General features: G+C 36.9%; 6 protein-coding genes and 1 long non-coding RNA gene across 8 annotated transcripts; 4 read left to right on the forward strand and 3 right to left on the reverse strand.

Annotated features, from left to right (window-relative positions):
* The first annotated feature begins 24,180 nt into the window (after positions 1-24,180).
* sv2bb (synaptic vesicle glycoprotein 2Bb) lies at positions 24,181-81,413 on the forward strand. Of its 2 annotated transcripts, XM_048158906.1 has the most exons (14): positions 24,181-24,310; positions 27,372-27,481; positions 66,602-67,299; positions 73,552-73,732; positions 74,163-74,314; positions 74,407-74,540; positions 75,844-75,933; positions 76,064-76,177; positions 76,257-76,345; positions 76,618-76,782; positions 76,886-77,019; positions 77,088-77,288; positions 79,507-79,666; positions 80,201-81,413. In XM_048158906.1, exons 3-14 carry the CDS (start codon positions 66,840-66,842, stop codon positions 80,382-80,384), a joined length of 2,064 nt encoding a protein of 687 aa, XP_048014863.1. In that variant the 5' UTR covers positions 24,181-24,310; positions 27,372-27,481; positions 66,602-66,839; the 3' UTR covers positions 80,385-81,413. The 2 variants fall into 2 exon arrangements, with proteins under 2 accessions (XP_048014863.1, XP_048014862.1); XM_048158905.1 differs by lacking the exons at positions 24,181-24,310; positions 27,372-27,481 and adding an exon at positions 40,793-41,059.
* LOC125247548 lies at positions 35,994-63,785 on the reverse strand. The gene is made up of 4 exons (XR_007180110.1): positions 63,594-63,785; positions 62,357-62,486; positions 42,079-42,143; positions 35,994-38,105 (listed from the first exon to the last, which is right to left on the reverse strand). It is a non-coding gene; the product is annotated as an uncharacterized LOC125247548 (long non-coding RNA).
* Positions 81,414-86,322: 4,909 nt separating the features above from the next.
* Positions 86,323-87,557, forward strand: mespbb (mesoderm posterior bb). The gene is made up of 2 exons (XM_048159349.1): positions 86,323-87,342; positions 87,453-87,557. The coding sequence occupies exons 1-2, from the start codon at positions 86,611-86,613 to the stop codon at positions 87,501-87,503; spliced, it is 783 nt and encodes a 260-aa protein (XP_048015306.1). The 5' UTR covers positions 86,323-86,610; the 3' UTR covers positions 87,504-87,557.
* A 7,651-nt stretch (positions 87,558-95,208) lies between these two features.
* On the forward strand, positions 95,209-96,947 carry mespab (mesoderm posterior ab). The gene is made up of 2 exons (XM_048159001.1): positions 95,209-96,158; positions 96,269-96,947. Exons 1-2 carry the CDS (start codon positions 95,487-95,489, stop codon positions 96,320-96,322), a joined length of 726 nt encoding a protein of 241 aa, XP_048014958.1. The 5' UTR covers positions 95,209-95,486; the 3' UTR covers positions 96,323-96,947.
* Positions 96,948-98,019: 1,072 nt separating this feature from the next.
* On the reverse strand, positions 98,020-101,807 carry LOC125247007 (zinc-alpha-2-glycoprotein-like). Its single transcript, XM_048158172.1, has 8 exons — positions 101,773-101,807; positions 100,499-100,563; positions 99,750-99,992; positions 99,401-99,667; positions 98,975-99,253; positions 98,785-98,898; positions 98,336-98,368; positions 98,020-98,141 (listed from the first exon to the last, which is right to left on the reverse strand). The coding sequence occupies exons 1-8, from the start codon at positions 101,805-101,807 to the stop codon at positions 98,071-98,073; spliced, it is 1,107 nt and encodes a 368-aa protein (XP_048014129.1). The 3' UTR covers positions 98,020-98,070.
* A 6,042-nt stretch (positions 101,808-107,849) lies between these two features.
* On the reverse strand, positions 107,850-110,206 carry LOC125248021 (olfactomedin-like). The gene is made up of 5 exons (XM_048159575.1): positions 109,841-110,206; positions 109,573-109,731; positions 109,239-109,451; positions 108,966-109,098; positions 107,850-108,822 (listed from the first exon to the last, which is right to left on the reverse strand). The coding sequence occupies exons 1-5, from the start codon at positions 109,871-109,873 to the stop codon at positions 108,014-108,016; spliced, it is 1,347 nt and encodes a 448-aa protein (XP_048015532.1). The 5' UTR covers positions 109,874-110,206; the 3' UTR covers positions 107,850-108,013.
* Positions 110,207-122,724: 12,518 nt separating this feature from the next.
* On the forward strand, positions 122,725-127,934 carry LOC125247473 (olfactomedin-4-like). The gene is made up of 5 exons (XM_048158790.1): positions 122,725-123,410; positions 123,555-123,677; positions 123,766-123,984; positions 126,063-126,216; positions 126,308-127,934. Exons 1-5 carry the CDS (start codon positions 123,354-123,356, stop codon positions 127,135-127,137), a joined length of 1,383 nt encoding a protein of 460 aa, XP_048014747.1. The 5' UTR covers positions 122,725-123,353; the 3' UTR covers positions 127,138-127,934.
* The last annotated feature ends 10,920 nt before the right edge of the window (positions 127,935-138,854 follow it).

Below are 138,854 nucleotides of genomic sequence, written 5' to 3' on the forward strand. Positions count from 1 at the left end.
AAGCTCATGATGGTCAGCATTATCAAACAAGTACAAAAATAAGGCTTTAAAAGGGGACCTATTATGCCCCTTTTTACAATATCTAATACAAGTCTCTGGTGTCCCCAGAATGTGTCTGACGTTTCAGCTCAAAATACCGCAACAGATCATTTATTATAGCTTGTCAAATTTGCCCCTATATGGGTGTGAGCAAAACACACTGTTTTTGTGTGTGTCCCTCTAAATGCAAATGAGCTGCTGCTCCCGGCCCCCTTTCCAGAAGAGGGCGGAGCTTTAACAGCTCACACTTTGGTTGCTCAACAACAACAAAGCTGGAGAATCTCACGCAGCCAAAATGACGATTGTCAGTAAGAGTGCTCAACCTTACATTGTTCAAACCGGAGTCGCGCACTGATGGAGAGACTCAGGAAGAAGTTACAATGTTTAGAAAGCATCTGGATGTTTCTGAATGGTTAGTGGATAAACATATGTAGTTGCTGTGGAGTTGATTCAACTCATCGACTAGCATGTGCCGTCATGTTAATCTTTTGTGCAAATCCAGCATTGAATTGACCCTCATTTGTGAAGCAGTCCGGCGTAAAATGACGGCATGGCAACAACACTTCCTTTTCTCTAAAGCAGCCCAACATGGCTTCACTCACTTTGTTGTATGTTCCTGGGGGCAGGGTTTATGTAAATTTTAGGGTTTGTGATGTCACCAACCTGTGAAGAAGCTCGTTGTAGTTCCTACTAGCCGTTTGTTGTAGTCCTTAAAAAGCGATTTCTGTAAAGGCAGGAACACACCAAGCCGATGCTGACGAACTAGTGGCGACAAAAGCAGACTGCGGGGTTGGCTCATGTAGGCAGCGTTTGGGTCCAAAGTTGGCCTGACACACCAAAGTGACGCTTGACAGCCGACGGCCAAGTAGCACGTCCGTTCTGTGCCTGCGCAAGATGAAATGCCTTTCCGTACCAGCAGGTGGCAGTAGCTGTCGCCAATCAGAATGATCAGATGGCCCGACGAGCCGATGAGCTCCAACGCAGTTTCAACATGACGAATTGGCCGAAAAAAAAAAAGCCGACAAGGACCAACTTCAGCCGACGGTGCAGAGCACACTGAGAAAACTTAGTCGGTCGACAAATAAAAACTGCCCGACGGCCGACCGTCAGCTTGGTGTGTTCCGGGCTTTAAAGAAAACATCTCCCTTTGCACTGAACTTTGACCGTCGTAACTTTGCAGACATTGTTTACGCTCAAACAGCAACATTACACACTAACTAAAGTAAAAAAAAAAAAAAAGTGAAATCATAATCAAGGACCCCTTTAAAAGGCACAGTATGTAAGTCTCGCCACTAGAGGCGCAGCTTGATAATGCCGTGAATGAGCATGGAATCATGGGAGTTGTCATCTTCACCTCCACAGCCAATAGAAAGCAATCGGAAGGGACTCATGGATAAGCTAATGTATTAAAGTTTTATTAACTTTACTGTGGTATGAAGCAGCAACACAATTAACACTGCTGTTTTTATTTTTAGGATATTTACTGATAGTTGTTCTATCAACAAATGAACTAATTCTATTAACAGAGACACAATGTTCGAAAAAAAGCAGACTTACATTTTTTTGTAATAATGTAATGTTAAAGGGAAAAATCAAAAATTAAACTAAAATGTTTAAATTAAATGGGGTGTTAGCACTAATGCACTGATGATTTTTGTGGATTTCTTTAAAAAAAATCCACTTTATGTAATGAACCCTTAGATGAATATTATGTAATATATTATATAACAGTTTTATAATTCAAATTCTAAAAGTTACATATCCTGGAATCACAGCAGACAGTTGTCATAAAGCCGAAGTCTCCATGTCAACGAACAAACAAAACCAGCTCAGGCATATCAGTGAGAGTGAGACAGGCCGCAAGCTAACACTTACTCTTCTGTGTAACCAGAGAACGAGACGTTCCCAAGAATTAGCGAAACACTGGCCAGTCGGAAGGGAAAATATTATGGCGTCCAGCAAAGATTTCTAACAAACACAACTGCTGACAATGAGAGATAAAAGCAGAATGAATACAAAATGGGAGCATTTGAAAATGACAACATATTTAAGATTCTGTCAGAGGTTATGCACAGCCTCTCAAGTTTTAGTTCAAACAAAAGATCATTGGCTTTGGCTTGTGTGCATGTGTGTGTGGACAGAATCATGGGGGAGGAAGATTTCATGGAGTTTGAAGTTTAACCGGTAGATTGTTTTACAGCCCCCCTGCACGGGTCAGTGCAAGAGCGACTGGCCTCCCAAAGAGACAACATCTCGATCCGGCAGTCAAAATGGTGAAGAGACACCATGACTGTGGTCATGTCAAGATGGTGAACCTTTTTCAGCAGAACTTGACAGATTTGCATTTGTTTTTACAAAGGTTAGGGCTGCTGCAGGACTCCAATTATAAGTAGTTAACAACATGGTGTGACTTGCAATACTCCATCTAAATCTATTTTAAACAACATTTTGCTAATTCTTTTCTAATTATTATGCATGCCATCATATTATTTGAGATATTACATTTGTATAGTGTAATATGCCATATTGCAGGAACATTTAAAATTACATACTGAATGCAAAAAAGGAATAAAAATTGCATCTTTAATATGGAGTTAACCAACAAATGGGTCTTTAAAGAATAGCAGCCAACAATGCCATTACATCACTGCACATTCAACAAAAAACAACAGTGTTAATAGATAAAGCAACTTATTTAATGTCATTCTTAAATGTTAAATGCATAAAATAGTGTTGTCAAAATTACCAACCGCGATACCAAGTCAGTATTGAAATTTCAAAAATGTGATGCTTTGAGCACTGTTGATCGGATTCATAAACACCTCTGATTGGTCATTATGTTCACACGCTCATTAGATATGTCTGTGATTGGCTACAATGATCAATGCTTCAAAAACATGTAAGTAGACATCAGTGAAGCTCTTCACTGAGCGCTTACAGATACACATGGGAGCATTTGAAAGCAGGCATCTATCAGCGGACCGGTCGTCTATCAACCGGTTTAAACATGAGGTATAATTTCAGCTTTCAAAACAATTTCAAATTTACTTCCGTGTGCTTTCAAACGCTCCCATGCGTTGATCATTGTAGTCAATCACAGACATTTCTGATGAGTGAGTGAACACAAAGGCCAATCAGAGGTGTTTACGAATCCACTCAACAGCGCTCAAAGCGTCATTTTTTAAATTTCAATACCGACATGGTATCATGGTCGGTACTTTTGACAACACTACTATAAAACTTTAAAGGTGCCCTCGAATGAAAAATTGAATTTACCTTGGCATAGTTAAATAACAAGAGTTCAGTACATTGAAATGACATACAGTGAGTCTCAAACTCCATTGTTTCCTCCTTCTTATATAAATCTCATTTGTTTAAAAGACCTCCAAAGAACAGGCGAATCTCAACATAACACCGACAGTCGGGGTGTACGCCCCCAATATTTGTATATGCCAGCCCCCGTTTCCAACATTATAAAAGGCATTAGACAAGGGCAGCCAGTATTAACGTCTGGATCTGTGCACAACCAAATCATCAGACTAGGTAAGCAAGCAAGAACAATAGCGAAAAATGGCAGATGGAGCAATAATAACTGACATGATCCATGATAACATGATATTTTTAGTGATATTTGTAAACTGTCTTTCTAAATGTTTCATTAGCATGTTGCTAATGTACTGTTAAATGTGGTCAAAGTTACCATCGGTTATTACTGTATTCACGGAGACAAGAGAGCTGTCGCTATTTTCATTTTTAAACACTTGCAGTCTGTATAATTCATAAACACAACTTCAGTCTCTATAAATCTCTCCAACAGTGTAGCATTAGCCGTTAGCCACGGAGCACTATCAAACTCATTCAAAATCAGAAGTAAACAATATAACAGCATACAATACTCACATAATCCGACGCATGCATGCCGCATGCATGACGAACACTTTGTAAAGATCCATTTTGAGGGTTATATTAGCTGTGTAAACTTTGTTAAGGCACTGTTTAAGGCAAGCGCGAGCTCTGTGGGCGGAGAGCACGGGATTTAAAGGGGCCGCAGCATAAAATCGGGGCGTTTATAATGATGCCCCAAAATAGGCAGTTAAAAAAATTAATTAAAAAAAAATCTATGGGGTATTTTGAGCTGCAACTTCACAGACACATTCAGGGGACACCTTAGACTTATATTACATCTTTTAAAAACATAATCTAGGGCACCTTTAATCTTAATATTTAGATATGAATACACTTGCGACTATTTAGACTGGAAAAAAACTTTGAATATTCAATAGCATAAATAATAATACAAATATTTATGAATCATATATAAACAAACAGTTCTGGGTATCAATTATTACTATTAGTTGTGAAAAAAGGAAGACATCTAGACACAACAAAGGACTGCTGAAGACTCCATTGCCTAAATCTAAATCTGACTAAAAATAAAAAAAGGACAAAAATCTGGCTGAGTTGTCAGAACTTTTTGCCAGAATTTTGTGGCACAAATATTAAAACTTCAAAAAAACTGGCAAACACTAGAGAGCAAGCAATAAGTATATCCTGCAAACTCTTGACATCCAAATAAAAAATATAAAGTAATCAATCAGTTATTCAAAGAAGCAGCAGACAAATGTCCAAGCTGTTAGTATAACCCAAATGATGGTCCCTCCTGCAGTTTGAAGCATAAGTCAAACTTTTCCATTCCCTGTAGAGGTTAGACTGGGTGACTGTTTAACCATCATCCATCTTTGAACAGTGAAAGCCAAAGCTCAGAGTAAGGGCATGCTTCCACCACTCCAAGGGTAGCTCTCATTAGCTTGATATATAGCGGGCCTAAAAACTCTCTCTCTGTCTGAACACATTCAACCACCTCAGCTAGCAACCGACTTTTCAACATCCTCGATTCCAGCACGAGATTTCACTTAGCAGCCACCAACTGTGACTAATAGGAAAACTTTAAAAGAAATACCTTTACCATGGATTCAAGTAATTAAAGAGACAAATGTCACTGCCATCGTTAACTCCATAACTTTCATTAACATGAACGACCGAGACAGATAAGGAAGTAAACAACTAAAAAAAAAATCTGTTGTACCACAGTTAGTTGAAACTGAAAGGTGGGGCCCTTGTGTAATGGAGAAAGGGCCTTTATGTAGTAACTATCAGCCAATTAAAAGCCAACAATGCTTTTTACCAAGTCCACGAGGTGAGCGTTTAGAGATAGGGCTTAGCATGCCATTGTTAGTAAACAGGCCTTCTCTGAGAGCACAATAACGCCAAACCAGCACCGCCCAAAACTCGCAGGGTCAATGAACTTCAATAATACGCAAGCCCCAACATGCAAAAACAGAACTCGCACTGCACTTACAGCCTTAATTTTATTATCATTACTCATAATGAACTTCAGATTGTACCATAATTTAATTGAATAAAATGCAGACAAAAACACAGTTGCGTGAGTTTAAAAAGTTCCGCAACTCTTGATGGCACATGCCCAATGGAGGAGATGGGTCAATGTTGCATGTTTGTACACAATCTGGCAACTTTTAAGGACAGAGCTGCAAACAATTATATCGAACTACCACAGCATTCTTGTCTGGTGTTCGTGGCTTTTAAAGAGAGCATTCCACTGCTTCCTGCTAGTTTCTCACTGGTGTCTACATTAAGACGAGAAGGTTCCCTAGATAGATGGGTATGCTGTCAAGATCCCGAGGGAAAGCAAATGTGACATCTGCTTAAATCGCAAGAAGAGATCTTAAAGGAGTATGTCGATCTTCTTGATTACATTGAATGTGGACTAAAGCTTTCAAGCTTCAAAGGAGGATGCAAAAACACCATAAAAGTATCGTAACAGCAGCCTATTTGAGTTGTTCGCTATATTTCAAGTCTTCTCAAGTCATACATTTTTTTGTGTTAAAGACCAAAATTTAAAGCTGCAGTATGCAAGTTTTGCCTCTGTCGCCATCTCTGTTTGAAACCTGCAATTGCAGTTATTTGCGGAATTATCATCTTTACATGGGTTGTGCAGCATGGCTCCTCAACACAGATGAATCTAATGTTTTGAGGAGAATGTGTGGCTGTCAGTCACTGCACCGATGGATACTATACTTTTAATATACTAAAACTTTTTGTTTTCTGTTTCAGAACAGCTGAATTGAGTTAGTTCATTCGACTCTGAGTAGGTTGACTCGGAGTTAAGCGCGTGCACCATGACTATGAAAAGCCATTATCAATGGAGCGCCGATATTACGATTCACCATGGCAACAGCACATGACAAAAGGACGTCCGGATACTTCTGAGTCAATGTTTAATTCTTATCAATGTTATAATATCAAAGGAGAAAACTGGTAGAGTGTTATTGCCGTAAATTATTGAACTAATATTCATTTTCATGGTATCCCACATGCAAAAAAAGAAGAAAAAAAATAATTTAACTGGATGCAATAATAAGAGTGTAAATGATTTTATCATTATTAAACACTCGTTAGGCAACTTACTTCCACTTTTAGAACATTTTCTTAATTTTTATTGAAAATAAATGCCTTTCTTATGTGATGGAAAAAGGGATAATAGCGAGCTCGGCAGAAGGTGGATTCAAACCCCATCAATCGCATCACAAGTTAGTTCTCCGCACCCATCACACTACTGCCTACACCACTGCAGCCACACAAAAGTACGACAATTTTAACCTGACATTGGGGGGTGGAGCTACTGTAAATTTGCACTTAGTAATAGACACTCTGAATAATCTTGTTTTCCGTTTTGCATTAAGATTATTTTTATTATCACACTGGCAGATAATGATAATTTTACTTAAGTAAAATGCACTTAATTTAGATCCCCCCAGGAAACAAAACTAAATATCTTATATAATTTTCTTATATGCAAAATCCATCTTGATTTAAGAATTTTTAGATATTTGTACTTGAAATAGGACAAAAAAATACTCAGTACGAAAAGCATTTTTGCAGCGTGAATGAATGTGTGAACTATTTAAAAATCACTAGCACTTTAAAAAAAGGGGAGGAGACCGAAGGAAACTCTGTGTTTACCGAAGAAAACCTGCTCCCGACCAGGTTAGGTTCACAGAGTAAGTTACCATTGTAACTGACTCTGAGTAGAAGTTACCTCTCTTTCAGAAACGGGCTTGACCTAACCTGCTTTCTCAGGTTTGACATACCTCCCATTCTGAAACGGAAAACACAGAGTTTCCCTCATTTCAGGGTTAACATACTCAGAGTTTTCACTTATCCTACTTTCTGAAACGGGCCCCTGAACAAGTAACAAATCTGCCACTTTTGTTCTGACCAACTGAGAAGAAAAAAAAAAGCATTACAATAAATCGCGCTACCAATGGTGATTAAGTCTAACGATCACTTAGCTCATATCAAATTAAATCATGCAAAATTATTATTCTAATAATTTGTACTCAAGTTGTTAAATGTTAACAAAAATGGCATTTTGTGACTACGTGTATTTAGTGTGTATTAGCGTTACCTGTAGATTTCAATTTCCAATTTCTGTACAGTCTAAAATCTCTAATGTTAAGTTGTCATAACATACAATCTGCCATCAAAATGATAAGTTTAATTATTGCAGCTGTTGTGAGAAAAGGCTATAAATGATCCACTGCCGGCAGCATCCTCATATGATATAGCCTACTAGCTGGGACTCCTTTATGTAAACAGACGTGACGTAATGACGCAAAGACAAATGGCGACACGCTCGAATTTCACGTGCAAACCTACCAGTACCACTCGAATTAGAAAACGTTATTACAAGCTTCCCGTTGTGAATCGAGCTAAGGTAAGGAGATAGTTTTGAACACTGGCTGGTTATGTACTTGCTCAAAAATTGATTTTGGATAATTTTTAACCAAAAAAAAAAAAAAAAGTTACGGACTGCAGCTTTAAGTCATTTTTCAATGATAATCTTCCCCTTCACTAAGATGTTAAACACTGCAACCAGTGAACATGAGAAATAAATCCATACAATTTAAGAACCGATTCATTGAACAGATCCGAGTCAAAAAATTATTCAGTCACAACTCGTATACTTTAATAAACTTGTCAAAAAAAAAGTGAAAAAAACTTGAAATATAACACACTAGCCATATAGATCACTTTTATGATTATTTTATGGTGCTTTTGCATACTTTTATGCCATTGCATTTGCATGGGTGCTTGACCAGCATTATCTTTTCTCCTTTTCTGAAAGAACAAAAGAAAGTGATAAAGGTTTATAACAACATGAGGGTGAATAAACAATGGCAATTTTATTTTTGGTGAACCATACCTTTAATGTTACAAGACAAACTCAAATATTGAAAATATAAGAAATATAAAAACAGGGGAAACTATCTTGACAGTGTATTGGTGGAAATTTAAAGCTTAATGGTAATGTTGGAAGATTACTTATTTATTAGCAGCAGACACGGATTCTTCAGCTTACTGTAACCAGACAGACTCGGTTCAAGGCCGCAGAGAGCTTCATTTGACAAACCTCTGACAGGATGATTCCACAACGGGGATGTGACCCACAGAAGATTCCGAACAGGCTGTTAAAATGCAAAACTAAGCCGTGCCTTCCGCTTCCGTGCTGTACCCAAAGGAAGAGGTGCAGAGGTCTGCTTTATCAATCTAACCTGACTGAAGCATCGATTCAATGATCTATTCATTGGTTTCCATACTTCTTAACATACAAGTATTTTCTGACCTAAAAACACTAAAATGGATTCACACATCCAGGATGTGCCACAGGGTCCTGCACAACCAAGTTCTTGAAGCGACTGAAGTTAAGGCATCTGAATTCTAAGGGATCATGTGTCATATGAACTTTGGTGACATCAGGGTAATATTGATGCTGTAATATTATAAGCAAAGTCCACCAATGTCAATATTTGTCTTCTGCTTATAATGGAGGCACATTTCCATACATGATCTGCATTATGTGATGTACAAGTGTACTATTTTACATATAACCACATTTTAATAGATTATAGAATCCTGTTGTCATAAACCTGCATAAAATGACCAGGGCTGCATTCCGCTAAAGCGTCTAAGCTTAGTGCCAATGGTTTCTATAATCTATTTAGGATTACGATGGTTTTGGTAAATGCAGCCCAGATCAGAAAAGGTCAACATTCGAGGCGATGTCAAAACCAATATTACAGTAAGTATGGAAAGAAAAAGTGACATTTGCACAATGGTATTTGGTAATAAACTTTAGGGAAGCGCCATTATTCAGAACAATTATTTCATAAAAATGTTTAACTGTTTTCACAATAGAGTACATTTCCTTTTAAAGTGCAAATACAGCCCAGAGAATCCTAAATTCGAATATGTGAATATGTAGCAAGTAGGGCTGTCAAACGATTAATCGCGATTAATCGCATACAAAATAAAAGTTTGAGTTTGCATAATATATGTGTGAGTAATGTGTGTAAATAATCTGTATATATAAATACACACAAATTAATGTATAAATTTAAGAGAATATGTTATTTATGTACAAAAAAATAATAATATAAATTATATAAAAATATAAATAAATACATATACTTGTAAATATGTCTCAAATATATACATGGATGTATTTGTATTTATATATGCATAATAATTAGACACAGTACACTCACATATATTAGGCAAACTCAAACTTTTATTTTGTATGCGATTAATCGTGATTAATCATTTGACAGCCCTAGTAGCAAGGCCGTAACCATCTCTTGAACAATGGGGGGGGACCAAACTATTTGCTAATAATATACTTTTAAAAAATATATTCACCCTTATGTGTGTCTAATATATCAAAAATGCAAAACGTTTATTGTCTCATCACATTCAGTTATGATTTACATTAATAATATCATATTTATCAAATAATAGCACGTTTTCAATTCAAAACAACAAAATTTCATAAAAATGTTAAAGGGATAGTTCACCCAAAAATGAAAATGTGATGTTTATCTGCTTACCCCCAGCGCATCCAAGATGTAGGTGACTTTGTTTCTTCAGTAGAACACAAATGATGATTTTTAACTCCAACCGTTGCTGCCTGTCAGCCGTATAATGTGTGGGTTGATGGGAACTTCTACTATAAGAGTAAGTAAAACTTGCATAGACAAATTAAAATTAAACCCTGCGGCTCGTGAAGACACATTGATGTCCTAAGACACAAAACAATCGGTTTGTGCGAGAAACCGAACAGTATTTATATCATTTTTTAACTCTAATACACCACTATGTCCAACCGCGTTCAGCATTCGCTTAGTGATCTTAGTGTTCAAAGAGAACTAGACATCACTGCCGCTGTCAGAGCGCGATCAGACCTTACTAACGAGTGCTGAACGCGGTTGGACATAGTGGTGTATTAGAGTTAAATACTGTTCGGTTTCTCGCACAAACCGATTGTTTTGTGTCTTAGGACATCAATGTGCAATCACGATCCGCAGGGTTTAATTTGGACTTGTCTATGCACGTTTTATTTACTCTTATAGTAGAAGTTCCCATCCACTAGCATTATTTGACTGACAGACGGCAACGGTTGGAGTTAAAAATCATCATTTGTGTTCTACTGAAGAAACAAAGTCACCTACATCTTGGATGCCCTGAGGGTAAGCAGATAAACACCAAATTTTCATTTTTGGGTGAACTATCCCTTTAAGTAGTTTGCATCACTGGATATTACTGTCGGTTGCTGAATATTTCAACTTATCTCACTGCTAAAACAAAAGCATCACATTGGAATTTTCACGGAGGGGGCATTTGGCCATTGCTAATTATTGGGGAGGACTTGACCCCTCAATGTCTATGGTGGTTACAGCCCTGATATGTAGAGAGTTTCATAAATGTATAGCAAAGCAGACTGATCAAAGAACATGCATATTTAGGCTTCCCAGAAGAAAGTGGCCTGCTGCACTGTGAGTCAAGGGGACCATAAAACAAGCCTCATTAAAGGCAATTTTCAACACATATTCGGTAAGATAAAGAAGATAAAATCTTCTCAGATCGAAACCCACACCCAAAGACTAAATATAGTCATCTTACGGTAAGAATTCTCCAAACGCTTGGTGCTGAGTACATTCCACTGAGCTGAGGACAATGTTGAAAATCTTGGAGAGATTAAGCCAGTGGATGAAAAAAATGATAAAAATGTTCAATCTTTTCTTCATTAAAATACTTCAGACTCAAACATGGACATTTTGACTGATGACAGTGAACAAAGAAAAACAGCAACAAATTGGCCACTCACTCAACACTTGTTTCAAAGACAAAAAAGCAATTTAAAAAAAAAAAGACTGATATAAAGACTGACATTTGTTTACAATCTCATTCCTTATCCGGAATCTGAACCTTGATGCTGGATGCTAAATGAATAAGCAGCTAAAATGCCTTCTGTGTTATATTAAACAAGTTCAACATTCTACAGCGAACACTGAAAATTACTTGATGATGAAAAAAAAAAAAACCTAAGGCGTGGATTTGCGTATCACCGTCATGATAACCATCAACGTTCCCAGTAGACGTTGCCTTCCCAATTCGTGATAATCTGTCCAGTCACCGTAACCAACTGTATAAATGAGCCAGAAAGTAGCAGAAACGGCAGCAACAGGCTGCAAAGTGCTAGAGTCGTCACAGGAAACCGTCCAGACGCACAAAACCATTAAAACCGCAGATGTGAGCTCTTATAAAGAGCTGTATGTTTGAGTGAGGAACACTATAGGCCCCGCCTGCATAAGAGGTTACCGACGGTCACATCCCCACATCCCACATGTCCCAGTTTCACTGTAGACACATTAGGTCTATTGTTGCAATGCATATAGCTGGCTGGCATCTAATATAGGGAATTGAGCATTGCTGAGAGGTTTCAGTTTTAGAGCTGATATGGTTGAAATTACTCCAGAACTTATTAAAAAGAAACAGTATTTGCAACCAGTTTTAATTCCACATTGTGACGCATTTCTGGGCCAGTCAAAGTAATTCCCCATTTTAAAATTTTTGCAATACAAAATCTAAAAGAAAAAAGAATGACAGACCATTTAGGCCAAAGTAGAGCTGGAAAAGTAGAGCCACAATCTTATTTTACTTTATTTCATTATTTTATCTTTGTTATTAAAAATAATAGGACATATACAACATAAGATACAAATGATATAAACAGTGCTTAAATTTTAGCTATAGTATGTGTATTTAAGTAGCATGCAAGTAAGAAATTGAATAAACAAATGTAAAAATAAAACACTACATAGACTTCTATTAGATATTTTAAAGGTGCCGTAGAACATGTTTTCAAAAGATGTAATATAAGTCTAAGGTGTCCCCTGAATGTGTCTGTGAAGTTTCAGCTCAAAATACCCCATAGATTTTTTTTAATTCATTTTTTTATAACTGCCTATTTTGGGGCATCATTAAATATGCGCCGATTCAGGCTGCGGCCCCTTTAAATTCTCGTGCTCCACACCCCAAGAGCTCGCGCTTGGCTTAAACAGCATAAACAAAGTTCACACAGCTAATATAACCCTCAAAATGGATCTTTACAAAGTGTTCGTCATGCATACATCGATTCCTTTGAGTGTAGTATTTATTTGGATGTTTACATTTGATTCTGAATGAGTTTGAGGCTATGCTCCGTGGCTAAAGCTAACATTACACACTGTTGGAGAGATTTATAAAGAATGAAGTTGTGTTTATGCATTATACAGACTGCAAGTGTTTAAAAAATGAAAATAACGACAGTCTTGTCTCCGTGAATACAGTAATAAACGATGGTAACTTTAACCACATTTAACAGTACATTAGCAACATGCTAACGAAACATTTAGAAAGACAATTTACAAATATCACTAAAAATATAATGTTATCATGGATCATGTCAGTTATTATTGCTCCATCTGCCATTTTTCACTGTTGTCCTTGCTTGCTTACCTAGTCTGTTGATTCAGCTGTGCACAGATCCAGACATTCTGCCCTTGTCTAATGCCTTGAACATGAGCTGGCATATGCAAATATTGGGGGCGTACATATTAATGATCCCGACTGTTACGTAACAGTCGGTGTTATGTTGAGATTCGCCTGTTCTTCGGAGGTCTTTTAAACAAATGAGATTTATATAAGGAGGAGGAAACAATGATGTTTGAGACTCACTGTATGTCATTTCTATGTACTGAACTCTTGTTATTCAACTATGCCAAGTTAAATTCAATTTTTTATTCTAGGGCACCTTTAATCATTCACAATCTAAAATTGGGATATCGCACACCCCTAGTTTGCAGTAATTGTTAGTGAATTAATTGGCATTAAATTACTACTATAAGTCAACTTTTGGCAAGGTTTTTGAAGGACTGCATTACCTACAACAGCAGCCCACAATTTGTATTCTCAACTGCTCGATTGTTTATATCGTCGCTAGGGGTAGATGATATGACCAAAATCTTAATCATAATACAAGTAATTTTATTTCACAATAACTATATCACAATATAGTTATTTTTGCTTTAAATAAGTTTATATCATCAAAATTTTGAATAACATTGAAATTTCATAATTCTTGTCACAAAACACCTATAATATTTTATAAAAAAAAACTCAAGCTTACTGAAGACAAAACAGTCAGTAATAAAATAAAAAACAAAGAAACTAATTACAATATACTGTTACACATGCGTTTCTCTCTTAACGTTTACTTATGACAAACGATTGTTTAAGAGGATACTTGCAAAGAAGGGCATTTTGACACACAAGTATGTGTATTTATAGCCTGGTAATACCAGACTCTGCTACTTCACTTTGCTTCGTAGACAGAGTCTGGAATGGCATAATAGAGAAGTGTTTTCTCTCTCGCTAGGGGGCGCTTGTCTGAAGTTTAAAATCATTGGTTACCCGTAAGCCAATCAGATACGTTTAGTTATGACGTATGTTATGCTCCTGTACAGCCGCATCGAAGCACAGACATCATGCATCGAACTCAAATCTATGATTGAACTTCCACTGTAAACCTGTTGTAAACACATGATGATGCGAGCGAAATACCGGAGTGAACATGGCTGTAAACGACTTTTGCAGATTATGCGAAGTTAATGCATCCCGAAGTTTGAATCCCGTGTCTCCTTTACCATTTCCGCGGTCGTTTCGGGTTTCGATTGCTCTAACCTACAATGTAAAACTCGGCGCTTAGCATCTACGTCACGGCTCTCAGCCCGCCCTCTGTTCGTTGATTGGCCCGGCTGTTTCCAGACCGGTGGCAAACAGAAAGCTCTGATGCTGTATCAGACTGAGTACAGAAGCGAAATGAAATTGAGCGGAAGTAGGAAGTCTGACGTAGTCAGGCTAGTGTATTTAACCTTTGAAGCCTAATTAGGTGGCAAAAAGAACTCGGTTCAGTAGCGGCTTCATATAGCGAAATTACTTCTCTTTCGCTGCTTATAGCATTTCAACAGTTTAAAATCACTCGTTTTAAAACCGCAGAACTTAAAAAAAGCATGCAAACGATAAGTTTTCATAACCACATCGCACAGCAACGTCACGTGATAGAGACGATAGTCCGAAAACTCGGACTACCAAAACATCGCAAAATGTAACTATATTATCACCCAGCTATAAAGCTGGATAAGTATGTCAAACATTATCTGCATACATACAGTATACTCATGTAAAGCAATATTATACCATAGAGGTAACTGCTTCATTTTTTGTAATGTCGTAAAATGTAAAAAATATTATCACCCAGATCTAATCTGCTAAATGCGACTCTAAAGCATGATGATATTATAAACATTAACATCATGATATTCTGTAAAGCTGCTTTGAAACAATGTTTATTGTGAAAAGTGCTGTACAAATAAATCTGACTTGACAATTTATTATGACGCCTAAATAGTCATTTAGTCAATAGACTATTAACTTTATTTTCCATCCAAGGTGACGTCAGCCAAATTGCCATTTCAGAGTTAGAACCTTTTTTTTTTTTTTTTGATTCAGACAAATACTTTTTCTCTGGAATAATGTGCACTAAGGTATTATGAACTAAAGTAAATAAGGTAAAATTGAGTTCAAGTTGACTTTAACTATGGTATTAGTGTGTGTATGTGTGTGTCTGATGCTAGCAAGTAACTCAATTCCACAAAACTCAGTGTGCAATGACGACCTCAGGGTAGATAAAAGATAAAGGAGATGACGTCACACAGAAAGGGGAGAGCCAGGTCACTTGGCAGGTGTACGACAACAAAGAGAAGGGCCTCGCTAATAGTCTTTGAAAGCACGTACACACATACAGCCTTAGAGGAAACACTGTGCTTTCTGCACATGTCAGGTATCCTCAGATTTACACTAATGAGGCACTTTCAATCTTTAGTTACAGCTGACAGACAAACTAGTTATTCTTTGCTGAGAAATTACATAATGCCTTTACTGTAGTACAACAACAAGTCTCTTGTTTAGATTTTCTTGAGCACAGAGAACTGCGGCAAAAACTTAACTGGAAAGGTTGCATCACAAGTGTCTTTCTAAAGCTACTTTTAAAAGACATTACTGTTTTGTTTTGTAGAACACGCACACAAAAAAAGCATTGCATAGCAAAATTTGGGGGCCAACAGGAGGCAAAACCCTACGAAACATTTATGTGGTTTTCCACAGCACTGCAAGAGAAACGGCACAAGGGAGAAAACACTTTCCAAAACGCGAGTGTTTCTCTCCATAAACAAACTACTAGAACTACTTGTGCTGACTGCTAAGACCAATCAATCAAAAACTTCATCAGCTGACGACGTTCTTTATTGTTCAAAGCAAAAACAGAATGCTGTACATGCGATGCAACAGTAAAAAGCAGCTCTTCCTCTAGCAAACAAAATATCTGGCATTTCTGGGCAAGCAACGGATGTTCATTGGAACGGTCTTGTTGTTTGAAAGCTACTCCAAACTAGTTGAGTCTGAGAGGCTGGACTTTCCTCAAGTATGTGCTGAATCAGAGAACACGGTTTCTGTCTGCCTGGCCACTTTTATTAAAAAGCAGGAGGTCCAGGAGACTTGTGCGATATCCGTCACTGAAGGAAGCACTAAAAAAAAAACTGAGAATCAAGCAAAAGATTAGCAGGTCGATTACACTGGAAAAGACTGGATTTATATTTTTCATATATTGATTCCACATCAGCACAATCCTTCGCACCGTCTGGAAAACATTGAAACCTACAACCCACATTGGGAGAATTAACCTTCCTGGGATCTGTGCGTAACCATGGATCTCTGAGATTACTAAAAGGTTTACATTTAAATTTACAATTTTTTTTTTGATGCAATTAATCATGATTAATCGAATTGACAGCACTAGATGATAAGAAGAAATGTTTCTTGAAGGGATAGTTCACGCAAAAATGAAAATTCTGTCATCATTTACTCACCCTCAAGTTGTTCCAAACCTGTATAAATTTTTTGTTCTGCTGAACACAAAGGAAGATATTTTGAAAAAAGTTTGTAACCAGGCCACTTTGTGGCACCATTGACTTCCATAGTAGGAAAAAAAAAATACTATGGAAGTCAATGGTGCCCCAGAAATGTTAAGTTTCTCACATTTTTTTAAATATTATGGAAGCTTGTTTCTGCCACTGAATAAAAAAAATAAAAAATTAATTTAAAAAAAAAGTAATTGTGAGTTTTTAATCTCACAATTCTGACTTTTTGTCTCGCAACTACGAGTTTACATCTTGCAATTCTGACTTCTTTTCTCAGAAATGTTAGTTTATATCTCTTAATTCTGACTTCATAGCACGCAATTACAAGTTATAAAGTCAGAATTCTGAGGAAAAATAAATATAAACTCGCAATTCTAATTTTATCTATATATTTTTTCCCTTCAGAATTGGACTCACAATTGCAAGTTTACGCTTCTGAGAAAAAAAAAAAGTTTGAATTGCAAGTTTATCTCTTTGTGTTCAACAGAACAAGGTTTGGAGCACCAATTTTTAAGCACCATCTGTTTTATTGACCTTTTTAGGGTTGTGATGGATTTTTTTGATTGATTGAAATCAATTCACTGTAATAATATTTCACAATGTTACTGCATTTACTGTACTGAACAAATAAAGAGACAAATAAATAAGAGACTTCTTTCAAAATCTTACCAACCCCAAATTTTTGAACGGTAATGTACATAGCATAAGCAGCTGCAACAACATACAATCTAAGTGCGGATATTGTATGTCATTTCATAGGCCACTGCTGACTGGAGGGCGAAGTACAGTGAGAGTTAGAGGCTATTAAAATATTCAGTTTTGTGAATAGTGAATAGAAATTAACTTAAAAACAAACCTTATATCCCAACATGCACATTCCTAAAAAAAAAAAAAAGAGCCAAATTGGAACCATCATGCGAAACTAACCTCATTGTGACTTTTTTTGGTCAATGATGACCACCAACATAGATTAGATTATGAATGATACTGCAGCGCAATCTTTCCTAAATGATCAATCCCCCAAGAATTCTAATCAGTCAACTCGGCACTGAACTCAAAAGGAAACATCTACCAAAGAAGCTAAAACTGCATGCTCTGTAATAGGATACAGATGAACCCTCTTGGATTTCTTCTGCCAGTGGATTTGTCTCCATAATCATTTGCGAACACTTTCACTGTTTGACAACTATGCTCTGAAAAAGGCACAAGCCTGAAATTTGGATGAAAAAAAACTGACTTAATTTTTTATGCCATTCAGTTATATGTTCATTAAGGTGGCAAATACCTTGAGAGTACTGAGGAAATTAAAAAAAATCTGCAAGGTTATTAGATTTTAGATCTGGCCAACAGAAGCAAGATTTCCACAAGCAATTCCAAAAGGAGCAACATAAAGGTTTCTGTATGTTGCATTTAAATCAGTTGTTCTCAACTGGTAATGGACAGCAGAGGAAAGCAAATAAGGCAAATAATAAAATGGAACCAACATGTACAGTTAGGATAGCAAAATAAACTGTCTTGCATTTCACAATAATATAAAAAAAAATGTCAAAGGCCTGTTGCATGAAGCTAGTTGAACAAACTCTAAGTTTCAGAGTAGGTTTGGAGTTGACAAATCCAGATAAATCTAACCTGGTTTAGATCAGGATCAACTGTTGCACAACGCTCGGTATAAACTTTCTCTCTGTCAACTCAGGTTTAATCCAGAGTTTGCAAAGCACATGCACCTGAAAATGTGACACATGCGCAAACAGCCAATCACACGGAACAAGGAGAACGTCAGTTTGATTCACTTCTCACGAGAGCCGCCCAATTCATGTCTCTTAAGAAGATTAAGAGATTGCTATGAAAAATATGAAATTAAACGCATTTACACAGCAGGAATAAACACTAATGCAGTGAAAGTTTGAGAAGGCAGCTGAAAGAAAATATCTGACTATATCAATGCATGTGAATCAAACAAATAGACCAAATAATTAATATACTTTCACAAAGAATACATGTAAGCTTAATCTGTTCAAAAGCTTTATATATTATGCATGGATTATATTTATTTTAAATTAAAAGCAATGTTTAATATTGTCAATTAATGTAATATGCCTAATTATATGAATGTCATTAATTATTCATAATTTTAATGTATTTAATATAAATATAATGAATAATTAACAGCAAATGTTGAGCAATTTTGTCTCTAAAATGTTTTCACTATAAACTGATTTAATTTGGAGCGCGAGATACCTTCATAAGGCCGAAAAACTAATCTTACTCAAACTAATCTTGAACTTATCTGGGTAGCAACTCAAACCGGCTTTGTGCAACAGGCCACCGAAGTAAAACCAGTTGAAAACCACTGCTTTAAATGAATAATAGAGAAAGGCCAGGAATAACAGACGGCCCAATACAAAACACAGCCTGGGAATTCCAAAGCTTCTAGACATAAGAACAACAATCTGAGGACTGTGGAGTCTGAGGAACACATACACACACAAATAATAGTTCTAATAAAATGCAACGGACAATCTTATGTTTACTAACAGTGTTGTCTTTGATTCATTTTCAAAGACTACAGTTTCCTTCAACTTCAAATACATTACCAACTAATGACAGTCAAGTCCCATCATCTGATGAGAAATTTACATACAGATTACTGTGCATGCAAATATTTTCACAATTATATGGCTCCTTTGAAGAAGAAAGACTCAGGTTAAATGTGAATACGATCTATATTGGACTGCAGAATGATTAGAATAACAGTTCTGGTCTATAGAACTGGTTTCTTGATATAAATATTCTATATTGCTCAGCTGAGTTCAGATCAACATCAAAGGCATGATCGTCCAAAAGACACCGGTCACCCAATAGTTCAAATGGTTTTAACTTGTGTGTTTAGTCTAATTATAAAATCATCTTTCTTTCAAGATCAGAACTGAGACAAAATAAAGTAACTGCCCAAAGAGAAAAGCAGACAAAACAAAAACAACATAAACGTTTACATAAATTGTTGCAATAAAATATTAAATTAAATAATTGCTATCTTAATACATTAAAAAATAACTGCAGTATAAAAAAATTAAAATTAAAAATAAAATAAAAGTCCCTGCTGGAAAGCTGATAGGTGTGTTTTGGAATATGATAGTTTTAGTTGGGCCAAAACCACCATTTACCAGCTGGTCATACCATCTTAAGTTAGTCAAGATCATTTTGGTCTTTGGTTTGACCGCATTTACATGCAAAACAATATTATGATTGATTAATATAAAATATTACATATAGTATGGCTATTCTGAAGAAATATTGTAATAATGTAACTATTTACATAGGCCATAACAAGATAAAGCCAATATTCTGTTTTCTTGAAATACAAATAAAACAGAACTATTCAAAAATACTGCAAAAAAAATGCTTTTTCGAAATAAAATCGTCTTCTTATTCAAAAAAAGTACATTTATTTAAATATGACAAGCGTGGTACGGTCAAAGACAAGCTCGGATCAACTAGAAACCAGCTCCCATGTTCCACACAGTTATAAGATGGAGCAGTAGGGGTTAACATCTTGGAGCAGATAATAAGTTATAATAAGTCCAACAAAACATCGAAAAAAATCAAAGCAGACATCCTCAACAACCAGGTATATCACATTATACAATGACTTCACAGCAGTGCTAGTAGGAAATTCAAGGCTCTCTTACCTAGAACGCTGCAGTGCTTAAAGCGTGCTTCCCTCGTTCACTCTCATTCCCTTTAAACGCTCACAAAAACCACATCCAAAATCTTCTGCTAAGAGTCTTTGGCTGGTTACTGCAAACACACAGAGATGTCCTCCTTCTATTCCACACTAGTTGTACAATGAACGTAGCGAGACAAACTACCTTGTTTGTTACAATGCTGCGCTGCAGCGTTTGACTGAAGTTAAACGCGTTCTAAAATGTTTTAAAACAAACCGCTTGTTACAGCGTTGCAACTTTTTTGACGAATGTAAAAAGTCTCAGAATGTAGAGACACAAATCACTTGTTACACTGTAGCAACTTCTATTCTTCTAGTCCGCATGCCTCTAAGGGCGGGACCAACAGTTAGTGGGAGCTATGAGGTGTCCTTTACAAACCCTAACACTGTTTGTCGCATGCCTGTCTGTGTACTCATTCACGAATCTTGAATAGAATGTTTGTTCAAACTCATTTATCGGTCTTGAAGTAGGTGTAACCGCATCACGCATACTGATATTTGTAATGTATTCAAATTACATGGGTAGGCCTATAGTTAAACTCATGAGGTAGTGTTTAGGGTCCATGTGTCATTTAAATGTTTTTATTTGTTTGGTTGATGAATATTTATAAGCAATGACTGTCTAAGAAGCCATTTTGCTGAACGCCAATGAGATTTTTGTTCTATGTTTTAGATTAAAATTCAATCCAAAATAAAAAGTTATAAAATGGGTTTGGCTGACCTCTTGTGGCCAGTCAAAATATTACTCTGTCTATCTATCTATCCGTCTGACTATCTATCTATCCGTCTGACTATCTATCTATCTATCTGTCTGTCTGACTATCTATCTATCTGTCTGTCTAACTATCTATCTATCTATCTATCTATCTATCTATCTATCTATCTATCCGTCTGTCCGACTATCTATCTATCTATCTATCTATCTATCTATCTATCTATCCATTTGTCTGACTATCTATCTATCTATCATTTGTCTGACTATCTATCTATCTATCTATCTATCTATCTATCTATCTATCTATCTATCTATCTATCTATCTATAATTTGTCCGACTATCTATCTATCTATCTATCTATCTATCTATCTATCTATCTATCTATCTATCTATCTATCTATCTATCTATCTATCCATTTGTCCAACTATCTATCTATCTATCTATCTATCTATCTATCTGTCTGTCTATCCATTTGTCCGACTATCTATCTATCTATCTATCTATCTATAATTTGTCCGACTATCTATCTATCCATTTGTCCAACTATCTATCTATCTATCTATCTATCTATCTATCTATCTATCTATAATTTGTCTGACTATCTATCTATCTATCTATCTATCTATCTATCTATCTATCTATCTATCTATCTATCTATCTATAATTTGTCCGACTATCTATCTATCCATTTGTCCAACTATCTATCTATCTATCTATCTATCTATCTATCTATCTATCTATCTATCTATCTATCTATCTATCTATCTATCTATCTGTCTATCCATGTCTGTCCGATTTGTCCTATCTATCTATCTATCTATCTATCTATCTATCTATCTATCTATCTATCTATCTATCTATCTATCTATCTATCTATCTATCCATTTGTCCAACTATCTATCTATCTATCTATCTATCTATCTATCTATCTATCTATCTATCTATCCATTTGTCCGACTATCTATCTATCTATCTATCTATCTATCTATCTATCTATCTATCTATCTATCTATCTATCTATCTATCTATCCATTTGTCCAACTATCTATCTATCTATCTATCTATCTATCTATCTATCTATCTATCTATCTATCTATCTGTCTGTCTGTCTATCCATTTGTCCGACTATCTATCTATCTATCTATCTATCTATCTATCTATCTATCTATCTATCTATCTATCTATCTATCTATCTATCTATCTATAATTTGTCCGACTATCTATCTATCCATTTGTCCAACTATCTATCTATCTATCTATCTATCTATCTATCTATCTATCTATCTATCTATCTATCTATCTATCTATATTATTTGTCTATATATCCTAAATTAAGATAAGACAAGATAAACTTTCTGTATACCAAACTGATGCCAGTATTTGGGCATTTGTTCAGTTATGTAGTTCCATTAATTCCCCTCTTTATTTTCACACTTATTTTCTTTCCTTCCTCACAGTGCTGCAGCCAAGATGAAAGATGGAGAAAAGACCCACGAGTCTTCTCTGGTTTCACTGCTACCACGTGTCTGTTGTCTATCAAGGGCTGTGGTGCTTTCTTTGGGTTTTGAATGAATCGAGACTCCTTTCTTTCTCTGCATCTCTCTCTCTCGTTGGGGATTGTCTTGGGTTAAATAAATAAGAGAGCACGAGGAACGCTGGCTCCGGTTCCTGTCATGCTGGGCTGCTCCAGAACACACTGATCTCAGAAACTCGCTGCCCAGCACAGACTCAAAATATGACATGTTTGTGAACTTCTGGTGTTGCCAAGATGGTAAATATGATGGTAAATATGTTTGCCAAGATGGTAAATTTATATATGTATGTAAATAGATAGATAGATAATACAGACTTACAAGTAAAATTATAAAATAATTTCAGCTCAAAAAATTATTTCATGTCCACATATTAATTTATTTGGTGAGTAGCCATGCAAATTGTATTGGTGAATTTTCATTGATAGAGACCATCGCTGTGCAACAAATAGGGGAGTGGAAGAACAAATGATTCTTGCAAAAGCAAATCTTTAGATATGTTTATAGGCTTATGTAAAATAAGTTGCTAAGTTTAGCAGAAAATGTGTATAAAAATCTTAACTTGTTTTTATGTGTCTCAGAATTATGCTGACGCACACTAAGCCATAATGTTAAAAAGGATGCGGAAACTTATAAATTATTCATAGTTGTTCTCATTTGTTCGTTTTTAATGGCTTTGAACACTGTTCTTCAGATATTTCGCAGATCTCACATGGATTCATTATTTTAATAAGGTTTGGGAGATTTGTCCCCATGTGTACTGTAGACCTATCAGGTATAAAAAAAAAAATTTAAAAATAAAAAAATTAAAAAAAAAAAAAAAAAAGAAGAGGAATAAGAAGACCTGTAGTATTCTATCTGACCTGTAGAGGACGCTATTGTACTCAGAATGATAGACAGTTTTAATATACAAAACTTTCCAGCCCATGTATCTGTAATGTTTTTTCTTTTTTTCTTTTTTTTTTTTGTTAGAAAATTATATTATTGATTTTGACAGATGTTGACTTTAAATTTTTTAATAATTTTTTTGTCTTTCCAAAGTAAAAAAGATAGAATAGAATACATTTTTTTAAACTATGTAAATTTTAAAGTGTTTATGCAAAAATACAGCTATATAGGCTTTTTCCCTAAAGACACAGAAATATTTAAATATGTTTATTAATTATTTCTCAAGCATTTGGTTTGCTTGAAACACAAAAGTGTGCAAACAGACTACAAAAGAGCATCACAATCTCCATACTCTTGTTGCATGCTCTCATTTTGTATGACAAATGCCAGGCAAAGCTTGTGTACTGTCTGTCACATCAATATTGCTGAATTATTTAGCTGTTAGCGGCAGCCTACGCCTTCACCATTCAGAAAAAAATTTAGTCAGGCAAGTGTGATTTACCCTTTAAATGATCATTTAAAACATCTGTCTCCAGAGCTGCTGCAGCGGCGATGACAGACGATCAATCTGATCCCCAGGGGGAATCATTTACATATGCATTGTTTGTCTATAAAATGTTAATATGTACATGTAGGCTGTTATTTAGTGTGTTTTTACACTATGAATAAAGCAAAAGTAGCCGGGTTTGAGTTATTAATGCTGTAAGGAGGGGTCCTTGGATCTGTAGTGTGTGCGTATGTGGCTGTATGTGTGTGTAACATTGCAGGGGCTGACAAGACGTATGTGCACTGCTGTAAGCATGGGGAAAGGCCTCTGTCTGATTAGCATTCAGTCCTTGCACAGACTGCATCAAGGAAGTCTACGGCCAGCCTCTCTCACTCTCTCTCCCCTCTTTCTGCATCATTCTCTTGAACCAGAACCCCTCAATACAAAACAAAAGGAACACATTGTGTGATAAAGATTTCAGCAACAGGTAATATAATTTAAAACATTTTTTTTTCTAAGTTGCCAGAGCAAATTACTAGAGCAAAGAGATTAAAACAACAAAATCCAGTGTGCATGAAGGAATTGTAGATGTTTATCTGCAGAATATTTAAACAATATTTATTAAATAAAATTTAGTTTGGCATCCTTGTGCTTCCATGTGCACATTTTAAAGTGTAAATTGATATTGTTGTAGATTGTTGAAGTGCACATTTTAAAGTGTATTTTCTTCCTGTGATGGCGAAGCTGAATTTTCAGCATCATTACTCTAATCAGTGTCACATGATTCTTCAGAAATCATTCTAATATGCTGATTTGCTGCTTAATAAGAAACATTTCTTATTATTATTAATGTTGAAAACAGTTGGGCTGCTTAATTTTATTTTTAATTTTTGATTTTCCGGATTCTTTGATTAACAGAAAGTTATAAAGAATCTAATTTATTTGAAATAGAAATCTTTTGTAGTATTATAAATGTCTTTACTGTCACTTTTGGTTAATTTAAAGGTGCCATCGAATTGAAAATTGAATTTACCTCAGCATAGTCAAATAACAAGAGTTCAGTACATGGAAAAGACATACAGTGAGTCTCAAACTCCATTGTTTCCTCCTTCTTATATAAATCTCATTTGTTTAAAAGACCTCCGAAGAACAGGCGAATCTCAACATAACACTGACTGTTACGTAACAGTCGGGGTGTACGCCCCCAATATTTGCATATGCCAGCCCATGTTCCCAACATTATGAAAGGCATTAGACAAGGGCAGCCAGTATTAACGTCTGGATCTGTGCACAGCTGAATCATCAGTCTAGGTAAGCAAGCAAGGACAACAGTGAAAAATGGCAGATGGAGTGATAATAACTGACATGATCCATGATAACATGATATTTTTAGTGATATTTGTGAATTGTCTTTCTAAATGTTTCGTTAGCATGTTGCTAATGTACTGTTAAATGTGGTTAAAGTTACCATCGTTTCTTACTGTATTCACGGAGACAAGAGCCGTCGTTATTTTCATTATTAAACACTTGCAGTCTGTATAATTCATAAACACAACTTCATTCTTTATAAATCTCTCCAACAGTGTAGCATTAGCCGTTAGCCACAGAGCACTATCAAACTCATTCAGAATCAAATGTAAACATCCAAATAAATACCATACTTACGCAATAAGACGTGCTGCATGACGAACACTTTGTAAAGATCCATTTTGAGGGTTATATTAGCTGTGTGAAGCAATTAAAGGGGCTGCAACCTGAATCGGCGCATTTCTAATTATGCCTCAAAATAGGCAGTTAAAAAAATTTATTTAAAAAAAATCTATGGGGTATTTTGAGCTGCAACTTCACAGACACATTCAGGGGACACCTTAGACTTATATTACATCTTGTAAAAAAAACGTTCGATGGCACCTTTAATGCTTCCTTGCTGAATAAAAGTATTAATTTCTTTAAAAAACAAAATTGAACGGTTGTGTGTGTATATAGTGCAAAATGTTTAAAAATATTCACATAATAAGTGGAAATATTCACTATACTTTATAAATCTTTAAATTTTAAATACACTTTAATTTTCCCTCAGGCATAATTTTTGAAGCCAAATATGGGTTTCCCAGAATTATTAATAATATTTCTCATTATTAATCTCTCTTTGATTTAAAGATGCAGTAAGCAATTTCTGAAAAACACTGTTGAAAGTGGATCAGGCCGAGCACCAAAACACACTTATAGCCACTCAGCAGTAGGGGGCGTGTCCACTCATGATGAGGAAGAGAGTGTGTGAGCAAGAGCGAGATTTGAAGAAAATTGTAAGAAAGATGGCCAAGAGATAACGTGTTCACACGCGAGCTCCAGTGAGAGCGGCATGGCGCGGCGCGTCTTGGACGGCGAGAGCGTCGAGGAGAGTTGAAGTCAGGTCAACTTTATGGTAATGAGCTATGACGCGGTTCAGCGGCAACCAATCGGAATGTCGAGGTCCTCGCTTGAAAGGATTCCGAGAGGTTGCCACAACTTGTCATTTACTTTGACCCTCCCCCTTTGACCATATGTGAGTAACATTGGTTTTGCAATGTTTCACAAAACCAAGATATGCTGTTGTTGTAATGTTAGTTATAGTAACATTAGGACAGTTTTGAGTGTTATTGTTTGCCTAGAGCAGTGTTGCCAAGTCTGTGTTTTTTCCGCAGAATTGGGCTACTTTAACACCGTTGCTGTGGGTTGTTTTTCATGTCTGCGAGTTGAAGCAACCCCAAATAACATGATATTTAGCCCTTGGAATGCGAATTTTATAAGGGGAACCCCGCCAAAAACACAGATTTTACCCCTCAGAACACGATTTGTACTGAGGGACCCCCTGTGAAACGCGATTGGGGCTAGTTTTGTGTAGCAGTTGCGCGAATTTTGTTGTGAAAGCTTGGCAACCCTGGTCTAGAGCTGGTGTGCTGCTAGCGACTATAACAAAAATGTTGCTTGTATAGACCTTATTTTCCAGAGAAACATGCGCATCTTTAGAATATTGTCTTTGAACTTCCGTTTTTGCGGTAGCCCTGTATATTTCTGTGGCATCACTGTTGAAGAATAATTAGCTGGTGAAGTGGATTTACGTGTTGTAGAGTTAATGAAAGTTATCATGAGCATTGTTATGTTTAAAGCAGATGTCTTAACAAATGTCAGTAGACCGGGAAGATTTTAAAATGAGCAGTTCATTCATAAATACATAAGATAGCTGTGGAAATACAAGCCGGAAGTCAAAAGACAACGAGCGCAGCGCTGAAAAGGGGCGGGGCTTCATAAGGTGTATACTCTGTATGTTCTTCCTTGTTCGTTCGTCACCTTCGCTGCATTTTTCACAAAGCATTTTTTTCTTCGCACCCACAATGTGCTCATGCATTCTGGGGGCAGAGCAATGAAGGGGGGGCTGTGTTTGTTTCGGCTGATTTCAAATGTCAACAGTGTTTCTCAGAAAGCACTTACTGCACCTTTAAAATGTCTGTATGACTACTGTGTTTGGTCATTTATTGCACTGACACTGATTTTTGCCTCTATGTCAGATATCATTGTATAAGACTTTTGGAAGGCAGCTAAATGGAGACTATTCAAGTCTGATTGATGAGCCGATGTGATGTATGTGACCCCCCAAGTCAGTCCAGACATCGGCCAGGTAAGCCTGGATCTGTTTCATACATCATCAACACCTTTCCAATCTGATTCGCGGTCACTCAGCCAGGCAATCACTCAAAGAGATGAGCCTGACCTTTCTGCTGAGGGCTCCAACTGAGACACCAAAGGCAGAAGTGATACAATCTTGAGAGTTTGCTAAATGTCAGATCTCTCATTAGTTTAATTTACCAGACTTGAGCTGGTTAAATTTCACTAAGTGATGTCTATAATTACCAAGACTGATGATTTGAGATATTCACTAGTGGATGTGAACAAACAGTACGTAGCCCAGCAGAATCCATTAGCCACAACTAATAGAGTTTAAGACAAAACATTTGTGCCCAGGATAAATGGTCAACATAATGAATCTATTGTGAATAAAAGGCATGTGGGTGTGTAGAGGGACGGTGTTTTGACTATAAGAAGCATTCATGGAAATAGATTTTAAAGTGCCCCTATTATGTTCTCTATGTTTGGCTATTACCTTACATGCAGTGTGTAATATAGCTGTTTGTGAATGTAAAAGGTCTGCAAAGTTTAAAAGATCAAAGTGCACGACAAAGTTACTGTCTCCTAAAAGAAAAAATCTATTCTGAATTGCCTGAAAGGAGTCATCAGTTTACACTAGTGCATTTTCGTTTTAAAATGGCGTTTTAAAATGAAAACGATCCTCGTCTACACTGGCGTTTCCACAGTGTTTCAGGAACGCTCTCCATCTACACGACACAATCAAAAACGCATGTCACATGACATTGGGCATGCGTGTATAAGCATAAACAGTTGCCTCTTGCGCATATAGGTAGCTGCAGTATTAAAAAAATGCAAAGTTTAACTGGACAATGGCTGCTAAAAAATGAAAACAAAGCCAGCAAAGATTGCAGTTCAGTCTCCATGTTATTGTTTACACAGTTGTCAAGGATACGCAGAGAGAATGTGGGCAGCCACGCCATCGTTTTCAAAAGTATCCATTTTGGTCCGTTTACACTGAAACACAACCCCGGCGTTTTCAAACAGGCTCTGCAGCGTTTTCGAAAGTCTCCGACAGTAACGACAGGCGTAACCGTAGCATTTTAAAACAAAAACACGCTAAACGCGGCCTTACTTTCTGCTCAAACCTACGTAGGTTTGTAACAAATTTGTATAATGCCAACCTATGGTCTTGACTGGCTGTAAGCGAATGACATCTACTGTACTTTGACCCACCCTCAAACACCGTAGCTGTAGCTGAGGCCTGAAAGAGTTTGGTTTGTGTTGTCGACATGTCAAGAAGATGTCATTTTCTGGGCTCTGAATGCAAATGCACTTTGCATGCACTTCCACTAGATGAGGATTCGGGCCCAAATTGATTTGGTTAAAACTGACGCCATCATTACTGTTCTTATCACTGTGAATTCAAGTGCTGAGGAAGCCTCTGGAGCAGACTGGGCCATCTGACCAATCAGAGTAGAGTAGGCTCTCGGAAAGGAGGCGTTTAGAGAGATTGAATTCTTTATCGAACCTTTTCAAGCACAGTGAGAAAAGAGGTGATTATGCAATGTATATTATGAGAACATTCACCTTGGATGCATGTAAACCTATTGTATGAGCCCTCCAAAATAAAATTAGGAACCTTTAAAATGGCATAATAGGGGCACTTTATGCAAGAAAGCCAAATGTGAATTTTGTTGTACTGGATAAACAACTTCTTAGCAAATATTTTATCTCACTATGGTGTATATGCATGTTGAAGTATATGATAATTGGGCATCCAGAGCAACATGCTTATCTGCTGCTTGCTTCAAGAGAGCAAAGGCGGCCGAGACATCACCTCTGTGGTTTGTTTATTCAGCAGCCCTGCCTCTATTCAGTTGTTTGAAAAGATAATCCACCCCCACATGCAGACCGGGTGCACCTGGCCTCTCTGTGGGTTGCCAGGTACTATTTGTGTTTTTGACAAATTCTGCATTTAAAGGCTAAGAAGCTTGGTGATACTGATAGGAAGCTAAGCTGAGTGAAAGTATTTTCAAAAATAAGATTTCATATCACACCTTATGAAATGGTTAGACAAACATTGTTTTCTGTATTCCGCAGGGGTTACATTAAAGGGTTAGTTCACCCAAAAAGGAAAATTCTGTCATTAATTACTCACCCTCATGTTGTTCCAAACCCGAAAAACCTTTGGTCATCTTTGAAACACAAATTAAGATATTTTTGATGAAATCCGAATGGTATATGACTTAGACCATAGTCCATAGACAGCAAAATAATCACCACTTTCAAGGTCTAGAAAGGTACATCGTTAAAACAGTCGATGTGACTGCAGTGGTTCGACCTTAATTTTATGAAGCAATGAGAATACTTTTTGTGCGCGAAAACAGAACAAAAATAACGACTTTATTCAACAATATCTTCTCTTCTGTGTCACTCTTATACGTTGTTTATGTCCAGCGCTTTCAGGTCCTACGTCAGAACGCCGACTCATTATTGGCCAGCTCCTGCGTCAGCATCACACGCATAACAGGAATAAATGAAATTTTAAAATATATTTAAATAGAAAACATTTAAATTGTAATAATATAGTGTAAGATTACTATTTGATCAAATAAATTCAAAAACATCTAAAAAAATCTTACCAACCCCAATATTTTGAATGGTATTATGTAAGTCACGTTGTATTTTGAGACATTTTCCCTTTACAGGGAAACACTGTAAATTTTATATTTGCATATGAGCTAGTTTTGTCACCTTTTTGGTGTACATTAGCATATAAATGACCTCAAAGCTGACAGACATGAACTAAAATCTACAAAACAAAACCATTTTGATTTCATGGAGACACCAGAAAAATGTAATTATAGGCAGAATTTTGATGACAGACTATCACTCTGAAATTTTGCAACGACAAAAGCAACATATTTTCTTTATTATTCAGTCACCTGACTTGTTGAGGCAAAGCCACATGAGATTTTTAAGTAATGAGGTTTTTCAGTAATGGTTTATGTGCATGTCTTCTTACCAAATAAAAAAAAATCATCTTCAAGCAAATATTTTATTCACATTTTTGATATTTTATTAACATTTTGTTTCCATTCAGCATTTTTTTTTTTTTTTTTTGTCACATCAAGTGTCTCCCAACAAGTCTAATCTACTTCACTTAATGTGTTTGAATTCATATTGAATTGATCTACTGAGAAAGTGTAATGATTAAATGCTCTAAAGTCCCACACTGCAGTGAATCTCAGCACGGTGTTCTCACTCATGCAGTATATCACTAGATTTTATTGCTGGTTTTATTGGTTGATCCTCCATAGCAGATGAGAGCTTCGACAAAGCGCTTACTGCTAGTCCCGTTCTGATTTATACCTCATGGGGGACTGGGGGGTCTTTCCTTTAATGATGATCTGTTCCAGAGCTTACTGACGACTGGCCCAGTTTGATTAATGTAAAGGCTTGTGTACTAATCTGTTGACAAGGGTTACCAAACGTCTATCCACACTCGAGCCACCAAATACCAACTACAAATCCCAGCAGCCCAGATTTTACTCAAAGAGGGCAGGAGTTTGAGTGATGCCAGGAACAGCCAATCACTGGTTTTCCAAGCCACAGCTGATGGATGTTGTGATCAGCATCTGAGGTTTCAGGTTTATTGATTCACTAGAGTGCCGTAGACTGATTTGCACGTCCCAAAAAATCTAATTCAAGTTAAATGCAAGCCAATGCATTGCAGAATATACTGCATTCGGTCAATCCTCGGCCCATCCATTCTAAGTGATGGACAAAGAATGCTGTTTCCGAGCCAGAAGAGTACTTAAGCAGTGGGGAAATATAAGCACAATGAGTCTGCATTATACAGACCCTGTCTGAGTGTTTTCTCTAAGTAGCTGTCTCAAAAATTAAATGTTTGCATCAATATGGTGCTGCAGGGGAAATCTGGCTTTGCTTTGGGTCATAGAATGAATATTAGATGTTTATTGAGTCATTATACTTATATTTGAGCATTTTACATATATGTTAAGCACCAATTAGCACATTTAGGTATGCACAATATACATATGGGGTAGGGTTAAGGTTAAGATCTAGACCTAAAGTTAATCTTTAAAAATTGAATAACACTGTTATCGGTAAAACGTTTGTTTAGGGAACGCTATTCAATGTTAACTAGATGCTTACTGGCATGCATATTACTAGCATATTGGCTGTTTATTAGTACTTATAAAGTACACTGCGTTCCAAATTATTATGCAAGTGACATATCAGTAAGATTTCAGTACAATAAATATTCAGATTTTAGTTTTTGTAAGAAAATGTTTGTTTGTTTATTTATCCATGTCTTTTTAGATAACTGGTATCAATCTCAGACAAAATAATTTGCCAGGTCTATGGAAACCCTACTTAGAGGTCGTTCCACATTATTAAGCAAGTCATAGTTCTCATGCAATATGGGGACGAAGAAAGATCTTTCTGAAGATGAAAAGCATGAAATGGTGTAATGTTGTGCAAAAGGCATGAAAACAACTAATATTGTGTGAAACTGAGTGGAGATTATTGAATTATCATAAGATTTGTGAGTGTTTTAGAGCACAGCAGAACTCGGTCAGATAAAGGCTTATTAATGAAAGTTCCTGTCAAAAAAATTAATTGTATTAAAAGGGCAGCTATAAAAAAAGCCAGTGTTGAGCAGCAAACAGGTATTTGAAGCTGCTGGTGTCTCTGGAGTCTCAAGAAGCTCTCCATGCAGGCTGGCAGTTGTGCGTAAAGATGCATTTCAGCCACCACTAACCAAAGCTCACAAAGAGAAACATTTACAGTGGGTGTAGAAATACATTTTAAAACAGTTTCATTGCTGTGGTGTTTTTTTGCAGCATGGGATAGTGCATAGTGCATTGTACAATAGTGCATTCTACTATGCACTATCCACCTTTTTATACCATAGCTGAAAATGGCCAGATATGAACTCCACATATCTTGCAAAAGTCATTTTAATACCCTTCATCTCTTTTTCCCAATATTCCAGCCCAAATCATCACCCACCAGCTCCTTGCTGACGTCGCAGTCTTGTTGGAACGTGGTGGCCATTCACCAATCATGCAGAAATCCATCCATTTAGACCATCCATTGTAGTACAGCATTAGTCAGTGAATAAAACTATTTTCATCTTCATGTATTTCTTAACCCACTGTAAATGTTTCTCTTTGTGAGCTTTGGTTTGGAGTGGCTGAAATGCATCTTAACGCACAACTGCCAGCCTGCATGGAGAGCTTCTTGAGACTCCAGAGACACCAGGAGCTTCAAATACCTGTTTGCTGCTCAGCACTGGCTTTTTTATAGCTGCCCTTTTAATAAGATTAATTTTTTTGACAGTAACTTTTCTTAATAAGCCTTTATCTGACCGAATTCTGCTGTGTTCTAAATCACTACAAATCTTATGATAATTCAATAATCTCCATTCAGTTTCACACAATATTAGTTGTTTTCATGCCTTTTGCACAACATTGCACCATTTCATGCTTTTCATCTTCAGAAAGATCTTTCTTCCTTCCCATATTGCATGAGAACTGTGAATAATGTGGAACGACCTCTAAGTAGGGTTTTGCAGTAAAGATTGAGTACACTGCAATTAAAGTCAGTTAAATCATTGATGCAACTTAAAACAATTACATTTTCTGAACTAGGAGTTTAGTTTTATAGAGTAAACCATTATACTTAAATTATTATTTTTAAGTTTACTGAGCGACATAAAGTGACGTCATCCATGTCACATCGTTTCTCTAACCGACGTTATCAGATGAATCCATTCAACATTAAACTGAGTTGCAGCAGATTTCAAGTTCCCAGCATGCTTTGCATTACACTGTGTAAGTAGAATAAATGTTAATAAAAAAAATAAAGGGTTATTTTGTGTGTTTTTGAGCATGCTAATGTGCCTTTGCTAACTAACACTTAAGCATAAAGATTAGGTGCTAGTTTATTCAATATTTCAATTAAATTGTAATTAGCAAGTTAGTACAAAATACATTTTTTAAGTTCTACTAAAATCATTTTTGAGTTGTTCACTTAAATGTTTTGAGTATTTTGAACTTATCGGATTTTACACCTACTGCATCAAAATAAGTGAAAAATGAGAAACATTATGTATGGTAAACAATAGTTTTAAGTACAGTGGACTTAAACATTAAATAAAATAAAAATGAAAATTTTTCAGTTTTACTTAATTGTTATATAAAATTTTTGTTTACTTAAATTTGAGTTGCTTACATTTTTTTTAGGTAATTGGTGTCTACAAAAATTGAGTATTCTCAACTTATCGGGTTTTACAGTGTAGCTCAGGTCCATTAAATAACATTAACAGATACATCTTTTTAAAATGTTGCAATTATCATTAACTATGATTAATAAATACTTGATGTACTTTTCATTCTAACTATAATATTATTAAAACTTTAAAGGTGCCCTAGAACTTTTTTTAAAAAGATGTAATATAAGTCTAAGGTGTCCCCTGAATGTGTCTATGAAGTTTCAGCTCAAAATACCCTATAGATTTTTTCTAATTCATTTTTTTAACTGCCTATTTTGGGGCATAATTAGAAATGAGCCGATTCAGGGTGTGTGGCCCCACAGTCCCTTTAAGACAAGTCATTTCACTCGGCGGCCATCTTTGAAACGCCTCTCGGGCATCCTGGGCATCATGCAGCTCCTATCTCTTTGAATAGGGAAACATCAGATTCTCCAAAACTGTTCGTCAACCTTACGATTAAATTTCATATTTGAAATCACCAATGATATCTAACAACAACCGACTCATAAATATAGTTTCTAAACGCTCGAATCATGACAAAAAACCTGTATTTTTTTCAGGCTGGATCAAGCTAATGCGCATGCGCAGACCTAAATGCGCGTCTCTTCGGGGGCGCGAGTCTGACTGTTTCTATAGAAACCGGTGATTCTAACGGCAGCTGAAGTGACGCGATGACTTTACCAGTCGGCGATTAGCTCTTTGCTTTAGAAGGCGGGACTTATTCCGCCATATTGCGCGTTACACTTTCTCCCATTCAAAACAATACGAGTGACACGTCTTGTGTTATTCTATAGTCTTTGGTGGCCCTTTAAATCTGGTGCTCCACGCGCCAAGAGCTCGCGCTTGCCTTAAACAACATAAAAAAAGTTCAAACAGCTAATATTACCCTCAAAATGGATCTTTACAAAGTGTTCATCATGCAGCATGTCTAATCGTGTAAGTACAGTGTTTATTTTGATGTTTACATTTGATTCTGAATGAGTTTGAGGCTATGCTCCGTGGCTAACGGCTAATGCTACACTGTTGGAGAGATTTCTAAAGAATGAAGTTGTGTTTATGAATTATACAGACTGCAAGTGTTTAAAAATGAAAATAGCGACATCTCTTGTCTCCGTGAATACAGTAAGAAACGAAGGTAACTTTAACCACATTTAACAGTACATTAGCAACATGTTAACGAAACATTTAGAAAGACAATTTACAAATATCACTAATAATATCATGTTATCATGAATCATGTCAGTTATAATCGCTCCATCTGCCATTTTTCGCTATTGTTCTTGCTTGCTTACCTAGTCTGATGATTCAGCTGTGCACAGATCCAGACGATCTGCCCTTGTCTAATGCCTTTCATAATGTTGGGAACATGGGCTGGCATATGCAAATATTGGGGGCGTACACCCCGACTGTTACGTAACAGTCGGTGTTATGTTGAGATTCGCCTGTTCTTCGGAGGTCTTTTAAACAAATGAGGAAACACTGTATGTCTTTTCCATGTACTGAACTCTTGTTATTTAACTATGCCGAGGTAAATTAAATTTTTGAATCTAGGGCACCTTTAATATTATTGTCGAGGTTCCTGTCCTCCTCACATGGATGGAGAAACACCTGTTATTAATAAATGGAACCTTATTGTAAAGTGTTACTATTTTTTGTTACTGATGTTTGACTTTAGAAATGTGTTTGTACTTCATTTGAAGTGAAGACTGTAGAAAACTCATCTTGCCAAAGATGTCTCAAGAGGTCTCAACCTGCGAGGTTCCTGTCTTCCTCACATGGATGGAGAAACAGTTCATTTCCACCCAAACAGAAACTTTGGCTCAGAAACATGTTTTAACCAGTCCCTCCAGGATTTTGCGATTCTGTGATTGCTGAATTTATCATAAAATCAAGCAAACTCCACAATATTCTGAGGATCTTGCATAGTGATTTTGGGCTTAGACATGTCCCGTGATGTCATCGCAACATGAGTCAACTTGTTTGAGCTGTGCAGCAGATCCTTTTCACATTTCCGGGTTTCTCCGAAGCGGAAGTCGTCATAGTTGGGTAAAATTCTATAGCGGTGAATGAGAGAATACATTAAATATATTTTTTGTGTTTCCATTTGCTCAAATAGCAAAAGAAAAACTCCTTAATAGTGTGTTCACAACTTTCAAGAAGAGGAAAAAAATAGAGAGTGATTGATAACGGCAGTCAGATGAGAGAAAGATGTCATTTTTACTGTCACTCCCATTTCCACTGTATTAGAAACACCCTCACAGCAGCATTAGCTAGTTTTTTGTAATTTGATGCAAAGGTAATATACAGTAAGTATAGTTTTATAAATGTACATACGTTTTTTTAAAAATTAAAATATCAAAAACTTTGCATGATTTACGATACTGATGACGCAACATCACAATCTGTGAAAAGGATCTATAATAGACATCGCGTTACGACAGGAGTTCAGAGCAGCGGGTCGATCTCGATCGCACGACACCATTATTGCACAGCGCTGGGAAGAAACCGCTTGAATTCACAGAATTAATAACATCGCTGTAAACTCTTGTGAGAAGCATTTACATTCGTTGCAGAATTCTCTGTTAAACCACAGGTCATATCAAACAGCCCCGACGTGGAAACTGTTTAATCTGATATCTGTGGTTTAACAGATATAACTTGTGGCAGTAATGTTTTCTAGTGCTTTTAAGTGCTTCACACAACTTTTCCCAGCACTTCAAAGTTTTATATATTGCCCATATGTTATTTAATATGATGTCCAAAACATTATTTGTTCATCCTTCATAGTTTGTCCCCATTTATAAAACTAAAAGTTTCATGATGTAGAAAAGCAAACACTTATTCAGAAATAAAAAAGACAATAAATTACCGGTAGTAGATGCTGCAGAGGAGTACTTATTGGCTTATTAGCCATTTCCACACCCTAATATTTTTAATATTTATTAAATATAATAATAAAATAAAAGTTAATATTATCTGCATCTCAACTCAAGCTCAGTGCTTTTCTGTCAGCCCTCACAGTGCTGCCAAATCAGGGGCTGGTGCCACCGTAGAACTTAACGGCACTGGTGCTACAGCCCTCAAATGTTAGTCTGGAGCCCTGCAATGGTTCTCGAGGTCAGAAAAGTAATAATGATGTTAAAATATATGCAAGAAACATCTCATGGATGCACTGGGACGCATCCTCAGTGATGTATCCTGGGATCATTGGGTGTTTCGGGTCTCGAAACATCATACACCCTCGCCCAGGCGACCCAGCCGGGGTTGATCAAGCCCCAACTTGGGTCCCAGTAGCAGTCCACAGATCCGCCCTCTTAATCCAAAGCCACCTTGTGGCCTTCTCTGCGACTTCGCTCGCGGATTGAACAGCCCTCTTCTTGGCCGCCCCTGTAACACCCAAACGACTGAGGTCTTTGCAAAATGATCATCCTGCAAAGCCTCTACAGCTGACTTCTATGGGCTAACAGGAGGTTCTCCAGCCTCTCTCTCTGCACTCCTCCACCAGTTCCTGGTACTTAGCGCATTTCCTCTCATTAGCTTCCTCAATATGCTCTTACCAGGGCACCGTAAGTTCCAGCATGATCAGCTGTTTTGAAACCTCTGAGGTAACTATCATGTCTGGGCGGAGACTTGTTGTTGCAATATGCTGAGGGAACCTCAGCTGTTTTCCCAGGTCGACCTGCAGCTGCCAGTTCGAGGCATTGTGGAGGAGGCCTGTTGTTAATTGTGGGTGCGCCCGGGGTTTCTCTCCAGCTTTAATGAAAGGGACTGCCTTCTTTGGAGCATGATGGTTCTTGCTGGTGCTGATGGCTGAGGCTAGCTCTCAGCAATTGCATTAAGCACCTGGTCATGGCGCCAACGATAGCGCCCATCAGCCAGAGCCTTTGGACATCTGCTGAGGAGATGTTCTAAAGAGCCTCTTCCAGAGCAAAGAAGGCAGGAAGGTGTCTCACTCTTCCCCCAGACATGGATGTTCGCTGTGCTTGGCAGGGCATCGTAGGCAGCTTGTACCAGGAAATGGACCCGATGGAAATCTGCCTGCAAGATGTTTGCCCAGGTGATCCTGCACTGCAGTGTACTCTCCAACTTAGTCGACGCTCCCTGCTGCCGGAGTCCCGCCGCCCTGCTCACTCGCTCTTCCTCCACGCCTGCTCAGACATCTCCCTGGAGTAGATGGTGTCTTTCCTTGCCACGGGCCTGGCTAACCAGAGTCTTTGGAAAGTAGCACAAGCCCGCTCTGCCTGTCGCCACAGTGCCCACTAGTGCCTTTTGTCTCAGGCGTGACCCTGCCACCTCCACTGCTTTCCCAGCCTTCCATTTCCCAAAGAATGTTGTCTGTTGTATATTTTCACTGCAAAACAACAAGAAATGCTGTAAATATTGCCACAAATTTTGAGAAATGCACCGCAAATTCAGCCATTTTAGGCTGCAAAAATAAGTCCTGTGAAATCCTGGAAGGACTGTTTAACAGTCACACGATTGACCTGACAGTCTGTATGTGTTTTCCCACCTGCAAAAGGTCCCTTGTCTTGATTAATTTCAGGGTACAGGGTAGTGATTATGATGATGATGATGATGATGATGATGATGATGATGGCAGATGAGGAGTGGGCAATGGTGTATGATTTAAATCTGGTCATGGGCTGTGCCCAATGTTTGACCCTAATCCTCTAGCAAGCAGAATTATGTTGTGTGGGATTAGTGAGATTTTCCCTTTCCTGTGTAGGACATCCACTCTTTATAATGATGGCCCAGCAGCAGGTCAAACCAACTGGGTCTGATGAAGGGGATGGACCAGAGGGCGGGGCAGGGGTACGAACACATGGAGGAAGTATATGAATCATGCTGCACTTGCTGGAGCTCCATATTAGATCATGCAGAAAGTTTCTCCTCCTGTACCATATAAATGCTGCATGAATATTCATCATAGCAGGTTCAAAATCTATTATGCAGTATAGGCTGGTGCAGAAATACACCAGTAGAACATGTTTATCCATATGAGCATGATTCAAAAAGATCTGATCTATTGCTCAATTCTTTCATGCTAATAAGCTACTCTGATGTAGAGGGAGAGTAACTAAAAGTAACAACACTACTTACTTTCATTTGCATACATGCGTTTTTCTGTTGTCTGTGTCGCTGTTTTTGGCCCTGTTTCCACCTGGTATTAAGATGTGTTTTTGGTCGATCGGATCACAAGTGGACAAGGGAGACACATACGCATTTTCATCTGGTATTTTAATCCATCTCTTTTGTTCACTTTCAACCACTTCTGTCCTGATCTCTTCACGGGGAGGGTCTATGGACGGGTAAGTGTATGTTTTTTTTTTCAGATCTTTTGATCTAATGAACAAAATAAGTTCACGCAATTTACATATGAACACGCCTTGAGACAACGGAAAAACACCGCTTTCGTTTCTGCTCTGATAGCCGCAAAATCACAACGAACGCTCTGAAGAAATCAGGAATGATGAGAGAACATTGTGCTTGGTACATTTTTTTTCGTCTTCAAACCAGACTTGGGTTTTCAGCTGACAGTTTAAATCCCGTCTGGCTAGCGCGTTTCCCATAATGTTTACACCTCTAGTCAGTATAGGTGGAGAGTAGGCGGTCTTTTGTGGCTGTTTGAACACATTTGACCACATGAGCATCTACACTACGAAAGCCATCTGATCGAATGCATTTTCGATTACCTCTGGAAGTGGTTGAAAGTGGACAAGCTCAAAACGTTTTAGACCCCGTTTACACCTGTATTTATTGTTGTCCACTTGTGATCCGATCGACCAAAATGCATCTTAATACCAGGTGGAAACAGGGACTTTAACGGTGTAGATTTTTTTAGTAACAAGCAATTTTTTCCAATAAATGGGAAAAGATACACTGTGCTTTTGTTATGTTTCATTGCATTGGCACCAAGCTCATTTTTCCAATGATTGGGAAATCGACACATTTTTTTTATTTTGTCATATTACATTGCACCTTGCAGCATAGATTCATTTGTCTTATATAGGCTATATATATATATATATATATATATATATATATATATATATATATATATATATATATATATATATATATATATAATTTTCATATTGAAAACAGTTTTTTCTGATTAATATTTTTGTGGAAACTGTTAACTAAAATTCAGCTTTGCCAATCACAGGAATAAATTCTACTTTGAAATATATTAAAATAGAAAACAGTACTTTTAAATTTGTAATATTTTACAATATTTTACTGTATTTTTTGATCAAATAAATACAGCCTTGGTGAGCCTAAGAGACTTCTTTCAAAAAGAATTTTAAAAAAATGATTCCAACACAATATGTGGGAACACAAGAAAAATCAGAATGCTGTTAAAAAGTCACATATGTCTGTCAACACTAATGAATCAAACTGTTTAAATGGGTAAGTAAATACATCCAGTACAAGTCAGGTCAAGCCGAAAGCCTCGAGTTAGTGAAACAACAACAGTGTTTACGGCATCTGCTTTATTCACATGTGAGTTGTGGGAGGTTTTTTCATCAGGCTTCAGGCAATTCATTGTTCTTAAGTACAGACTATGCAGCACTTCCATATGGCAAACCCTGAAGCACTTTGGCACACACACACACACACACCTTGCCAGGTGAGAGCACTGCAGTCGGTAAACAATATGTGAAGAATAGTGATGCATTTCCCTTTCATGGGTTGAATGATAGATAGATAGATAGATAGATAGATAGATAGATAGATAGATAGATAGATAGATAGATAGATAGATAGATAGATAGATAGATAGATAGATAGATAGATAGATAGATAGATAGATAGATAGATAGCATTTTCATCACACTGAACCAAACCCATCCGTCATTAATAAAGACCCCCCCCCCCATCAGCAACTCCATCTGCCAAGCCCAATTCCTCCTCCCTGATGTGCATTCCTGTTTTCTCTACAGTATCTCTCCTTCCATCTCTCTCTCCCTCTATCACAAACAGTAGCTGCTCCCTCACGGCAGCTCTGGCACATGTGGGAGTGAGCGAGGAGCAGAGGTAGGGATGGACGCTACCATTGTGAGTCGCTTGGGCGTGTTCTGGGAGCTCCTCCTACATTGATCGGATCGGGAGGAGGGACGGAGAGTGCGAGTGAGAGCGCTCGCATCCTAATCTTCCTGTTCAGCATCTCTGCTGGCTGTCTGGATGATCCCTCTCTCTTATGTTTGAACACAGGCTGTCATTACCGGATACACAGCTTTTTGGGGGATTTCAAATTTTTACATTTTTAAAAATAGAGGGACTATTTTGGTGCATAATTTAACGGTAAGAAAGTTGATTTGTTTCTTTGTGTATTGTGTACTAGATATAGAGTGATATAGTGTGTCAAATGGTTTTTTATGTTTTGTTTTGCCATGAAAGTCCATAACAGAGGTTGCAGTGGGGGTTTCTGCAGAGTAAAAGTTTATGAAATATTAAAGGGAAGAACCATGTTTGAAGCTCACAGAGGCATGAAAACTAAGCTTCACTGCACAGAAAACTCAGCTAAAGGGAGTTTTTCTTTAAAATCAACTGTAACCGAAGACACTGAAGCATTCAGGTGATGCTTCCATTTATAGAATGAATCGATAAGAGTCTGGTTGCTGCCTAGTAGATTTTGGAAGCAGTTACATAATCAATACACAGTGAAAATATTTCTCCCGCAGAGACTAAGTGATGCAATAATCTAATATGATAAAGTGCACAATCGTCACCACTTTCGGAAAGCAGAACATTCATCAATCGCGAAGAGAAGTTGTGCTGGAAGCATTATGAAACTTGCTTTTTCAGATTACTTAGATCCTCACAGAAATGAAGAGTGATATGCTGGCCTTCTCTTTTTGACATGAAAAGCATCATTAAGTTTATGAAAATGAGATGTGCAATGATGCAAACGTGTGAACTGATTAAATTATAAAATTGATGTTTTGATGTATCACTTTCAGCGCACTCCACCGTGTGTGTGTGTTTTTGTGTTCAAAAATGTGTGGGTGAATGCAAGTTAATAGTGTGTATTTATAAATTGTGTGCGTACTAGCTGTGTACTGAAGGGTGGGGGATCTCCTTGCAATGGATAAAAACATATGCATTATTTATATCCTCTAAATGTCTCACGGGCACCAGAAGCACCATTATAGCCTTTCTCAGATGCAAAAACTGTTCATTAAACACCCATGGAGAAATTAGTTATGTAGTAAATATAGTATTGTATGCTACATATAACTGCAGGTGAATTTATTCACGTGTTCAACTTAACCCAAAATCTAGAAATCTAGCAAATCTAGAAAAAATTGTTTCCAACTCACACTCCCAGATATCTTTGGATCGTTAGCAGTCTTCTGTGGCTTTCAAACTGCTCCTCTGTGGATTTCTGGTGATCAAAGGCAGAAAACATGTTATAAAAATATGACTTGTTAGAGGCACCTCACGGCGAGGGAGTACAGGCTGAAAACAAAATCTTGGAAACTGCTTTGAGTTAGCAGTAGTACTACATCAAATTTGGATCAGTTTTTGCTTCATAGTGTAAAATGTTCCTCTGCCAGAAACGAGACTAAAGCTCCATAGAAGAGATGGCAAATATTCCGACTTTTAAAAATAGCACACAATTCCCAAATGGAACGTCTCTCATTTCCAAAAAGCAAAAAAAATATTGCTTTTTAATGAATATTTTGTGGGGGTTTTTAAAAAAAAAAAAAAAAAAAAACAAGAGGAGCCTGAATGTACTAGCATTTACCAATGAGATCATGTTATACAATCTACCTAAACTGGGACTTCACACTCAATTTCACCTCACAAGTGGACAACAATTTTCATCTGTCTTTATCTAATGGTCATATTTTTAATCATCTGTAACTAAGCTACATGGACGGAATTGAATGTGAGCATGTGCAGAGAGTGGAGCTCTGTTTTTTCAACCTAGCGTTGGCAGTTAATGTAATGCCAATTTTGCACTCCTGCAGTTGCCTTGTGTTTTATGTTTGCGAGAGAAGCTTTTTTCTAGATGATAAATCTCAAGAGGGAAAAAATCGGAACAGAATGTCCCTGAAAAACATGCTATAATGTACTACAACTCTTTTTCTTCAACTCTTCCTCCGTTTGAACCAGCTTCCTGAAACCATGAGGATTAACCTCTGACTTAGGTGTCAGAGTCGACATTGAAGCACAAATAAACGTCACAAATGGAATTAAAAATAAGCAAAACATATATGCAATAGTAGTCAGCCATAGAAGAAAATGTTGCTGAATTGAGGAAGTGCATGGATGTCTGCAGACTCTTTAATATTTTACTAGAGCTCTGCTCACAGCAGGGTTCTCCCTAATAGATCAACATGGCGGCTTTTCACCCTGAGCCTCTGTGATTTATTCCCTTTGTGCTGCTTTTTTTAATTGAATAACTATGCATTTGAACAGGCATTTTTTGCCTATTGATGAACTCTTTGGTTTCAACTATGAAAATCCATTTGAAGAGGTTGAGCCTCCATGTTTAATCTTAGGCATGTGTTGTGGTGTACATTTGGTTGAATCGTGCATGAGTTTAAAGGTAGTTTAAATTTTTTTTAGTTTGCAGCTCCATTGTTACAGTAAACATGCACAACGTTCTTGAATGAATAATTTATTAGATGCACGCTGATTTGTTATTGTAGGGACAACGACTTTACATTTTCACGCCCCTAAACATGACGAACTGTGATTGGTTGCGTTACATGTCAGTCAAACGTCCTCTCGGGCAGTCCTTGGCTAATGAAAGCTGCGACAGAGTTCAGACCTGTCTGAAAGTCTGTCTACACGAGACTACTGTCATTCTGACTATTCTGGCTATACATAACACCCACTTTTCAACATACAAATAGTTTGCAATTGACAAAATAAAGCCTTATTTTTTGTGATTTTTCTATTTGATTAAATATCGCATCAATCCCATCAATTCGCCAAAGTATAAAATAGTTACATTTTCTAATGTGATGAGATTGGACTATGAGTAAGCCATTTGTATTTTGATGTCTCAAAAAGTTGTAAACCCAGTGGTGTTTTCAAAACATTGCTTTATTTGTTTGAGAAGCCAGACATAGCAACAGGCTCCACCAATAGCATGAATTTGGGGCGGGGCCAGTTGTTTGTTTGGCCAATGAAAGATAGAGGGGGTGGAGTGTTGCAATAGAGTGGTGCAGCGATGACTTCCAAACCTGGAAGACTAATTCACCAGTGGTTCCCACAAGATTTCTGTAGGTTTTCAATTTCTGAGTAAAATAATGCCTGTGGTAAACATAAGTTGACAATACTTGGACATTTTGTACTCTCACAATCTAAATGTTGTTATCTAGTTAATACATACGTTTTTGTAAAATGTGTGTTTTTTCGATATGGGTGTGTGTCATTTATGTTGTAGGACAAAACATCCAAGTATTGTCAACTCATGTTTACCACAGACCTTATTTTACTTATAAATTGAAAAAATCCATTATAAAACCCCATAGGAAAATCTCAAGGGAACCAGTGGTGAATTAGTCTTCCGGGTTTTAACATCATCCATGCACCACTCTATTCCATTTGTTGAAATTAACAGAAATAACTTGTTTTATCTTGTGTCCAATACCAGAATGATGAAATTATATTTCACAGAAGCTATACTCGCCAATCTGTTCAGTTATTTCCTGCACGGCCATGTAATTTCAAAGACAATGCTAATTTTGTGGTCCAAGTGGAGCACATTCAGAGACTACTGATTGTTCTTTAAAAATATATAGCTGTAATCAGAGTGGATAAAATATCTCATGTTAACTATAGACTCACTCTCATTCACCTACCATTTAAAGATAATTTAGGCCTGGCAAAGGGTATCATTTGGTTAATGAAACGAGGACATTTTGTGACCCCCATCATGTCAAGAAAATCAATAAGACTTAGCGTGTTCCGCTAATAGAGACCTCTGGTTGCCATAGTGTTGTGATACGTGATACAGTGTGTGATTCACACCTGTTTATCTGCACTAAATCTCTATGAAAATTAATCTAGACTTAACACTGTAGTTGTTTCAGTTAACACATGCTATGCTGCAAATGCGTCTGCTATTGGAGATCTTGATAACCCTTCACCCAGCATGTTTTATGTGTGCGCTTCTGAATTGCAAGGAACGGGAATCAATCAATAACTTTAAATTTGAAGATGCACACATTACTAATGTGTGCATCTCCAAGCTCAAAAATAGACGTGGGGGAGACGTGTGTCTCCTCTTCAGCTTAATGGAACTCTCAGATTGTATTTATCTCTCCTGATCTGTCTATGTGCTTGTGTGTGATAGTATTAAAAGCATGTTATTGAATGTGTGGCTAGCACAAGATTAAAGATGGAGAATATTGTAGGTTTTAAAATGCATGTGCATGTAATTCAAGCTTTTATTGTAAGGTATTAGATTTAACCTTTTGATGCATGGCACCTATTACAGATCTTTCAGGATGTGATGTTTCATCCAAACCACAATGAGTGATGACCTTTGAACTCTACCTATAATTGTACCTATATACCTATATACCTATATGACTGTCCGCTTTATATAAAGTAATGTGTGTATGTATATACACACACACACACACATACATATATATATACAAACCCGATTCCAAAAAAGTTGGGACACTGTACAAATTGTGAATAAAAAAGGAATGCAATAATTTACAAATCTCATAAAATTATATTTTATTCACAATAGAATATAGATAACATATCAAATGTTGAAAGTGAGACATTTTGAAATGTCATGCCAAATATTGGCTCATTTTGGATTTCATAAGAGCTACACATTCCAAAAAAGTTGGGACAGGTAGTAATAAGAGGCCAGAAAAGTTAAATGTAAACAGCTGGAGGACCAATTTGCAACTTATTAGGTCAACTGGCAACATGATTGGGTATAAAAAGAGCCTCTCAGAGTGGCAGTGTCTCTCAGAAGTCAAGATGGGCAGAGGATCACCAATTCCCCCAATGCTGCGGTGAAAAATAGTGGAGCAATATCAGAAAGGAGTTTCTCAGTGAAAAATTGCAAAGAGTTTGAAGTTAACATCATCTAGAGTGCATAATATCATCCAAAGATTCAGAGAATCTGGAACAATCTCTGTGCGTAAGGGTCAAGGCCGGAAAACCATACTGGATTCCCGTTATCTTCGGGCCCTTAGACGGCACTGCATCACATACAGGAATGCTACTGTAATGGAAATCACAACATGGGCTCAGGAATACTTCCAGAAAACATTGTTGGTGAACATAATCCACCGTGCCATTCGCCACTGCCGGCTAAAACTCTATAGGTCAAAAAAGAAGCCATTTCTAAACATGATCCAGAAACGCAGGCGTTTTCTCTGGGCCAAGGCTCATTTAAAATGGACTGTGGAAAAGTGGAAAACTGTTCTGTGGTCAGACGAATCAAAATTTGAAGTTCTTTTTGGAAAACAGGGACGCCATGTCATCCGAACTAAAGAGGGCAAGGACAACCCAAGTTGTTATCAGCGCTCAGTTCAGAAGCCTGCATCTCTGACGGTATGGGGTTGCATGAGTGCATGTGGCATGGGCAGCTTACACTTCTGGAAAGGCACCATCAATGCTGAAAGGTATATCCAAGTTCTAGAACAACATATGCTCCCATCCAGACGTCGTCTCTTTCAGGGAAGACCTTGCATTTTCCAACATGACAATGCCAGACCACATACTGCATCAATTGCAACATCATGGCTGCGTAGAAGAAGGATCAGGGTACTGAAATGGCCAGCCTGCAGTCCAGATCTTTCACCCATAGAAAACATTTGGCGCATCATAAAGAGGAAGATGTGACAAAGAAGACCTAAGACAGTTGAGCAACTAGAAGCCTGTATTAGACAAGAATGGGACAACATTCCTATTCCTAAACTTGAGCAACTTGTCTCCTCAGTCCCCAGACGTTTGCAGACTGTTATAAAAAGAAGAGGGGATGCCACACAGTGGTAAACATGGCCTTGTCCCAACTTTTTTGAGATGTGTTGATGCCATGAAATTTAAAATCAACTTATTTTTCCCTTAAAATGATACATTTTCTCAGTTTAAACTTTTGATTTGTCATCTATGTTGTATTCTAAATAAAATATTGAAATTTGAAACTTCCACATCATTGCATTCTGTTTTTATTCACAATTTGTACAGTGTCCCAACTTTTTTGGAACTGGGGTTATATATATATATATATATATATATATATATATATATATATATATATATATATATATATAGCTATGGAAAAAATTAAGAGACCACTTAACATTGATTTCTGAACTTGGAGTGGTCTCTTAATTTTTTCCATAGCTGTATATATATATATATATATATAAAATAAACAAAGATATGACATCCAAAGTATGTAAGGTAGTACAACTAGATGTCTTTTATTGAATCCAAAAGGTTTTAATTATATTTTGCAACATATAAAGGTATTTTAAAGATTTTGTCAAAAGTGTCAAAAGTTCATTCAGTTTAACCGTCCAAAGGCCAATACAGCCATTTCATTTGTGAAATATCTTAAAATATCTTAAAATAATAAATGTATATGTTTTTTATTCTGGCATGATTTGATAACATCATATATCAACATAGTGCAAAATGGTATTAAAATTATGTGTAGAAATCGTTGTTTTGTTATGAGAAAGAATGTCCGGAAAAAATAATTTCATTGATGTCATTCGGAGTAACCAATATAAAGAGACCATTTTGGATCAAGTCATGTGGTCAATATCATGTGACAGGATGTGACATCATTCAGACACCTGCAAAGGACCACATGGTCATGAAGCAAAGTAACTAACTAACTCTTAACTATTTGAAAAATTCATGTTTTCAGTTGCTCATACGCATGTCCCGAAACATCAGGTCATTCGGTACAAATTCTGGTTAAACCGAATGACTTTTTTGGTGACAAATTTTGACCATCTTGTAAAAAATGACAAAAGCGGTATTAATTGGTTATAAAAACCACAATCTCATTGTTAACACTTAATAAAACTTCATTATGTTTTTTTACACTTTTAAAAACTTTATTTATTTATTCATTTTGGGGAGTAAATTCAATATTATATTCAGTAAAGTTAAAAGATTTTTTTGAGCATTGAGCATGAATTATTAAATTAATTAATAAATATATTTATTAAATCATGATTATTATATCATGAGAATAATTCATGTATTTATTTATTCTCATGATTTAATAAATGAATGATTTAAAAATGCAAATCCCAGTCAAATCCAGATGTCTGAAATGATCTGGGTCTTTACACTAATTAATTAACTAACGAATATGACAATTAAACCTTGTATATGCAGTGAAAACAACAGAGTGACTCTTTTATGAATAGTGCATACAGCACAGTATAATATTACTGAATTATGTAAATATATGTCTTTATGAAACTCATTGTTTTTTGTGCATTACTGCATGATTAAAGGGAGAGAAACTGCACACGGGAGCAGGAAAATAGGTGCATACGTGAACTCAAAGCAGCGGTTATGTAACACCCAGCTGGCTGTTTCATCTAGGGAAGCTGAAGAAGGGAGTGCTGGGTGGGGTTGTGTGGAAACATACATCAACACGCACTGTGCTGCTGTGTATGCCGCCGCTGTTAACCAGGATGCAAGCTTCTCACCAAAGTTAATAAATAATTTTATTTTTTCTCTAACTTTTATTTTTATATTATATTAAAATTATTTTACGTTTTTTTACATTTAAATATTAGACAAGTTTTATACAGAAATAATGCAATTAAAAAATATAGAAAATTTAATGTAATACAAACAATAAAATTAACTAAAAAAATAAAGACATACATTTAAAAAAAACAGGATGACAATGAAATAAGTTATTAGATTTCAACCCATTTTATTTCCGTAATGTATTTCTGAGTGAAACTCTGTAGTCAACAAAAAAAACTGTAGAAGGGACTTGATGTTATCCAGTGAGAATTGATTGCATCATGAAAAGTGGGTGTTGGAAAGTCGCTACAGAGGAAGAACAAGTTATTAAATTTCAATAAACGATTAAAAATCTAAACTATATTCTTCTTTGCAGTAAAGACTGATGAATATTTACAGGAAGATCATGAATGTGCATCATGAAAGTAAACTGTGTTAAATTTTGATTTCATTTTGATCTCATTAGCGCAACCCAATCTCACGGCAATTAGCACATATTTTACAAGGTGGCTAATTCGTACGAATTCGTATGACCTCACTCGTACGAATTCGAATGTTTTATGCTAAATCATACGTATTTTACGAGTTGCCAAATTCGTATGAATTCGTATGAATGACCTACCCCTAAACCTACCCGTCACTGGGGTTTAGACAAATTGTATGAATTCGAACGAATGAGGTCGTACGAATTCATACAAATTAGCCACCTCGTAAAAAAATACGTACAAACGGGTCATGAGATGGCGATGCATTAGCGATGTTTCCATCCAAAGTTGCGAATTTAAAGGTGCAGTAAGCAAATTCTGAGAAACGCTGTTAAAAGTTAATCGGACCAATCACCAAAACACGCTTGTAGCCAATCAGCAGTAAGGGGTGTATACACATAAGGGGGGAGGTACCTGTATAGCATTTTTGTGAATTCTGAGGCGGAACTATCAAGATAGGGGTGTGATCCTTTTGGGTAGGGGCGTGTTTGGTTTGGTGATTTCAAATATCAACAGCGTTTCTCAGAAATCACTAACTGCATCTTTAACTTGTGCACAAAAATTGGAATATTGCGTAAAACATTTGCGAATAATTCCTGGGAAATTGGCACAAAATATCTGCAATAAAAATGGAAGTTACTGCACTCAGGGAAGCCACTTTTTTTCATACATCTTAAATGACTCGTGTCTCAGAGCACACCGGCTAAACACGATAAAACGCTGTCATGTTATTCTGCATTCGGATGCCTGGTGTTTGGGAACGCAATCGTGTGAGATGCTTCTGGGAGGGAATTGAAACAAATCATTCTGATGATAGACTTTGGCTCAGACATTTCAGAATGATCAAACCAACATTTGCTATGCTGTGCACTGAAACTGATCCGCTGGTTAGTCCGGTTATCCAATCACATCCAGTGTTGAGGCAAAGTCACATGAGTTTTTTATTGTTGTGTTGATGAATTTATACAGTAAATGTGTTTCCATCATAGTTTATGCACATATCTTCTTATCGGATAAGTGTTTTTTCTGTGCGATATCCCAAAAGGCGCATAAAAATAGGTGGATGGAAACATGTCTGTGTGAGCGGCTCATGAAACCAGTCAGTTAAACAAAAAACAAACAGGAATAGCTTTGTTTCACAGAAGCAGACTGTCATTTCCTCCTCAAAGTGAGCAAAGATAGTCTCTATGCCATACTTTATCAATGATGAGAGACGCTAGCTGCAATCAGCTGTCTACGGCAATGATAAAATGCGGTGAGACAACGGAGAGACAGGGAACAGATAAATCCTTTTCTCATGTCATCTATGCACTCTTGCTCCGAGAGACGGAGAGTAATCTAAAGCCATTCGTGGCCAGTGGACAGAATAAAATTTCCGCAGTATTAAGCAGGATTAAATTGCAGCTCTCATCTGTCATGACGACAACTGATCTCACAAACTGATTCTCTGTTATTTTCCCCTTACACACCCCTACCATCTCAGAGATAAAGGTCAGTGATAATACAGATAATTTACTGACTTGTAGACATTCGGGATGAATGCTCTGGACTTCTTTCAAGGGCCTTAACCACTATACATTGACAGATTCTTAAACTTTTAAAGGGATAGTTCACCCAAAAATGAAAATGCCATCATTATTTACTCAACCTCATGCCTTTCCAAACCTGTTTGAGAGTTGATTTCTTCTGTATTCATCTCTTTTTTCCTTGCAATAAATAGGGACTAGAATTTCAAAAAGACTTAAAAGCATCATAAAAGAAATTCATAAGATTCATGCACTATATTTAGTAAATAAACTGAATAGGCTGAAATTTATAGAGATCCACCATAATCTCCTTGACATGAAAGCTTGTTTCCGCCATGAAATAAAAAAAGGTAATTGCGACTTTTTATCTCACAATTCTGCCCTTTTTCCTCAAATTGCAAGTTTATATTTCACAATTTTGACTATTTCTTTTTCAGAATTGCAAGATATAAACTCGCAGTTGCAAGTTATAAAGTCAGAATTGTGAGATATTGTCACATGTCTGTTTGTTTTGGACTCTTTGTTTGAGTTTTCATTGGTTCCTGTTGTCCTTTGTTAAGTTCCTGCCACTCGGTTTCCATGGTCACCATCATTATTAGTTTATGTTTATCAGCTGTTTCTTGTTAATCACCTTGTTATCCACAATACTTAAGTTCCTGCATTTCTGTTGTTCTTTGTCTGGTTTTGTTAGTGTTCTGTGTGTAAAACTCTTCATGTTTTGATTTATGCCTTTGGAGTTATTATGTAAGATATTATTCTCCCTTCATCATCGTGTTAGTGTTGGATTATCTACACAGCAGTGTGACAGAAGACCAGACCTAAACAACTAAAACTAAAATGGGCATTCTCCTCACCCCGGTCAAACCCGCTGACCGTCTGCTCACCCCTGCTCACATCCAGGATGGCCGCTCGACTGAGGAATATGTGGAAGAGTTCCTCAAGCTTTCCCACCTCGTCACCTGGAATGATGAAACCCTTAAGACTGTGTTTTGGTGTGGCTTAGATGACATCTGTACCAGCAGGTTCCAGCAGCAGCTACCACATGCTCTCTGGTCCAGTATATTTGTGTTATGGGTGAGTGGTTCTTTCCTCCCAGTCGGTGAGGTTGATGAAGACACCACCACTACTCAACCACAGTCACCCTTGGTCATTCTAGAATCGCATCTTAACATTGGCACAATTCCAGAGCCTCTTCCCAAGATGGCTGCCATTCCAGAGCCTTGTCCTAAAATGGACACCAGTCAAGAATCTCATCTTAAGATGGCCGCCGTTGAATCTGAGAGGCGACTCCCTCGTCCCGCGTCCCGAGGCGACTCCCTCGTCCCTCGTCCGCTCAAGAGTCTGCTCCAACCCATAAGCATGCTCTAGGGTCCATTCCAGCCCAGAAGCCATGCCTGAGCCCTCAGTCAAGATGGCCGCCGTTAAATCTGAGCTCTCGGTCAAGATGGCCACCATTGAATCTGAGCCCTCGGCTAAAACGGCCGCCACCGTGTCTATGACTCTGACTCCCTCCCTCGTCCCGAGGCGACTCCCTCGTCCCGCGTCCCGAGGCGACTCTTTCCCTCGTCCCTCGTCTGCTCAAGAGTCTGCTCCAACCCATAAGCATGCTCCAGGGTCCATTCCAGCCCAGAAACCCCTAGCTCCTCCCAAGAATTTTTTTTGGGGGGTGGGGGGTGGCTATACGTTTCCCATCATGCCTGAGCCCTCAGTCAAGATGGCCGCCGTCAAATCTGAGCCCTCGGTCAAGATGGCCACCATTGAATCTGAGCCCTCGACTAAAACGGCCGCCACCGTGTCTATGACTCTGACTCCCTCCCTCGTCCCGAGGCAACTCCCTCGTCTGCTCAAGAGTCTGCTCCAACCCATAAGCATGCTCCAGGGTCCATTCCAGCCCAGAAACCCATAGCTCCTCCCAATATTTTTTTTGGGGGGGTGGGGGGTGGCTATACGTTTCCCATCATCGTGGCTGGGCTCAAGGCCACGGAGGACAATCCTGGTGAACTGCCTGATCCGCCATGGTGCTCTGAACTGCCAGCTCCGCCCGGTCCCCTGAACTGCCGGAGCCACCCTGGAGGCTCCCTACCTGTCAGTACCGTCCTGTTCACCTACCCCGTCACCTCCAGGACATCAGGGTGCCCACCCCCCTCCTTGGTTGGACTCTTGTTCCGGGAGGGGGACGTTATGTCACATGTCTGTTTGTTTTGGACTCTTTGAGTTTTCATTGGTTCCTGGGTTCCTTTAAGTTCCCGCCACTTGGTCTCCATGGTCACCATCATTATTCATGTTTATCAGATTTTTCTTGCTAAGTAGTGTGGATAACAAGGTGATTAAGTTCCTGCTTTTCTGTTGTTTGTCCAGTCTCGTCAGTGTTCTGTGTGTAAAACTCTTCATGTTTTGATTCATGCCTTTGGCTTTATTAAAGGTATTATTTTCTCTTCATCGTGTTAGTGTTGGATTATCTACACAGCAGTGTGACAGATATAAAGTCAGAACTGTGAGTTATAAAGTCAGAATTGTGAGAAACTAGCAATTCTGAAAAAGTCAAATGAGTTTATATCACACTATTCTGACTATATAACTGGCAATTGTCCTTAAAGGTCCCGTTCTTCGTGATCCCATGTTTCAAACTTTAGTGTGTAATGTTGTTGTTAGAGTATAAATAAAATCTGTAAAATTTTAAAGCTCAAAGTTCAATGCCAAGCGAGATATTTTATTTAACAGAAGTCGCCTACATCGAACGGCCAGTTTGGACTACATCCCTCTACTTCCTTCTTTAATGACGTCACTAAAACAGTTTTTTGACTAACCTCCGCCCACAGGAATACACAAGAGTTGCGTTTGTAGAGTGTGTTTGTCGCCATGTCGTCGAAACGCTGTTATTTTCATCCCGCAGTCCAATCACCGGGTCTGATTCCGGCTCAAATTGATAGGGTAAAATTAAAGACGTTTACAATAACACTGAGTGCGTGCATCTCCACGTTATGGTAAGAGGCGTGACCTTTCCGTGCAAGGTTCGCTAAGCTGCTGTCGAATCACAACACAGGAACCGCTGGCACAATCAGAACTCGTTACGTATTTCTGAAGGAGGGACTTCATAGAACAAGGAAGTCATCAGCCCGTTTTTATGACAGTGGAAACAGCGGTATACAGATAAGTAAATTATGTGAAAAATACTGTGTTTTTTTACACGCGAAACATGAACACATGTTATATTGCACACTATAAACACAATCAAAGCTTCAAAAAAACACGAAAAACGGGACCTTTAAATCTCGCATTTCTGAGAAATAAAGTCAGAATTGTGAAATGCAAAAAAAAAAAGTAAATTATAAATTTAATTAATTTGCATAATTTTATGTAACTTGTATGTATTATACATCATTTAAATGTGAATTTTAGATAATTTTAAAATAAACCATATAGTTTACATATGTGTTTTAGATCATTTACATAATTGTATTTAAAATGGACAGCTGAAATAAAGTGCCTGTAGCATGTTTTGCATTAGTCTTGCCAGAGATGATGTTGTTGTTGTTGTTGTTGTTCTGAAAACTTCATTTGGTGCAGCCATCATCCTGCCGCCCAGTCTCTGACGTCAACGGCTCCTGGTTGGAGACTTGCAGGTTTTGGAGCCATGAAAGTGAATGAAAATCATGTCTGAATCTGTGTTCCTGGGGCTGTGATTCATATTTTATATTAAGCTTTTAAGGCAGATGCCTGGAGCTACACAGGGGTTTCATGTTCAGATCATGATGAGTTAACAGCAGGCTGTCGGTGTTTGGAGAGGCTGTAGTTTACCTCTTTCGGCTTAACCCACAAGTTTGACTCAATCAACGCTTTCAGCGAGAGCTAAATTAGATCATCTTTGCACTGGGTTAGAAATAGCATCTCTGTTAATGAAGATGTCACTGTCATCATAAGAGCTGTGGTCGCAGTAGCTTTGAAAGATGTGACATTTATGTTAACCACATGGGATTTTGACTGTGGTTTTGTTGTCAGCGGGTGTTTTCTTTGAACTTTGTCAAGTTTTTCTTCTTGTCCATGGAAATACATTATTTTTTCACATTTATCACTGTCACAGCATAGAGTATGTTATTAAATTATCCAGCTAAAATCTTCCGAAAACTGTTGGGGACCTGATTGAGCTGGTTTATATGTACAAATACAACAGTTAGTTCCGGTTCTCGAATCTTTTCAAGCCATGCAATATTCTACTAATATCACACGGAAACGGTTTCACAATTTGTATCACTCCACTTGTTTCTCCCGGATCTATTCACATTCTTTCACATAACAATGCAACGACTTCTACTCATAATTTTAATACCATTTTGCACTATGCTGATATGATGCCAGAATAAACAAATATATACATTTATTATATTTTAAGATATTTTAATCACAAATGAAATGGCTGTATTGGCCTTTGGACGGTTAAACTGAATGACCTTTTGACACTTTGAACAAAATTTATATCATTTATATATAATTTATAATATATGTATGATGGTTACGATGGTATGACCTATTTAAACAAACTACAGACTACAGCAACTTCTCTGTTACAAAATATTACCCCTCAGTGCTTATTTTAGGGTATGCTTTGAGAAAAATGAACCCCAAGTACTTGTTCATGCCCCAGATTCAAGTCCAAACCTGCAGAGTTAGAAAGATCCAATACCAAAGGGATGGACTGCACATAGCCTAGATACATGTATAATGTTTGGGAAAGTCAGCTTTGTGGTTCAGAAAAAGCAATGTAACAAGACAAAGAAACTCAGCAGTGCTGGTATGTTTCAGGGATTGCATCAGAACAAGACACTTACTAACTTATCTAAATGAGTAACAAGCATGAATATTGACTCGGGACAGATTTCAAACCAATTAGATTAACCTCATTTAGACCAATCTGTGTATTTGATTATGAGCAATTAGATTGTGTTTAACTGGGCTGTGCAACATTGTCAAAAAACCTGGATGTGCCACTAAAGGAAGAGAAATGAGCTGGCAGTTCCAAGGCTTTACCTGGTTAATTATTGGTTACGCCAGGTTGCAACAAGTGACCGTCTTACTGAGTGATTCATTGATCCATTCGACCAATATTTGTTGCTGATTCAGTCACGAACAAAACTCTTTATAAGTGACTCATTAATTATTAATCAAACAGATTTCTTCAGAAACTAAACAGGTTTCTATCTTTATGAGTGATTGAATAATTAATTCAAGTGATTCAAAAACGCTGATTCATTCATGAATTAATAGATGCCAATGTGTTGCAGCAAACCGTACTACAGAAGAGGATTAGGGCCAAGCAATAATAAAAAAATAAAACCATCTCGAGATTAAAGTTGTTAAATTTCAAGAAAAAACTCATTAAATTTCGAGAAAAAAGTCGAGATAAAATGTTGAGAATAAACTCATTAAATTATGAGAAAAAAGTCGTTAAATTATGAGAACAAATTCGTAATTTAACGAGTTTGTTCTTGTAATTTAACAACTTTTTTCTCATAATTTAATTAGTTTATTCTCAACATTTTATCTCGACTTTTTTCTCGAAATTTAACGAGTTTTTTCTCGTAATTTAATGAGTTTTTTCTCGTAATTTAATGACTTTATTCTCAACATTTTATCTCGACTTTTTTCTCGTAATTTAACGAGTTTATTCTCAACATTTTATTTCGACTTTTTTCTTGAAATTTAACAACTTTTTTCTCATAATTTAATTAGTTTATTCTCAACATTTTATCTCGACTTTTTTCTCGAAATTTAACGAGTTTTTTCTCGTAATTTAATGAGTTTTTTCTCGTAATTTAATGACTTTATTCTCAACATTTTATCTCGACTTTTTTCTCGTAATTTAACGAGTTTATTCTCAACATTTTATTTCGACTTTTTTCTCAAAATTTAACGAGTTTTTTCTCGTAATTTAACGAGTTTATTCTCAACATTTTATCTCAACTTTTTTCTTGAAATATAATGAGTTTTTTCTCGTAATTTAACGAGTTTATTCTCAACATTTTATTTCGACTTTTTTCTCAAAATTTAATGAGTTTTTTCTCGTAATTTAACAAGTTTATTCTCAACATTTTATCTCGACTTTTTTCTCTAAATTTAACAAGTTTTTTCTTGTAATTTAATGTTTATTCTCAACATTTTATCTCGACCTTTTTCTCAAAATTTAACTAGTTTTTTCTCGTAATTTAACGAGTTTATTCTCAACATTTTATTTCGACTTTTTTCTCAAAATTTAATGAGTTTTTTCTCGTAATTTAACGAGTTTATTCTCAACATTTTATCTCGACTTTTTTCTCGAAATTTAACAAGTTTTTTCTCGTAATTTAATGAGTTTTTTCTCGTAATTTAATGACTTTATTCTCAACATTTTATCTCAACTTTTTTCTCGTAATTTAACGAGTTTTTTCTCGTAATTTAATGACTTTATTCTCAACATTTTATCTCAACTTTTTTCTCGAAATTTAACCATTTTTTTCTCGTAATTTAACGAGTTTATTCTCAACATTTTATTTCGACTTTTTTCTCAAAATTTAACAAGTTTTTTCTCGTAATTTAATGAGTTTATTCTCAACATTTTATTTCGACTTTTTTCTCGTAATTTAATGAGTTTTTTCTCGTAATTTAATGACTTTATTCTCAACATTTTATCTCAACTTTTTTCTCGAAATTTAACCAGTTTTTTCTCGTAATTTAACGAGTTTATTCTCAACATTTTATCTCGACTTTTTTCTCAAAATTTAACCAGTTTTTTCTCGTTATTTAACAACTTTAATCTCGAGATGGTTTTATTTTTTTATTATTGCTTGGCCCTAATCCTCTTCCGTACTGTTCTGCTTTGGCATTTTGGAACTATTTTTTGTCAACGCAACAAAAAAGCTGACAATATTGTGTCTAAAATATAAGTTAATTAATATTAACTTTGTTTATTGGACTGTTGTATAAAAGCAATATTCTTCTAGATTTTCTGGACTTTCCAAATCCATCCGAGATCATTAGGCTTATATCAGTGAGATATAAAAATGATATGTATATTTCTGTAGCTATGTTATGTAACTGTTCTCTGTAGTTTAGTGTCCATATCTTTTTTTTTTTTTTTACCCCGATCAGCATGACTTTGTCAGCATTATGTAGTTTTCTCCTACATGCGAGAAGACCTGTCAATTTACTGTTGTTTAATCAAGTGTGTACATGGAAGAAACAGCGTTCCTCTGAATGGCCATGTTGTTGTATTTACATCAGACATTTAAAGCAGCTGTTTCACTAGGCTTTGTATTCCACTCAAACAAAACAGATATTGTCTGAGTAGAATGTGAAGATTTGCATTACATCTCTCAATGTATGTCTTGCACAACATACAAACAAATACATACATACAAACTTCCACTACCACGCACTTTTTAGAACAAAACCCCGCCCTATTTAGACTTCTCAGCTAATCTAATATTAGCAATGCTGAATATCTATATAGAGAGAGAGAGTTTCTCATTGGCTAGATTTCTGGTTGATTTAAAAAAAAATAATAATTGTGGGCCGGCCCCCTAATACTGTTTGCTGTTTACAGAGGCTAGTTTTGGGTGTTATTTCACAAGTATTTCAGTGATATCTCTCAGGTATGAGGAACTTTTTTTGCCTGGTATGTAAAAACTACTTAAACAACTTAAATTTAACTTTTGCAAAAGGGCATATTGAGACATATACGGCACATAATTCTATTCATAGGACATTGTGGGACACGCTGCATGGATGTTATAATATATAGTCAGGTCAGTGATGATCAGATGTATGATGAATATTAAGATGTAATAGGCTTTAGTTTTAGGTCCTGTCACCAAAAGCTGCACACACACACCATCCGCAATCCATGCAGTTTTGGTGACATTTTCCTCCATTTTTGAAGAGTGTTATATGAGGGCCGTTTGAAGAGCCTGTCATTCTCACGCTGTGCCATGTCTGTGATAATGAGCCTTAAAATATGATGAGAGGGAGAGATATCACATCAGCTCATTCACAGCAGTCTCCCTCCTATTTTGCTTATTTGTTTTGATCTTCTTCTTCTTTTTTTTTTTTTGTTCTGCCATCTTGGAAAATTCTGTAAAGGGCATTTTATGCATAAAGACAAGGTAGACAGGAGCAACTTTTCTGTGTTCGAGAAATATATTTTGCATATATGGGTAGTTTTAGGTAAAATTAAAAATACTATATTATATATATATATATATATATATATATAATTATCAGTTATAAATGATTAATTATATAATAATTTTGTATATTTTTCTTTCAATTTGTTATTATTAACATTTTATGTCTTTCCTAGTTCATTTTAAATTAATTTTAGTATAAATATTCCTCAATTAATGTGAGGGCATAAAAACAGCATGCATAATAATTATGAAATGATAAGCAAAATGCTGTTTTAGATGGAGTATAGTATGTCACACCCATACGTTTTTTTTTTTTTGTTTGTTTTTTTGTCAACTACCCATATGTCAACACCTATACTTTGTAATATAGGTTTGCTGCATTGCCAAATGCACCTGAATTGAACCGAGTTGAAAAGTTACCATCATCCACAATATTTCCCACAATGCATCATAATCCCAAACCACAAACCTTTCAGATCCTTTTCCTGTTGCGAGGCCTCCATCCTACCACTCAGTAACAGGTGACCCATCATCTTCCAAATATTTGACCATAGACCTAATTATATTTCCACGCTTCCCTGCTGGACACTGTGTCACCCTGCTCAAGCTGTGAATATCATTAGCTGAATCTACCAACAAACCAGAATCTTGTTATCCCCATGGATAATGAATGACGGGCTCCACGTGACAGAGTGTTATCCTGAATCTTTCATGGCCAGGCTTCTATGGTTTGACGCATGTGCTGTATATTTGGCTTGACGTGGGTGTGGTGCAGTGCACTGGAAGTGTCTTTTACCACGGCTGTCATCTTGCTGCAGTGTGTTTTCTCTCAGGGAAAGTTCTGAAGGCCCTGCCATGCATAAATCAGCTCTTTTGCTGTACACATCACTCACCTAAGATGGCACAGTTGCAATGCTATTTTTGAGTTACTAGCTCGTTCATTTTTTTCTCAGCTAATTTTCTACTTATTTGAAAATAGTGTGTATATTTGCAGTTATGTTTTGGGCCACTCGTGACACAGAAATAACATACTTCACCCTTAAGACCCCGATGTACTTCAAGCAAAATCGAAGAAAGAAATGGTGTGACTGGAATTTACAAACATCCACATCACATAGCAGATGCTTTCTTAACTGCTGTTTCTCACCACTGTCAATTTTGTTTTGTGTTTTTTTTTTTTATTGAATGTGAAAGAAAGCAGCACATATTTACATATCTAAACGTTGCTTTCAGAAGCATGGACGGTGTCCGGATGTTCGCTAACTGTAACGTATATCGCTGCATCGGGCATTTGAGGAAAATTGGGTTGTTGTAGCTCATTGTCTAGGTTAAGATGATTGGAAGTGCATAGGGAGCAATGACATTTCCTCTCTCAAGATCCATAAAGGTAATAAAAACACATTTAAATCAGTTCATGTGAGTACAGTGGTTCAATATTAATATTATAAAGCGACGAGAATATTTTTGGTAAATAATGACTTATATAGTGATGGCCGATTTCAAAACACAGGAAGCTTCGGAGCGTTATGAATCAGCGTGTCGAATCATGATTCGGATCGCGTGTCAAACCGCCAAACTGCTGAAATCACGTGACTTTGGCGCTCCGAACCGCTGATTCATTATGCTCCGATGCTTCCTGAAGCATTGTTTTGAAATCGGCCATCACTATATAAGTCGTTATTTTGTTTTTTTGGCACACCAAAAATATTCTCGTCGCTTTATAATATTAATATTGAACCACTGTACTCACATGAACTGATTTAAATATGTTTTTAGTGCATTAATGGATCTTGAGAGAGGAAATGTCATTGCTGGCTATGGAGGCCTCACGGATCGGATTTCAACAAAGATATCTTAATTTGTGTTCCGAAGATTAATGAAGGTCTTAACGAAGGTGAGTAATAAATGACAATATTTTCATTTTTTGGGTGAACTAACCCTTTAACAGAATATATATGCATTCAAACTTGCTTACCAAGTTTTAGTTTTAATTACTAAAGTTCTATCATTAAATAGAGCTTGATAAATATAATGCTTGATTGACTGAAGTTAAGAGTGTATGTTCAGATATTTAAAAAGCTGTGCCATTTTACAAAGATAAGCTGATTTGGTGGAATCAAATAGTACACTATATCAGTCTGGCATGCAAACTTAAAAAAATACTATTTCTATATATTAGAATATATATATTCTATTGACATTTCCTCAAGTATGCTTTCTTTTAACATTTATAATTAGCCTGATTAACAAAACAGTCATTGCCTTAACTCTCAAGTCCGCTTGATTGTCATAGAAACTATTGGCATTGTCATAGTAACTATTGCTCACAAAGTACAGCCAGAAATGTGCATCTTGTGTCGGTTTGCAAAGAGCCAAATGTCTCCTGCAGGCTCGATGGAAAAGGTATCAGATGAACCAGCGACTGATTCTTTTTGAGAAAAGCCCATCTGGAAACTCTGACCTTCACTTGTCTTTGTCAAAAGTGAATGAGCCACTTTGTCGCAGATGCCAGCAGGCTGAGAAAATGCCAAATTGCACATCTACCTCAGCGCAATCCTCTTCTGAACAATAAACAAATCCATTGTTATCCATGCAGGAGCTGAAAAACCAAAGTGAATCAATCTTGAATAAAAAGCCATTTAATGAGATCTAGCAGTTTTGCACAGCGCTGTGCCAGAATCGCCCCTCTCATATAATGCACAGATGGGGAGTAATGTTTAACAAGACATGGGAATTTGGAGGGGAGTGCGCTGCCTCAAATGATTGCAAATTGAATTTGCCCCAACAACAGTTTTCTAATAGGCCTTGTTTGGATCTGTTCCTGAGGGAAATCTCATTCTCTCTGTTGTTGATGACCCTGAAGAACATTCGCACACACTAAATGTGTTTTACTTTCAACCCTTTGCGTCTTTGTCTCCCATCACAATGATTAATAAAACAGGGAATCACTATTAATAGCATTCACAATATGTTCCTCTACTATAAGTGTCAGAAACAAGACTTCACACTGCCATCATTCGTGAATATTAAAAGTACAAGTCATACATGTTGTACTCATTGTAAATGAAAGAATAAGTGACTGAATATGTAAATAAAGACATGTAAATGTATGAATATATAAATGTAAAAAAAAAATGAATAAATGCATACTAATAATATCTAAATATTTTTACTTAACTATTCAATAAAGCTTCTAAAGTTGTCTTCCTACATGAGGTTCTTTCTAACTAAACCCATTCCAGTATTTCCCCATTATTCTCTGGATTTTGTCTTCACCAGGAAAGAAACTGTAAATTAGCAGCAGTATATAGCTTTATATAGTATAAAAGTATATCGGGACCTTAAGGGTGAAGTGTGTTATTTCTGTGCCACAAGTGGCCCAAAACATAACTTCAGAAATACTGACTAAAAAAATGAACGAGCCAGTAACTCAAAAATAGCATTGCAACTGTGCCATGTTAGGTGAGTGATGTTTATTGCAAAAGAGCTGATTTATGTATGGCAGGGCCTTCAGAACTTTCCCTGAGAGAAAACACACTGCAGCAAGATGGTATTCCTTGTGATTGTGATTTGTTTAAAAAGAATGTGAGCAATTTCCATCATAATGAATGTGACATTAGTCTTGTGTCTTTGCATTAATGTATTATTGCTAATGTGTTGTGTTTTGTCATACCTGTCAAAAATGCATGAATATAGCAATAATGAAATTCCTACCTGAATGTTAGAGCCATTGTGCAGTGATTAACACCAAAATTTGGTTGGCTAGCATGGTCCAGTTAGCAGCTGTTGCTAGTTGTTGATGTTGTGCAAGATTCTACCCCCAAGATGTAGCCATTTGTTATGCCTGTTAAAAAACATACCACATTTCACAATGTCTCCTCATAGATAATCAAAATAGCGTTTCCAGTTATCCATTTGTAGCACTAGTTACTAATCTAGCAGGCTAATTGGCTAGCAGCATGCTAAACTTGCAGTCTAATAGACTGCTGCAGTGATAACATATTTTTGTAGGCCAATCTGGAAGTTAGCATCATCTTGGTTGCTTTGATAAAAACCCAACAGAATATTTTTTAATTAAGTGCCTTTTGGATTCTTGCAGAGAATAAACTCTGTGACCAACAAAAGTTTATGATTCTCACACGTTTTGTTCACCATGATAATTTTCACAAATTAACACAAATATGTCTAATACAACTGCCAGAAGTAAAAAGCTAAACATAGGCTATATGGTTACATGACCGTTAAAGGTGCAACATGTAAGATTTTTGCAGTAAAATATCCAAAAACCACTAGGCCAGTGTTATATATTTTGTTCACTTGAGTACTTACAATATCCCAAATGTTTCCAACTATTTGTAAATTGTGAGAAAATTGCAATTTTAACCAAAGGTCCGGGACGTGTGAGGAGTCGCCTGTCAATTGCGTCATACCCGCGTTACCCTTTGCCTCGGTTTCTGGTTTTATTTTGTAGAAACCATGGAAACACCAAAGACGCTTTAATATATTACACGTTTTAATAGACAAGGGAGCAACTGTTTTGATATATTTATAGACAGAAAACTAATTGTTGTTATATAGCTCAACATGTTTAGTCTTATTGTTTAAATCTAATTTTCTTGATTTTTTGCGAGTATCATGCTTTACCATGCCTCAGAGAAAAACACTATTTTGTCAAGTAGCTAACATAGCATAATCAGATGCAGCTTTATTTTTACTAACAGTAATACAGCATTTTCTCCGTCATACAATATGTTTTAAAATGAATTGCATGCCATTTATCAACACAAGCCATCCAGTATTTAATATGATATTCTAAAATCGATCTATCTTACTGCAGTGTGTCTCAAACAAGTGTCTCACAGCAGCCACCGAGCGAACGCACAGAGTAACGTTACAACATCATTTTCAACACACTCAAATGTATCTAATATGATAAACAGAGCTGCGTTACCTCATACTCATGACCGGAAAAGAGGAAGCAGCGCCGGCGACTGTGTCATAATAAAAGTTCTGCTGCTCGTGAGGCGTGTATTGCACAGTCGCTCCAGCTGCCTCGCTCAGCTCCCACAACACTCGGTCCTGCTCTGCTTCATACTACAGTAATGTTAATAATCGCATCCATGAAGATGATTTCTTCCCGAGTCCTATCCCTATTCTTTTGCACCGGCTATGAGGTGGAGACCACGTCACAAGATTCCACGCTCAAACTTGGCATCATCAAGCTACGCCTTTGTTTTGAATAGGCCTCTAGTGACCTCTAGTGGACAGAAATCCAACATACTGCACCTTTAACTCTTTAGTTTTTTTTTTTTTTTTTTTTAAAACAACAACAAAAAACTTTTAGCTAAAAGTTTAGACAGAATAGTTTGCACAATTATAAACACAAGTGAACTAATGAGTATATCAGTTTTCCTGTTCAGAGGGATGACATTCAATATTCCCGACAACCTCTGTCATCTGACTTAACTACATGTTAGCAATGGCTTGTTAATCAGCTAGCATATGCCTTGCTAGTAGTGAATTAGCACTATGCAAGGCTAGTCAGCTAACCGAACAACAGATGTTTAATTTGACCATTTATAGCTTCTATTTAATAATATGATATGACATACTATTTAAAATTCATTAATTGTTGTATTTACACAGCACAACATGCATCCCAAAGCAATTTTGTAGTTTTTTTTTATTTTATTTTTTTATCAGGCACTGAGTATATTTCATTAAATTACATTAGACTTTTTTGCTGACTGCACTAAAAAGCATAAAATTGACTTTTTACCTTTGACATCAGCTCAGGATAGTTGCCAGTGAATGTTTTGGGGCTATAAATGAAAATATTAATGGCTAGCTCAGTTAGCCTCTTATAGACCACTGTAGCACAGATGCTCCTAACAATTTGTTTCATATTACTTTCGTGCTCTCTCCTCTCTGCTCTCCTGTCTAATTAAAGCAATAACAATCTCATAAATATAATTAATTTAAACAAATCCTAAGTGAATGAGTCTGACTATACGTATATATATCTTCATGTCTTCTTCATCAGTGCTAATTAATCTGGAACAGGCTCGTGTGTATGACCTCGTCATTCATTATACAATTATTCAAATCAGCAACTCAAAGGATGATCCCACTTGTACCCTCTCGCTCTGACCAAAGAAATTTAAATCAGCGTCCTTGTTTAACTGAACTAATAACCCGGACACCTTATTCATGAGTGTCTCAGCTAGCAACATTTCCTGTAATGAGTCCACAGACCTTAGGTAGTAGCAGATTGGATGGATGATATTAACATATGTATGGTGGAGTAGAGTACTCATCTACATTGTAATTCACAGTGTGTCTGCCTGCTGGTGATGTGAATATATATGGACCAGTGGGAATAAGATATGTACAGGATTCTTGCATAAATCCTCGCTTGTGGCAGAAAGACAGCTAGAATCGTGTCGAGTGAGACCGATCTCATTTGCTGCATTAGCAGAGACCCAAAAGGCTGTTGAATAAATGTGAAGAGGTCTCTGTGTCTTGTGACAGGCTTGGGTTTCATTCGTAAACACATTTGGTCAGTGTGAAACAAAGGAAGGGACATTTAATGCCGCATGTCGTGACATGCTTTACAGTAAAAAAAAAAGAAAAGACTGAGGAATACATGTTTAATATATTGTACTTATAGATACCATGACCTGTAATGAATATTGTGACATTATTATTATTATTACTTAGAGGATTAGTCCACTTTTAAATACACTTTTCCTGATAAATTTACTCACCCCCATGTCATCCAAGATGTTCATGTCTTTCTTTCGTCAGTCGAAAAGAAATGAAGGTTTTTGATGAAAACATTCCAGGATTATTCTCCTTACAGTGGATTTCAATGGCTACCAACAGGTTGAAGGTCAAAATTACAGTTTCAGTGCAGCTTCAAGGGTTTTAAACGATCCCAGACGAGGAATAAGGGTCTTATCTAGTGAAACGATCGGTCATTTTCGACAAAAATACAACCGTTTATGCTTTATAAACAAAATATCGCCTTGAACGTACTTTCCGCTTCCGCATTATTCATAACGCTTACGCTGAATGTCCTACATCTTCCCTATTCAACTTACGGAAAAAAACGAAACTGGCGCCACGTTCGTTCCGTAAGTAGAATAGGGAAGACGTAGGACATACAGCGTAAGCGTTATGAAGAATGCGGAAGCGGAAAGTACGTTCAAGACGATATTTTGTTTATAAAGCATAAACGGTTGTATTTTTGTCAAAAATGACCGATCGTTTCACTAGATAAGACAATTATTACTCATCTGGTATCGTTTAAAGCCCTTGAAGCTGCACTGAAACTGTAATTTTGACTTTCAATCTGTTGGTAGCCATTGAAATCCACTGTAAGGAGAAAAATCCTGGAATGTTTTCATCAAAAACCTTCATTTCTTTTCGACTGACGAAAGAAAGACATGAACATCTTGGATGACATGGGGGTGAGTAAATTTATCAGGAAAAGTGTATTTAAAAGTGAACTAATCCGTTAACAAATATGCAATTAAAACATTGCAATGAAAACTACAGTTTGATATTAGATAGAAATATTGATATTTAGTGTTAATTGCAGGATAGTTCAATAAAATATGCTTAGTAGTCAATATGTATAAGTACATAAATGTCAAAGAGTCAGTTGTAGATCCAGATGTGAAACCATCATCTTTTTGACCACTAGTTGACGGCAACATGCACCATGTTGAGAAGCTTTGAGTAAGTTTGACCGTTTTCCAAAATGGCTGATAAGCAAGCCTCTGTGCTTCTCGAAGCAAACCCATGTTTAAAAAAAAACTGATGCAAACCTGGTTAAGAAGCCTGTAATTTAGATCAATGTGTATAAAAGTCAAATGTGTCCTTCATTTATGCTTGATGTTGAAGCATTTATCCAAAGTTATGTTTAACTGATTCAGTGTTGATTTCCATTTGCAGGCTCAGCATGTGGCCCAATGAGAGCTCCGATAATCAAAGGTGATTAGAAGTGTCCAACCACCTTCCTTACAGTCAAACTCAAGAGACCCATTTGATTGGAACCTTAAGGACTTCTCAAGATCTCTTTAGCTGTAAACACGTAAGCAGTTCAAACGAACACGGACACAAACCAAATCAGCTACGGATTATGCCCATATAGGCTCCGACGTGCAGTTTAAGTAAGAACATATCTGAAACCATGGCGGACCCCTATCACAACAACATTTACCACCAGGGAGACGGAGACAGCTATGGGACATATGGACAGGGAGGACCGGACGGCTACGGTTATCAGACTGACTACCCTCCCCAAGAGGAAGACGCCGCCAGTGACGTCACAGAGGGACACGATGAAGATGATCAAATGTATGAAGGGGAGTACCAGGGTATCCCCCATCCGGATGAGGCCAAGACTGCCCGGAGGGCCGCGAGAGCGAAAGCAAGGACCGTGGCGGACGCCATGTCAGATCAGGAGGAGCTGGCTGAACAATACGAGGACATCATGGAGGACTGTGGACATGGGAGGTTCCAGTGGACCCTGTTCGTGGTGTTGGGTCTGGCGCTAATGGCGGACAGCGTGGAGTGTTTTGTAGTGGCCTTGGTGCTACCCAGTGCAGAGAAAGACATGTGTTTGTCCCACGCTGAGAAGGGAATGCTGGGTAAGTCACCAATTTAGAGATCGGAATAGCATGCTACCATACTACTATCAGTATTTGTGCAGCATATACTTGGATGATCCACTAAATTAGCCAAAATGGGCAGCATACTGTGCTATCTACTGCTTTCCCATAATGCATTGCACACAACCTTAATTTCCACTGCTAACTTCTGTTTATTGACTCAATGAGTTGGTTTTGAATAAGTAATTACTTGACTAGTATGTTCTATATAGTATGAATGTGTGTAGAATGTAATCTGGGCATATTATATTCCTCATGTTGTCATTAAAGGGTTAGTTCACCCAAAAATGAAAATAATGTCATTTATTACTCACCCTCATGTCGTTCCACACCCGTAAGACCTTCATTCATCTTTGGAACGCAAATTAAGATATTTTTGTTGAAATCTGATGGCTTAGTGAGGCCTGCATAGCCAGCAATGACATTTCCTCTCTCAAGATCCATTAATGTACTAAAAACATATTTAAATCAGTTCATGTGAGTACAATGGTTCAATATTAGGCGTATCGAATCAGCGGTTCGGAGCGCCGAAGTCCACGTGATTTCAGCAGTTTGGCGGTTTGACACAGGACCCGAATCATGATTCGACACGCTGATTCATAACGCTCCAATGCTTCATGAAGCAATGTTTTGAAATCGGCCATCACTATATAAGTCGTTATTTTGTTTTGTTTTTAAATATTTTTGTTGCTTTATAATATTAATATTGAACCACTGAACTCACATGAACTGATTTAAATATGTTTTTAGTGCATTAATGGATCTTGAGAGAGGAAATGTCATTGCTGGCTATGGAGGCCTCACTGAGCCATCTAATTTCAACAAAAATATCTAATTTGTGTTCCGAAGATGAACGAAAGTCTTACGGGTGTGGAACGGCATGAGGGTGAGTAATAAATGACATTTTCATTTTTGGGTGAACTAACACTTTAACATATGACCTACCAGTGTCAGTTGCGCATCAGTTGTTACAAATCCTCTCCTGTGGCCTCATGGGATAGTAAAGTGTCCATTGTATGCTCACTTCAAAGTCTTGTTGGTCATGCAGGTACTTTTTGCCTGTTTTGTTATATTGTGAATTCAGTTCAAACTCTGTTCACATACTGTTTTTCGCTGACTGCATAGTAAAGAAGTAGGGTGAATTCAGGTTGATTGGGACACTTTTTCCAATTCATCTCAATGGCAAAAAGTGTCCAAATCAACCTGAATCAAAGTCCCTTTATGACAAGTCATTTCACTCGGCGGCCATCTTTGAAACGCCTGTCGGGCATCCTGGGCATCATGCAGCTCTTATCTTTTTGAATGGGGAAACATCAAATTCTCCAAAACTGTTCGCCAACCTTACGATTAAATTTCATATTTGAAATCACCAATGAAATCTAATAACAACCGGCTCATAAATGTAGTTTCTAAACGCTCGAATCATGACAAAAAAACTGTATTTTTCAGGCTGGATCAAGCTAATGCGCATGCGCAGACCTAAATGCGCGTCTCTTCGGAGGCGCGCGTCTGACTGTTTCTATAGAAACCGGTGATTCTAACGGCCGCTGAAGTGACGCGATGACTTTACCAGTCGGCGATTGGCTCTTATTTAGAAGGCGGGACTTATTCCGCCATATTGCGCGTTACACTTTCCCATTCAAAACAATACGAATGACACCTCTTGTGTTATTCTATAGTCTTTGCCTGAATTCACCCCTGTGCATTATTGGAGGCAGCCATAAACAAAATGTTAAATAACAGTATTTAGCAGAAATGCTAACTGGTCACCATTAGCTGAAGTAAACATGCTGTGAGGTTGTGTGACGAAAATGTGTTTGAAATTTAAACCTTTAGAACATTAACATAATGTGCACTGTTTCGCATACTATTTTTAAACATAGGAGGCAGCATACAGTGTATAGTGTGTGAAGTATGTAGTTAGCAGTAGTAGCCTAAGCTAGCATCCCAAAATGATCACAAATGTCAACTGATAATTAAAAATGATCACAAATGACAAACTTAGCATGAACTTGAGATGATATAGGAATGATTTTCTAAGTGAATGATGATGTTTTATGGATAGAGGTGCAGATATCCTTTTTTTATCTTTTTTTTTTTTTTTTTAATTAATTTTAGCCGGTTATGGAGTCCTGGATGCTGTTCCATAAGCACATGCTGATGAAAATTTTTAGCTTAATTAATCCTAGTGGTTTTGTGAATTTAAACAGACCTTAGTGATGGCATACAGTCAATTTTAGCAAACTGCTACTTCAGGAGACCATCAATTAAGAATGTTCTCAAATTAGCTAATGGAGCACTCAACGGTTAAGATTCATGCGACTGGGCTTTGCGCTTGGTCTTACATCAATCCGTTCTTGCTTTGTAAAGCAGTTGGGGGAACTGACTCGTGACTCCCAAAGGTAAGACTAAGATGGGTTGGTTTTCAGCCAAACTAAAGCCTCAGAGAAACAATTAAGAGAGACCAAGCAAGCATAGAAATCGGAGTGAGAGGAAGTTGTCTTTAATGTACCCCAACTTGTATTGTCCCTATAGCTGAGACAGAAGCTTCATAGTTTCACTTGGAAAAAATGTTTTTTTTATTTTATTTTCACCAGGTGCCAAAATAAAATCAGATGTACTAATTTAGTGTTTTATATTGTTTAATTTTATTTGTTTTTTATTTTGAGCTAAATTTAAAATTCATCTGTAATATAGGCTCTGAATAAATTACTGTTGACAATAAAGGGAGAGTTTGAGAAACGAGATCGATATATATGGTTGTTGAACAACATTTTGATCTCACTTCAGAGATCCAGAGATTTTTTTTTTTTTGATAAATCTACTCCTTAATTTATTATTTACAACATGAAGCCAGATTCAAAAACTTTGGCTTACCTTGTAAAAATGAAGACAATCTACAAATCTGTCTATCAGATTGAATTTTCCAAGGCACCAAAGGTGAGAGTGCAAAACCTTCCCCCTGTTTGGTTAAGTGATATTGATGTGTGTGCAGAAGCAGCGTGTATGAGAGAGTAAAGACTGTCTGTGAGCGTCAGGGAGCCAGAATGAGTGAGCACTTTCCATACTGCGTGCTCGCCGGTGGAGAACAACTGAGTCAGCAGTAGCCCGACAGATCGATAGCTTCTGTCCTGACCTTGCTCTGGTACATAATCCTGTGCCCACCTCCCCCTGCAATCGCCATCGGGTTATATTCATCACTCAATTTTTCATATACTTCACATCACTAATGGTGTTGGTTAAGGCTTTCTGCAGGTCTAGAACTGAACATGAAGTCTTGTAGATGGATTTGCCACTTTACAGGTTTTCTTTTTTTGGCCTTGCAGTGTGCCAGATTTCATGACGCTGCAGAGTTTACATTGTTTTTAGTGTGTGCAGAAATATCTATTTTTAAAATCAACATGGGTTGCTGTAATGCTAGTCAAATAATCGCTCTTAAGTACGGTCACATTTACCATTGTTTGGCAAATTTTACTTAATCATGAGGATTCACCACGTTGACCAACAGAAAGCTGTTTGGTTTGAAAGTGACTTCTGTGTGAGCTGTGCTTTATGCATCGCTACACAGTAATAAACAATCATCTTTGCCAGCAAAATTTCACTAATATGACCGCACTTTTATGCCTGAATAATTAGGCTGGTTTGACAGGGAGCTGCTGAAGCACAACATGCTAATTAAGCACCAGCACTAAAAATATCACTACTAAAAAAATAAAACAATCTTTTTTCACTTATGATATTTTAGACTAGTCGACCTTACTAATCAAGTAATTCTTGTTGTTTTTTGACAACTACTTAAAGTCTTTAAAAGTGTCTCATCTTTACCTGATTTGCATGAAACATTGAAATAAAAAGGTCTACTTAAAGGATTAGTTCACTTTCAAATAAAATTTTCCTGATAATTTACTCACCCCCATGTCATCCAAGATGTTCATGTCTTTCTTTTTTCAGTCGAAAAGAAATTAAGGTTTTTGATGAAAACATTCCAGGATTATTCTCCTTATAGTGGACTTCAATGGGCACCAAATGGTTGAAGGTCAAAATTACAGTTTCAGTGCAGCTTCAAAGGGCTTTAAACGATACCAGACGAGGAATAAGGGTCTTATCTAGTGAAACAATCGGTCATTTTCGAAAAAAATTTAAATGTATATGCTTTATATAAACAAATGATCGCCTTCCAAATGCTTCTGCCAAAACCGCACTTTCGTATTCTTCAAAAAGTTTATGCTGTATGTCCTACGCCTTCCCTATTCTACTAAAAAACTGAACTGGCGCCGCGTTCATTCCGTAAGTAGAATAGGGAAGGCGTAGGAACCTCCTTTATCTTTCATTGGTCCAAAAAACCAACAACAAATATCGATACCGATGCATTTGTGTAAGAAAAAGATCCATATTTAACAAGTTATAAAGTAAAATATCTTCCGCCAGACCGCCTTCCATATTTAACTTTGCGTCAGTTAAGGTTTTTCCGTAAGTTGAATAGGGAAGGCGTAGGACATAGTGTAAGCGTTTTGAACTGCGAGAGGCATTACACTTTGTTCGTAAGTTAAATACGGAAGGCGTTCTGGCGGAAGCTAGATATTTTACTTTATAGCTTGTTAAATATGGATATTTACTGCGATAAAGCTTAGATGCATCTACTTACAACGCTTAGATGTGTAAAATATTTATTAATATAACTCTGATTGTGTTCATCAGAAAGAAGAAAGTCATATACACCTAGGATGGCTTGAGGGTGAGTAAAGCTTGTGGTAATTTTCATTTTAAAGTGAACTAATCCTTTTAATTAATATTACTCAGTACTTATTTGAGTAAGTATAATGTAACTATGTCACCTTAAAATAAAGTGTAACCTAAACTCAAGTTGTCATTTAAATATGTATGACAATAAAGAATCGCAGCATTTCACAGCCCTCGTTTTGGCTCTGAAACATTGTCACGACTGCATGACTCGGCGGATTAAGGCTGACCAATGGGATGCTGGGAGGATCCTCATGCTGAGCGATGGGGGATAATGGCAGCTCAGCTCCATATGTTGATCTGCTCAGAGAGGACAGTTCTGTCATTCTCCCACCAGTCGTACGCCAAACCCCCTTCACCACATGACCATCTGTACTCCACACCAAGCCCTCGTGCTTCATGCCTGTGCAACGCTATAGTTTGGGGGTGGGAGGGGGGCATTATACAGAATAGATTTCATAAAATGAGTTAAAAGGAGTACTGGTGGCTAAATATATTAAATAAACAATCTAAATGAGAATAAGTTGTTCTAGAATTTAAAAATATGGAGATTTCAATTCTTCAGAATTGCAGGCTAAAATGAGACTTTATATTATTGCTCGAAATCATGCAGATATTAACAATGACAGGAATTCTATGATTTCTGTATATAAGTCTGATTTCTAAGTCTTGATCTAACTTTTATGCATTATGTGGATGCTTTTATCCAAAGCAACTTGTGTGCCAATGCATTCCCTCTGAACCCATGCTTGTTAGCACCATTCACTAGTGTTTGAACCAAATAGCTTCAATGTTGAATCATGATTAAAATGAAATCTTTTAAATTTTTGTTGCATTCCTGAAGTATAATTGTAATAATCTCGCCTTTCAATCTACTGGCATAATGGTAACGTGCTTCCACCATGATTGTAGCCTACGACATTTGCACAAAGGTTAAAATTAAATGCCAGCTCTTTCAGTGTTCTCTTAAGTGAGCACCCCACTGACAGGTACATTCACCAAACGTGTTGCGTCAGCCAAATAGCACACCTGTGAGTCCTGCTATAGCTTCTGAACACCCACTCGCACTCATTAAGATTGACCAGGACCGCAAAACCTTTTATTTCAATCACTTAACCATGTGACTGCTCATTTGATGTTCCTTTACCTCCATTTCTGAGAATGCATTAGCTCAAGTTGATTGTGGTTACTTGAGTTGCGATCTTACATATTTCTCTTTCATTTTAAACACATTTAGGCTATATTGAATCTTTTTAGATAAAAGTGATTGAACGTAAACACTGCACTGAAAATGTGTTTTTGCTAACTAACAAGAAGGAAAGGAGGGAGAGGGCGCCCCCTAGAGGTACTCAAACAATATGTCTATTAAAATGTTTGAGATGTATACATGAGCATATGAATAAATAATATAAATTATATATATATATATAAATGAACAGTGTACCGACTGTTTGTCAATTGATCTCAAATGGTTTGTCGTTTCTCCTGCAGGTTTGATAGTATTTCTGGGAATGATGTTTGGAGCATTTATTTGGGGTGGCCTGGCTGATAAAGTGGGCCGACGGAAATGTCTGATCATCGTCCTGGCCATGAACTGCATCTCTGCCTTCTTCTCCTCATTCGCCCAGGGATACGGCTTCTTCCTGTTCTTCAGGCTGTTCTCTGGATTTGGGTAAGCTGGAGGAAAAAAACAAAGCAAAGCAAAAAAGAGAAGTAATGGTATTATACGAGAAAACACAAAGGTCTGCCCTCCACCTTGGAAGCCATATAATTGCATGACAATAAGTCATTGTTTTCCACTAGAGGTCGAGCCATTCTGTAAATCAGGCTTGTCCAGGCTCAGGCCTTTCTCCCTCGGCTCAACTTCTAATTTAAACCAAGTAAGGCTGGGCGGTAATTACAGTACCAATCCACAGGGAACTCTCAATCTAGCTGCCTCTGGTGGTATTTTCACCCTAAGGGCTACATATAATGGCTTTAGAGGTCTCCTCAATATGCACCCGTGACCATTTATGGAGGTTTTGTGAACAAGAAAGAGGTATGTTTGCAGGTATATGAATTATTGCATTGTAAGATAACTGCAGCCTTGTTTTGTCTTGCAGGATCGGGGGCTCTGTCCCAATCGTGTACTCATACTTCTCCGAGTTCCTGCAGATGGATAAGAGAGGAGAACATCTCAGCTGGCTCTGCATGTTTTGGATGATGGGAGGCATCTATGCCTCCTTCACAGCCTGGGGCATCATCCCTCGATATGGTACATATATACCTTGTAGAGCGTTGTCAGGATAAAGTTCTTTTTTTTCTTGTTTTTATGTTTTTGTTTTTTTGTGTTTTGCTGTATTTCAGGTTGGGGGTTCAGTATGGGCACAGAGTTCCAGTTCCACAGCTGGAGGGTGTTTGTGTTGGTCTGTGCTCTCCCAGCAATAGCAGCTTTTATTGGGCTAATGTTCATGCCTGAGAGCCCACGCTTCCTGCTGGAGGTACGCAACTGTATTTCAGCTATACAATAGCGCTGTTCCGGGACATTTGAAACATACTTCATAGGTAGCAGCTCACACCACACAAATCTGTGCTGATCTCAAAACTGTGTTAGCAGTTTGACGTTAGCACGTTGCTAAGCTAACCAAACAATAACCTAATTAACAAAACTACAGCACATACAAATATTAATATGGGTAGAATAAATAATCTATATTAATTATACTAATATTTATATATGATTTGAATGAAATAGTTTATTTAAAAATTAACATTTCACCTCATCCTTAAAGGGTTAGTTCACCCAAAAATGAAAATTCTGTCATTTATTACTCACCCTCATGCCGTTCCACACCCGTAAGACCTTTGTTAATCTTCGGAACACAAATTAAGATATTTTAGTTGAAATCCGATAGCTCCGTGAGGCCTCCATAGGGAGCAATGGACACTTCCTCTCTCAAGATCCATAAAGCTACTAAAAACATATTTAAATCAGATCATGTGAGTACAGTGGTTCAATATTAATATTATAAAGTGACAAGAATATTTTTGGAGCACCAAAAAAAACCAAAATAACGACTTATTTAGTGATGGCCGATTTCAAAACACTGCTTCATGAAGCATCGAAGCACAAATGAATCAGTGTATCGAATCAGCGGTTCGGAGCGCCAAAGTCACGTGATTTCAGCCGTTGGCAGTTTGACACGCGATCCGAATCATGATTCGACACACTGATTCATTTATGCTCCGATGCTTCATGAAGCAGTGTTTTAAAATCGGCCATCACTAAATAAGTCGTTATTTTGTTTTTTTTGGCGCTCCCAAAATATTCTCATCGCTTTATAATATTAATATTGAACCACTGTACTCACATGAACCAATTTAAATATGTTTTAGTACCTTTATGGATCTTGAGAGAGGAAATGTCATTGCTCCATATGGAGGCCTCACTGAGCCATCGGATTTCAACAAAAATATCTTAATTTGTGTTCCGAAGATTAACGAAGGTCTTACGGGTGTAGAACGGCATGAGGGTAAGTAATAAATGACAGAATTTTCATTTTTGGGTTAACTAACCCTTTAAGCTTAATTTTTCACAGATCTTCATAAGCAGGATTTTAATGGTGCTAGGTTTTGAAACAGACCAATGTGTAATTTTCATTTTTTAATTTTAGAAATACAAATGCATATCAGCATATATAGTTGTTTCTTTAACTTGATAAACTACCCTACCATTCAAAAGTTTGGGGTCAGTACAGTTTTTGAAAGAAGATCAATCTCAAGATCAATATCTGTCTCTTCCAGAATGCTAAACATGATGAAGCCTGGATGATTCTGAAACAGGTTCATGACACCAACTGGAGAGCCAAGGGACAACCTGAGAGAGTGTTTACTGTACGTAATGATTTTTAAGAGCTGATTCGATGTTTGGAGTAAAATTTAATGCAATTATATCTACTATGACAGTGTGGTGAAAGCTGGCTTTTACCAGAATGCCTCATAAATAATGAATCCTTTTATCCAGGTAACTCATATCAAGACTCCAAAGACACAGGAAGATGAGTTTATTGAAATTCAGACTGCAACTGGAACTGCTTTCCAGAGATGGGTGGTTCGAACTTTGACACTGACCAAGCTGGTAAACCAAAAAGCTAACAGTTCAGGTGACCTAAAGTTCTTCAGTATGTCATATTAAAATAAGCTATTTTTGTGTGCAGGTCATCAAAAATATTTTGTCCCTCTTGGGTCGTGATCTAAGACTCGCTACACTGCTAATGGCCATCATATGGTTCACAATGGCATTTAGGTAAACCATTTTTTTACTAATTAGTCTTGAGTACTGAAATTCTGGTGCATTGATTATTTTATTAAACTCTTCATCTATTAAAAAAATTGTAAATAGTGTAATTTTAGCACCTATAGTGTCAGAAAATTGAACTGCAACATCAGAATAACACCTCTCTCAACCATTGGTCAGAAAAAACAAGAGTTCCGCCTCCAAACTCACCCCATTGGTGGAGTATTTACACATAGAAAACTATACATTTCATTTCTTGTCTTACTTGTGGTATGTTTCAGTTATTACGGGCTTTCGGTGTGGTTTCCTGACATGATCAAACACCTCCAACACGAGGAGTATGAATCCAAGGTGAAAGTATTTCATCGGGAGAGGGTGGAGAAATTTAGTTTCAATTTTTCCTTGGAAAACCAAGTCCATAAAGAAGGAGAATACATCAACGACAAGTACGTTGACAGAAACACCATCTGCGACGTCCATTATCTATGAATGCGTCTTTTAAATTGTCAGGCAACAGTATCTCAATGTGTGTTGTGGGCTTTCATGCAGATTCTTGGACATTGAGATGAAGTCTGTGAAGTTTGAAGACTCCTTGTTTGTGGAGTGCTACTTCGAGAACGTCCGATCCACGGATACGCTCTTTGAGAACTGCACCATCCGCAATACTTTGTTTTACGACACAGGTAAGAGATGTTACCTACAATCCAGTTGTTTTAGTGGACTTAGCCTCATGGTTTCTTCATTTCCACAGATTTATATGAAGAAAAGTTCATTGACTGTACATTAGAGAATGTCACTTTCTTGCACAACAAGAAGGGATGCCATTTAGACTATGAGGAGGAGAATGACGTCCTCGTCTACATGGTCAGCTTCTTAGGCAGCTTAGCAGTGTTGCCTGGAAATATCATCTCAGCACTCTTCATGGACAAAATTGGACGAATCAAGATTATAGGTGAGCTTACCCTGCTTACAGTGTTCTGTTTGAAGACGTTCTAGCAAGGTTCTCTCAAAGTTATGAACAAATGTTCCTCCAGTAACGTTCATTCAAAGTTATTTGGTCTTTAAAGGATTAGTCCACTTTTAAATACACTTTTCCTGATAAATTGACTCACCCCCATGTCATCCAAGATGTTCATGTCTTTCTCTCTTCAGTCGAAAAGAAATGAAGGTTTTTGAGGAAAACATTCCAGGATTATTCTCCTTACAGTGTATTTCAATGGCTACCAACAGGTTGAAGGTCAAAATTACAGTTTCAGTGCAGCTTCAAGGGCTTTAAACGATACCAGATGAGAAATAAGGGTCTTATCTAGCGAATCGATTGGTCATTTTCGAAAAAAATACAACCGTTTATGCTTTATAAACAAAATATCGCCTTGAACGTACTTTCCGCTTCCGCATTCTTCATAACGCTTACGCTGAATGTCCTACGCCTTCCCTATTCAAGTTACGGAAAAAAAGGAAACTGGCGCCGCGTTCGTTCCGTAAGTAGAATAGGGAAGGTGTAGAACATTCAGTGTAAGCGTTATGAAGAATGCGGAAGCGGAAAGTACGTTCAAGGCGATATTTTGTTTATAAAGCATAAACGGTTGAATTTTTTTCGAAAATGACCGATCAATTCGCTAGATAAGACCCTTATTCCTCGTCTGGTATCATTTAAAGCCCTTGACCTTCAACCTGTTGGTAGCCATTGAAATCCACTGTAAGGAGAAAATTCCTGGAATGTTTTCCTCAAAAATCTTCATTTCTTTTCGACTGACGAAAGAAAGACATGAACATCTTGGATGACATGGGGGTGAGTCAATTTATCAGGAAAAGTGTATTTAAAAGTGGACTTATCCTTTAATAATGTTCTTAAAACATTAGGGTAACACTTTACAATAAGGTCTCATTTGTTAACATTAGTTAATGTATTAACTAACATGAAATAACAAAGTACATTTGTTACAGTATTTATTATTCTTTGTTAATGTTAGTTTATAAAAATGTTCATGTTTATGTTAGTTCACAGTGCATTAACTGTTAACAAATTTTTAATAATGCTGAAATTAACATTAACTAAGATTAATAAATGATGTAGAATGCATGTAGTTCATGTTAACTAAAGTAGTTAACTAATGTTAACTAATGACACCTTATTGTAAAGTGTTACCAACATTAGCACTAAAACTTTATTTATACGTTGTTCACTTTCTGAAACATTTTAGTTAGACGTTCATCTAATGTTTTTTAAATGTTACTATTTGTTTCAGAACATTCAAAGAACATTCAAAAGTAGCATTCCCAAAATGTTTGCAAAATTTTCAAATGGAACATCGAAGAAAAAAGAAAAAGTTTTTCAGAACTTGGGAATATGGGAATATTCAGAATATGGGAATGTTCTAATTTTGTTAGCTGGGTAGTTATTTTCAGAGATGCTGTCTATATTTTAATATATTTTTAGGGCTTTTGCACTGGGTAGTTATAGGAACTTTATAGGAACTAGCCATCAGGGCGTTTCGCCGAGATCTACAGTAAATGTTCCCCTAGGTGCATTTTCCTTGTTGCATTCGCACCGCCAGTAGGAACTCTGAAGTGACGTAAGCCGGTCGACAGTGACGTTCAGCAACATCGACAACTGAAGAATGGGCGAAGCCATGATCGGAGCTGTGTATTTGTCATGGGATTTGTTATAACAGAGATAGAATGTAGACGTATAAGTTACGCAGTGAAAAGAGCAAAAAGAAGGGCTAAGAGACGAAATCTTCTATGACAACTTGTGGTGATACATATCATTGAGGCTGAAAAAAAAACACACCACCACAGAAAAAGGCGACAAGTAAATGCCGTTTACATTAGCTTCCTGTAAGTTTTTGTTTTGTAACACTTTAAAATACACAGCGTTTTAAAAATAGCGGGTGCTGTTTCGCATTGTATGCATTCGACCAATCAGCATACACTTACTTCACTGGTAGTTCATATTGTGCTGGGTTAGACCCTACTCTAGGAGCTAATTTAGTTCACCCAAATGGAGTTCCTAGAACTAAATCCATTCATACGCAAAAAAGTAGGTACTTGCGCCATTAGTTCTAGGAACTATGAAAAGGTTCCTCCGGTGCAAAAGCCCCATATGTCACTAATGTTTTTTCTAACCATGAAGAGCCTGTGAAAACCACTTTTTCTTCTCTCTACAGGTGGTTCGATGCTTATTTCTGCTGGATGCACCTTTTTCCTTTTCTTGAGCTTTAGTCAGGCAGCCATTATAGCCTGGCAGTGTCTGTTTTATGGAGTTAGCGTAGCAGCATGGAACGGCATTCAAGTCATTACAGTGGAACTCTACCCAGCTTCAAAAAGGTATATAAATACATGCCACATATTACACACTACAATCATATTATCTAGGTTTGTTATTCTGACAGTTTTGCTTAATGAAATAGCAGTATAATTGTTTGCTCAGTTTTCTTTTTAGTACAATTTACTTTTAGGGCAACCCCTCTTTTGGCATTAAAAAACTATTATCAGGATTTACAGAAGACAGGCAATGAGGAATTAGCAATAAAAAGGCATAGAAAAGATGTTATTTTAGTGTTTGACCTTATTGCATATATAGTTTCCCTGTCAATTTTTTGGAGAATTTAAATGAATCATGCAAGGTTTGCGATAGTCAATTTAGTGGTATTTGCGTCAATATTTACCACCCAAATACCAATTTTGCACTTGATGTGACATTGAATTTGCACTGTAGATCTCAGTTGATCGCCCACAGAACTTCCCACTCCCATCTGCACTTTTATTAGATTGTGGCCACACGCTAACTTGCCGTTTAGTAAATCTGGCCCTTAAAGGAGTAACCTTCTTTTCATTCCCTGTTCTCAATTTCTTTTACAGAGCCACAGCGTTTGGAGTCTTAAATGCCATTTGTAAGTTGGCGGCTATATTGGGAAGCTCAATCTTCGCATCATTCGTCGGCATTACCAAAGTCATCCCCATTCTTCTGTCTTTCGGTGCTCTGGTCGGTGGCGGAGTGCTGGCCCTAAAACTGCCTGAGACCAGGGAGAAGATCTTACTGTGAAAATCTGAACCTGAAAGTTTGGTCCAGGCCATTCTATATGACTATTAGTGTGGAGATAACAACTGCTGGCATGTGTAAAATTGGGTTTATTCAAAAACAAACAAACAAAATACAAATAATATGTGATATAGTGTCAACAAACTTCAATATTCAAAAACTACAAGGACAAGGACCAAATGATGGTTCTACCCCTAGTCAACTATTAACTGATATGCCTGATATTTCCTAGACAGTATGTTAAAGGCTTGTTGGGTTATTTGCAGCCTCAAAAAAAAAAAAAAAAATCTACACTAGTTATATAGTTTCAGAAAAGTCTACAGGGAGTATTACAGAGAAAAACTATCTAGTAAAAAAATAAATAAAATTGTCCCAGATTTGCTTGAATGGAGTAATCTGAGTCATGGAAGTCTCAATCCTGTGCCATTTCTTGGTCAAAAATTCAGGTATTGTTGAAGATTTTCTTTTTATCTTATTCTATAGCTTGTAATTTGCTAGCATCTCACCCTCTGCCTTTGCTTATGATATAATCTCCGCCTGAAAAAAAAAAGGTGTATTTCTGTCCTGTGTGTTTGCAAGTGTCCTACTGTTCGCAAGAGACTGATCTAAATGTGTCGCTGTACGGATGCTCAGTGCAGAACGTGTGCTTGTGTTTGTTAGGTGATTGCGGAAACCATTACGTGTGCTTCCCGCTTTTTCTTTTTTTGCTTTATTACTGTAAATTGCCCAATCTGGTGGAGCACCTTACAAAGCTAGCCTCATTTTACCTTACCTTTCACTAAATGTGTTGTTTCTTAGTGCTCTCTCACTCTCTTTCTCTACTACCTTTTTATTTTATTATTTTGCATCCTGTGAATCCTGAAAAAGTGGAACGGATTGGTCACCTTGGACTTGAGCTTCACAGAGCCACATACTTGTTGTTGACTGAGTTGCATGTGTGTAACTTACCAAGTAATGTTTTTGTCTTTTTTCAATGTGCTGTCTGGATGATCTAATGTACGTCTCACTGCAAATAAAACTGGTTAGACCATACTAGTCATTGGTAACCTGTATCATTTTAGTTCGACATCTATGAGCCGGAGGGATTATACATCCAAAAACGAAAAATCTGTCATCATTTAGTCACCCTCATGTCATTCCAAACCTGTATGACTTTTTGTTATGTGGAACACAAAATAATGTGTGATACAGTTAAAGTCAATATGGTCCATTATTGTTTTTTGGACTCCATTGACTTTCATTATGGACAAAAATGGTTCTTTTGTGTGGGAATGACATAAGGGAGATTTTTAGCTTAACTATCCCTTTATGAAGCTCTCACCTTTGTAACCAATGAACAAAGCTGTGCATGTTCACTATATTACTGTTTAGCTTTTAAAATCAAATTAGGAACAATTCATGCACCAGAATGAAATCTATATACACCTAAAAGATCAGACAGGTTGATAGGTTTAAAATACACTTCATAAAAGTTGAATAATGCAATGAAAACTACCTTCTCATAATGTACAATTAATAATAAACTCGGCATACTACATATTTAGCACTTGCTTCTCCATTTTTATATAGCATATTTATTTGGAAATATTTTCTGGCTGTCGCAGAAATAATTCATTTTATGTTTTCCATTCTGATGCTTTTGTTTTGTGATTGTACATTATGAATTTAAAAAAAATAAAATAAACATTTATGTGATTTGCACGTTTGGCCTTTTTTTTGGCTGAATACTTTCCTCTGCCTGCCAGCTCATTTTGTCCTAGGGTTTGAGCAACTGTGTGAAAGATGTAACAACAAGACATGGGAAACTAAGTTGGAGCAGAGTCCCTTTTTTCGCTTGGTTGAGAGGTTTTAGTCTGTAGACAAGCTATTCAGCTCTTACGGTCACTGGAACTGTGGAAGTGGGTGGGAAGATATGCAAAAATCTAGGTTTATAATAAAAAAATGAGTGCAAAGATCATTTTACATGCAGATTCTGAGTGAATAACAAACACTAGATTGTTGGAGATTGTTGGATTCTTTTTGCACACTGGGCACCACATACTTGTGTCGTTCTCACAATGCAATGTCATGTTTCTCCTGATTTGCAGCACCTCTGTCTCAAGATATTTTGTTTTGATTCACACTCAGGGTGCAAAATGCTGCACGCCATGAGAGGAGGGGGAAAAAAAGAGAGAAAACACTGTCGTTCCCATGGGAAGGTTGAGAGGTTGATTCGGATAAAAGTTGTAGCTTTAAATGTTGGGATGAAATAACATAAAATAGTAATTTTTATCATTTTGAGATTGTGAACAGATGAACTCTGTGGTCTTATAAGACTGAACTAAGAGATTCTAACTGTCTCACCCTCTGTGCTTCTGAGGTGCCAAAGACCACCACAGTCCTGGCACCTCTTGGCTCCCAGAGAGCGAGATCAGGGTTTGAAAAGTTCACAATCACAAAGGTCATCCCAAGGCCTTGAAAGGACGAGTCATAGTACAAAATCTCAGATGTTAGCTGAGATGTCTCAACAACCTGCTGCAATACAAACCATATTTGCAGGATTAGTAAACATACGCCATTCAAAAGTTAGGGGCCGGAAAGATTTTTTTATGTTTTTGAAAGACATCACCAAGACTTATGCTCACCAAGACTGCATTTATATGATCTAAAATACATTAAAAACAACGCTATCTCGCGACCAATTCGTGGCTAATTCATATAAATTCGTACGACCTAATTTGTACGAATTAATATAATTTGTCTAAACCCCAGTAACGGGTAGGTTTAGGGGCGGGGTTAGGGGTAGGTCATTCGTACGAATTTATATGAATTTGGGAACTCAATTTTAGCAATTTTAGCAAAAAACATATGAATTCTTATGAGTGAGGTCGTACGATTTCATATGAATTAGCTACCTCGTAAAATATGTACGAATTGCCGTGAGATCGGGTTGGTAAAAACAGTAATACTGTGCTATATTTAAAGTATCTGTTTTCTATTTTAATTAGTGCTGTCGAAGTTAATGCATTAACGCATGCGATTCATTTTTTTCCAGTTTAACGCATTAAAAATATTAACGCAATTAACGCAGCATCCGTTTATTTTTTTAGCATTACAATATATGATCACGCTCTTATTTGTGCAAATGCTTTTAAAGGTGCTAAAGAGGATCTTTTCGTCGACTGAGAAACCAAAGACTGTTAGTGAGTTTTTGAAATGAGCGCATGCGTAAGAACAACCCCCCTCCTTCACAACTCATTTCGAGGGAACGCCTCCAAAAACTCGTGCACGAGTATTTGAACACGAGTGTTTACCACCGGCATTCGCTGTGTCGTGTTAGTGGATTCATTATGTCGGACTCACCGCAGGTAACTCATAATCTGCAGTTGTTACTCCTGTCTCCTGACAAAAACATTGCATGCAGCGCCTGTAGAGTGTGGAAAGTTACTGGAGCGCAGCCGCACGTCTCTCACAAGGAACGTCATGGCAGTGACTGACAAGCCAGAGGGCCAATCGTTTATGCGATGATCGCATAAACGATTGGCTGATGTTTTTAACCCTTTCGCACGTAAATTTTAAATATTCTGGCTGACCCCCCAGCGTGAGTTTTTTGAAGCGACCGTTATTTAGAACGTATCACTTTATGGTTTCCATGGTGACGTGTCATTGCTTGTTATGTGACACACCGCAGCACTGTATGAATGATAATCTGCTTTCATTTAATTTTTCCTTTGTTATTCAAAATATTCACAAATTTGTTGACTATAGCATGAAATATCTAATATTCCGAATGACAAATATGTGCAAGTGGATGTGTTTTGCAGTTTAAACACCTTTATAACGATCATGTTAGTTGAGCCATATGCGCGATGGGCGCCGCCATGTTAGTTTGCGCCGCACAGAGAATCGGATCTGTTGGATTTACAACCCGTGAATTTATTCACTTCTCCCGAAATAATGCCAAAAATATGCCAAAAATATCCGTTTTGTAAGAGGAAGAGCAGACTTGAATGAGTTAAATAAAATCTTAAAATAAAAGTAAAGAACTCTGAGAAAGCGGGACACTCTTAAAGTCACAGAAAAAAATTGTGATTAATCGAGTTAATTTTTGTTAATCGCTTGACAGCACTAGTCTTTACTGTTAATGCACCCTTGCTGAAAAAAATATTTATTTCTTCACCCAAAAAAAAAGTACTTGCCACACATTTTGTATTAAGTTTAAAAGAGAAAGAAGCATTTCTTTTTCTTTGTTTTAGCCAAAAGCATTCCTATCCATGTCAATTAAATTGAGAATAATAACTTAATTTAACAGAATAATTATAAATAAAAAAATAATATGTATATATTCTTGTCACTGTCCATTACTTTGAGAAGAGGTGTGCCTCATATCCTTGCAGTGTGCATTAAGTTACTGATGTTACATCTATTATCCCTTTTCTCCCCTACGGCAAATAGATACTTCTGGAAATCAATTGATTGTATTAGTTATTGTTGAATAAGGTGGCTAAAAGTGCACTTGAGTGATTCTGAGAGAATGAACTCTTGACTTGAGCTCGGCGAGGTCACGGAGACTCTCGTGAACTGTGTCTCACCGGTTTAGCACCTATAGTAGTTCTCAAGGTGCCACGTCGAGGTGCCAGTCTAAACAGTGTCATCTCAAAACTCCCACACTCACCCACACACCTTAAATATGTCTAAAAATAACTTTCTAAGATGTTTTCAAATCACATTTTAGTGATTTTGAATGTTCAGCCATTTTATGTTTGATATTAGCAGCACATGTTGCAGCACACTATGCTAATCGATGCTAATGCTAATAAACGTTTACAAAATGTAATCTAAAAGCATTTAACAGTCTACATATCAATGGGCTTTATTCGTCAAATGTCTTTTCAATGCCAGTATATTGGCGTGATGGATCTTAATATTGTTTAGCTTGCCTCATTAGCTCAGTTACATGTGTGGTGTGAAATTCCATTAAAGGTTCACACAGACAACAGACCAGAGGACTTGCCTTTAATGTGACCCATTAGAGGTGTCGTTTAACACCTTGGCTGTGAGAGAATGAACCGAGCCTCTGTCCCCATACAACTGTGACCTATTGACCACATATCATCGTTTATAACTTGGTTTTTTAATAATCCCAGAGAGCAGGGTATAGATTTATCCTTTGTTTTTCAATGGCTATCAAACTTTATATTAGTGTATGCCATTTTATGCCAAAAATATTAGATAGATAGATAGATAGATAGATAGATAGATAGATAGATAGATAGATAGATAGATAGATAGATAGATAGATAGATAGATAGATAGATAGATAGATATTCATGGAATTCAGATTATGCAGTATTTCTGCTCTCTTTTTAATTTGCCAAATGTACGGAAGAGGATTAGGGCCAAGCAATAATAAAAAAATAAAACTATCTTGAGATTAAAGTTGTTAAATTTCAAGAAAAAAGTCGTTAAATTTCGAGAAAACAGTCAAGATAAAATGTTGAGAATAAAGTCATTAAATTACGAGAAAAAAGTCGTTAAATTATGAGAACAAATTCGTAATTTAACGAATTTGTTCTCTTAATTTAACGACTTTTTTTCTCATAATTAAGTGAATTTTTTTCTTGTAATTTAACGAGTTTATTCTCAACATTTTATCTCGACTTTTTTCTTGAAATTTAACTAGTTTTTTCTCGTAATTTAATGAGTTTATTGTCAACATTTTATTTCGACTTTTTTCTCAAAATGTAACAACATTTTTCTCATAATTTAACGAATTTGTTCTCGTAATTTAACGACTTTTTTCTCGAAATTTAACAACTTTAATCTCGAGATGGTTTTATTTTTTAATTATTGCTTGGCCCTAATCCTCTTCCGTACAAATGCTACTTAGCGTAAATATTTTTAATGAATGACTTTTTTCACAAATATTTTAATCCCACTTTATCATGTTTCTATTTATGAATTGAAAATAATCCAAAAACTACTGGAGATCTTGATGTTAAAAACAGAAAAAAAAGTTCATGCTGGGTAGGGGTGAAAAATCACACATTACCTGATGACTCATATCTGTAGGTTCCCACATCGGGACTGGACTACTCTCCCTCTCTCACTGTAGTCTGGTCTGAGACAGACAGCGGTGGCCTGGAGAGGCCTGTGGAGGTGTCACTTCACACCTCTGAGGCCTGAGGCTGGTATAAAGCCTCCCTCCAGCAAACCCTCCAGCATAACTGACCCGCTTTAACCACACAGAATGGACATGTCCTCTCCACTCCTCCGCTACTTCACACAGAACTCTTGGAGCTGCCCGAGCTCAGACTCTGAATTCTACAACATCTCCTCTCCTGAAGCAGTGTCTCCTACCTCCTACATGGACTTCTCTCCTTCAGCCCAGCTTCAAAACAGTTCTTCTCCACCTCCTAGAGATGCCAAAGCACCCATTTCGGGTTCATTACATCAGGACGGTGCATGTTCCCGCGTTGGAACTAGAAGAACGCGCTCCAAGAACCCGAGCAAGCAAAGACAGAGTGCCAGCGAGAAGGAGAAGCTCAGAATGAGGGACTTGACCAAAGCTCTCCATCACCTCAGGACTTACTTACCTCCTTCAGTGGCTCCTGTCGGTCAAACCTTGACGAAGATCGAGACTCTTCGCCTCACCATCCGCTACATCTCCTATCTGTCTGCTCAACTAGGCCTCAGCGAGGACTCTCTCTGCCAGATGAGGGACCTGAGAGCTTCTAGATACCAAGAATCATCTCAATATCAGAGCTATTCAACAGCAGAGTACTGGGGACTCAGCACATCACATCAAGAACTATGTCAAAGCACCTTCAGACCTTCAGAGCATGTCTTGAGGCAGACAGAAATGGATTGTCATCGGGATTTCATGGGCATGGAAACACCTGCTTACGATGATTCCTTCAACTCCAGCTCAGAATCACTTCTGGAAAGTCCTTTGTATGCAGACACAGCCACAACATTCCAGGTGTGTACTTTGTTTACCACTTAGCAATATATATATTTATTATTAATGTGAATATTTTGGTTTCTAAATGCTGTATAAAATACTTACCATCTTTTTTCCTCTCTTTTTAGGGCTACAACAAAGCTGCCCACTGTCCGATTGCACCGGAATTCTGGGGATAAAACTGTCATTGGACTTTTCGCATATTTAAAAAATTTCAAATATTTTTTGTGGACTCCACTGTACAGTATTTAATGTATTTTAATATATTGTATTATCTTATTTTAAGATATCTATTTTAATATTATATATTTTGTATGTTTTTGTATGTTATCTTTTTTGTACAAAAGTACTAATTTATTGATATTTATAATAAAAAATTATCTAAATGTCAACGTTTTGATTTTGTGTATTAATTTGAAATTGAATATGACTTTTTATAACTTTTTACTCCAAGAGTTAGTTGAATTATTAATAAATGTGACCCTGGTCCACAAAACCAATCAATAAGTCGCACGGGTATATTTGTAGCAATAGCCAACAATACATTGTATGGGTCGAAATTATTGATTTTTCTTTTATGCCAAAAAATCATTAGTATATTAATTAAAGATCATGTTCCATGAAGATATTGTGTACATTTCCTACCATAAATACATCAAAAATTATTTTTGTGAGTGGATATGCATTGCTAAGGACTTCATTTGGACAACTGTAAAGGCGATTTTCTCAATATTTTGATTTTTTTGCACCCTCAGATACCAGATTTTCAAATAGTAGTATCTCGGCCAAATATTGTCCTATCCTAACAAACCATACATCAATGGAAAGCCTATTTATAGCTTTCAGATGATGTGTACATCTCAATTTTATTGACCCTTATGACAGGTTTTGTGGACCAGGGTCACAAAAAATAATAATACACTCTAAAAATGCTGCGTTAAAAACAACCCAAGTTGGGTTAAATATGGACAAACCCAGCGATTGGGTTGTTTTGACCCAGCGGTTGGGTTAAATGTTTGACCAACATGCTGGGTAGTTTTATTTAACTCAAATTTTGATTAAAAATTACTATATGGATGGCTTAAAATGAACCCAGAATAGGTTGGAAATTAAAAATCAGACACATAATTACTAGAGGCAACAGTAATAATAATAAGCAATTTAATACATGTGTATTATTTAATTATTATTTATTAAACGTATTAAACATATTAATAAATGTTCATTTCCAACCTATTTTAGGTTCATTTTAAGCCAGCCATATAGTAATTTTTAAACAATAGTTGAGTTAAATAAAATTATCTAGCAGGTTGGGTCAAACATTTAACCCAACCGCTGGGTCAAAACAACCCAGTTGCTGGGTTTGTCCATATTTAACCCAACTTGGGTTATCTTTAGTCCAGCATTTTTTAGAGTGTAATAATAAAGTTTCAATATTTTGACTTAGCATTTGCCTCGATATGTTCAATGCTATTTAACATATTTATTTTTATAAAAAATATGGTTTAAATGTATACAAATAAATTTTAATTTATAATATTATTTAAAATCACCTTTTAGAATTTTAGCAATTAAATAATTATGAATATGTTCACAAATGTACCTCAGATTGATCACTGAGGCAGAACCGCAGCGCTAGACCTTATTCACAGCAGCGAATGAAAGTGAGTAAACTGTTATTCACTGTGCTTTTGGATTGTTCTGCTGACGAAACAATGCATAAATATCTTTCCAAGAAATTTCAGTAAACAAATGCTCTGAAAGTCTGAATAAAGTCTACGTGACTGCAGCACTTTCAGGACAGCAGCCTCGGACCGGAAGTTATGGTGGAGCTAACGATTACCCACCCCAACCACAAACACTTACTTCACTATAACTATAAGCTTCACCACAAAGAATGCCTAACCTCAGCCCACCACTAAAGTTAACCTTAATGCTTATATAATCTCACCCACAAACTTCCGGTCTCATCTCGAGTGTGGTCTGGCGCGTCACTTCTGTGGATTCTGCAGTTGGTTTGTTTTGTTGTGGTGAAATGTCTAATGTCTCCATAAGATGGCGCAATTTTACAGCCACAAGCAGCTGCAGAGAATGCGAGAATGCAGCTCCTGCCACTCCAGTGGAGAAGCTTTGAGTCTCACCTTAGTCATTATGTAAATTGCAGCCCAAATCCTGATAATGGTCTTTTGCAGCCAGTATTCACATATAGGAACAGCAGATCACAGCAGATAAAGCAAATTTAATATGCAGTTAAAATCCATCTAAAAAAAATATAACCAGCACAAAAGCATTATATGCTTCCTACAATATTATATGTTTTAATGTATAAAGATTGTGAGAAAATTATATAAATTTTAATATGGGGCCCTGGACCACCAAAACCAGTCATAAGTCGCATGGGTATATTTGTAGCAATAGCCAACAATACATTGAATGGGTCAAAATTATCGATTTTTTTCTTTTATGCCAAAAATCATTAGGATATTAAGTAAATATCATGTTCCATGAAGATATTTCGAAATTTCCAACCGTAAATATATAAATTTTGTGAGTGGATATGCATTGCTAAGGACTTCATTTGGACAACTTTAAAGGCGATTTTCTCAATATTTTGATTTTTTTGCACCCTCAGATTCCAGATTTTCAAATAGATGCATCTCGGACCATACATCAATGGAAAGCTTATTTATTCAGCTTTCAGATGATGTATAAATCTCTGTTTTAAAAAATTGACCCTTATGACTGGTTTTGTGGTCCAGGGTCACTTATATTAAGTGTAATAAAGATATGTTCTTCAAACCATTATATAATTGAATTTTATTTGTTATTATAAACCCAAAACACTTTATATAATCTGGGAAATTATTTTTATTGTAAACAACATATTTTCTTCCCAATATTAGAATAATTACAATTCAATTCAACTTTATTTGCATATCACTTTTCATAATACATTTTCATTTCAACGCACCTTCACAGAAAATAGTGCCATTTAGTGAGTAAGTTAAAGGTAACAATGGCTAGAAAAACTTTCTAAAAAGATACTATTCTTGAATATATGTACATAAAGAATGTCATTTAAAATTTTAATTTACAAAATGTTATGCATTTTTAAAATTACATTTTATATCCTTATTTGTAAAATGTTACATTAATACATTAATATTTTAATGTAAAAAAAAAAAAAAACTATTTGTAAAATATTTAAAGGGATAGTTCACCCAAAAACACAATCAAAGATATATTTAAAAATATCCTTAGTCCTCCAAGGTTTATGATGGTTGCGAATGGCTGCCCAAATTTTGAAGACAAAAAAAATCCATTCTTCCATAACAAAATGTATCCATATGACTCCAGGGGTTAATAAACGCCATATGTGTAAGACAAATATCCTTATTTAACACTTTACAAAGTAAAATAAGACCTTTCGGTGCTACAAACATACGCATTCGACATAAGCGTTAACTTCCACGACTTAGTACAAAATCCTATGACGTACTATGCTATAACGCTTCAGAAGGCCTTTATTAACCCCCTGGAGTCGTATGGATTCATTTTTTTATGGATGGGTGCATATTTTTGTCTTCAAAATTTGGGCAGCCATTCACAACCATTATAAACCTTGGAGGACTAAGGATATTTTTAAATATATCTTAAATATATATCTATATTAAATATATATGTTTTTAAAAGAAGTTTCGTCTGCTCACCAAGGCTACATTTATTTAATTAAAAATACAGTAAAAAACAGTAATACTGTGAAATATTATTACAATTTAAAATAACTGTGTACTATTTAAATATATTTGACAAAGTAATTTATTCCTGTGATGCAAAGCTGAATTTTCAGCATTATTACTCCAGTCTTCAGTGTCACATGATCCTTCAGAAATCATTCTAATATGCTGATTTGCTGCTCAATAAACATTTATGATTATTTTCAATGTTGAAAACAGTTGTGTACTTTTTTTTTTCAGGATTCCTTGATGAATAGAAAGTTCAAAAGAACAGCATTTATCTGAAATACAAAGCTTCTGTAGCATTATACACTACCGTTCAAAAGTTTGGGGTCAGTAAGAATTTTTATTTTTTATTTTTTTGAAAAGAAATTAAAGAAATGAATACTTTTATTCAGCAAGGATGCACTAAAAAAATTTAAAGTGGCAGTAAAGACATTTATAATGTTACAAAAGATTAGATTTCAGATAAACACTGTTCTTTTGAACTTTCTATTCATCAAATAATCCTGAAAAAAAATATTGTACACAAATATTTTGTACAATTGTACACATTAAATGTTTCTTGAGCAGCAGATCAGCATATTAGAATGATTTCTGAAGGATCATGTGACACTGAAGACTGGAGTAATGATGCTGAAAATTCAGCTTTGCCATCACAGGAATAAATTACTTTGTGAAATATATTCAAATAGAAAACAGTTATTTTAAATTGTAATAATATTTCACAATATTACTGTTTTTTACTGTATTTTTAATTAAATAAATGTAGCCTTGGTGAGCAGACGAAACTTCTTTTAAAAACATTAAAAATCTTAGTGGTTCCAAACTTTTGGACTGTACTGTATATCGACCATTAAAAAAGTCAGCAACTATCTAAAATACAGAAGGTATCTTGTATCTTGTAACTTTTAAAAATCAAAAGTTGAGAAAACTTAAAAGTTTAAGGCAAAAACAAACTTCAGCAGATTTTTGAGTTTTCTCAACTTTTTGTTGAGAAAACTCAAAAATCTGCTGAAGTTTGTTGCCTTAAACTTTTAAGTTTTCAGATTACATTTTTCCCTGTAGCTAAATTATACTTAATACTATTTAAACTCTACTATTCAAATAAAACTAAAGACATAACATGATATTCCCAAAGCCGTTCCAGCTCATACACAAAAGCCTCAGCATCAGCCAAGTACTAATCAGGCCTGTGCAAATAGAAGCTCTTTCTTAATGAACTACAGGTCAACAAAAAAGAGCATCTCGCACCTCTAAGTCTGGAGTGGATGATCCCTTCAAAAGCCTGAACTTCATGCATCCTTATCTTCATAATCCTCTAATGCGAGAGGGGTCGGCCCGCTGCATGCGTTTCAGGACCGTGCCGAGGTGCGAGATACTGAGGTAATTAGAACTAGGGCTCTGCTTTAGATACCCTTGACCCTGTGACTGATATGCTAATGCGGAGCTCAATACACAGTTTACAGAGCACTGGGAGGAAAGGATTTAGACAATTTAGTTGTTTACCTCAAATCAACATTTAACCGAGCAGGATAAGAAAAACACTTCACATTGATGTGCTAATCGACCTTTGATGCTTTAGGAAAAACTAAGACGCTTTGAAAAGGAAGAAGTGAGCTCATTTGAAGGGAGGTCTGAGACTTTAAATCAACATTTCGATGAATTAACAGTGACTAGTGACATTTTTAATGAGTTAAGCGCACAATTCGTGTTTTTTGATGTTTGCGTTTGTTATTTAGTTTCGCATTGCCTGACTTTGCTATATTTTTTAATCTGTGTTAAATGCAAAAACCATGACCGTTATGTCAGCTGAACATTTGAAAACCCTTCTAATAACCTCATGTTCAGAATTCAGTACTTTTTTGATTTCATCAGTATTGTCACGTAAGTCATTTCTTCTGATCTTGTGTCAGATCAGTGTGTTGTCTGGGAACAGTCCAAATCTAATTATTTCAGGTCAGCACCGGGCAGGAAGGAGCAAAAAGTGACACGTTGTGGTCTGGGAACCATTTCCTCAGAGCTACTCACACTGAAGTCGTAATCCACAAGCCCAGGCCTGAGGAAGAGGTCACCTTACACCTTAGAGAAGAAAACAACAACTGCATATACAACATCAATAGCTTAAAATCTAAAAGCAGATATATCCTATACATTATATTATATTGTCATTTGCACATTTTTAGGTTGCTCTTAATTCAAAATAATTAGTATTTATGTATTTTATCATTTAGAATTACGTTTTTATTCTATTATTTTCTCTATAATGTATTTTACATTTTAATACAAAAGTAAAACTGATGAGTTAAGTGTTTTAAAAATCAACCATTTCAAATCTGCCCTGTTAAAAACTGTCCTTCCTGAGTTCCCATGAGGCCATAAAAGGAAAAAGTCAGTTGTCTAAACAAAAACCTGTGAACAACTGACAGATTACATGCAGGCTACACACTTCACGGAAAGATGTGTTACCCTGAAGAAGTAAGCATTTAATAAAAAGCAGAATATAAGTGACCCTGGACCACAGAACCAGTCATAAGGGTCAGTTTTTTAAAATTGCGATTTAAAGCTGAATTAATAAGCTCTCCATCGATGTCTGGTTTGTTAGGATTTGGCCGAGATACAACTATTTGAAAATCTGGAATCTGAGGGTGCAAAAAAATCAAAATATTGAGAAAATCGCCTTTGAAGTTGTCTAAATGAAGTCCTTAGCAATGCATATCCACTCACAAAAATAAATTTTTGCTATATTTACAGTAGGAAATTTACAAAATATCTTCATGGAACATGATCTTTACTTAATATCCTAATGATTTTTGCTATAAAAGAAAAATCGATAATTTTGTCCCATACAATGTATTGTTGGCTATTGCTACAAATATACCCATGCGACTTATGAGTGGTTTTGTGGTCCAGGGTCACAAATTTCTTAACTTTTTAATGAAATTTTATTTTTTTTAAAATGAATGAATGCATAAGTAAATGTACGGAAGAGGATTAGGGCCGAGATAAAATGTTGAGAATAAACTCATTAAATTACGAGAAAAAAGTCGTAATTTAACGAATTTGTTCTCGTAATTTAACGACTTTTTTCTCATAATTTAATGAGTTTATTCTCAACATTTTATCTCGACTTTTTTCTCGAAATGTAACATTTTTCTCATAATTTAACGAATTTGTTCTCGTAATTTAACGACCTTTTTCTCATAGTTTAATGAGTTTATTCTCAACATTTTATCTCGACTTTTTTCTCGAAATTTAACGACATTTTTCTCATAATTTGACGAATTTGTTCTCGTAATTTAATGACTTTTTTCTCGTAATTTAATGACTTTATTCTCAACATTTTATCTCGATTTTTTTCTCGAAATTTAACGAGCTTTTTCTCCTAATTTAATGAGTTTATTCTCAACATTTTATCTCGACATTTTTCTCGAAATTTAACAACTTTAATCTAGAGATGGTTTTATTTTTTTATTATTGCTTGGCCCTAATCCTCTTCCGTATAATTGTGATCCTGGTAAACCCATTATGGGGACCAAATTTCCCCATAGTACCACCAGTATTTTTTTTTTTTACATTGTGGGGGTCTCTTTTTTTTTGGTCCCCATGAGGAAAATAGCTTATAAATCATACTAAATTATGTTTTTTGAAAATGTAAAAATGCAGAAATTTGTGTGTGTGTGGTTCAGGTACGTTATTCAGAAAAATGTCCACACAAAGATGGAAATTTTCAAAACCCTTGTCCTTGTGGGGACATTTTTTGGTCACCGTGAGGAAAACAGCTTATAAATCATATTAAATTATGTTTTTTGATGAACTGTTCTGTGAAGCGTAGATTTAGGGGATAGAATATATAGTTCGTACAGTATAAAAATCATAATGTCCAAGTCCCCATGAAATAAGGAAATCCAATGTGTTTGTGAAAATTAAATGCAAAAAAAATGAAAGAAAAAATCTATAAAACATAATACAATAAGACCTGCCTACCTTTGATGCAACATGGAACATAAAAGTGAATAGCATTGTTTTGTTTGCCTAGCTTTGCATTGCTGATTAAAACTATACAATAACAAAAAAAGAACTTATAAATGGATTTGTTTTTTAATGATGTGACATGTAGTACTTAAATAACATAAATAATAAAAACTCCAGACTTTAATTCTAAATCTATCTTGAACTTGTGCACCAATGAATGTTATTTTACCACCTCCCACCTGTGCTTGAAGTGATGTGAGTTTTCCCAGAGACCCCCTGCCCCTGGTGTGATGTCTCTCTGCCGCTTTGAAATTCTTAAGCGCCTTGCGGAGGTGCAACATCACACCTCTTCATCCAGGATATATTGGGCTGCTGCCTCCAGCTCTTTAGCATTCACTCAGGTACCAGAGAACAAGAAGGAAACATCTCCTCTGCTGAAAGATCACAGCCATGGAATTTAACTTCACTCCTTATATGCTCCAAGGAGCCAAATGCCAGTTTGAATCATCTACCAGCATTGATGCTGGGTACTTCAGCGCCTGTGGAAGTCTTTCTCCAAGCTCCTCAATTGATTCTGGATGTTTTTCTCCTCCTACGAGCTGTTGGGGAGCTGGAAGACAGCCGGAGGCTGCTGAAAAAACAGACGTAGACTGCATACCGGCAAAAAACCCAAGAATAATCCTTCCTGCTGAGGGAAAGAGACGTTCCAGGTCCAAAAACCCTGGAACGAAGCGCCAGACGGCCAGCGAAAGAGAGAAGCTCAGGATGAGGGATCTGACCAAAGCTCTGCTTCACCTCCGAACCTACCTACCTCCTTCTGTGGCTCCTCCTGGACAAACCTTGACCAAGATTGAGACCCTTCGCCTCACTATTAGCTACATCTCATATCTTTCTTCTCAACTGGAACAGTCTGAGACCTCCAACCACGAAACAACACCAAGATGCTATTCGCAAGATACTTCAGATAGGCTTTCAGAAACCTGGTGTCTGGATGGAGTACAGGGACACGTGCAAGACAATGTCCAGTACTGTCCAACATTCACAGCCTTCAGTGATTCAACACAACAGATGGAAAACAACTTTCCTTCTACTTCACACTTCAGAGACACACAATCCTATATGGTAAGAAGGCTTTTCATCACACTTTATACTGAGTGTTCATTTAATAATAACCAAGAGTGTTATGTTTGTTGCAGTTATCTAATTGTGCGCTGAATTTCTTCTTTTAACAGTTTCCCTGCACAACAACACATGATTCTACATACAGCCATCAGTTTTTTCAATGAAGATCACAGAGAGGATATGAGGTCACCTTATGCCAAAATCAGATGGCCACTGTGTGAAAACTTCATCTAAAGACTTTATTTGTTGCATTAATTATTTGTAATTATTTATCAGAAGACATATTTTTCTATTGAATACATTTGTACTGTATATATTGCTTATTTATTGTCCTTTTCAATTAAATGCTTTAAAATATTACTAATTTTTGCATTTTCTTAGTTTGTTCCTCATACATTTTTGAAAACACAATTCAAACACTTCTATAATAAAATCATTTTAGTCAGCACAAGTTAAAAAAAAAAAAGTTGAAATTAAATAATGACCTTGGGAACAGCTAGTTAAATTCACTGCAAAAAGATACAAAGAATTCATAGGCTAATACACTGGAAAAAGGTGTATAGGATATACTTTTAAACACTTTTTATTTGGAAATTGTTAGTAAATTTCACAAACTAATTACAAAGAAACAGCAAGTAACACATTGAATTAAATGTTAAGTACTGGAATACTATTTTCTTAAAGTGTATGGTAAAATCCTTTGGGATTTGAATAATACCATAATTAGTTATAATTATGTATAAAATTATTTACATATCTACATATAAACCAATCAAAAGTCTCACACATTTTCTGTGTACTATTGCAAAACCAGCTTTTGAGAATGTGTGCCTTCCAAATTTTGATAGGTAAAATTTAAGCAGAGCTGCAAGCTGAATCCAAAATTAATGACGCAATGAGATGCAGGCAATGAAGCATCTGTACAAAATGTTAAAAAAGATTAATTTGTCATCACAAGATTGTAGTTGCTGCAGTACGATGTACTGTGTTAGTACTGTTCCTTTATAATCCAATCATCTTAATTTTACAATTGGTAGATGTTCTTATGTCATTCATTTACTTAAAGGATTAGTCCACATTTAAATAAACTTTTCCTGATAATTTATTCACCCCCATGTCATCCAAGATGTTCATGTCTTTCTTTCTTCAGTCGAAAAGAAATTAAAGTTTTTGATGAAAACATTCCAGGATTTTTCTCCATATAGTGGACTTCAATAGGCACCAAACAGTTGAAGGTCAAAATTAGTTTCACTGCAGCTTCAAATTTTTCTACACAATCCCAGATGAGAAATAATGGTCTTATCTAGAGAAACCATCACTCATTTTCTGAAAAAAAAATTGAAAATTATATAAGTTTTAGCCATAAATGCTCATCTTGAACTAGCTCTCTTCTTCTTCTCTATTAGAATTCAGGCAGTGTAGACACTGCTAAGCGTATTACTGCCCTCCACAGGTCAAAGTTTGAACTAATTTGTCATATACTATTGAACTAGCATATTGCATATAAAAATTAGTTCAAACTTTGACCTGTGGAGGGCAGTAATACACTTAGCAGTGTCTACACTGCCTAAATTCTATTAGAGGAGACGAAGGAGAGAGCTAGTTCAAGATGAGCATTTATGGCTAAAACTTATATAATTTTCTTTTCTTTTTTTCAGAAAATTAGTGATGGTTTCACTAGATAAGACCATTATTTCTCATCTGGGATCGTGTAGAACAATTTGAAGCTGCAGTGAAACTAATTTTGACCTTCAACTGTTTGGTGCCCATTGAAGTGCACTATAAGGAGAAAAATCCTGGAATGTTTTCATCAAAAACCTTAATTTCTTTTCGACTGAAGAAAGAAAGACATGAACATCTTGGATGACATGGGGGTGAGTAAATTATCAGGAAAAGTTTATTTAAAAGGGGACTAATCCTTTAATGCTTCACTCATCTGTTGTGCTTCATGTGTTGATTTTGTGTCAGTGCTTTCTTCAGATGCTGAAAATGAAAATTTGGTTAGTCAAAAGAAGGTGCAAATGAAAAGTAATACATTATTAATTATAAAATAAATATAATATTTATAGAATTTATCCAGTAATTAGCCTAACTGTGATTGTAAACAATACATTTTACTCTTTAGTCACTCTGTTGTGATAATAATACAAAAATAATATTTAAAACAAATTACTCACTCAAAGCAGAGGAATAATCACCTTTAGATGATGCTAGAACATGAATAGAAGTTAAAAAGAATTAATAAAAATTCCTTGAGGATATATCTTCTGCTGCATCTGAAATCGCATACTCTCTTGATTATGTATTTATTTTGAATAAGTAATTACTTTGTGAAAAAAGTATGTTCTATATAGTATGACAGTGTGTAGTACGAATGTAATCTGGATGTACTACACGTGTGACCTGCCATTCACAAATTCTCTCCCGTTGCCTCATGGGATAGTAAAGTGTCCATCGTATGCGCACTTCAGAATCTTGCCGGGAGTTGTAGGTCATCCGGGTACTTTTTGCCTACTTACTGTGAATTCAGACATACTTCTTTTGTCACATACTGTTTTTCACCAACTATATAGTAGGGAAGTATGTGACTTCAGATGCAGCCTAGGTATTTTTCATTCTTTCAAACCTGCTTGTCTCCTGTATTTATATAAGATGGCTCCGGTTCCAAACACCAACATTACAGCCAAAACTATCAGCACTGAGGGAATCACTGATTTAAAGGGTTCACCCAGATCAAATTCTGAAAACAAGCACATTAAAAGGTCACAAACTCAATACTGTGAGATTTTATTATTTTCTCACAACCAAATCATTACCCAAAGTGACGTCCAGTTTGTTGTCCAGACTGAGGTGTGTGGCAGAGCAGGTGTATTTATGTTTGTCTGCACTGATCTCCAGACTCTTCCTCATCTGGTACGTCCCATCTCCATTGGGCAGCAGATCTCCTCCAGTGATCTCATGATCAGGTACAGGCTGTCCATCTCTGAACAGGGTCAGGTTGATGTGACGAGGGTAAAATCCTGTCGCCAAACAACTCACACGAAACCCTCCAGAATCTGAGTTTGCTTTCTGAATGAGTCTGACTCGCGGTTTCACTGCAGAAGAAAAAGATCTACCTTAACCTTTGATAGAACACTATCTTAGCTATTAAGGTGAGAATTCTACTTTGTTTCAACAAAGAATTGTATTTTATACAAGGGCTTAATAGCTCACATCTTTTAAAATATTGTGGGAAGACATGCCTTTCTTATTCACTTGATTTTTTCTCTTTTTAAGGTAATTCCTGAGAGTTGCTATGCAACATGGGTAGTTTATAGTCTCATGACGCCATTTGAACAGCTCCAGAGATAGTGTTGCCATTTCTTTTGGGCTCTCATATGTAAACCTGTTGTCATACAAACGCATTTCATCTGTAGTAGAGCCGCTAAAAGCAAACTTGGAAATCATTTGTCCAGGCTTATCATTGTCCCACAGCTCACAATGGCTCATCACCTGATAAAGCTGAACACCTGTCAAAAGAAAAGAGACATAGCCTGTAATGGTCCATGAAGAACTGTGTCAATATGTCATATTTTAACCAACTGAACATACTTTCTGTATAGTTTTTAAATGTCAGTCTTCTCATAAAGAAAGGTTGCAAATCATGCCTCATTGCATAAAAGATGTAAGAAATGATCTCATCTTCATTTGTAGCATTGTCTCGTGGAATATATCTCTTCGTCTCTGAATTATAGTGGCCAACTGTGATGTCATCCAACATAAATGTGACACTGAATTCAGGAAATGTTGTCTCTCCTTTAATGTATGTTATGAGCAACCGCAAAGAGTGAGAACCTGTGAGAAATCAATAACAAATAATACAAATAAAAATGAGATAAAAGACAAAAAATATGGTTACACTTTATTTTACAGTGCCGTAGTTACTTTGTAATTACTCAAATAAGTACTGAGTACTATTAATAAACTACATGTACTTACTATAGAGTTACATTTAAGGGTTAGGGTTTGGTTTAGTGTTAGTTACTTGTAATTATGCATAATTTACTGTTACATGTAAGTACATGTAGTAACGTGTAACCATGGCACTGTAAAGTGTTACCAACAATATTTGTAATATTAAATACTGTTGGGGACATTATCTCTTGCGAAACTGAAAATTCTGTTTATTTTTTTAGTTAAAAGTTTTATTAATTGACTATTATGTAAAATCCATAACAAGGTGGGCACTTTGTGTCAGTCAATTTTTTAAAATGCTTATTTTTTTGAAAGAAAAATGCAAGTCATTAGTCTGGATCAGCCTATAAAATACTGAATACATGCAAGAAGTAAAATTTACTCACCCTCAAGTTGTTCCAAACCTGTATGAGTTTCTTTCTTCTGATGAACACAAAAGAAACACCAAACACTTGATGGGCCCCATTGTACGGTGGCCCAGTAGTGCACAACACAACGAAATTAAAAAAGCAAACATAAGTTCACAACACAACGGAAACAAGCCACAACACAACGGAATAAGCCACAACACAACGGAATTAAACCACAACACAACGGAATAAGCCACAACACAACGGAATCAAGCCACAACACAACGGAATCAAGCCACAACACAACGAAATAAAGCCACAACACAACGGAATTAAACCACAACACAACGGAATCAAGCCACAACACAACGGAAATGCTCCCGACCACTTGGGGGCTCTCAGAGCTAGGTAATATTACTATTCCTTGCCACTGTTCTATAAAGTCGACAGTTTTACAAAGATATCAATACCATGATTAGTTTTAAGTATGTAAGCATTGTATATCGACATGGTATATTAATTAAAAATCAACTACGTTAACAATAGCTTCATATTTATACTTGTGAATGATTTGACGCGATACCACGGCGCATGATAAAGGGAACATCCACCAATTCCACCAAGTGGTTAAAACGTATAATTTGTATTCATTAAAATTACTTTTAACATTTAAAAACAGACATATTCAAATTCCAAAGCTTGTCAGTCTTACCAACAGGAACTAACAACCTTTGGAATTTGAACATGTCTGTTTTTAAATGTTAAAAGTAATTTTAATGAATACAAATTATACGTTTTAACCACTTGGTGGAATTGGTGGATGTTCCCTTTATCATGCGCCGTGGTATCGCGTCAAATCATTCACAAGTATAAATATGAAGCTATTGTTAACGTAGTTGATTTTTAATTAATATACCATGTCGATATACAATGCTTACATACTTAAAACTAATCATGGTATTGATATCTTTGTAAAACTGTCGACTTTATAGAACAGTGGCAAGGAATAGTAATATTACCTAGCTCTGAGAGCCCCCAAGTGGTCGGGAGCATTTCCGTTGTGTTGTGGCTTGATTCCGTTGTGTTGTGGTTTAATTCCGTTGTGTTGTGGCTTTATTTCGTTGTGTTGTGGCTTGATTCCGTTGTGTTGTGGCTTGATTCCGTTGTGTTGTGGCTTATTCCGTTGTGTTGTGGTTTAATTCCGTTGTGTTGTGGCTTATTCCGTTGTGTTGTGGCTTGTTTCCGTTGTGTTGTGAACTTATGTTTGCTTTTTTAATTTCGTTGTGTTGTGCACTACTGGGCCACCGTACCATTGACTTCTACTATGGAAGTCAATGGGGCCCATCAAGTGTTTGGTGTTTCTTTTGTGTTCATTTTTGTGGAAAAATATGGAAGTCAATGGGGTCCGTCAACTGTTTGGTTACCAACATTCTTCAAAATATCTTTTGTGTTCAACAGAACAAAGAAACATATAGGTTTGGAATAACTTGAGGGTGAATAAATTATGACAGTATTTTCATTTGGATGAAATATGATTTTAACATTGACAAACTCTTTCTGAGCTGTACGTGTATGACTGGAAATAGCCGCAAGGGGGCGCTACTAAACTGGACTAACCTACAAGGACGATTTCGATTAAGAAAACATCTTGCTACATGTTTTTTTCGGACTCGTTAAATATACACATTTGCTTTTTTTTTCAAAGGTAATCTATAAATATGTGGCTTTTCACTTTAATTTTTGAATAATCTTAAAACAATATAAGAATATTTAAGAGCTAAATAGCCTAGCTAAAATATGTGCTGACTAGCCTACACTTGACACAATCTAGCTTTTAGTTATATATAAACAGTACAGAACGGTTGGACTACTTTTCAGAACTTCATTAAAGCTGCTGTAGGTAACTTTTGTAAAAAAAATTTTTTTTTACATATTTGTTAAACCTGACATTATGTCCTGACAGTAGAATATGAGACAGATAATCTGTGAAAAAATCAAGCTCCTCTAGCTCCTCCCAGTGGTCCTATTGCCATTTGCAGAAATACACCGCTCCCGGTAAGAAACAACCAATCAGAGCCAGGAGGAGTGTCTTAGCAGTGTCACTCAATCAAGCTCGCGTGCGCGCTGATCTCACCCCTCCCATGCACAGCGCCAGCGCATACAGGCTTCAAGATTAACGGTGTGCCGCAGCTTTGCTTATGGCGGAAAAACAATCCAAACTGTCAATTCCTCCAGTGGCACCTGCTCATAAAATAAAGACGGGTAAACGGAAAAAGACAGATGACGATGATAAAAAAGCCAAAAAGAAAGAATTAGATAGAGCCCGAAATAAAACGAGGGTAAATATCGGAGCGGCTTTTCCGAGGTGGAGGGAGCTACGTGTCCTGAACGGACTTGACACAACCGGTGCAGAGTCAGCCACATTTCTGCTTGACAAGTAAGTATCCCTGCTTGATTTGTTTAATTTTTTAAGAACTACACAACTAAGATAATTTCAAAACAGGACTGACAAATTATGTATGGCATGGTTTCTTGTAGATTTCAGGGTGGTCCTTTGCATATAACATCGTTTTATTTCGCCATAAGCAAAGCTGCGGCACACCGGTAATCTTGAATTTGACGCCTGTACACTGTGCATGAGAGGAGTGTGATCAGCGCGCACGCGAGCTTGATTGATTGACACTGCTAAGACACTCCTCCTGGCTCTGATTGGTTGTTTCTTACCGGGAGCGGTGTATTTCTGCAAATGGCAATAGGACCACTGGGAGGAGCTAGAGGAGCTTGATTTTTTCACAGATTATCTGTCTCATATTCTACTGTCAGGACATAATGTCAGGTTTAACAAATATGTAAAAAATATTTTTTTACAAAAGTTACCTACGGCAGCTTTAACCCCTAACTGATAGACTACATTCATATCTGACTGCAGGTTAATCTGAGAAACATGTAACATTCAAATAGCCTACACGCCTGTTTAAATGAACTGCAGCTAAAAATGCAAAACAAATTGAATCCTACCAGTTGATACAGTTGGAGCTGACTGAAGCACACATAGAAAAACTAATAATTTGATCATGATCTCTCTAAACGGACCAATTTGGTGTTTGCAAACAGCGATGACGTTTTTTTGTGGGCGGAGCCTAGCTGGTTGCAGAAAATGACAGTTAGGCAGTAGAAGTCTGTGGAAGCCACGAAATAAAAGAATAAAAAAAGTTAATTTCGAGTTTATATCTCACAATTCTGACTTTTATTTCTCGCAAATCTGAGTTTACATCTCACATTTCTTACAAAGAAAAACAGAATTGTGAGATATACTCGTTATTCTGTCTTTTCTGAATTGCAATTTATCCCGCAATTCTGACTTTTTCCCCCTCAGAATTGTGAAATAAACTCACAATTGCGAGTTATAAAGTCCGAACTGGGAATAAACACGCAAATGCAAGAAAAAAAAAAAAGTCAGAATTGTGAAATAAAAATTATTATGTTTAAAAGTTATCTATGTAAAATATTATAGGTTTAAATTATTTTAATTATAATTATTTCATGCTGTAACTGCTATGTATGTATGTCCTCTGAACTGCATATGTGAATATTATGTAGACTTAGTGTTTACATCAAATTCCTGCTTTAATAGTAGACTTAATCCTTGCAGGTGTCATCAGTCCAGTCTGTGAAACGTCTCTGTTTATCTTCAAAGGACGTTTTCAATTATGGTTTTTTTTTTAAATGAAGACTATATTTTTTGCATTCCGATTCCAACATCCAGAGGCACAACAAAACATTTTTCTCTTATTCTGTGGATTTTGCACATTTTCCTTCAATTGCTACCGCTATTCATTTCACACATAGGCTACAACTTCATCTGAAGAATAATGTATCATGTAAAGTCATCCAAAATATAGTAAATTCAGATAATTACGTCTGTTCGCTAATGAAATTTACAGCACCCAAAATGAATGAGAATGAGAATAACAAAAAATTAAATGATGAACCGACAATAGAGACAATAGCCTAATGAAGAAAGAAAAAGAGACAATAAAATTACAAAATCTACTGACTTTTCATCAAATGACTTTGTGAGCATTTTTTATTTGAGTTCAAATTAATTTGTAGCCTATTATTCATTTCACTACACTTGATAACTGAGACACAAGATGGCGCCATTGCGGGTTTTTTTAAAACAAGACTGTGTGAGAGGTTAGTTCACCCAAAAATGAAATTGTATCATTAATTACTCACCCTCATGTCATCCCACACCTGTAAGACCTTTGTTGATCTTCGGAACACAAATTAAGATATTTTTAATCAAATCCGATGGCTCAGTGAGGCCTCCAGACAGCAATAACACTTTTTCAATGCCCAGAAAGCTACTAAAAACGTATTTAAAACAGGTCATGTGACTACAGTGTTTTCTCCTTAATATTATAAAGCGACGAGGATAATTTTTGTGCGCCAAAAATAACATAACAGCGACTTTATTCCACAATATCCAGTGAAGGCCGATTTCAAAACACTGCTTCATGAAGCTTCGAATCTTTACAAATCATAGGTTTTGAATCAGTGATTCGGAGCGCGTATTAAACTGAAGTTTCAAAACATTTATGACGTAATGAAGCCTCATTTACTGAAATCATGTGATTTTGGCGCTCTGAACCACTGATTCGAAACAAACGATTTGTAAAGATTCGAAGCTTCATGAAGCGGTGTTTTGAAATCGCCCTTCACTGGATATTGTGGAATAAAGTCGCTGTTTTGTTATTTTTGGCGCACAAAAAGTATTCTCGTCGCTTTATAATACTAACACTATAGACGTCACATGAACTGTTTTAAATACGTTTTTACTAGCTTTATGGGCATTGAAAAAGGGAGTGTTATTGGTGTCTGCAAGCCTCACTGAACCATCAGATTTAATCAAAAATATCTTAATTTGTGTTCCGAAGGTCTTACAGGTGTGGGATGACATAAGGGAGTTTAACTTTAAACTCCACTCAACTAAATTTGCATGTGTAAACAATCGTAAATTATTATTATTATTATTATTATTATTATTATTATTAAATATTCTTTTCTTTTTACTAGCAATATGTTGAATAGTATTTTTTGTCAATTTGTAGGTCAACCCAAAATCTATTCATCGTGGCAGCCCTCTGGTATTGGTTTATCAATGAAATAAAATCTTAAGAAAATTAACCTTTTATATTTTTATATTATGACATTAAATGATAATGTACATACAAAGGCTACACCATAGAAACATCAACAGTTAATAAAACAGGTGGTGAGTGTGATAATTCTGAAACTTTTTTAATTCTGAAACTTAGATCTTAGATCAACAAATCAAAACGTTTACAATGACCATTGCATAGTACTGAGATTATAGGCTTTATGCAAACAGTGAATTATAATGGGGATGTATAGGGATATAGACACAAAAATTTACTGATTAGAACATGTTGCTTTAAACATTGAAATACTGTGAAAATATTAGTCGCATAAATGTAATAATTAGAATACAAAAAAAAATTAAGGAAAAGATGATCTAAACATTTATTGTGTTTTGATAAAAAATAATGTTTATTGTGTAATTCTATTGTGCATTATAAACTTTAAAATAGTATTTTACTTGCATGCCACTGGGCTATTGACATGAACAAACCAGCCATTTGATAAATATTAGAACCTCATTGTGCCAGATACTGTTCCCATGGGGGGAACAGTATCCAATGGCAAAAATCCAGCTGTCAGCATCCATACCCCCCCCCCCCCCCATATGATAAGAGATGTTTCTGTAGTGGCTTAAAAGATGCTGATTCTATTCTGTGTGTGGATGGAGCTTAACCAGCATCAGCGTAAAGATTTATTTTTTGCCGTTTTTGTCTTTTATTGTAATAGAACATATAGACAGAAAGCAAAATGGAAGAGACAGAGGAGGAATGGGATCAGGTAACGCACATGAGCCAGGACTTGAACTCAGGTATCCCAAAGCACTGGGGCATTATATGTCAGTGTGCTGCCACTGGGCTATTGACATGAACAAACCAGCCTCAGTTTGATAAAAATTAGAACCTTATTTTGTACGATCCATGGGGGGAACAGAATTCGACTAGTCTGGGTAAACCCAGCCTTATCTGCCGGCGATTTGATTTCGCTCGGCAACTCAGTCTGGAAACCCGTGCATTCATTTCTACTGCTCTCTGTTACACTTTTGCGGGAACCAATCACAGACTGGCTTATCCACCTTGCTCGCTATTGGCGGGTATAACACGATGACGATAGAGAAGCGACAGCAAGCAGCTTTCAAACTCTATCTGATCTACCCGTCTCTCGCACGAACGTCACTCCAAAATAACAATGCACAATCACAGTGACGCCGATTGTGTTAAGCATTTACCTTATCTGAGAGAAATGTAGCAGCGCGTTGATCCGACAGTCTCTTCAAAGGAAGATTATAAACAGCGATTAATGACACAAAATGATTCTCTGCTGTTATTTTGGTGGTTTGCTTCACGATGTGAGTACAGGACTCTTTTACTTCAATGCCCCTTGATGGTAGACAATATTTTTATTATTTGCTCTATATGTTTCGTCTCCCTGCTTCTTGAATCTCGCGCCGCCTGAGCTGACTGGAATTCTTTTTGGTTGTCATGACAATGACGTAGTTTAGGGCGGCTATATTCCGCGTTCATTTACACTGAACCAGAACAGTATCAGAATCGCCTTTTAACCTCTCGACGATGCTGAATGACTTCTTTAGTTAGCAAACAAATTGCTCGAGTGGGTGTAAATAGCGATCACTTTCATGTTTTTTTGCACAACCTGCAAAAATCGCTCGATGCCGTTGCTGCTTCTACAAACCGCGGATCAATGCTACAAACCAATACAAACTAAACCTGCGTCTCAATCAGCTAGGTCGTGAATCAGTATATCATGCAAGTGAATGTGGCTGATTCCCTGATCAGTGCCCTGACTACTGAACTATGGAGCTGAGACACACGGTAAGCCTGTCTGGAGTTTTCGCATCGCTTTGCAAAAGTACGTCACTCGGATCGTTGATCTGATTGGTTGAAGGACTATCCAATTGCATGACTAATGCTCGTTGATCACGCCTCTTGTGCAGTAGGAAATACATAGCAAACTCCCCAGACCAATGTTCAATTTTAAATTGAGCTTGGTCTGGTGATAGCCAGACTAGAATTTGACAGCAAAAATTGGCAGAATTCGATGGCAAATATACAGCTGTCGAAATCCGTTCCCCTCCCCCATGTGATGAGAGATGTTGATGGAGTGACTTAAAAGATGCTGATTTGATCCTCTGTGTGGATGGACTTTAACCAGAATAGGTTTAATAAATATTATAACCACATTGTGGAAGAAACAGAGAACCGAGTGCTGTATAAGAACATTTATTGTAATACACAAAAAATAACATTGTTAGACAAAATATATCAGATGTCTTACAGTCACATAATAATATAGCGCAAAAAATCGGACTGATGTAAACTATAAACTATACGGTACTGCATTTTTTTCTTAGCTGAGTATGAAAGACCCTCAGTTGAAGGTGTTATATGCTAACAGATAACCATCATTATACATGTAAAGTCTCCTATCAACAGGATTGTAGTTGAGATTGGCTATTCCAGCAGAAACCTTCTCAAAAGGCAAAGAAAGAGTGTTTATCTCTTGGCCAGTGGTTGTATCAAAGGCATAAAACACCTCTTCTTGGTAAGTACTAACAAAGCGTGTAGCGTACAGGACCCCGCACACCATAAACGTGCTGGTGACGGACCTCTTAAAGAGATGTGTCTTCCAGGTATGTGTGATATTGAGCTCCAGCGGATCTAAGCGACTCACAACAATGTTGCCGTGATTCTCCTCTGTGGCATATATCACCCACACGGCGTCTTGATCAGCCTCCAGGTCGATGTCTGTCCAGTCACGGCAGCTATAGTAGCAGAAAGGGAACTTGTTGTCGATTCCGGCACCATCTAGTTTGACACGCTTGGTTGACTGTGATGTAATGTTGAAGCTGCAGATCTCAGCAGTTTCATAGCACTGGTAATATACGGTATTGTCGTACAGTATAGTGCCAGAGCCCTGAACGGCATTTTTGTCACTGTAGGATGATGCTATCGGTTCATCTTTGTAGTTCTTGCTGGCCATGAAGTCTTCATGTGAGTTGTACACCCTGATTATGTTCCCATGCTTGTTTCCACTCACCAGACAATGTTCCCAATAAAGGTTATTGGTTAGTAGGGCATCACGACCCCAAGCACCAGAAATATAGGACTTGCTGATAGAATTGAGCTTGGTGACCCTTGGAGAACTTATTCTGGTCATGATACGCTGATGACAAGTGCCTGCAAGTAATTGTAGTAACACATTTTAAGATTTTTCTTAGTTTTTTTAGAAACTTTTTGAACTTCATAATTCAGAAAATGGCATTACATTCTTTAAAAGTTCCTATATCGTATAACTCACAAATAATCAGTAATGTACTTACTTCTGAAATCATTTGGTATGGTTTTGCAAGTCTGTGCACGGTTGTTGAGGTCTTGTAACCTCTTCTTCATGGTCTCTAGGTTGAAGAAATCATCTTTGTACATCCTTTGGACATCATTTTTTGCCTTATTTAACTGAGAACAACACAGATGTATCATAAAACTTTCACATTTACTATTATTTATATTGTTTAAATAGTTCTGTCAGTTCTGATCACTAAAGAAAAGAGTTATTAGAAAAGAACATTTGTTTGTATTCATGTTGCCATGTCTACCTCACTTAGCAGGTTATGTGTCTCGTTGTTGGGGTTCTCCATGTGTGCTTCATTGACAATTTGATGGATTTCCTCGAGTTCCTGGTTCAGCTGTCGCAGGTGAAGGCTGTTGTACAGTCCACTTGTGTGAAGGTAATTAAATGCTTTCAGACGGGCTGTGATGTTCTGAAGAGTGGCTCCCATCGACGGCAGTTCTGCATCTGTGTTCCTCAACTGGAAGTAGTTAATTGATATTGCCTTAATTCAAGATTCTTCTCAATTTAAATGAACCACATTTAAAAATCAATGCAGTGTAGTTGCAACTGCAAACAAGGAAGCTTAACTAATACCTTACCTTTTCCTCGAATTCATTCAGATTCTCCTCACAGGTCTGGACCTCTTTTGTGACTTCCACAAACTGTACAGCAGGGAAGGTCCAGATAGAGCTGTTTATTTTGCACAAACATGAATCTGTCTTCTGTAGACCTGGAATTCTCTGAGCCTCGACAGTTGCCTTATGTACAAACACAATCAGATTACTACATACATACATTCTCTCATATTTTTTACATATTTTTTTAGAGATGTTGTCAGCTAATTCAAGACACAAAGAGAAAACTTACAATGACTGTGAGGAGCAGCAGGTAGATGAACATGTTGACAGAATGGGCTGAAAGACTAAAGATCTGCTTTAAACCACATACAAACACTAATATGTTGCAATTATGTTATGCAAGTTGCCGTTTTGGGGATCTGTTGAAGAGGATGTGAAAATTGCACATATGGCTGATATCAGAAATTCAGGAAGAAATTTGGTTAAAAAAACAAACAAAAAAAAAAAGTTCCCCCTAAATATTTTTACAACCCCATCTGTTTTATCAATGCAAAAATGTTTACTGCAACTGCTGATAAAAAAGCTCAACAAATTCAAGGGTCAAGAGCTCAACTAAAGCAAACACTGATCTAAAACTGAGCATACACTAAAACTAAACATTTTCAATAAAACATCAACATCTAAACCTCTGTTAATTCTCAATAAGAACTTCTGTAGACATGTGTCAGAAATAAAGTCAGTCTGGTTAGTAATGTTACTGGTTAGTACAGTGGCAACTGTCAAGGAGTGGGATATATTAGGCAGCAAGTAAACAATTCTTAAATTTTTACTTTGCCAAAGGCCAAATAGTGATGGCTAGATGACTGGGTCAGATCATCTTCAAAATGGCTTGTGGGGTGTCCCCATTATGCAATGGTTAGTATCTAAAAAAAAAAAAAAGTGGTCCACTCATCGCTGCATGTGGGGAACAAAGCTTGTTTGGTCTGTCTGTGTGTTAAAAAAAAATAAAAATAAAAAATCAGAACTTTAAAAAATATATAATAATATATATAAAAAATAATATAAATATATTTTTGTATTGTAAAAGTTGATCTGCTGTAGAATCACAGTGCTGCTGTAATCAATAATGTGAATCTAACTAAGATTGGGCTCTAAATGAATATTATGTGAAAACATAACCAACACCACCTGATCATCTTTTAACTTTCCTTGTCTGGTTGGTTTTAACGCAGATAAAACTGCCCAAACAAAACCTAATATTAAATAGCCAAGGGTCAAGAGCTCAGCTAAAACAAACCCTGACCTCGATGATGGTGACTTAAAAATAGTGATTTTCTCCTTTGGTGATTCTGCTTGTTATCATCAGGTGTCTTCAATAATGGTCAATCATCACTCAATTAAACACTTATTTATCTCATTAATGCTTCAGTGGGTGGAATAAAAATATGGCAGGACTTTTACTCTCTGACCCCTGGACTTCCCACCTCTGCATGTGACCAATTCCAAGCCACATCAATCTTAATAAAACTATTAATTTTGTATATAATCATTTGTAAATTCTATATAATTGTTAATGAGGGCTGGAAGTAAAAAATGCAAAATAAACAGTATTTGATAATAATTGATAAATAATTGAGTGATGATTGACTGTTATTGAAGATACCTGATGTTAACTTCAGGTATTTTCAATAACAGTCAATCATCACTAAATTAATCACTTAATCATCTCATTAACTTTAACACTGCTTCAGTGGGTGGAATAAAAATATGGCAGGATTTTTACTTTCTGACCCCTGGACTTCCCACCTCTGCTTTTGTTAGTCAATTTAGCTCTAATTTTCAATTCAATTCCTTGACAAGGGCAGCAGGGACATTCTGAGAACTTTTCCAAATAAAATATGTTTCCATAAACGTTCAGAGAACGTCCTGAATGTTCTGTGAAGGTCTGCCAAATAACGTCCCCCAACCCTTAAAAGATCTCCACATGGTGACCATCTTTTTAGTCATGCAAATTTGCAGTTTGGGGTTGTCTTTTGAAGAGGATGTGAAAATTGAACATATGGCTAATTTCAGAAATTCAGGAAGAAATTCAGTTGAGAAACTTCATCCATAAAAATATTCAACCACAAGTTCCCCCCCTATAAATGTCCAACCTCAATTCATCATTTTTTCTTCTTTTTTCTTTCTTTTTTTCTTTTCTTGCCAATGCCCAGATGCAGATATAATGCAGGCCCTAATACTGAAAAAGACACAAGAATAGTAGGCCTATATTTTGGAAAGAAGCAGCATGTCCCTCTGAAATAGTAGAGACTTGGGGCAGCATGTCCCTTACAGGATAACAATGGCAGCAAAGGGGTGCTCTTCTGTTATAAGCAGAGAAATGGGCATGCCCCTTTAATTGCAGTTAACCGAATGAGCTTAAGCACTTAAGCACAAAAAAGCATGTTGCCAATACCAAAAACCTTAAGCAACAAGCATTTTGCCAATACCAAAAACCTTAAACAACAAGCATTTTGCCTATAACAACCAAAAGCTTAAAGCAACAAGCATGTTACTGATAATAACCAAAAAAGCCTAGGCAACAAGCATTTTGCGTGGATCAATACGTGGATAAACAAGCAATGAGGATAAAAGCAAAAGTTTACTTAAGGCTGGCCTACAATTAAAGTTTTTAAAAATATTACAGGCCAATTTCACAAGAATCAGAAATTACGTCATGCTTAGTAAAGTTCCCAGCCAGCACAGCATGGTGGGGCCCAGATGGGTGTCACCTGGGCTGTCTAACTGGGGCCCAGACATTTTTGTCCACGGTTTCCATGTAGGCACCACATGGGTTAGCCCAGATGAAATGAACACTGCTCAGTGTGCACACTACAGGCTGTTAAATGTAACACAGAAACATGCTGGAGTTAATGAGATAAAAGTTGTTATTGAGAATTACCAGAGGTTTAGATGTTGATGATTTGTTGAAAATAAGTTTGGTTTGATGTCACCGTGATTGAGGTCAGTGCTTACTTCAGTTAGGCAGTTTGACTCTTGACTGTTTTAGTGCTTCTCTGGCTGTTCTAACTGTTTGTTAAGACATGAAAAACAAGAGACAATGTGATAAGAAAGTTATCATTATTTAGTGGCTTAATTCACTGATCTATTGACTGAGCTTTTTATGAGCAAAACGTGCTTAACTTTGTGCTTGATCTCTTCTAGAATTATGATAAACAATGCTTTAATCAGAAAATTTGAAAAACACATTGATCACTAAACACTTCAAAGCCCCCTGCAAGATTTAGTTACACACAGACATCAAGAATCAGCGTATGAATCTCAACAATGGTGACATGCTTCATGCCGCAATGCATTCTGGGAGCCATGGATGAGTTTTGTATGAGGCACCCAGAATGCATTGCGGTATGAAGCATGTCACCATTGTTGAGATTACAGAATCTCAACAATGAATCATCTCAACAGCCAAACAGAATCATCTCAAGCTGTTTGGCTGTTGAGATGATTCTGTAATCATCTTGGACTTGTCTAATTCACTGATCTCTTTCTGTGTCTAGTCTTTACTGCCTCCCCTTACAAATCGCTTCAATATTGGGAGAAAAGGACAATTTGTTATCCAAAACAGTCCCCAAATACTTGTCTACAAATGCCTACTCCATTAATGCAAAATGTAATTTAACAGTTACAAACTGTTAGTTAAAAAACAGTTATGTACTGGCAACACTGTTGCCAGTAGTTTACTGTAAAATTGAGTTTTGTGGGTCACCATTGTGCTGAAGAGTAGAGCCTGTGCTTAGGTTCAAGAGACAATCAAGAGGTATTGGTGTTATGCTGCATGTTGTTTTATTTAACAGATGGTGACTGTGTAGTTGCTGGTGCAGTCTTTTTGTTTAAAATGTTTGTGTTGAACTCTAAAGAAATAAATTCCTAGTAATGATATGCTCATATTATTAGCATATAATAAAAATTAGTTTGTAAATTTAAATGACACTCTGACAATTTGAGATCTTTGGATTTAGTGCATGGTATCTTTACAGTAACATACTGTAGATTACAGTAAATAACTGGCAACAGTGTTGCCAGTATTTTACTGTAAAAAAGCCTGGCAAGGTCTAACAGTGCATTCTATTCTGTCGGGATTAGTTACATAATGTGAGTTTAATAGGCTAAATGCTTATTAATCTCAAGAAATTACATCCCACATTCAAGCATATTATAACTAATCCTGACAGATTAATATGAAATTAAGTCAATTTATTTCCAATACCATGCCGTATACAAAATACATTAATCACAGTCTTTGCATTAAGCAACAAAGGAATGTGCATTAGCAATATACTACTAATGGGTTTGTTAATACTGTGCATATTTACAGTTTTTTAAGAGGATGACGACAAGAGCATATGTGAGTGAATGAGATTAAATATCACTGAGAGGTGACAGAAGTGTTGTCGTTTACTATAAATATATCCAGAAACATATACTCGTCTAGGTTGCGAGCGGTTCTGCTTCTTATTCAGAAGATCAGGTCTGTGTGAGAAGGGAACCATCTGTCTTGCCTGCACTTGGTGATGGACCCCGGCCATAAGCTGCATAGCTTCCATTTTCCACAGTGTCAGAAATAATATCTGCGCTTATGCGCATGTTAATGTTGAATACTTACGTAGGTAGGCGTGTGTATGTGCGTGCACATATATGCATATGCATGGTAGGTGCATGCTATGTGTATGTGTGGGTATGTATGGGCATGTATGCATTCATGTATGTGTGTATGTAGGTATGTGTACGCCTATATATATGTATATGTGTATATATATATATATATAGTTGTGCTATATGTGCATGTGTGTGTGTATGTGTAAACATGTACAGATGCAGTGGAAATAAATGGAATTGAATTGAATTGAATTGAGCTGCCAGCTGATAATTTTGGTCCACACGGAGAATGATATAACGTGTAATTTTCATGATATTTAATTCTTTGATTCTCAAACTGGTTCTTGTTAGGCACAGCCATCACTGTTACCAGAAAAAAAATGTACCCAGCATGGGCCAGTCCGGAAGCCAAAAACCCGAGATGGTCCGCACTGCAGAACACCAGATCCATGTACATAGCATGTTCAGCCCTGACTATCTGCAAATTAAACTTTTTCATTTTTGAATTAAAATGACAATCCTTCAAAAATAATGCCTATATGCATGGTCTGGCAAGGACTACTAAACCGTTCTGGAGGAACATGTGTGGCCAATGGTTGAAACATTGTAGCCTGAAGGTGGTGCTGTGTATCATGATGATAATGCTCCAATATTAGGGGTGTACATGTATTCATCCTGAACCGTCTCGGTATTGTCACGGTTTGGTGCGTATGGTCCGAATACAATCGGTCACAGCTGACCCACACTCCAATCCAGAAGGGAGCATGCGCGGTAATGAAACTCCACAACAGGAAAAAGAGCAGAAGAAGAAGAGATGATCTATAGAGGGTATGCATCGACGTCACTTTCCCTTTGAAAACGCGTTCCCTCAGTTGGACTGAGTGGTAAAAGAACCTGCTGCGTGACTGGATTTAACAGGGGAAACTGCGAAAACGCGAGTAAAACTAACGAATTACACTAAAGGTTGGGCTCAAAAGTGTTCCTTACAACTTGTCAAATAAACCTAATCCATGGATATTGACATGCAGCCAGGAGTCGTGTTTCCTGATATTTATATGTGCCTGATTTGACGGTGGGGAAATACATAAAGCAAATCTGCCTGTGAACGCTTTATATAACTACAATATAGGTAGATTTAAATCCGCGTAATCACTTATATCAATGTTATATCGTCATATTGTCCAGCCCTAAAACATATATATAGTTTTTGTCAGTGTTGTTTATTTAAAAACACCCAATTAAGCAGAATATAAGATGGTAAATATTTAAAAACTTTCGCAAGTTTTTAAATATATACCTCAGGTTTTGTGTCAAAGCTATTTATACAGTCAGTCGCAAAGCTCTTTTCCGGTTTGGACGTGTTTCGTGTGTTTTTCGCGACATTCACGCTGAAAACCAATGCTGCCGCTCAGTCTTTTGCCACTCAGCGGCGTGACCGCAGTCGTAACGGTCGACGGTGACATCACGTGCATACCCTCTATACCAAAGACTATAGAATAATGCTGCGTTCACGTCACCTCGTATTTACCGGAATCTTGAAATGACAACACGTGACGTTATATTCGGAGCTGTTCACGTCCTTTTGGTCCTTGAACTGGGAATTATGCGTTTCCATGGCAGCACTGTCGACGCCTAAATGAATCTACCGCGGTCAGGTGGTACAGCGCGGCCACGTGGTATATCTGGGAGCTTTCAGAAAACTCCCAGGTTACAAGCTGTAATTACGAGCTCTACGAGGACGTGAACGCTTTTTACAAGCTAGAATCTCGTAACTACAGGAATTACGAGGCCACGTGAACGCACCTTATCACAAGACTTGTCACTCGTATCCATGGGTTTCATGTGACGTCACTGTATGTTATCGCCGCCATATTTGTGTCCGGTCACAGCTGCGCGCTCTGTTTAAGTCTATGGTGACAGCAGCTACAACTACCAGAGGAAGGCCAACAAAACACTCTCAGAAGGTTCACAACTAATTTACAATATGTCTGGGATATGTGGTGCTGTTAGCCGTTTCAACAGTCGTCAGAACTACAAATTTATTTGATCCCAAAGGAGTTAGATCGGCGGAATTATTGGCTTCATTGAGAAAGGACCACACCACTGGCAGCCAAACAGCAATGCACAACATTAATAACTGCTGGGACTGTCATTTACATAACATTATAATTGTATACAATATTGTATTAAAATATTGTGAATTCTAGTTGGTGTGTTTCGGCGTGTTATTACAGGATGAACAAATTCACGACAGGAGCTGCCTACATTACTTAGTTCAAGTACATGCGTGCATGATTTTGTGCAAATATAAGTTGTAATTTTATGTCTAGCTTGTATAAATATGAATTACCCTATATAGGATGTGTTCCTTTGAGTTAATTAACCTTCTAGCAAAGTGCTTAATTTTACGGGTGTTCATTCAACGCGTGCAGCTCAAATAATACTGTTATCAAAATGAGATGATTTGAGAAAAAAATCTGTTATTGTTCGTGATCCTTATTAATCAAACCATGTGTTGCTGAATATAATACGAGAACAATATAAGAGCTAGTTATTAAAAATAATGCATTCATTTTTTTAAAAAAAAAATATGAAAGTTTTAATATTACTGTAAAAATTTAATGACTTAATCATTGCTGTTTGAGCTGCGCACGCTGAAGAGAATAAAAACTCATAAACTGAAAGTTAATTAACTCAACGGAACACATCCTATATAAAATAATTCAGATATTTATACAAAATGAAAATAATACTACAACTAGTATTTGCACAAAATCACGCATATATGAACTTGAAGTAACGTCATGGAACTCCGAAACACAGCAAATAAGCCCAAATAATTCACAACGTTGTGTTACAAGTATATACGACTATAATATAATTTATAAGAAGACAGTCCCAATCATATATGTTTTGCCTTACTTTTTGAGCGCTCGCGCTGAAGCTATATGATCATCAGCTCTGTGGGTTATTTCCTCAACGAAACACATCCTTTATGAGAATAATCAGATATTTATACTTAATAAAATTAATATTACAAGTTTTATCTGCACAAAATTACGCGAATGCACAAGTGAAGTTTGAACAAGTTATATAATCAATGTTTAACTCCAGTAGACGCCCTCTTCCCACAACAACACGCTGAAACAACAACATAGAGAATTCACAACATTTTATTACAATAGTGTTCTCGTTATAAATGTAAATTACAGTCCCAGCAGTTATTAATGTTGTGCGTTGTTTTTTGGCTGCCAGTGGTGTGGTCCCTTCTAAATGAAGCCAATAATTCTGCCGATCTAACTACTTTGGGATCAAATAAATTTGTAGTTCTGACGACTGTTGAAACGGCTAACAGCACCACATATCCCAGACATATTGTAAATTAGTTGTGAACCTTCTGAGAGTGTTTTGTTGGCCTTCCTCTGGTAGTTGTAGCTGCTGTCACCATAGACTTAAACAGAGCGCGCAGCTGTGACCGGACACAAATATGGCGACGGGCATAGCGGAAGTGACGTCTTTGAAACCCATGGATAGACCTTATGTAGCCCCGCCCCTTTTCAGCGTTGCGCTCGTTGTCTTTTGACTTCCGGTTTGTATTTACACAGCGATATTACATTTATGAATGAACTGCTCGTTTTAAACTCTTCCCGATCTACTGACATTTGTTAAGACATCTGCTTTAAACATAACAATGCTCATGATAACTTTCATTAACTCTACAACAAGTAAATCCACTTAACCAACTAATTATTCTTTGACAGCGATGCCATAGAAATGTACAGAGCTACCGCAAAACGGAAGTTCAAAGACAATTTTATAAAGATGGCGGCGCGCTTGTTTCTCTGGTAAATAAGGTCTATAGAGGGTATGCACGTGACGTCACCGTCGACCGTTACGACTGCGGTTACGCCCGCTGAGTGGCACAAAGACTGAGCGGCAGCATTGGTTTTCAGCGTGAATAAGGCGCAAAACACACAAAACACACCCAAAACGGGAAAGAGCTTTGTGATTGACTGTACAAATAGTCTTGACACCAAACCTGAGGTATATATTTAAAAACTGCCGAAAGCTACAGAAAAAAGAAGCAAATGGATCACTGCAATTCACAGAAACAGCTGGACTCCAGCAGAGTACATGAATTTGCAGTTATCATTTTGTGTAAAATTGTTGATTTTGAGGTAAAATCATACCATATATTGTATTGTTATATGTTATGTTGACAACTCATCAATTAAATATTTTCCATATTCTGCATAATTGGGTGTTTTTAAATAAACACTGACAAAAACTATACTATAATATGTTTTAGGGCTGGACAATATGACGATTATATAACATTAATATAAGTGATTACTCGGATTGAAACCTACCTATATTGTAGTTATATAAAATACTCACAGGGTATGTATGTTGAAACCTACCTATATTGTAGTTATATAAAATACTCACAGGAAGATTTGCTTTATGGATTTCCCCTGCGTCGAAGTCAGGCACATATTAAATGTCAGGAAACACGACTCCTGGTTGTATGTCAATATCCATGTATTAGGTTTATTTGACAAGTTGTAAGGAACACTTTCGAGGCAAACTTTTAGTGTAATCGTTTGTTTAGTTCGCGTTTTTGCAGTTTCCCCTATTAAATCCAGTCATGCAGCGGGTTCTTTTGCCACTCAGTCCAGCTGAGGGAGCGCATTCCGGCGGGAAAGTGACGTCGATGCATACCCTCTATTCAGTGGCGTAGCAAGTCAGCACCGGGCCCATATGCAAATTTTTTTACGGGCCCCCCTCTTTTACAGTCTATGGCCCCCCTTGGTTGTTTTTTTTTTTTTTGGGGGGGGGGGGGGCTTTAATATAAATAAGATATTATCACTAACATGCAGACAGAAATGGTAAAAACATTTATAGGAATGATAAAACGGCTTTTCAACAGAGTCTACGTTTGAATTAGACCGATACGACTCTTGCTTTGGAATTTCAGAATGACCATAGCATCATTTCAGATGCGATGAGTCCGAAGATTATTCCAGTTATGAATTAATTATTCTGTCTTTTTTAATGCACGTTTTATTCCTAATAAATTTACTATAAGTTTCTTCTCTAAATATTTTTCCATCACGTTTTATGTGCATTTTATTTCGTTGAATAAAGAGTATCCACCCCAACGAGTGTACGCGTTACATTTATTCACATCTTGTGCAGTATCTTAAGATGTGCGTAGATGTTTTTTCAGAAAACTAAAATGACTCATTTAAAATTCTGTACTACTTACATTACTGCATGCACAAGTTTTCAGAAAGCGAATACTGGTCAAATACAATAGATCATCGCTAAGACATTGCATTGACCATTTTATGGTCCGTTTATTAAGATTCTTAATGATTTTCAGTATATTTAACATAGATAGACTATAGAAAGTTATTGACAACATTATTTCTATTATACTTCTTTTTCTGAACATGTACACGGGTTCTGTCGCGCGCACAGACGCGCATGCGAGCCTTTGAAAGTATTTAGCTGCAGAAAGACGCGTTCGGCGTGTGCGCTGCGTACTATCTAGTGGGTTTTGTTTTCAAGCACTCAGTTCACTCTATTGTACAGCATGGGCTGTTGTACAGTACACACACATTGTCCGTGCCATCACAAAAATTGTACTGCACGTGGATTGGTAGTGCGGTCGTCCGCGATCACTCCTAATGACGAAAATTTCATGATGCGGACGGTGCGCGGACGCCCTAGGCTATAGCCTACTTTGGGGTAGGCTGTATCGGGCCCCCAATCCACCCGGGCCCATATGCACGTGCATACCTTGCATGCCCAGACGCTACGCCACTGCCTCTTTTGTTTTGAATGGGAGAAAGTGTTACGCGCAATATGGCGGAATAAGTCGTGCCTTCAAAATAAGAGCCAATCGCTGACTGCTAAAGTCATCGCGTTACTTCAGCGGCCGTTAGAATCACCGGTTTCTATAGAAACAGTCAGACGCGCACCTCAGAAGAGACGCGCATTTAGGTCTGCACATGCGCATTAGCTTGATCCAGTCTGAAAAATAAATTTTTTTTGTCATGATTCGAACGTTTAGAAACTAAATTTATGAGCCAGTTGTTGTTAGATTTCATTGGCGATTTCAAATATGAAATTTAATCGTAAGGTTGGCGTAACAGTTTTGGAGAATTTGATGTTTCCCCATTCAAAAAGATGCATGATGCCCAGGATGCCCGAGAGGCGTTTCAAAGATGGCCGCCGAGTGAAATGACTTGTCTTAAAGGGACTTTGTCTATACACAAGAGTTTGCTAGTAGCCTATATGTTAAGTTTTGATTAATTTTTGTACACAAATAAAAATACAGTTTCGAAGGATGCATTACTCTTATCTGTATAACCACAAATTAAAGTATTTTAAGTTGTTTCCACTGTTATAATGAGACAAAATTATTTGTCGTGCCGATTTATGTTGTGGAAGTCTCACTACAGTCCAGTGATGAAATATGTGTGTCCTGGAAATGGGAAGCTTCAGGTACCACTTGACTCATCTCCTTTTGGAAAGGAGAAGTGTGCTTCTGTGTGCTGTTACACCGCTAACCAAAACACACAGCAAGATGGATTTCAGTAATTCTAATTTTATGAATGTGCTGATGTCTGCATAAAATTTATGATGAACTGGGGATGTGACATTTTTTAGGGGGGGAACTTGTGGTTGAATGGTTTTTGATTTTTTTAAAAAATTTGTTTATTTTTTTGGTGGATGAACTTTCTCAACAATTTCTTCTTGAATTTCTGAAATTAGCCAAACGCGCAATTTTCACATCCTCTTTAACGGACCACTCAAACAGAAAAAAAAATTGCTTCAGCCCATTCAGCTATCACGTTTGTCCACCTGCTGCTCCTTGCAATCATTTAACTTTTCTTTTTGTGTCCTGAATTAACTCACAGTTTTCTACAATTCTGACAACATCTCTAACAACATCTTGAGCGTTTTTAAATCATTATACAAAAATTATTCAAGCAGGATCATGTAGACTCACACAGACATCAAGATTCAGCATATGAACCTCAACAATGGTGACATCATTTTCAGATAAACAGATTAACTCTGAGCATCACACAACAAGCTACCAAAAAAAAAAAAAAAAAAACTTTTTGTTGATTGTCACCATTGTTGCGATTTATACGCTGATTTATAATACCTGTGTGAGTCTAAATGATCCTGGTCTGAATAATTTTGGTACAATGATTTAAAAATGCTCAAGATGTTGTTAGATTATTAAAGCAGGACAAAAATTCATGCAGTGGTATTCTGCAGCTCCTTCAACTTAATTTTATTAAATCTAAATAACAGTCAGGCTCTGGAACTAAGCCACTACATGATGACTGAATCATCAGATCAGCTTTTCTTCTCACAACTTCTGCTATAACAAATGTGCTTCAGAAGCACAGTTATAACAGCCAGAGAAACAAAGTTAAAGGTGCCCTCGAATGAAAAACTGAATTTATCTTGGCATAGTTAAATAACAAGAGTTCAGGACATGGAAATGACATACAGTGAGTCTCAAACTCCATTGTTTCCTCCTTTTTATATAAATTTCATTTGTTTAAAAGACCTCAGAAGAACAGGCGAATCTCAACATAACACCGACTGTTACGTAACAGTCGGGATGTACGCCCCCAATATTTGCATATGCCAGCCCACGTTTCCAACATTATAAAAGGCATTAGACAAGGGCAGCCAGTATTAACGTCTGGATGTGCACAACCAAATCATAAGCAAGCAAGAACAATAGCGAAAAATGGCAGATGGAGCAATAATAACTGACATGATCCATGATAACATGATATTTTTAGTGATATTTGTAAACTGTCTTTCTAAATGTATTGTTAGCATGTTGCTAATGTACTGTTAAATGTGGTTAAAGTTACCATCGGTTATTACTGTATTCACGGAGACAAGAGAGCCGTCGCTATTTTCATTTTTAAACACTTGCAGTCTGTATAATGCATAAACACAACTTCATTCTTTATAAATCTCTCCAACAGAGTAGCATTACCCGTTAGCCACGGAGCACTATCAAACTCATTCAAAATCAGAAGTAAACAATATAACAGTATACAATACTCACATAATCCGACGCATGCATGCCGCATGCATGACGAACACTTTGTAAAGATCCATTTTGAGGGTTATATTAGCTGTGTAAACTTTGTTAAGGCACTGTTCAAGGCAAGCGCAAGCTCTGTGGGCGTGGACCACGGGACTTAAAGGGGCCGCAGCATAAAATCGGCGCGTTTATAAAGATGCCCCAAAATAGGCAGTTAAAAAAATTAATAAAAAAAAATCTATGGGGTATTTTGATCTGAAACTTCACAGACACATTCAGGGAACACCTTAGACTTATATTACATCTTTTAAAAACATAATCTAGGGCATCTTTAAGAAGTCAAGGGAAAGGAGCCAAACTAAAGCAAACGATTACCTCCATAACAGTGACTTCAAACGTTATTATTTTCAATAAAACAGCGCTATTGCCAGAGGTGGGAAGTCCAGGGGTCAAAGAGTAAAAGTCCTGCCATATTTTTATTCCACCCACTGAAGCAGCGTTAAAGTTAATGAGATAATTAAGTGATTAATTTAGTGATGATTGACCATTATTGAAGACACCTGAAGTTAACATCAGGTATCTTCAATAACAGTCAATCATCACTCAATTATTTATCAATTATTATCAAATACTGTTTATTTTGCGTTTTTTACTCCCGGCCCTCATTAACAATTATATATAATTTATAAATGATTATATACAAAATTAATAGTTTTATTAAGATTGATGTGGAATTGGAATTGGTCACATGTGCTTGGGAAAAAAAATCAGAAAATCGACTTTCCTAATTATGCATGCATTGTGTGCGTGTATATATGATATGAACTATAATTTTTGTCATATTCATATATAGGACTAAATTAGTTCATATCATGTCTCATTCAAAGTATTTACAAAATTTGTAAATTAACTTCCTTATTTTGTTATTTTTCTCATGTCAGCACTGTTGGCTCAGTGACCAATCCTGTTTTTTGGCTTTAAATGTCTCCTTCTGTGATGCGAAACTGCTTTTCATAATCAAGGCTATCAGGATCCTAATCTTTCCATCTCAAACATGAGTCAGTCAAACATATTTGGTTTGATGGTCATCATTCCTCTAATTTTATCACAGGTAAAATTAAACTGTCCTTTTATTAGAATTATTATTTTTTACATTGTTTCTGACACTATTTTCAAAAAAAATATTTATATATCATAAGGTGTAATTTTGCTTGTATGTTGGAAATACTTACGCCCTGTTATTTCATCTCCACAGTCAGCGAGAGGGAAGGACTGTGTGTGTGAGCTGCAAAATTCTGATCCTGCTTTCCCTGAGAATAAACTCAAGAACGTTGAGTTCACTGCTTTACAATGCACTGGGAACATCACTTCAGAAAAGGTAGAAAAATTGTGCCGCCTACAGTTGCCATTTAATTCTGTACAATCTGTTATTGAAGCAAAACTTTTTCCTCTTCAACTGTGTGCAGATGACAGAGATTGACAGCCTTTTGTTGGGTCTACAACACCGTATCTGGCAGCTTCTGGATAATGTGTCCATGCTGGAAAAAGAAGACAACGGAAATCTGTATGCAGCCGTGTCTCTACGCATTATTGAATTGGAGTTAGCGGAGATTCAAGACCTTCTGGATAAACTCAACAGGACCACCAACAATTACAAGCAGCTTAGTGTAGAGGCTGCTGCAGAGGTGAATTCATCTACACCACAGAACTTTTACATTTCTAGAATAATTTTATGCATACTGTAAAACCTAACAGATGTTCTAACTAACCTTTTTTAGTAAACTTTACTTAATGTCCAATGAAAAAAACAATTTAGTAATCATTACTGTTTGCATGCTATGCCTTGTTACTCAGAAAACCCAAGTAAAAATTACTTGACTGGTTTGAGTACCATTTCGTCAAGCAAAAAAAAAGGGCGGGGCAAAAGGTTTTTCAGGCAGGGCAATTCTTAATAGACTTTTCATTCATTTTCTCCACTTCTACAGTTATCTTTCTTTAGTTGTATTCACTCATTTTCTTAAAGTGATCTTGAATGTTAAATTATCAGTACATCTAAAACGTTTGGGATAACATCACGTAAGTTGACCATAAATTCATGTTTATTTCCTAAAATTTCTTCTCACCATTTTAGTGATTAGCATTTCCTTTGGTTGTGCACTTGGAACTTCACTTATATTAATATAAGTCTCTTCTAGTTGTTTCCAATTGGTTTCCAAACAGAACATTAGTGATTTGTGGTTTTAAAAGAAGAGCTATATTAAATAGATTGCTTTTAAAAAGTGACATAATTTAGCACTAAACCAAAAATTAGCTTAGACTTTATGTAGATTTTTTATTTATTAGATTATAAACACCATGTTTTGCTTGAGTCAGACACAGACATCAACATTCAGCATGCAAAACACAACAATGGTAACAGTTTTTTTTTAATTAAAGGTGCTAAAGAGCATGTTTTGTTTTATACATTTTTGCAATATTACTTGAAACTGTCTTTACTAACTGATAAAAGACTATTTATTAGGTGCACTGAAAGGAATAATATTAATATACATCATCTGTGCACGAGGTAGGGCCTTAAAAACATCAGCCAATCGTTTATGTGATCATCAACGATTGGCCCTCTGGCTTGTCAATCACTGCCATGACGTTCCTTGTGCAAGACGTGCGCGGCTGCGCGCTCCAGTAACTTTCCACACTCCACAGGCGCCGCATGCAATGTTTTTGTCAGGAGTAACAACTGCAGATTATGAGTTACCTGCAGTGAGTCCGACATAATGAATCCACTAACACGACACAGCGAATGCTGGTGGTAAACACTCGTGTTCCAATACTCGTGCACGAGTTTTGGGAGGCGTTCCCTCGAAATGAGCTGTGAAGGAGGGGGGTTGTTCTTACGCATGCGCTCATTTCAAAAACTCACTAACAGTCTTTGGTCTCTCAGTCGATGAAAAGATCCTCTTTAGCACCTTTAATGAGACCATTACAATTTTATTTGCTGTCTTTGTTGGGGTAACACTGACACGAGACAGCAAATAAAATTGTAAAATAAAGCCACAAACAGTAAAACAAAGCAATTACTTTATTTGTGCCGCAATGCACTCTACACTTGCACAATACACTTCCTCGGATCACAGATAGAATTAAGTTGACAAAACTTGAGTTTTAAGTACAAAAAATTTACTTAAAAATGGTTTAAGTAAGATCAACTTAATACAATTAAGTAAAACTTAATTGAATTAAGGCAACTAGTTTGCACAATTGAATTAAGTAAACTGAACAAATTTGTTTATTGCTAAGAGTGAAAATAATTCCTTACCAAAATGTATAATGAAGTATCCCAAATATATAACATTAATGTAAAATAAATAAATAATTACATTTAAATACAATGTATTTCAATGGATTATTAATATTTCATTTAATTTCTTTATTGTTTTTATTATTTTCTGCACTGCTTTGCAATATGTACACATTTATGTCATGCCAAGAAAAAAAATATGAATACTACTAAATAATCAAATAGATTTTAAACAGATTTTTAAAATAATTTATCACTTGTTTTTTTTTATTATTAGTATAGTATTTTTAGGTTTCATGTCCTCAATTACTCAATACTATTTTCCTGGGACATTTTGTGAAATAACTGGCCATCCTGCCACGCTGGGATAGGCTGCAGAGGATAAAGCGATTTGGAGAATGGATGGATGGATTTTGTGAATTCTGTGCATTTTGTTAATTCTTATTTAATTCCTCATTCCTACAGCTTCAGGATATGAAGGAAAAGATGGTGGAGCTGGAGAAGTTTGACCACACACAGGTGATGGTGAGAGAGCGTGAAAACCAGCGTATAAAGAGCGACCTGGAACGCTGTGCAGATGTGCTCAGTAGTACATCACCAGCCCCTACACTTTCCCCTGGTACATATAAACTTGTTTATCATAATTATGTAGCCACAGCTAAAGCGTTAACGTATTACACTTACATTTTTGCTTTATTTTTATTTTTTAGGCCGCTGTGGTCTGGGTCATATTGTCAGTGTGGCGGGACCTAGAACGTATTCCCTCACTGTGTATGGAACTTCTTATTCTTACGGTGCTTGGGGTCGAGATGCAAATCCTGCTCCAGGAGACGAGAACAAGTACTGGCTGGTGGTGCTGTCAAGCAGTAATGTACATGGCCACTATGTCCGCCAGTTCAATAGTATGGGTACTTTTATATTAGGTATAGGAGCAACAGATACATATATATCAAGCTCCAACCCCACAACAAACACAATTCAGGGTCCAAACATGGTCATGTACGGCAACGCGCTCTACTATAACTGTTACAACATATACTCCATATGTCAGTTCAACATGACGACTCAGTCTGTCAGCACTGTGGCTTTACCTAATGATGCAGGATACAACAACATGTTTCCTTTCGCACACCTCGGCACCACATACAGCTATACAGATATGGATTTTGCCACAGATGAATCAGGCGTCTATGTTATATACGCGTCCACAAGCAGCTTCGGAAATGTGGTTATCAGTAAAGTTGAGACTAGCAACCCGCCAGCTTTGAACCAAACATGGTTCTCTTCTCTTCACAAAAGGACCGTCACAAACACCTTCATGGTGTGTGGTGTGCTTTATGCTACTCGTTACTTGAATGCAGAAACAGAAGAGATCTTTTACTCTTATGACACCAAAACCAATGTAGAGCGCTATGATTTGAGAATTCACATTAAGAAGATGCAGACTAATATTGAGTTTCTAAACTATGACCCCAGAGATCATCTGCTGTATGTCTACAGTGATGCCTACATTCTAACTTATGAGCTCATCTTTCAGTAAATCTCCAATGAACTTGATTTGAGACATTAGAGTATGGCTGCATCCCATTTCACATACTGTCTGTACTAGCATATATAGCATGCAAAATTAGATGCAACACAAATGATTGTATGTTGAATGATTGTATCCTAAATGAAGGATTCTCAATAGCAACCTGTGTGTGTGTGTGTGTGTGTGTGTGTGTGTGTGTGTGTGTGTGTGTGTGTGTGTGTGTGTGTGTGTTACTTCAAGAGAACAACCATACATGTGTTTTATTTTCTTATTTTCTTTTTATGATTTAATTTTAAAAATCATGTATAATCATTAGCCATTTATGTAGCTTTCTATTGATTGATCATTTATTCATATTATTATTATTTGATTTACATCATTTATAATTTGATCATTTATGTGTCATTTTATGTTTTAATATTTTGTATCTATATGTTCCTTTCAATTGTTGTTTAATCCTATGATTGTGTGGTTTCAAGGGAGGTTTGTCTTCATAGAAGAGACAAAAGAATGTCTTTTTTTTAAATCACAGGACGATGTTGTGAAGCAGTAATTTTCCATTGCTTGTCATTGGTATAATAACATTTGTTGGATTTGTACTGGTTAGATGAAGTCTGAGCATTGAAACATTTGAAACTAAGATTATTCAATAAACTGTGCTCCTTTTAATATCATTACTTTTACTCCTGCTTCAGGCTGAAAGAAGAATGCTAATAAAATTTTGGGTTCAACACAAAATTTTATGAAATTACGTCCGATGAACTAGTGTCCTATTTATTCAAAAGTATGTATCCAAAACTGCTTGTTTTGTGGGGGGAAATCATGTATATACTACAGATTTACTTAAATAAAGGTGCCCTAGAACTTTTTTTTAAAAGATGTAATATAAGTCTAAGGTGTCCCCTGAAAGTGTCTGTGAAGTTTCAGCTCAAAATACCCTATAGATTTTTTTTTAATTCATTTTTTTAACTGCCTATTTTGGGGCATAATTAGAAACGAGCCGATTCAGGGTGTGTGGCCCTTTAAATCTCGTGCTCCACGCCCCAAGAGCTCGCGCTTGCCTTAAACAACATAAAAAAAGTTCAAACAGCTAATATAACCCTCAAAATGGATCTTTACAAAGTGTTCGTCATGCAACATGTCTAATCGCGTAAGTACAGTGTTTATTTTGATGTTTACATTTGATTCTGAATGAGTTTGAGGCTATGCTCCGTGGCTAAAGCTAACATTACACACTGTTGGAGAGATTTATAAAGAATGAAGTTGTGTTTATGCATTATACAGACTGCAAGTGTTTAAAAATGAAAATGGCGACGGCTCTTGTCTCCGTGAATACAGTAATATGGTAACTTTAACCACATTTAACAGTACATTAGCAACATGCTAATGAAACATTTAGAAAGACAATTCACAAATATCACTAAAAATATCATGTAATCATGGATCATGTCAGTTATTATTGCTCCATCTGCCATTTTTTGCTATTGTTCTTGCTTGCTTACCTAGTCCGTTGATTCAGCTTTGCACAGATCCAGACGTTAATACTGTCTGCCCTTATGCCTCGATCATGGGCTGGCATATGCAAATATTGGGGGTGTACATATTAATGATCTCGACTGTTACGTAACAGTCGGTGTTATGTTGAGGTTCGCCTGTTCTTCGGAGGTCTTTTAAACAAATGAGATTTATATAAGAAGGAGGAAACAATGGTGTTTGAGACTCACTGTATGTCTTTTCCATGTACTGAACTCTTGTTATTTAACTATGCCAAGGTAAATTCAATTTTTGAATCTAGGGCACCTTTAAATAAAATTCTTGTGTATGTAAGGATGATTGGGGCAGTTTTTTCTAGTTTTTTTTAGTAATTTTACGTTCCCAGAACATTTTCAGAACGCCCCCACTGGTGTTAAGGACGTTGCCTAGTAACTTTCCCAGTACGTTCAGAGACGGTCACGATGTGGAGTTCTTCTAAGGTTTGGGTGACGTTATTTGGCAGACCTTCAAAGAATATTCAGGACGTTCTCTGGGGAATATATTTTATTTGGAAATGTTCTCAGAACATCCCTGCTGCCCTTGTCAGAAAATTGAATTGAAAATTAGAGCTAAATTGACAAACAAAAGAGAAATGCAACAAAAGTGCTTTAGAAACACACAATTACAACAATTGGAAAAAAATTAAAGTCGAAGTGTCAAGGGTCAGGAGCCCAACTAAAGCAAGTGTTTACCTCTGTAACGGTGACATTTATAAATTTTGATAAAACATCAACACCTCATTAAGAAGATTTGAATGAAAGAAATAAAGTCAGAGTGGTTTGTAATAAGTGAAGATGCTGAGATCTAGAGAGATCTGTTATTGTTTAATGTTGTTTCTGTTATCTGAGTTTTGTGAGGTTATCATTGTGCTGGAGAGTAGAGCCTGTGCTTCAGTCAGTGATGATCCAGAAACACTGATGTTCTGCTGCATGTTGCTTTATTTAAAGACAGTAACTGTGTAGTTGCTGATGCAGTGATACAGCAGTTACATTAGATCATGCATGTGCTGTTGTCAGCCAATGACTTACTGCAAGAGATTTGCATTTTAAAGGTTTCATAACAATAATACAGGAAATACCTGTAAAACATCTTGAATGTTCTGTGAAGATCTGCCAAAAAAAGTCCCCCAAACCTTAAAAGAACTCCACATTGTGAACGTCTCTGAACTTACTGGGAACTGTACTGGAAACGTACTGTACTTTTAAGAGTTGGGGGATGTTATTTGGTGGACCTTCAGGGAACATTCAGGACGTTCTGGGAATGTTTAGGGGACTATTACTATAGGACGTTCTGTTAACTTCCCAAATGTCCTCTTTGTAATGTTCTTATGTGACCAAAAATAACCAAAATAGAACGTCCCCCTAAACTCATATCGGGAATGTTATTAAATGACCAACAGTTAATGTCCCAAATGTCCTCTTTGTAATGTTCTTTTTTGACCATAAAATAACCAAATTGGAACGTCCCCCTAAAGTCATATAAGGAACCTTGAACTGCAGCACTTTCATTACCAAAAGAGGACGTTTTAGGAATGTCCCGAATGTTCTGTAAAGGTTTGGAATTTTAGTCACCTTTAGAGAACTTTTATGGAATGTTGCGCAAGGTCATGAGAATGTCGCCTTCTACGTGGGCAGGTTTCTTGCCATAAATTTAAAACATAAAAGGCCTGTTGTATGAATCTGGTGTCAGTTCCTACCCAGGTAGGTTTGAGAATAGTTTGAGCAAACACTGTTTTTGTTGGATTTTTTTTAGCAGCGTTTGACACCGCTAAATTAGGTTGTTTTATTTTAGCAACATCCAGCTAGTCTAAGGAGATTTTTGTGGTTGATTAGGGGTTGCACAAAAGAAGAGGATGGGAACCACCAATTAAGAACAATAAGAACAACAAAAAAAAAGACAAAAAAATGTAAGCTATTGTTGTTGAAGAGTGACTCAGACAGTGTCTAGACTATAGAGCATATTTCCATTGTAATGTAGATTGTGTGCTGACGCTGCCCTCTGTTGTTTGCATGCAGTGCTGTCATTTCAGTTAAAAGTTGTCTTAACTGTAGAGGTGGTCAAAAAACACTGAGTGAAGTTTCCCTAGCAGACGAGTACTTCAAAACTTTAAATTAGCTTTTCAATACTCGGTCTATGGCAAGAAAATGTGGCATTCTACAACTACTAAAGCGAGATTTCGACATTATTAGTAATTATTATTAATGTACAATATTCATGTTTAATAATATCCCTTTAAAGCAGAGGTGGGAGTCCAGGGGTCAGAGAGTAAAAGTCCTGCCATATTTTTATTCCACCCACTGAAGCATTAATGAGATAATTAAGTGTTTAATTGAGTGATGATTGACCATTATTGAAGACACCTGATGATAACAAGCAAAATCACCAAAGGAGAAAATCACTATTTTTAAGTCACCATCATCGAGGTCAGGGTTTGTTTTAGTTGAGCTCTTGACCCTTGACTTTTACATATTAGGTTTTTTTTGGGCAGTTTTAACTGCTTTAAAATCAACCAGACAAGCAAAATTAAAAGATGATCAGGTGGTGTTGGTTATGTTTTCGCACAATCATTATTTGGTCTGAACTCATTTAGAGCCCAATCTCTGAGTTAGATTTACATTATTGATTACAGCAGCACTGTGATTCTACAGCAGATCAACTTTTACAATACAAAAATATTATTTTTAAAGTTCTGATTTAAAAAAGAAAAAAAAAAGCTTCATTTAAACACACAGACATCAAGAATCAGTCTGTGAATCTCAACAGTGGTGAGAGTAATAAAGCATGTTGCAATGCATTCTGGGTGCAACCAATCAAAATTCATCCATGCTTCCCATCATGCATTGCTGCATGAATAAATTATGAGCTGAATTGTCTTAATAATTTTCTTTATTCTCACTATTCAAATTTTGCTGTTTTTCTGTGACTTTTTAGTAGCTTTTCTAATGTGGAGAGTTGATTTGTTTATCAGAATATGTTGCTTGTCACCGTTGTTGAGATTCATACGCTGATTCTTGATGTCTGTGTGTGCCTAAAATAATTTTTTTTTTTTTTTTTTGTGAATATTTGTATTGATAAAGTTGATCTTCTGCTGTAGAATCACAGTGCTGCTGTAATCAACAATGTAAATCTAACTCAGAGATTGGGCTCTAAAAGAGTTTGCACTAAATTGGTTTTAATGCAGTTAAAACTGCCCAACTAAAACAAACCCTGACCTCAATGATGGTAACTTAAAAATTGTAACGTTCTCCTTTGGTGATTCTGCTTGTTATCATCAAGTGTCTTCAATAATGGTGAATCATCACTCAATTAATCACTTATTTATCTAATTTTTGCTTCAGTGGGTGGAATAAAAATATGGCAGGACTACCAACTTATGTTAATTCAGCTTAATAATAGTCTGTTATACAATGTATTGTGGCATGAGGCATGTCACCATTGTTGAGATTTATATTTCTACATAAGAGGGTCTGGTTGAAAAGGTTCTTGTGCAGCCTTGCAGTGATCAACCTGAACCTTTAACTTGCACACCCATTGAAGCTAAACAGGATTGAACCCAGTCTATATCTGGATGGGACACCTCCTGGTAGACTGGGGAGCTGCAGGAAATGGTGTTAGAAAGGCCAGTGGGTCTGATCAACCTGTGGTCTGTGTGGGTTCTAATGCCCCAGTATGGTTGCAATAAGCTGTACTGTATAAAGAGTGTCACCCTGGTGTAAAGTAGCCCATACAACATCTCATGTACCCCCCAACGCCCCAGTACAGTCACCATAAACTGTACTGAATAAAGGGTTAAAATAAACCCCACAAAATAAGGGGTGTAACCCTGGGGCAAAAATAACCCCTACTTTACATCTTTTTATGTTCAATTGATTCCCTTTAAGGCTGTGGCTGAAATCAGTTGTAATTCTTGTGTTTCTGCTCATCTGTTTATTTCTTCTTACCTTCAGTGATTCTGTTTGATAACTTAATGCTGAGATGATGCTATAAATAATATATAATATATCTGTGTGCCAGATGTGGGCCGGATCTGGGCTGACAGAAAGTTGCTATCTGGGATAAGATCTCGTAACCGAATAAAACCGACTGATATTGAGATCTCGTAACCCAGCAAAACCATCTGTCATTGAGATCTCGTAACCAAAAAAAAAAACAACTGTCATTAAAATCGCATAAAAGGACAAAACATACTGTATTGAGATCTCGTAACAGACAGTTACCTGCAATACTGACAGTCATTGAGATCTCATAAACCAACAAAAACAACCATCAATGAGATCTCTTAACCAAATAAAACTGACCGTCATTGAGATCTCGTAACTGAATGAAACCAACCGTCATTGAGATCTCATAACCCAGCAAAACTGACCATCATACCCTGACAGCAACATAGTGTTGGCCCAGATCCGGCCGACACCTGGTCCGCATGTAATCCACATGTACCAAATGTGGGCAGGATCTTGGCCACACCATGTTGCTGTCTGGGTAGAGATCTCGTAACTGAATAAAACCAACCATCATTGATATCTTGTAACTGAATAAAACCAACCATCATGGAAAAAAAACAACTGTCGTTAAAATCTTGTAAAATCTTGTAAAAGGACAAAAAATACTGTACTGAGATCTCGTAACCAACTGTTTACTGCAGTACCCATTTCAACCACTAGCTGTCATTCTTACATACCACACCATTAAAGCAGAGGTGGGAAGTCCAGAATTTTTTGGGGCAGTTTTAACTGCCTTAAAATCAACCAGACAAGCAAAGTTAAAAGATGATCAGGTGGTGTTGGTTATGTTTTCACATAATCATTATTTGATCTGAACTCATTTAGAGCCCTATCTCTGAGTTAATTTACATTATTGATTACAGCAGTACTGGGATTCTATAGCTGTAGATCAATTTTAGCAATACAAAATATATATATTTTTTAAAGTTCTGATTTAAAAAAAAAAAGAAGGTTCATTTAAACACAGAGACATCAAGAATCAGTCTGTGAATCTCAACAGTGGTGAGAGTAATAAAGCATGTTGCAATGCATTCTGGGTGCCACCAATCAAAATTCATCCATGCTTCCCATCATGCATTGCTGCATGAATAAATTATGAGCTGAATTGTCTTAGTAATTTTCTTTATTCTCACTATTTAAATTTTGCTGTTTTTCTGTGACTTTTTAGTATCTTGTTTTCTAATGTTCAGAGTTGATCTGTTTATCAGAATATGTTGCTTGTTAAAGTTGTTGAGATTCATACGCTGATTCTTGATGTCTGTGTGTGCCTAAAATAAATCTTTTTTTTTTGTGATAAGGACAACTTTCAAAAAAAAATTTGTGTTGATAAAGTTGATCTTCTGCTGTAAAATCACAGTGCTGCTGTGATTGCCATACTACTTCCTGCTTTGCTACTGTTCGGACGCTCTTGCTTACAGCTCCGTGCTTTGCTCTATTGCTTTTATATTTTATCTCCTAATCTTAACTACAGCAAATAGGCACAATGCTCAAACGACAAATCTTGGCACCAACAATCTTTTTAACTGGAAGAATTGCTACAAAAAAGGGGAATTTTTATCCAACCAGCCTCCCACTGACGGCAGCCATCAGCTTACATTCCGGAGAAGGGAAAACACAGCTGCCTACATCCAAAAGGATTAGAAATAATATGCCTCCTCTGGTTGAAGAATCTACCTGCTGCACAAACTGCCACAGACTTCTACAAAGGATTGCAGTCCTTGAAACAAAGTTACTTGCGGGACTACCAAACCAGAAGGAACACACAACAGAGCTTCATCATGGACGTCCTCAGCACACAGTCGGTGAGTCCCATGAATCTAATGCCCCTAAACAGACCGTACTGAGTGCCGAAATTGATCAACATATTAATCGATGGCACACACAGGGAGCGAGACCCAAAGGCACTCGAGACATCAGATTGTCACGAGTATCACATATTAATGCAGTAGCATCCTCTACCCCAAACAATAGCTCCCTACCACCGCCAATACATCTGGAGAACAGATTTGAAGTGTTAATGAATGTGGGTGAGGAATCCCCAAACATGATCGGACACAGATCAAATCAGCCAGCAGCTAACACCGATGCTAACTGCCGCTCAAGGTTGAACAGTCAGCGGCACTCAGCTCTTAGAGCAGCCGAGCCCAGGACTCTGATAGTGGGTGACTCTATTATCAGAAACATTAGCAGCATGGATACAACTACATGCTGCCTTCCACAAGCAACAGTTTCTAATGTAAACAGGGAACTTAAAGGTCCCGTTCTTCATGATCCCATGTTTCAAACTTTAGTTAGTGTGTAATGTTGTTGTTAGAGTATAAATAAAATCTGTAAAATTTTAAAGCTCAAAGTTCAATGCCAAGCGAGATATTTTATTTAACAGAAGTCGCCTACATCTAACGGCCAGTTTGGACTACATCCCTCTACTTCCTTCTTTAATGACGTCACTAAAACAGTTTTTTGACTAACCTCCGCCCACAGGAATACACAAGAGTTGCGTTTGTAGAGTGTGTTTGTCGCCATGTTGTCGAAACGCTGTTATTTTCATCCCGCAGTCCAATCACCGGGTCTGATTCCGGCTCAAATTGATAGGGTAAAATTAAAGACATGTTTACAATAACACTGAGCGCGTGCATCTCCACGTTATGGTAAGAGGCGTGACCTTTCCGGGCACGGTGCGCTCAGAGCTGTCGAATCACAACACAGGAACTGCTGGCACAATCAGAACTCGTTACGTATTTCTGAAGGAGGGACTTCATAGAACAAGGAAGTCATCAGCTCGTTTTTATGACAGTGGAAACAGCGGTATACAGATAAGTAAATTATGTGAAAAATACTGTGTTTTTTTACACGCGAAACATGAACACATGTTATATTGCACACTATAAACACAATCAAAGCTTCAAAAAACCACGAAAAACGGGACCTTTAAGAGCATTCTGATGAAATATAAGACTGCAAATCGACTAATCATTCATGTGGGGAAGAATGATATTCGGAAGGAGCAGTCAGAACTCCTTAAGAGGGATTTCAATGAACTTTTTGAAATGCTTAAAAGACTAAAAGTTCAGTCGTTCATCAGTGGACCACTCCCAGCAAGAGGAACAAATAGATTTACACGGTTGCTTGGTCTTAACACATGGCTGCAAAAAACCTGCAACTTAAAAGGACTGAATTTCATCGACAACTTCAATCTGTTCTGGAGTCAGAGACAACTGTTCACTCATGATGGCCTGCACCCAAACAAACTGGGCTCAAGAGTGCTAAAGGACAATATCTACTTTTGCCTCCATCATCCTTCAGCAGTGTGTGCAAATCCACTCAACCTAAATGGCACAAACACACCTGGACAGAGTAAAATTGACCACAGGACTTCATTTCAGCACCTGAATGGACATGCGGTTGACACATCCCACAAGGTCAATGATAACACCACGCAGCCACAACAACCACTGCTCACTGACACAATCCTGACTGAGCCCTGCCCACAGAACTCTCCGAGAGACAGTGACGTATTAGAACTGCTCCAAGATTCAGCACCCAAGGACGACTTTCGGGAAAACAGCCAGGGAAGCCAGGACAACATATTACAGCCTCCGGTAACACCAGAGCAACAGCCCCTCTCACCGGACACGTTATCCCTCTCTCCAGCATCCCCTCTTCTGTGCTTCTCAAAGAAAATGGAGGAACTGGTGTATGCTGGAACCAAACTCTCCCACTCTTTTGCTGCGAGCCCCCAGATATCAACAAAAAAGCGTCAAGCCCCGAAACCACCAAAACCTGTGGGCCCAGCTCACCCTCCCCCTCCTCCTGCGAGAGCTCTTCACCCCCTGCCACAACGCCAGGGCCCTCAACCTCCTCCGTCTGTTCTAGGTGAACCAAAAACCGATAACAGCTCTCAGTGATGTGTGTCGGGTCCCCTCTATGATAACAGTGACTTTATCAAATGTTTACAGAACAAGTGGGAACCCAGTGTGCCTGTAGCTTTCTCTATTTCTGTTTTATTACGTTATAGAAAGCCTAAGGCCTTCTCAAACCATTTGGCAAACCCATTTAATCTGCTACCTATTGCACATCAAACTAAGATTACTGTAGAGACAGAAAGTAAGACTGTTAAGTTAGCACTTTTAAACATCCGCTCACTTAAAAATAAATCACTTCTAGTCAGTGACTTAATAACCACAAACAACCTAGATTTTATTCTTCTAAATGAAACATGGCTTGAAGACAGCTGCAGTGCAACAATCCTGAATGAAACAGCCCCTCCTAACTTTTATGAAGTGTCTGCAGAGCTGTTAGGAGAGGTGGAGGTGTTGCTGCTCTATTTAAAGATGTCTATCAATGCAAGCAAGTGTCATTTGGTGATTACTTGTCTTTCAAATACTTGGGTATTGTGTTAAAAGGTGCTCCTCGCATTCTACTTATAGTTATCTACAGGCCTCCAAAATACTCTCCAGCCTTTGTGGAGGACTTTACAGAACTGTTATCAGCAATTTCCTCTGAGTTTGACTGTTTTGCTATTACTGGGGACTTTAACATCCACATAGAAAATGCAGAATCCAATATGGCAAAAGAAATCATAACTGTTTTGAATACTTTTGATCTGACTCAGCATGTACATGGACCCACACACAATCGTGGACACACTCTAGATTTAATTATTAGTAAGGGTCTAAACATTTCATCCATTGTCATTAAGGATGTAGCACTATCTGATCATTTCTGTATTTTCTTTGATTTATTGATCTCTCCGACTGTTGAAGCTAGATCTATCTCGGTCAAAAAGCGATGCTTAAATGAGAATACTAGTGCACTGTTTATGAAGGCTATATCTTTAACACCAAGCATATCTGCAGACTCTGTTGATTTTCTCCTTGATTCTTTTAACTCAAAAGTACAGAATGTTATTGATAACATTGCTCCTGTGAAAGTCAGGAAGAAGAGTGCCAGACAAAAAGCACCGTGGAGAAACTCAACAGCAGTGCAAAATATGAAAAGACAATGCAGAAAAGCTGAGCGCATGTGGCGAAAGACAAAACTTGAAATCCATTATAACATCTATAAAGATATTCTTCATGCTTTCAATGTGGAATTAGGCAAAGCTAGACAGACCTTCTTCTCAAATATTATAAACAAAAACTTAAACAACACCCGCACTCTTTTTGCTACTGTAGAGAGACTAACAAACCCCCCAAGTCAGATTCCCAGTGAAATGCTCTCAGACAGCAAATGCTGTGAGTTTGCTTCCTTCTTCTCTGAGAAAATTAATAATATCAGAAAGGCGATCAGCACATCCTTGAGCTGCACTGGGGTAAAACAGATCAGATCACAACATCAGAAAGCAGCTATTATGTCTGTTTTCGAAGCAATTGATGGTAAAATTTTGGAAGAAACAGTACAGCACCTTAAAACATCAACCTGCGCCCTTGACACACTTCCCACATCTTTTTTCAAAAGTGTTTAACTGTTTAGAAGCAGATCTCCTAGAAGTGGTAAATGCCTCACTTCTCTCTAGGACTTTTCCAAAATCCCTGAAAACTGCAGTTGTCAAGCCCCTCCTGAAAAAGAGCAACCTGGATAACACCATATTGAGCAACTACAGACCAATCTCAAATCTTCCTTTCATAGGCAAGATCATTGAAAAAGTTGTTTCAATCAGCTGAACAAGTTCTTAAGCTTGAATGGATACTTTGACAACTTTCAATCTGGTTTCCGACCGCATCACAGCACAGAGACAGCACTCATAAAGATAATAAATGATATTCGCCTAAACACAGATTCAGGTAAATTATCAGTGCTGGTTCTACTCGACCTCAGTGCTGCGTTTGACACTGTCGATCACAACATTCTTCTTGACAGGCTGGAAAACTGGGTTGGGCTTTCTGGCATGGTCCTTAAATGGTTCAGGTCATACTTAGAAGGGAGAGGTTATTATGTGAGTATTGGTGACCATAAGTCTGAGTGGACATCCATGACATGCGGAGTCCCTCAAGGTTCAATTCTTGCACCCCTCCTGTTCAACCTATATATGCTGCCACTGAGCCAAATAATGAGAAAGAACCAAATTGCATATCACAGCTATGCAGATGACACCCAGATTTACCTAGCCCTATCACCTAACGACTACAGCCCCATTGACTCCCTGTGCCAATGCAATGATGAAATTAAAAATTGGATGTGTCTAAACTT

This window comes from Megalobrama amblycephala, linkage group LG15 (assembly GCF_018812025.1).
Source record: "Megalobrama amblycephala isolate DHTTF-2021 linkage group LG15, ASM1881202v1, whole genome shotgun sequence".
In the NCBI taxonomy this organism is placed as follows: Eukaryota; Metazoa; Chordata; class Actinopteri; order Cypriniformes; family Xenocyprididae; genus Megalobrama; species Megalobrama amblycephala.

Bases quoted from the DNA above. Each gene is read 5' to 3' on its own strand.
- mespbb (XM_048159349.1), top strand. From the start codon at position 86,611: ATGGACATGTCCTCTCCACTCCTCCGCTACTTCACACAGAACTCTTGG. The intron at 87,343-87,452 runs GTGTGTACTTTG...CTCTCTTTTTAG, and splicing joins ACACAGCCACAACATTCCAG to GGCTACAACAAAGCTGCCCA.
- mespab (XM_048159001.1), top strand. From the start codon at position 95,487: ATGGAATTTAACTTCACTCCTTATATGCTCCAAGGAGCCAAATGCCAG. The intron at 96,159-96,268 runs GTAAGAAGGCTT...TTCTTTTAACAG, and splicing joins GAGACACACAATCCTATATG to TTTCCCTGCACAACAACACA.
- LOC125248021 (XM_048159575.1), bottom strand. From the start codon at position 109,873: ATGTTCATCTACCTGCTGCTCCTCACAGTCATT. The intron at 109,099-109,238 runs GTAGACATGGCA...TGTTGTTCTCAG, and splicing joins CACATAACCTGCTAAGTGAG to TTAAATAAGGCAAAAAATGA. The intron at 108,823-108,965 runs GTAAGTACATTA...AATTACTTGCAG, and splicing joins CATACCAAATGATTTCAGAA to GCACTTGTCATCAGCGTATC.
- LOC125247473 (XM_048158790.1), top strand. From the start codon at position 123,354: ATGAGTCAGTCAAACATATTTGGTTTGATGGTCATCATTCCTCTAATT. The intron at 123,985-126,062 runs GTGAATTCATCT...TCATTCCTACAG, and splicing joins GTGTAGAGGCTGCTGCAGAG to CTTCAGGATATGAAGGAAAA. The intron at 126,217-126,307 runs GTACATATAAAC...TTTATTTTTTAG, and splicing joins AGCCCCTACACTTTCCCCTG to GCCGCTGTGGTCTGGGTCAT.
- LOC125247007 (XM_048158172.1), bottom strand. From the start codon at position 101,807: ATGGGCCCCATTGACTTCCATAGTAGAAGTCAATG. The intron at 99,993-100,498 runs GTGAGTAAATTT...GATTTCTCACAG, and splicing joins AGGTTTGGAACAACTTGAGG to GTTCTCACTCTTTGCGGTTG. The intron at 98,142-98,335 runs GTGAGTAATTTG...TTTCATTTTCAG, and splicing joins TGATTATTCCTCTGCTTTGA to CATCTGAAGAAAGCACTGAC.
- sv2bb (XM_048158906.1), top strand. From the start codon at position 66,840: ATGGCGGACCCCTATCACAACAACATTTACCACCAGGGAGACGGAGAC. The intron at 74,315-74,406 runs GTACATATATAC...GCTGTATTTCAG, and splicing joins GGGCATCATCCCTCGATATG to GTTGGGGGTTCAGTATGGGC. The intron at 76,783-76,885 runs GTACGTTGACAG...GCTTTCATGCAG, and splicing joins GGAGAATACATCAACGACAA to ATTCTTGGACATTGAGATGA.